Genomic DNA, 144,179 nt, shown 5'->3' with positions numbered 1-144,179 from the left:
GCTCACTCCGGCTCCCGGGGATACGGCTGACTACGTCCGAACACGATTTCCGCGCTGTGCAAATAAACTCAGCTTAGGTTGGGCGCAAGCTTTTATAGACATATCACTGTGCAATTAGCTATGTAATAGCTGAAGCTGTGAGTTCTTCGCTGTTTGTAAAGCTGTCAAAATGTGTGTTTGTGTATAATTGGTGTTCGCTTTTTATTTCAATGTCAATTAAATGCGCGTGAATGAAGTTGATTTGGCTCTGTTATGTCTATTTTAATACATTTTTATAAATTTTTTGTTATTTTCGCTGGAATCGTATTTATTTCAGTTATATTTCGATGAGACGCATACAAAATGAAGAAGTTTGAATATTTTTATAAAAATTAATTAAAATTGTAGCAGAGATCTTTAGAATACTAGTAAAAAAACGGTGCTTATCATTTAATTCCAATAATTATTCAAAAATTTGTATATATACTTGTAAATAGAGTTAATCGACTGTAGAAGGAGGATGACCCAAATTTGAGCTTTTCCGAAGATTTTTAGGTTCTTCTAAACCCCTTTTAGACTCCCATTGATATTATTTCAGAACATCAATCGCTTTCTCAGTTAACGAAAAACTTTAACCGCGCAGTATATTTTTAATACTTATACGGAAGTAAGGGTCGGGAAATAGGATTTTTGAATGGAATGAATACTTTTCACTTGAATGGTTGGCATAGTAGAAGGTATTGTTTTTTGGTGTGAAGAATGAAATGGTGATGATAATGCTATCTGACAATCTGAAGTCTTCAATTTATATGTTCGTGTGAAGTTTGAAAATTTTCTTGTTGGCATCAGAGAGATCGCAGGGGTTCTCAATATCCCTTATGGAACAACTCAACACATTTTGGTTAAAGTTTTGGGTATGAAGCGTGTCAGTGTTAAACTCGTACCAAAATACCTGAATCTTTTGCTTTTTTGCCAACAATCTTTCGAATGGTACTCCGAAAATAAGCCGAAACCGAGAAGGTCAAAATACGTCATTCGGGCATTCAGGCGAAGCTTATAACAAGTGTATGACAAATTTTACTACGCGTTGACATCGTTGTATTGGCTCAGAAGCATATTTTAAAGGCAATAATAAATAATTAAAATACGTGAGAACGTAGTTTTTTTTTGTCAGTCAAATTCGATCAGATCGTATACGTATATTATATTTAAATACACCAAATTTTTGTATAAAAATTGTTGGCCAATTAGTTTGGCATCTATATGAGCCAAACAATGTAGACATTCAGTACCAAATCGGAAATGATCACCGTACTACTCCAATGTTTCGGTGGAACTTTATCGAAAGCTTGTCAATGTCTACATTGATCATGTGGGGTATTCTTCTTCTCTTATTTAGAGTCCCGGCTATTTAGCCCAATCGTGCCTTAAAAATACATAAGCATTTATGATATATATTTTTTCTGAGAGACTAAATTCCCTTAAACATAGCATTGATCAAATAACGTGACAGAATGTGATTACCATTTATGTTTTCACTTTTATCCAAATTTCCACGAGTACCCATATATACTTCTCCGGCTTCTCACCCGGTAATATTGATATCTGTGGCAAGATCTTAAGAATGGAATAGTTTGGTATCTATAGTTTTTTATCTTCATCTTAAAAAGACGTACCATAGATAATGATGTTTAAGACTTATTAGGCAAAATAAACACCAAACTCGTATATTTAAAAAAACTAATTTTTGCTATGAAGCCGAGCGGAAACACGAATATTAGGCAAATTAAAAGACAATACCAAAGATGAAAATATATATAGGCACTACCATTTTCGAGAGTAAAACCAAAATTTATGTTATATATAATTATTAGTATAGGTATATGGGCCTCTTGGCATACACGTAAATGTGCCTTCACTGTCACAATAGCTCTCACAACCAGATTAAAAGCAATTTGCACTTGATACAAATATAGACAGAACTTGTAAACATTTTCCTAAATGCAGACACACACTCGCACATGCGCAAATAAATTTCAAAACAAACCTACTACTCAATTTCCAAGCGAATTTATTTAATATGCATATAGAGCGGCAGTGAGATTAAATATTTGTAAGTGGTTTATTGTGATTTCTATTACCGGACTTGTTTATATTTATTTATTGTTAAATTCTAATTTACATTCTCATTTCGCCAAGCAGTCGGTAGCGCTTGTAAATGGCCATTCATGGCAGCAGCACATTTATGGCTGTGACCCGCCCACGACAGAGTTGTGACGACACTTGTCGATTGTATGTTGTTGCCCCGTTCGGCATATTAGGGTTGGCATTGCCGTATAAGTTGTGCTGATTAAATATTTCTTTATTGTAATTACCTGCGATATTGCGCTTTAATCGTTTAGAAATTTTATGGCTTAGCATTACATCTGCCTTGAAATATTTCAAATGCGCTTGGAGATACGCAAGCCGTATTAATGTAAACATATGTAAAAATAAAAAATAAAACTTAGAATATAATACCTTTCACAAATACAAAATGTTCCATAAAAGAACTTGATTTCTAACGATCAGTTTGTATATCAGCTATATGTTAGAATGATCCGATATCGCTGGTTGCGACAGATGAGCTGCTTTTTGAGGAGAAAGGACGTGTGAAAAATTTCTAACCGATATCTCAAAAACTGAGGGTCTAGTTCGCGTATATACAGACAGAAGGACAGACAGACGAACATGCCTAAATTGACTCAATTCGTCACGTTGATCATTTACCATATATAATATAAGTACTTTGTAGGTCTTCAACGTTTGATTCTTGATGTTACACTTAGCCAAGTTCGTCAAGGTTTTTTTTTTGTTTTTCATATGTCTATATCTTGAAGATATCTCGTTAAATAAAAAAAAGGTTCTGATTTTACATTAAATAGAAAGGTATTTGAGGTAATATGACCAAAAAACTATTAACTTTTTTTCCTTAAATTCTGTTAAAGTTTGAGCCGTTAATATTATTATAAACAGGTGGCGCATTATGATTTTAGAGTTCCCATATAAATCACATGGAAATATTTTCTTATTTTATTTGGATGTTTCATGCAATTGAACAAATTATTGTATAGTGAAAATTAATTCTTTTAATTCAACGATCTACAAAAAACGAGCAATTATTTACATAATTTCACAAAATAATACCTTAAAATCATAAGATATCTCATTTGATGATATTTGTTGTTTTTATTCGATAAATTTATAGACATTTTGCTTTTCATTAGCTCGATTAAAAAAGCGGTAAAAATACCTTTAATAAACGAAACGAACAAAGTTTAGGCATACAGTGTGCAATATATATATATAATATATATATATATGTATGTATAACGATACATTATAGATGGATACGCTAAAGTAATGTCGAGGAGGTAGAGGTCTTTTCAATGAGTTTGATTTGCTGAAAAACTTAGGCTGCTCTTGAAAATAGTAAATCGGAGAATCTAAAATCGCTGGAATTGAAGATTCTTTCTTGGTTCTGATACTAACCCATTTTAAGAGTTACTTGCGATATCTTTGGGGTTGATGGCGTTTGTTTAATTAGTTAAAATTTATGATAAGCAATTAGATTGAAGAAACAGGCTATCGAACAAATGGTTCCAAGAACGTATTACAAATCACAATTGAAAATTTTTGAGACAGTTATATCAGTCAAAAGTAATTTATTAAAACTATGATAATTAAATATTTTTTAACGTACATTTTACCCCTATGCATAATTGTTATATTTATAATATCTCGTAACATCATTATATATTTACTATTATGATGTTAGTAACAGTGTGTGCTTTAAATTGAGTATCCCAACCAATTATCAGCTACAAAGAACTTTTAATGTCATTCACTTATATTAACAATACGAGAGTATGCAATAAACGCAAGCGGTCCTTGGGGAAATTATCCACTATTAAAAACATATTTAAGTTAATTCAGAGCAGCTGTCTTCTTGCTTTCGCCATTGTCAGCTATTCTCAAAAGACCTCAATCTACTATTTAATGGAGAAAAATTTTCAATATGTGCATTACAATAAAATATATATACATATTTTTATATACGTGATTGTTTTCCTGCAGCGCATTTGAATAAAACTCATAAAGAGTCCAAAAATGGTTGAAGAAATTCCATGTACTAATGTATATCTGTTATTCTATGGGTTATATATTATATATAAACATATATGTTTATATGCAAATGCAGTCTCTACTTTTATCTAATTCATATTCAAGTGCTCAATGAAAATTCCTTTGCGGCAACAAAAACAACACCCACAGTTAATTATAAATTGCAAAACAACGCCCAACTACACGATGTGGTAACAGCACGCGCCAAACGAACTAAACGTCAATGGAATGCTGGTGAAATTTTATTAATTACATCTAAGTTGAATTGGATATGAATTACAGCACAAAATTTTCTATATTTTGGTGAGATATCATCCACAAAATTTTTCTCAGTGTGTGCCTTTATACCATGATATCATCTCTTCAATGTCGGAAATTTTGAATAACATTTTCACGGTTCAGAAATTTTAAGACATAACTCTTACAAAAAGTTTAAAAAAAGCAGATTGTGCCTTATGGTAGATAAATAATTTATTTAGAGCTGAATGATTTTAATAATCAACTATGTTCGTCTTAGGTTCAGCATTAGGTTAAATGATGAGAACAGATAACAAAACGACTCTTAGATCATCCTGATGAAGAATTCTGCAAGTATTATTTTTTTTTTGCTTTGCCTCCCAACGGTATTTTCAACGTCGCATACACACCGTATTCCAAGATGGAGTGTTTTTCGAAAAGATTTGTTCAGCTTCGAACTTAGCCCACACAGAAATTACAATATCTCAAGATAGAAAAGATGCAATGGAGAGTTGAAGATGAGATTTTGCTTGGTTCTTCTTCAGACTTGGAGTTATCATCAACGTTTAAAATGAATTATGTAAATAGTGTAGTGTGATATTATAGATTTATGGGAAGTGTAAAATGTAGGTTGGGATTGTCTTTAAACTACTTGTACAGAAAGTTATTCAATAATGAAGAGAGATCTACAAAAGTCGACGTGCGCACTACAAGTATAATCAAAGCTGTTGCCATTGTTAAGAAAACAAAATCATCTGAGATTTTGCACAAGTCCTTTGCTCCACAAGAAGCTGTCCATTGTCGGAACTGCCGATATCGGTCCACAATAGCATATAGCTGCCACACAAACCAAACAATCGGAATCAAGTTCTTGCTAGGAACCTTTTGTATTTGTGAAGGGTCGGTTTACGTTTTTTCTTGTGTTTAGAGAGAATTTACTCAAATTGTTTATTTGCTTAAAAATTGCGCTACAGAATTTTGGAAAATATTCGAAATGTGTTGTACGCTATCCATTTTATCGGAGAGGACAATTTTGATTGGCATACAGCAATCAGTGGGAATCATAATGACGATATAATCGAAAAAATTTAAGCAATTTTATTTGAAAATTAATGTCTTAACAGCTAAAAGCTAAAGCAAATAAGCCATACACGATGTTAATCTTCTGTCTCTATAAAACTTGGAATACTTAGATTGCTGTTTTAAGTCGCATATGATGCTGCGAAAGTGAAATTAAGCAAAAGCAGCATTTTACACCTTACCATAAAACTTATCCTTGTAGTAAGCACGCATGCGTTGTAAGTTGTATAGGCCTATGGAAATTATTTGGAAAATATCTTCTGTCGCTACAACATCAACTAGAAAATTTTTAAGGAATTTGGTGATTGGCATCGTACAGGCGCCGAACAAAAGATTTGGTTTCGCCAAATTTTCAGCTGCCTGTCTATACAATATGGCTTCAATATTGCAGCACCACTCTTCACAAATTTGTACAACAAACTGCCCATTTGTAACGTATTTAAGAAATAGTGACAACAACAATTAAACCGCAAGCAATGACACATTAAACGAAACAACAAATTTAGACAACGATTACTCACCACAAGCGCCTAAAATATAATACATACAACTTTTGTTTATTGCCTACTCCTTTGCATGTCAAATTCCTTAGCGTTGCTTTTCATTGCTCCAATTCTTGCAACCATATGTTTCTATTGTTGTTGCAGTTCGTAGATGTTTTGGAGCCAACGTACTTTGCTGACGTGATGTTTGTGCCATTTAAATTGTAACAGATCGCTTTTATTTGTTACTGCCCCTGTTGTCATCGCCGCAAATTAGTCATATCGATAGCAAACACACACACATATACATATATACATATGTGTAGATAGATAGATATATACAACCATACATACATGCCTCTACATGCGACAAGAGCGATTGTCTCGCTGACTAGCTGAATGATTGCCACCGACTGGTACTCTGGGCAGCCTGCCAAACTGGCAGCTAATAAAACGGAAGGTGGGATGTCACGGCATTCAAAAATTGGCCACCAAAGAAAATTTAAAACAAAAAAAATGCATAAAATAAAATGGAAATATGCTGCGTACTTAAGTATAACCCTCTGAACATAGTAGCAGAGACAGAATTCGTAGTATTTATATGAATGTATATACATATATATATACATACATATATTTATGTATTCTATTTGTTGCAGTTGTTGTTGTTGCCGCCCTTTATTTATATGATTACAGATTTTTGGAGCGTAATAAGTTATTGACACCTTGCGGTGAATTTTGTAAAGGGTGGTTTTTTTGTGGCATGATTTTGCCACGCTGATTCCAAATCTTTAGTCAGTTTGTCTCTAACAGCTCTAGTTTTCGAAATATGAACATATTACATTCTCAGCCAAATATGCGCCGAGTTTTGAATCCAAAAATACTATGTTGCTCTTACTGAAAAAACTTTCTTTTATGTGCTTTTCTTGCATGAGTAGAGAAACAACAGTCCTGTTTTGAATGCCTCAGTAATCAGCCATCGACCAACGACCCTGGTATCACTCTTCCATAGTGCGAATATCCCGATGAAAGCGTTCTGCTTGTTCTTCGCTATAGTCGCCTAAATTTTGTGGGAAGCGGTCAAAATGTCTGATGAGCAAGTGCATCTTGATCCACATGTTACATCGTAGTCTCTGGAAATGCAACATGAGCTGTTCAATGTGTTGAGTGTAGTCTGGAGACTTTTTATTTCCAAAGAAATTTCGCACAACCCAAATAAATTCAATCCATGCAGATTTTTTCTTTTCTGTCATACAATCAGGAAATTGTTTGTCCTCTATTAGTTCTCTGCTTTGAGGACCATCAAATATTCCAGCTTTAAATTTTTCTGTGCTCAATTTCGTAAATGTTTTACTGATATATTTAAAACATTTACCATCCTTGTTAGGAACTTTTACAAACTGTTTTATCAGACCTAACTAATATTTATAGTTCAGTGTTTTTCCTTGGTTTGGTATATCCTCCTTGTTGACCCAAAAGAAAACTTACCAGTTTAAGATAAGAGATTAAACAGCAATCTGTAAACATTAGGGTGGAGGGAAAAACTTTTTTTTTGATAAGCCTGAGTGTTAAATCTGTAAATTATAAAAAAAGAAAATTTTTAGACAAAAAAAATTTTTTTTTAAATATCTCAGTTTAAAAGTAGATTTCGAGTTAAAATTTTTACCCTCAGGCTAATCAAAAAAAAAAAGTTTTTTTCGCTTCACCCTACTAAACATATGGTCACCACAAACAGCACAAAAATTATTCGGATCATTTAAACAAGTTCTTTTAATGTAGACATTACGGTTTATTTATGAAATTTAGTAAATTTTTGACCTAAAAATTAATTCAAGTAAGCTGTATCACTAAAACTAGAGCTGCTAGACAGAAACTGTGGGTGAATTTGAAATAAGCGACGTCAAATTAGTAAGAAACGGTTTAAAAACTTCATGAAGTTTAATTTTGTTTACCAGTGTAATTAATTTCTAAGGCCACGAATTTAGATTTATTAAATATAATGATAAGGGTTTGCCATTGAAAGGCCCAATTTGCGACCATACTTTGCAGCAATTGAGGCCGTATCTGAGCAATAATGCGCCGAATATTCTCTTTCAAGGCGTCAATCGTCTCGAGCTTATCTGTGTAGACAAGTGACGACACAAAACCCTTCAAAATTAGTCCACTGGTGTTAAATGGTACGATCTTTGGAGGCCCCGTCACAGACTCACGAAAAAAAGTTTCCTTCAATAAATTGATTGTTACGTTGGCTGTATGACATATTTTGCCGTTTGGAATCAAAAGTCGTCCACATCAACATCCACCAATTCAGACACGAACAAGTCATTAATAATTGCTCTTTAGCGTTCTTCATTAAATGTAACGGTCATAATGACTTAATTTTTGAAAAGATATGGACCATTGATTCCCTCTGCCCATAGAGCACACTAAACAGTGACTTTTGTGGATTTAACGGCGTCTCAACAATGGCTTGTGGATTATCATCACTCCAAATGCGAGAAATTTGTTTATGAACGTACCCATTCCATCAAAAGTGAACTTAATCGCTGAATAAAATTTTCATGTGAAAATCTGAAATGATTTTGGTAATAGATTTGCACGTTTTACCAACGTCGTTTCAAAATAAGTCTGTTGATTATGAAATGGCAAACCAAAATTAGTATAAATCAAGTAAAAGCTGTCAATAGAACAACAATAAATAGGGCCTCATTGAAAAACTAAAAAAAAACAACACCCATTATAAATGGTTTGTGGTTTTTTTTTTTTTTTTGTTAATTCGCTCGACTTTTCTTTGTGTTTTATGTTTACGGCAATTTATGGCTGTGGAACTATTTGCTTTTTCATGACATTTTTTTTTTGCAATATTCATTGCTGTCGTTTTTCACATTTTTCACAACATGTCACTCGAAGCTCTACATCGAAACACTGTACGTGTAGGTGTGTATAATAGATGCACCATTATGCTGTCACATAAAACAGCTGAACTCTATTTATTTTTATGACTTTTCATTAAAAAACATTTTCACATAATTATGATTGTGCCAAGAATGTCAGAAAATGACGTTGCTTTGACAAATAGAAAATTGTATCATCCCTGAAGGAAGCAGAAATAAAGAGGCACTTAAATGTACAATAAAGAAAACGTATGAGCAATTTCTTTTCGGTTTGGTAACGCTTACATTAAGTATGGGTGGAGTAACTTTTGAAAACTGCTCTACGCAGTTTTATTTTATTGAAATAGTTCAAAATAAATTAAAGTAATCTTAAAAAAATTTAAATCTAACATTATTAAATCACTCGTTCCAATATGCATATGAGATTTTTTAAGGACAAGATATTAACTACGCTTAAGGACAATTGGGGTTTTCAACAAAAAACGCAATTGTGACAAAGTCAGAGGTTAGGCAATAATTCCTTTCCCTTAAGGCTCGCTCATGAATTTAAATTATTTTATCTACAAAAACATTAAAAATGTCAAATGTGGATAATGTAAATATCTTAAATTTCCTATAATACCCTTCCCACGTGCATTATAACGTAAAAGGGTACACAATTTTTTTATTTTTATCGTTAAGTTTTCATGGCAGCTACAAGTATATGCTATGCTGGTTCGATCAAAACAATATGTTCGGAAATGGTAGCTTTATTTTTGACACTCTTCTACACCGAATTCCGTGAAGATTGCTTGTCAAATAAAATTGTGTGGGAGCTATATCCTATTATGGTCCAATATCGGCGGTTCCGACAAATGAACAGCTTCTTGGAGAGAACTCAATCGATGAAATAGCGAATTCAATCGAAGTCCAAAATCAGTTGTGGTTCCGGAATTTATTACTGCGCAGACTTCAAGATCGTCATGTGACATATAGTGAGATTGAAACCTCTATAGGCATTAGTGGGACCAGCATATATTTAATATTGCATGAACATTTGATTGTAAAAAAAAATTTGTTCACCTTGTATTCCACACAATTTGTCAATCGCTGAAAAAGGGGCTCGTGTCGATTGGTCACAACCATAACTAACCACCAAAGACGGATCACTTCCTCGCCGCGACAATGCAAGCTTTCACACATCGACTGAAACAACTGCATTTTTGACTGAATAATAAACTAAGAGGTCAACGTTTTTCGACACATATAGAGACGGTTGGTGCGTTCAGAACTCATGTTTTGAAGATACATCAATCAGAGTGGCAAATGGGCTTCGACGATTGTTTCAAACGCATGCAAAAGTGTCGAGATCTAAACGGAGAATATTTTTAAAAACAATAAAGCGTTTTTCAATGAATTATATTTGTTTTGCTTTTTTAATCCCGAAATATAAAAGACAACCCTTGTATCTGTCATAAAAATAGACAAAATTGTACTCCATTTCGCAAACTTAAGTAATTTGCGTAACTTCCTCATTTGCGTAGATCCTCTAGACTGTTTATTCGGTTTCGTTTAAAAATGTCTTATGTACATTTAATATCATCGACTAAAAGCGCCTTGAAAGCTTTTATCATCAATAGCGAACAATGCTCCTCTTGTTAAAAATAACAATCCCTGCTTGAAAACATTACGCCTAAAATTATGCAATATTAAGTTTAAGCCTCAAACGAATTGTTGAATAAGACAGAAAATTTCCTCTAATGCATTTGTTTATCATGTCGTTAATTATCCCAATTAAAATGCATAAACTCAAGCTAACACTTTCAACATTATCATGTATAGTAAGAAGGACGCTAAAGAATCTCATATCGATGATGGACCTCATTACAGTACTTCAGTCTCGAAAAGCTTTTTGAAAGTGGTGCGAAAATTATTAATAAATGCGTTGGTCGCCATATTAAAGTTACACCATTTATTTTTCCACTGAAAAAACTTTTTATTATTTAAACTTCTTCTGCTTACTTCAGTAATTCGTCGCTTCTGTATATAAAATTGAACATTTTTTCATATAACATAATACAGTACGAGTATATATAAACACTGTTGACTTTTTCCATTCTACCTTCATAGAAAATTTATGACTCGGGTATTGTACAAAACGAGGAAAGGCAAAAGGCTGGAATTTAACGGGATGGCTAATTATATTGCATTTGGATTGTAAATAGAACATAAGGTATATATGTATATAAGATTTCATGATATATATAACAAATTTTGAATTCAACCGACAGCAGCGACAATTTATCCTTCCCGCCAGTGCTTTGTATGACTGCATTAGCACTTATGTCCGTACTATCACTAAACACTTGCTTACCTTTTCGATTTTCGGGGAGTCAATAAATATTGCTGATTCATCGATGTGGCTCTGCATTGCAGCAAAGTGAAAGCAGCCTAACTAAGCACCGCAGCCTTTAGCATGGAAAGAGGTTATGTGCCTATCGAATGGGTTCGCTCTATATACCCCAATATAGTTGTCAGCTGCAACCAATAGTGAAAGCCATGCGATTTCCTGCTAAGAGAAATGGGCCACCGAGTGAGTGCTAAACGTGTCTAATTTGCATATGAGTTGAATTTATTTATAAAACTACAGGCCAATACACAACCGTACATACTTGTATGTTGCACACGTGTGTTGTTGTGTGTAGCAGCAACTTTATTTAGGAGTGCATGGATTCGACACCAAGGCGTCACAGTGCCTAATTGTAGCACAGTTATTTTTAGTTCATTTGAAATCGGAACAGATTTGTATGGATATGTTATTTTACATATTTATTTATATATGTGTAGGTATAAATATGTGGATAGAAGTTTTGTATATGTGCGTCATGTATGTGCGCACTTGTAAGGATAAACTTTTGTACTGTTATAAAATAAACTTATTTGGAGGAAATTCTAGAATTATGCATATGTGTGATTCGATATATGTATGTATGTAAATATATCAAAGTGTGCATTAATGTATATGAGCGAATAGCCGCCAGGCACTCCGCACACAATATTGTTCATCGGCAATAATAATTCACAGCTTTTTGCATTTTATTAAAATGAAATTAAAATTAAAACTAAAACTGAAACAAAAATTATAATTAACATTATATATCAAATTAATATTAAAATTAACATTAAAATCGAAATCAAAATTAATTAGTTTAAAATTAAAAATAAAATTAGCATTAAATTACAAACTAAAATTAAAACAACATTAAAATCGAAATCAAAATTAAGTAAATTAAAATTAAAACTAAAATTTTAATTATTGTGACACTAAAAAAATTACATTTCAAATTAAAATTAAAACTAATATTAAAAAAAAAATTAAAACTAAAAATGAAATTAAAGTTTATATTGAAATTAATATTAGCATTGAAATTTAAATAATAAATATTATTATGATAAAATTAAAATAAAATAAAACAAAATAAAGTCAAAAGAGTTTAAATTTGCTCAAAATTAATTGAATATGTCTTAAAGTAAATTTTAAATTATCAAAAATATTATAAAAATAAAATGAAAATAAATTGAAATCAACTAAACTAATGTAAATTACATTGCTTTAAAAAAATTAAAAAATTTAAATGAAAATTAAAATAAAAATTACTTAAACTTATAAAATGTAACACAAACTATTTTAAAATTTTTAATTTAAGTTGCAAATAGGTTTAAATTGAAAACTTATATAATTAAACTAAATTAAATAAAATAAAATAATAAAATTCAAATTCAAATTTATAAATTGAATTAATTAAATGAATTTAAAAATTAAACTATAAAACTGAAATTAAAATTAATTATAAAATTTAAGTTTGAAGTACAAAAAAAAATTGCAATAGTCATAAAAATTAAATTAATACTTTTGATTAAAAATCTCAAAATCTTATTAAAAAATATATATAAAATAAAATTTCCTTGATGTGATATTCAAACATCTAGTAACTAGCATTCGACAGACAACACATAAGGTCACTTGCTATTTCCGAACTTTCTAAGAAATGCTTACCAACCATATACTTTGCGCAAACACGCAAAAAATTCACCATAATTGGCACATCCTTGCCAGTGACACATCCTTGTACAGACACTTGGTTGCAGGCGTACACAAGTACGCTTCCTCTTAGCGAACTGGACACTTGCACTTGAGCCATGCACGCACACACTTGAAGCCCTTATACCCTTACAGCAAAAATCATGTTCTGAAAGCAAAACTATATATATACATACATACTCGTATATATAAGTACACTGCAGAAGACGAAATTTCGTTGCAAGTGTCATTGAGGGTTACTCATTACTCGCATAAAGTCGAAAGGACACACACGTCTCCATTTTTGTATATTGCTTAAAGTGCTTTTTGGCGGTCACCACAAGGACTGCAGCTACCAATGATAAATGTAAACATTGCAACTGCAACAAGAAGTGGCATTTATATGCATGTAAGCAGCCATGTATGAGTGTTTGTGAAGGTACATACGAGTATATATGTATGTGTGAGTATTTGGCCAGCGGCAGCTGCTATAGCGCAAGTGCGCCAAGTGGTTGCGTTGGCGTATACCAGTCAGCCTGTCCGTCCGCCAACTGTTGTCTTGGGCACACTTGAAATTTTCGACCGGAAATGAGAAGGGAATTCAGCTAGTAAATGTCTGTCACATGCACCAGTGCCAGCGCTTTCCACTTAAGTGTATTTCCACAAAAAAATATTCACAAATTGTCTACCGTTTCCATATTTTTAGCGTATTTGTTTTTTTTTTTCTTTTGGTTTTTATTTTAATATTTTCGACTTTGAAGTCACTTAACACATACATTGATAACATATAGTATATGATATACATAAGTAGATGTGTGCACCGCTATTTCTATTACCTCGTATTCTAGTATTAAATATGTATGAGTGCACATGAGTAAAGTAGAGTAGACGTATAATATATGTAGATGGCGCGAGCTTAAGTATGAGTTGAACTCTGTATTTAAAATGAACTTAGCGCTTTCTTTCGGCTCTCACTTGGAAGTTTCTCGTAAGTATGTGTCTAATTGATATGCATATTTTAACGCTCAAATAGATTTGCCGACGTTGCTACTATAAATATCTACCATTCGTGCTAAATTCTAAAAACACTTTTTAGGTTATGTTTAAGTTAAGACTTAAGTTTTAATTAATTTATGGGGTAATTTTTCAAGCAATAATTAGCTTCATAACTGTATGCATATTGGAGTGTACGCTATTTCGCAAATTGATTTTTTTTTTTTTGCAAACGCCCACTATGGTTTCAGTTTTCGCAAAATAAAAATATTAAAAAATATTTTTTTTTCATTTTTAAACGTGTTTAAATCATATTACTTTTCGGCAATTCTATGTAAAATAATTTTTTAAACTTTTGCAATAAATTGTTGATTTACAAAGCAAATAAACCTACAACTTTGAAAGGATAATATTTAAAAACAAAACATCTCGCTGTACCAAAAAGGTCTTAATGAAGATTTCCATAAAAACATTCCTTTAAAAGTTATACGCAGTTAAAGTATAGATAAGTTCCCCACGTCGTATGAGCAACACATACTGTATAAATCATTTGTATGAATGCTCAGTACATTTACTGTGTAACTTTAACTGCATATAGCTTCTAAAAGAATGCTTTTATAAAAAAAATTCATTCGGATATTTTTTGTAGAGCAACAAATTCCTCAAAGTTATAGATTTGCTTGCTTAATGCGAACCGTCAAAAAATCTCCTGTTACATAGAAGCGAAAATAAAATGATTTAGGCATAAAGAGTTTCTTTACGTTGCATCCTTGTTTTGGGGGCACAAACTGAAAATTCATCAAGCGTTTGCAAAAACCAACTTGCGAAATAACGGATACCCCAATGTACCTATATTATATAATGATGATTATATAATATGTACTTACATGTGCGCTTGTATTTATAATAGTTAAACACTTCGAATCTAAATACTTGTAATAGTACTCTGTAGTATTCTACATTGATTACTTTGATAATCATCCAATAAAATTTCTGCAACATTCCAAGATCTAAATCAATATTTTTTATAAATACATTATATACTCAAGTTGGTATGTATGCGTGTATATGTTGAGCTTAATAAACTATTTGGAAAAACGACTTCTATCGTAAGTTTCAAACGCATTAATTTCTTTTTTTTTTGTTTGTTTTCTTTTTGTAAAGAGTAAAACCGTTACATAAACACATACATATCTATAAATGTGATTAAATATTTAGAATGTACTTTAGAATACTAAAATGAAGTTTTACTTTATAGACACTTGTTACTGTTCTTATTTAATATATATATATATGTATGTATATATTTACTAAATTACGCACTAAAATATTTATGCTATGCTGCAATTAAATTTTACTAAATTTTCTATTATTAACAATCGATTTTCATATTTTATTTGCTAAGATTTGTTAACAATTTTTCAAGAAAACTATTCCTCACAGGCTTCTTCAGTTTTGTTTCACTAAATGTGTTTTTTTTTCTGTGATATATATGTATGTATGGATGGTGTTTCTGTATGGTGTAAATGGTAAATATCTTAAGATGATATGAGTAGCTTTCTTAGCAATAACAATCGGTTTGTTCTGATATTTTCAACTAATTTTATTTAAAATGAAATTTGATAACACTTCAGCTTGATTACTCTGTAAACACAATAAAATATCTGTCGCAATAATAGAAGTATTACTCTGTTGCTTAGTAATAAAATAATGCATAACTTATTACCGTTATTTACTTTTTTACGGTTTTATTTTTACAATAGCTGTCTTCGATTCGCCAAGCGCTGAAGAGTACCGAATCGAACAAACTACATAAGTCGGCAGGACTGCAATAACAGATCCTTCTAAAGGTTACCGTATGAGAAAGTTTTGTATGTCACTGTAATAAGTTACGATCTCCATTATAAGAAGCCAGCCTTCATTTAAACTCATCGATTCATTTTTCACTTTCTCTCTCCCCTAAATAAAAAAGTAATGTCAGACGTCGTGTTAGCGAAGAGTCGAACAAAGTAGCATTTTAGTAATCGAAAATTTAATCAGTAAGTCTGAAGTGAAATTAAAAATATAGTTTTCCAAACTACTTCGTTTTGACTAATAATGTAGTTCACTTATGAAATTTAAAATAAAATACGAAGAATATATGAATATATTTAGATAATTCATATTCCTCATCTATGTAGGTCGAAACTTAATTTTTTCTTATTTCCTATATAACTCTATGGTATTTTCTTATAAATGTATGTTTAATATTTTTTCATAAAATCTGTTAACGTTAACTTTTCATATGAAACTTATAAAAAAAAAAAAAAAAAAAACCTCAACGTCAGTTGTCATTACGCATAGAATGTAATATTAGGGTGAGCTAAAAACTATCCTACTGTGTTTAAAGGTTTTGGATTAATCTATTTAGAGGAAAGCAAATATCTTGGCATGGAAAATTGTTTAGCTTAATCTCAAACGGTGACCGAGAGCTTTCCCAGATTCCCATATTAATAACACGTAAAAATCGGTTTTCATCAAAATAATCATAACCGAACTTAAACTGTTTAGGAGACAAGTTTTAACATCACAAATTCCCGGAAAATTTACCTTAAAGGAAATTTTGAAAAATAAAGAATTTATATATATAGAAGTTAGTAGCAGTTATTAAAAATGCGCATATTTAACAAAAAAACTAGAACCAAGCTAACTTTTTTATTAAAAAAATAAACGAAACAACATTAACTTCGGTTGCACCGTAGCTGTAATTACCTTCATAAATACAAAATATCCCTTATGAGAACTACAAATAGATTTCGATCAATCAGTTTGTATCGCAGCTAGATGCTATAGTGATCCGATCTGAACAATTTCTCCGGAAAATTTATTGAAGATATCTCGTAAAATGAAAAGACTTTCCATACAAATACATGCTTTCGATCGTTCTGTTTTGTATGATAGCTATATGCTATAGTTGTTCGATATGGGCGGTTTCGACAAATGAGCAGCTTCTTGATGAGAAAAGGACATGTGCAAAATTTCAGATCGATATCTCAAAAACTGAAGACTCGTATATACGGACGGACAAATAGGCGGTAGCCATGTCCGACTCAGCTTGTCATGCGAATCATTTATACTCGTATATATGTTTTAAAGGGTCACCGACGTTTCCTTCTGGGTGCTACAACAAACATCCCCTGCTCGGGGTATAAATATCGTTTATAATCTAGATTTCTCAAAAAAAAAATCTTATATTTTCTTCGTGTTTAGCCCAAAAAACTCTAACGATCTGTTTGTGAAAAGGTCATATATATCTTGTGTGTTTTCTTTAATGTAGTTTTGTTTTCGTCAACTTTTCTCTCGTCCTAGATCCGAATTTTGTAACTCCTTAGGAAATTGTATGCTCTACAAGAATTCGCGATGTAATTATTTTTATCCTAATCGGTTCAAAACGTATGGTATTTTAATGAAAACACATTTTTTTTCGTACTTTTTTTTATGCTCACCAACACCTTTTAAAATCAAGCTTTCAAATATAGTGTATAGGTTCAATATGACCTATAAATTCAGTTTTTGGCTCACCCTGATATACAGATAAATATTTACGTATGTATATTTTTACATTTTCTTAGTAATTTCTCTCTTACTTAAACGTATTTTTTAGTTGTTTAAATAAATTCATATTTATTTTGCTATTTATTTTAATACCATTTTGTCAAAAGGAATTCATGAAAAATCCTTCAAAATCATTATTTAGTCAACATTTGTTTTATGTACTTATTATTATAATTTTTTTTTTTGTTTGTTTATTTTGCTACTCTCTGCCTTTATTTTGTTTCGTTTTTCTCTTTTTCGCTTTGCTTCACTTTGTTTTGCCATAAATCCACTTTATTTGCTTAAATATTTTAGTAGGCTCCAAAGCATTTTCCCCCACATTGTGTGTATTGCTTTTATTATTTGTTTACGTTTGTTTTTATTTTTCGGTTTTCTTTATTACTCTTTGTCTCATTTACTATAACTGTGTGTTTTTGCTGCCGTGATAAGCCGGCTTTAAGCGCTTTTGTTTTGGTTTTTCACTGACGAGTTTGCTTGAAAGACCTCTAGGCATATATGGGTGACTAAGTGCAATGCATGTGTATGTGTGTGTTAGCACTTTGAGTATATGTGAATGTTGTTTTTCTTTGCTTTTCAGTAAATATTACTCGTCTGCATTTGATTTTGCTTTTGTTTTTGTTGGTTATTGGTTTGCAATTTCACTTTGATTTAGTCTATTTACTTAATTCACTCTATTTAGAGCATTTATTTATTATGCATTGCCTCAGATCATAAATTACTAATATGCATATGTGAATATATATATATATGTATGTACGTATGTATATACGTAATTGTTGTTGTTTACAAAATAGTGTCACCGATTCCATGTCAGTGCAGAGCGCTCGATTGCATTCCGTTTGATTCGCTCGCTGAGTTGCTGCGCTTCACTGCATTCGCTAATAAAAACAACAACAAATACAATATTTCGAAAATATTTATACTCATATGTGCGTGTGTGTATGCATGAACGTGAAAATTTTCGCTTGAGTGCATGAAATTGATTTCGTCAAATCGCAATTTTCCTGCTATTAAATCAAACAAATGTCAAACGTTGTAAGGCTTTCGCCTCAACGACTTTCTGACTGTCTAACGGAGAGACTTTTCGTGCAATACATCATTTTGCCGCAACTTTTTTCCTAACATTTGTATTAGTCGTTACTTTTGTACAACTATAAAAGATTGCGCTGTCTTTCAACGAGTCATGCGATTACCGCTACAATTACCGTTACAGCATTACTCATTGCACACAATTACACATATATCCACATATTTACATATACATATATACATACACGTCTAAACATCCGTTAAAGGGAACAAGGTTAAGCACCCATGCCTTTCCTTCAACTGCCTGTCTAAATACACACATATATTCCTTGCTTCCGCGTCTCCTTCAAAGTAATGCAATGTCCCAGTTAGATCTTCATTGTTTAAATTCTTTTGTCTATATATCATATATATTTCTTTGCAAATTCATATACACATACACCGTTATGTCTGCTGTCCTCTGCAGATTCAAGCTTAATATTAATGCTCGCTTACATTGACCCTAATTTCTAGGCATTTCAACTACTTCAACGCTTTGATTGCATATACTTATATGACGTTCATTATTTTATTTCCTTATTTATATAAGAATTAATATATATATTTTTTCATTGAGTGCACTTAAACTTGACTTTGCGACTTAAATATATGCAATTGTTTGCTCTAAATTCTCTTATTTGTTGGTATAAAAACACATGTATCTGGTTCTTGGTATAAAAGAAGGTACAAAAATTATCTTTTTTATTGTAGTTACTTTATTTTAATTTAGTTGTTTTATTTATTAAAAAATATAGCATGTCAAATATGCATATCTTGCTTAAATATTCCGTTATTCTTTTGTTACTGCAGGCGGTAAGCTAGCTGAGAGTAGCTGAGAAATACACATATATGATTTCAAGTTATAAATTAGTGATAATATAAGAACATAAAATGCTAAAAAATTTAATTTTCATGAACCCAGTAACCAATATACAGGAAACTTTTCCTAAAGATCAGTTATTATTACTCCAACACAACATCCCAAACCTCTTAAAGTATTAATACTCTAAAATTTTGAAAAACTAGAAACACTCCTCCAGATTTAAACTTCAGCATGTCATATTTTAAGCTCCAACCGTTAACTTCTCTCCAGAAACTGATCTCGCAATTGCTTTCAAAATTGGAGTCTTACAGAATTTTTGCTTGGAAGATCTGGTTACAATTGTACGATAATCCCAAGAACTTCTTCAGAAGACAAAACTCCTTCCTTTGTTGCAACAAAACCATCAAAAGCAATATTTATAATGTTTCAAATTAAGCCTATTCGAAGTAATCAACAAAATGGAACTTCTGAATTGCGAAAACTACTTATGGCATACAGAAATGTATCTCTAAGGGTCTCCAGCTAATATACCATTCTACTAAAAAAAATATATTGCTGATTTGAAGAAATACAAATTTGATACAGCTTTGGCCTAACTTTCATATCGGTATTCTATCGATCCAATAATGCCGTATATAATGTCAAGTTAATCTCAGAAAATACAGTAGACTACCGATTAGACTTACTAGGAGTGTAATGATGTATCCATATTTCATTGCCACAAATCTTCGCTCGTTTTAATATCATGTGCTGGCTATTTGAAGATCTCTTTTTTTGATCGACTTGGATACCAATAACTAGAGAACGATTAAATGTATTGTCAGGCAACTTTGAAAATACTATGTGTAAAGTTCTTAATTTAAGAGGTATAGAGACTTCTTCTGTGAGGTGATCTCTCGGTCAAGGACTTTTCAACCCATGTAGCATATATGGTATATATAAATATTAATGAAGTTCCGAAACTTTGCTAAGATACTGAAAACTAATCATATCTCAATGATTGAATTTCATGCTTCTGAAACTAGAAAAGCTTTTTTGAATAATTTAATAGTACAGTTTTCATCTTATCTTCTCTCTGATCACAATTAACTGAGAATCCATAATTTAATAAAAAAAAAAATTATGGAAGAAAAATTCAAAAACTGCATCGACAAAGGTATTTACATACAGTAAGATGCTCAACTTCGAAGGTAATGGTTCTACTAAATATAAGATGCGATTCGGCGGCCTGAAAAACTATCTCGTTGACACATCAGCATGATCCTCAAAGAGTGGACAAATATCCAAAAATAATTACCCCAAAAATTATTTGAACACATAGGATGTACGTTACGAAAGAGTACGTCCAACATCCAATAACGAGACAAAGAAATTTAAACGATAATAGGTTTCCCAGTAGAACCCACGCAAGGCGCTTATTTCAAAAAAAAAACTTCGCTTAGTGTTCGCCAAAGAACATAGAGAAAAGGAAATATTTTTCGAAAAATGTTTTCCTTACAGATTTCAAATTTTTATCAACGATGGAAGAGCAAGAGTTTGGAGAAAAGCTAGCATTGTGTTTATCCGAAAAACTTAATATCAACCGCGAAACATCGTGGTGCAACTTAATAGTTTGGGAAGCTGTTATGGTCTCTGGAATATAGAGGTTAGCCTTTATCGAGGGTAATATGAGTTTTTCCATGTACAACTTCACTTTAGATCTGGGCAGCAGTTGAATCTTTCAACAAGATAAGAACTCAAAACACACGGATCGAGTTATTAAGGATTAGTTGCTCTTTTAGTCTCCCAAACAATTAAACACACTAACATAAAGTTCAGTTTTGAATATTTTATGCATAAAGTTCTGGAACTTTGCTTAAATACTGAAGATTATTCACAACTGTTGTATATAGACCTTAACAAAAACTCTTAAAACGTTCGACTGGACATCGATTGGCACATAAATAATTAAACAGCTTCTAAGTCTCTTTCGAAGTCTCATTTCAAAAACATATTCCTGCTCGTTTAGAAAACCGCATGGGAAGTATATTTATTAAAAACCAAAAACTCCGCATTCTAATAAAGCTTGTTCCCAACTAAATTCCCCCAAATTTTATTTATAATTTTTTTTTTTTTGTAATGGTTCACCGAAACACCGCCTCACCAGTAACATTTGCAATATATATAACTGAAAATGTGCAACGTATGACACTTAAGTCGATTCTTAAAAGTTACTACTACGGCCTAAAGCTTACAAGGTTAACAAAAAACACCTCAGCCATTGGTTAACTGTTAATTTGCTGCTGGCCAATGTGGCTGTTCTACTCTACGGAACTAACATTTAGGCACCAATTGAATATTTTACTTCCGCATTCACTTAACACGCACTACCGTTATGGTTATTGTTGTTTTTATGTTTGGTTTATTTATTGATTTTAACATAATTTAATTTTTTTAATAATTACACTTAAAACAATTTTTTTTTTATTCACTTTTTGGGAGCATACATAAGTCTGTATGTGTGCCAAGTGCAGACTTATTAGCATGTCTTACAAATTTTATAAATTATTAGCGTTCGCATATTACACTTTCGCATTCGCCAACAACGGCAACAACAATGCTTTGTTGTAATAATCCCACAATGCGCGCAAGCAACTCGAAGTCCTTGCAGTTTACCCTTGACAGCTTCGGCAACTCATTGCCAAACAAAGTGTGAAAGTACAGCAGCTTGTTGTTGCTACTGTGCATTGTTGTTGTGTTGCATTACAACCGCCTGACTGCGTAAATCGGCAGTCTTCTAACGCCAATCGTCAATCATCTAACTCGCCTCGCCTTCACCTGACCTCAGCTGCCACTACTTCACTGACTTTCAAGCTTACCGCAGCAAGTACTGCGCCAACAACCCAACCAACCCCCGCAACTGCGGCTCGCTACAGCGCCTTCTTCCACATCCTCGACCCCCCAACAACATATTCAGAAACAATGACTGCGACGCTTTGACACCGTGTCCTACGACGATTTCTTGCCGCTGCCGCCACTAATGCCCGCGCCTTTGGGTGCACGCGACTTTTTCACCAGGAAGCACGTCAAAAACTCAATGGATGATGTTGGCTTCTGCAAACTCTCGTCCGATGACGAGTTGGCGCTTTCCATGCACTTGGCATGCAAGCGATAGCCGCCCTCTGCAGACTTTCCCTTAGCCGCCAATGCCGCTGACGTCGGTTCGTCGCCGCGTCGATAGTAATTCTTGCAACACTTCTTCGACAAGTTATACATTTGCACCGTATTGTCGATGGTGTCAGCTTCGTTGCGCTTACCAACACCGCCCTTACCATTGCCATCTTCATTATTGGAATTTAGCAGCGACGTATACTTTTGGCGACTGGCGGCCGATGTGCTCGCGCCACTGCCATAGCGTTCGGTGTATGCATTATCTGTGACCATGCCACCGGCGCCAGCATCTAGCGTGCCACCGCCATTGCCAGCCTCATCGGTGGCATCCGTCTCATCACCCTCCGCTGTGGCGGTTAGATTGTTTTGTGTTTCGAAGACGAATTTGTGTGAGCGACAGCGTTGCGAACGCTCGTGCTCCATCCAGTCGGTGCTGGCGGGTAAGGACAATTGTATGGTGGGCGTGCGATAGTATTGGCGATGCGGATGGAAGCCCAGCCCGAAGTCGTCCATGTACGACTGGGAGTTGAGGTTATCGAGCTCATCGGCGACGCTCAACAAAAACGGAAGTGTTGACATTTTCAAGCGTCGGTTGTTATCGTCGCTGCCGTCGTTGTTGCCTGCGTTTTGGTTGTAGGCGCTTTTCCTGCTGCTTATGGTGTTGCTGGCTGTGCTGCCGCTGTCACCACAATAGTTGCGTTGACAATGTTTCTATTATCAGAAATATTTACTTGCGAAAGTAGTTCAATTAGAAAACCAGCAAATACACAAACAACCGCTAGGTATAAAAAAAGAGATTTCACCACAAAGGTTCCTTTAAGCCGCAGCGTTTACTCTGTTGCAACGCGTTCTACAGTTAAACACTTCCTACAACTATTTCAATGCATTTCGCAAATGTTGTTTTGTAGATTTTCGCGACTTTTTCGGTCGAAGCCACAAAATTTTGTCTGTATCTGGAGTCAAATTTCCTGTGTTTTTATTTTGCACCACTTTTGTATTTGTTATTTCTTGAGTTTGCACAACATGCCCGTTGTTTACACCACTTTCACGTATAAATTTTATTTTAATTCGCACTTTGTTTAACTAATTTTTTTGTTTTCTTTTTAGAAGCACTTTACTTCAGCTACTTTGCCTTGATGCTCCCAATTTGCGCTCTCGGCCTGCACTTCTGCTTGCTTGCAGCAAGTGCTGTTTGCCCTAGTGCGTTGTTGTTGAACTGTTATTAGACCGTTTGTTCTACCCGCTGCTGCGAACTGCTCTCGTTCGTTGTTTGCCACAAACTGAAACTTGCCACAAATTGCTTGGGAAAATGTGCATGCGACACACGAAACTCCTTCGTGAGTGTACCTAGGCACATATCTATTCGATAGTATGTTTGTGGCGTATTCGTTTGACATTGCGGATATTCCTGTCAGGCAACAACAGTTAGTTGACTATGACAAAAACAATAAGAGAACAGAGACAACAAATGTCAAACACACATCGTAATAACAATGAAATATGTACAAGAGTATAGCCAAAGATATTATAGAATGTACTATGATTATCACCATGTTTCGAACGACTTATATTTAATATGAATTTCGAAGAGTTCAATTTATTGTTAATTCAAAGTTATGTTAAACATTAATAATGAAGTTTTCTGTTGACCAAATATCATGTGCTAAAATTATTAGCCAACTGTTTAGCCAGCCAATATCTCATATCTATCGTATAATTCTTTCTAGCTAGGACCAAAAACTAACTAATATAATATATAAACTAAATGACACAAATTATACCAAAACTTTATCAATCAAGTATTTAGTCATTCACGTCATTAGGAACATTACCCTCACAATCAATAAAATATATCTTTCGATGAGTTTAAAACCAACCCTTAACATAACTTTCAACTAGTCTTCAGATGTCATGCTAATACAACTATATTTTAATAGGTTTAAAACTATAACTAATTGCAAAAGCGACTGCGCCTTCATAAATATAAACAAATAAAATATTCTTTGTAGAACAATCTTTTAAGTCCAATATAGTCATTGGAGGCTTTAAGAACTGCTTCATTACAATGAACTGAAAGTATTTATGTTTGGTTTAAGCTAATAAGTCATATATCGAAAAATAAGTATTTTTCAAAATTTTAGTTTTTCGTGTTACGCACTAAATTTTCACTAATATCTATACATTACATCATTAAATGGTTTCCAGACTACATTTTAACATAACCTTCCACCAAACTTGAGATAGAAGCTTTACAAAAGATGATACTTATTGTATACTATGATTATTTTAGGCATCCAGGAACGATCTTTGATAGATTTGCCAATCAGCTATGTATGGTCCATACATTTTAAAGATATTATTCATGTTCTTACCTAAGTGATTGATGTTTTCGATAGTATTAGTTCCTTTTGAGCTAAATGTATAATATAATATACATATAACAGAGTATTATGAAAGTGACTATGACTACAAATAGGCGTGTTCTCTGTTCAAAGTGATTGGGTTCTCCGGCAGTCTTAACTTAGTTGGCACAATATACTTTGATTATGGAGACGCGCTGGGTGGATTTCTAACGACGAGCTGTTCGATGATCAGACTAACAAAATTTAAGAGTGTCTGATCTAATTGTTTTTACTTCTAAAGATAGTAAGCCGACTGATACAGTGAAATAATCAACCTTTCTGGATGCTTTGACGTATGTTGATTCAGCTAGTGAAAGCTCGGAGAAAATACATTGTACAAAATCTTTTAGATCTACAGTACACGTATGAATTTCCTAGTGTTCCGGCGTGGACTTCTTTTGAGCCTCTAGAATTAAGCTTGGCTTGATTATATTGAAAATCTTATTATTTTCACTAAGCGGTGTCGGTCATAGATTTCTTCCTTTGGTCCATCTTTTCACCTATGCCGATGTGTCAATGCAGTGAAAGCATGATTAACTTACTTACTATTTATCAGTTTAACGATAGAGAAATATAATAGCAATGATAAAAATTCAAAACAGTTTTTAAAATCTTCTTACGCTTTTTTTTGACTGCTATATGATAAATGACTTTTAAATTACGTTGAGGATATACTAAAATAGGAGCCAGTCCAAAAAGTAACAGCTGTGTCAATGTGGGTATAAAATCCGATGGCAAAATTTACTTACGCTCTTTGACAATATTAAGAATACATTTCTCTATTCTCTTTGCATCGCCCATTTTCAACATAAAACGCATTGTCTCTCGCTTATTCCCTCCCATTACAAGACGTTTCGTTGTCCTTTCGCTCACATCGAATAGTGTTTACATACTCATTACCTCCCACTCGCAGTTTCGGTTTGCTCAGAACCAGCATTTCGTTCTAAAAAGGAGCAGGTGAGCGAATATATTACTTTAAATACGATTGCATTCTCTCTTTCACTCTCTCTTTGTTTCTCTCAAATTCACTCGCTTTCGCTTGTTTTTTTTTTATCATTTCCACTTTCTCGCATGTTTACTGCCATATATTAACTTCGCGTTTGCTGCGAAGAAAGCGTGTCGAGTGGCGAGTGCGTTACAGCGCTGCACTGTGCAGATTCATTAATTACGACACGAAATCGCACTAGCATCGCGAGTGTGTAGGGGGAGATGTATGCGGGGTGTAGCGGTGATTTGTTTTGGTTTTTGTTGCAGTTGCAACAAAGGCGCGGCGCTTTGGCGGGAAGCGCGTCGCTGAAGGACGTTGAGAGAGGGTCAACGTTAGCCCTCGTGGCTTTTACGCTCGCGTAAGGATAGCACTGAAGGAAAACAGCATTGGTTGTAATAAGGGCGCGTGTACCCAAACTTTCGGTTAGCGAAAGGTGTGCGTGACTGCAGTGAAAGGCTGCAATTTTGATGGTGTATGGGTGTGTTTTTCTCATATGACTGTACGAATATAATGTGCGAAAAGTAAATCATTAATGCATACATATTTTTCTGATTCATGAACTTTTTACACATATTTGCTTTTCGCACATAAAGGTGCCTATAAAGGCAGTGCAAACAAATGTATATATAGCATTATGGTGGTGAATTCATATTCTACCGTTTGCTTTATATATGTATACATAGAGGTAGATATGTAAAAACATTTTAAATATCATTCAAATATAAGCAATATGCACTTATATACGAGAATAATATTTTTCAACTTGCAGTGGATTGTAGCGTGTAGGATATATGTCCAACTGCCGATTACATATTCGAGATCTGATATACTTACTGCACTCATCTAGATTATTAATTTACATATGCATGTATATATGTATGTAAAAAATCGTACATATTTAGTACATACATATCTGTATTATAAATTATACAATTATAGTCGGTAACAATTAGTAAATAAAACGAACCACTCGTTCTCGTTTCGGAAACTTCGCTTAACTCTCTTCAACGAGGCCTTACTTACACTTCCAAAATTATTTCTTCAATTAATTTAAAAATAAATATGAAATTGTTTTCACTGTGACTGTTTAGAGTCATAGGGATTTCCCAGTGGTATTTCTGTTTAGCCCACATATCCATGTTTGCTTATAAGTGCTTAATGTGTATAAAGGGTTTTTCCAATTTTTCTGATGAATCAGTCAGTACTTACAAATCTCGCCTTAGAAAATAAAAAATAATATAATAAAACTTATTAATCTACCTACACTTTCTAGTCGTAGGGAAATGCTTGGCATAATATTCTTAGTGAAACTTTTGAATGGAACTGTTTGCAGTTCTTTTCTCTTGTCTGAAATTAAATTTAATATCCCGGATCGCCTTTCGAGGCAGTTTAGACCTTTACTGCTAAAATCCTGTAGATCAAATTTTGAACTAAACGAGCCATTCCGCCGTATATGTCATGATTTTAATTCTCATTCCAGCACATTTGACTTATCTGACTCACTTTTTAAAATTAAAAAGACTTTATTGTTTTCTCTTAATAAATGAAAATGTAACAATTTATTATATTGTAACTTTAGATCTTAGCTGTTGAAATTTTTGTTTCTGTAGCTGAGCAGTTTTAGATCTCAACACTTAAAAAACTCTCTTGCCTTTTCTGACTCGGCTAATTCCGCACGTATGCGGATTGCGCCCCTCGCGTCGGTTGGGCGGGAGGAGGGTAATCGTTGGGTTTATTATTATTAAATTATAAGCGTGACGAGCGGAGTCGATTTAACCATGTCCGTCTGTCTGTCTATCTGTATATACGTGAAATAGTCCCTCAGGCTTGAGATATCACCCTGAAATTTAGCTCAAACTTTTCCCTTCAAGAATATGCTCGTTTTTCGGAACCCCAAGTATTGGACCACTGTAGCATATAGCTACCATATAAACTGAACAATCGGAATCAAGTGCTTGTATCGAAAACTTTTTTATTGGACGTGATATCTTCATCAAATTTGGAATGGGTTATTGTCCAAAGCAACGATGCAATCGCTATAGCATTCAACTCCCATACAAACTGACCGATTAAAGTTCTTGTAAGAAATATTTTGTATTTGTGAAGGGTATTATTGCTTCGGTGCAACCAAAAGTGGGGTTTTTGCTTGTTTTTATGCATAATTCAAAACCTTTTGTATATATGTAGGCAAGAGTGGCTCTAGATTGGTTTTTGCGATTAGGTAAGGTAAGATTTCGGGAGTGATCCCCGCGATGGAGACTTATTTGAGCAATTGAAATAACGATCTTTTTAATAGATATACGCAGTTTAATTTCCTCATATATCGCCAAGCGCTTTACTATTTCAGTCGAGCGAAAACCGGACGGTTAAGGACTAGTGTCGAGATGTTTGTATTCCTCCAGATATCTTTGAAAATTGGTGTCTACCACAACTTTTGCTTCGCCAAAATAATACCGATTGTACAGTGTTCGGTTGAAATGCTACAACTGCGACGTTTTTAAGACTAACAACATTATTATTGATTTTTTTTTCAAGATAGAAAATTTTTAAATAATATTGAAATTTTAATTATGAAAGTGTTAGTGATACACATGCTGTAGAAGATATCTCATCTTATTTTCATCAAAGAGGCACACCTAGTGTGACAGCGTAAAAAAAGCGATTTATTTGGAATCAAAAAAAAAATATACATATTTTTAGAGTACACGAAAAATATTTGAAGAAAAAAATTAAATATATTTCGAGTCATACACGATCGTTAAAAAAATTCCTCTACTGCTGCCGTGACTCCGGCCTTCTCCGTGGAAAAAATGTGAATTTTTCGCAAAAGTTTGGTCGGCCTGAAAAAATTTGATTTTTGATCAAATTATTTTTCTCCGAGTAGTAGCTGCTGCAAATTGGAAAATTACTGTCTCGAGAAAAGCGGGTTCAAAGATAAGCTGATTAAGCTGATTTAACTGAATGGTTACATTTTAAAAGGCTTTAACTCAAAAACTCTTTGAGATATCGATTTAAAATGTTTGGTATATTATCTTTAAAGATATAACCTATGGAAATATGTGAGTCAACATGTCACTGACTTTTCGTTACCTTTTAAAACATATGGACTTTTTGAATAAGTGTTTGAATATGAATAATATAATATTTCGATTCTTTTGAACGATTATGAATTAGTGAAAATATGAGTCAATCCAAATCCAAAAAGGTTCCCTAACATTTAAGTAATAAAGCATCTGCTTTTGGTATACCGTAAGAATAATTTTCACAAATTGAAGCAAAAGCTGGGTACTACTTTTATAACATTAGTTTCAATCAGGTAACCGAATGGAACAAACAATGTTTTATCTTATTTTTCTCTAACACGAAAAAAAAATAAAAGCAAACTGATATCCTTATATGCAATAAATATTTTATTATACTAAATTTTAAGTGAGCTTGCAGAAAATGCTAGTGATATATTATTCTTAAATAAACTTTGAAGAAACCCGCGTTTCATTTTTAATATATTTATTCACTTTTCTTCCTAATCTAAATTTAATAGTATGGACTCGGGTGGAATTTAAGCACAGCTCATAAAGCGAATGTAATATGTATGTTATACAACTTGTTCAGTATTACGCTAAAAAACTATACAAACATATTTTTTGTTCTTCATTCTGTGGCAGAATTCATTGCACTCATTAAAATTGATCCTATTTTAAGTACTCCAAATGGAATTGTTTTCACAATCCGTTATCTTCCATTGTAAGCCAGCGGCATATATTAATATGTTCAAACACATCGAAAAATTCAAAGTGATTTTTAAAATAAACATGCATTATATGAAAATCTATGCATTTGTATATGAATACAGTTGCATAATACAAAGCGCCAGTTACGCTTTCACTTAGTTTGGCATAGAACGTAGGAAATGCAGAAATGCAGCTAACGGAGTTATCAGAGCAAATGCACCTCAAAACTGCAGTGCATTTCCTTTCCAAAAACAATGACAAAACCAAAAAGACTTAACAAATCACATACAATCGCATAGGAACTGGAAAGAAACTCACTTCTGGACGCCAGACTGTCTATCCAAATAAGCGTTCAAAACAAAGAAAGTGCTCCGAGCCGCATTTGGTTGAGCAAATTTAACTGCAGATACCTGCAAGCCCACATGCAGCTGGACTAACTGTGCAAATGTCCGAAATGCCAAAGGCAAAAGGCAAAAGACAAGTGAGGTGCAGGGAAATGACATAAATCTTTCAGAATTATGTGACACACTTTGCGGCCATTGTGCCGAATGGCGTTGGCAAAATACTCGACAAATACGAATGCGAGTACTCACATACACACATAGACACTCCAAAGCACTGAAGTAAAGTACAGTTGCATTGAGTGCTGGACGATTGTGGCAAGTTGTTGTTATTATTGTCAGTTTTTGTTCGTAAACGTTGGCAAAGTGGCATTTGTTGTTGCACTGGTGCGTGTCACCGAGTTGATGTCCCTTTAAGGAGATACACTTGTACATATACATAAATGTGAAAGTGTGTGTGCTTCTGGCTTCATAAATACTCGCTTGCCGTTGCAATTGTGCCTTGCGGCCGTGCTTTGTTTGAATGACTGATTGTCTGTCTGTCTGCCTGTCCGTCTCCCTGTCTATTTGCTCGCCTGTCTGTCCAAGTGCCGATTCTGACTGTGATTGCAATGGCTTGGAAGTGAATGAATGCGTGCGTGCTGGATTTATAGGAATTTGTGAATATGTGTGAGTAAGTATGTGTATGTTTAAGTCCATTTTATGTTTGTTTGTGTCTGTAAAAGTGCACTTTGCGCGTTGCTTGCCCCCAATTCATTTGTGCATGCACTTATTTATATACACGAGCAAGCAGTTGGGCACATTGAACGCACTGCCCAGCTTTTGGCTGGTTTACGGAGCGTATGAGTAACCAAAGTGGAAGAAAAATACTTAAAGAAGAGAACAGCATAATTGGCACAATGAAATCGCATTTTGTGGTTGTTGCTTTGGTTGATTGTGGATATTAAGAGCGCATCAACGAAAATGATGGTGTAATAGTGGCTATTGTTGCTGTTGTTGTTTATTCCACTTACGCTTTTGTTAGTGTTTTCAACTTATACTAGAGACGCTCTTTAGCAAAATGTTCGGAAGTTGGGTGTGAAGATAAATTACTCATTCATATTACTTTAAAATTTTAAATATATTTATATCTAATTTATCTATATCTTTGTTTAAAGAAATAGCAAAAAGCTGCATTCTCACTTTATCTTTATCTCAGTATAATTTTTCACACAAAGTTCCTGTTTCATTTTTGTGAAAAAATCATCGCAATAAAATCGTTGAAAACCTCAACTGATTTTTCTGTAATAGCGAGCCTCACTTTATACATAGGAACAAATTTAACTACGCGGATGAACACATTGGCGGTGAAGCAGTTATTCTTCGCACCCTTTATGACGGTCCAAAATCAAGTCAATTGATCAAAATCATTGTTATATTTTTTGAAAACTACAACCACTTTTGGCAACCATTCTGTACTGGAAATATTAAAGAGTAAGCGAAGTAGACTACACCCAAGTTAGGTTATGTTAAGTTAGATGGCTGATCCATCAAGATGGCGAGCCCACGTACAGTCTTTCCTGAAGCCAGATAAAAAAAATCTCTTATATATATATATCAGCTATCGACTAAGTGGCTTGAAAAAACCCACTTGCGTTTTATATTTCTATTACCGCTATTTCACTTGGGTGTCTAAAAGTATGAGATCCGAGATGTTTTAGCCTTAGTCTGGCAAAAGCGGTACATCCCAAGTTACACGTGTACAAAGTTTGATTACGATATCTCCATTTTTATTCCAGCTTGTACAGTTAGACAGACGGACACTCACCCGGATTTCAACTTCTCTCTTCATCCTGGTCATTTATATATACATAAACCTATATCTAACTCGATTAGTTTTAGGTGATACAAACAACCGTTAGGTGAACAAAACTTTTATACTCTGTAGCAATAGTATATAGTATAAAATAATCAGTAAGATGGTTCTTAGACGAAATAGTTAAAAGGCTCTGGTAACCAAATTCCCAATTATTTATGTAAAATAGTCGTAAAAGGCATTAGTAAACTTCAATTGACTTAAGTAATACAATAATGCTAAGGCTTCTTCTTACATTTCAATTTATTTTGCCATATGTAAGTAAGGAACTCTCCAGAGCTACATACTTGTATTTAAAAAGACGGGACAGCATGTTAGCCATTCTAACATGTAAATTGTTATAAGAGTAGAAACAAAAGCAAAACATAGCCCAAGGGGCAGAAAAACAGGCCAGCAATCAATTAGACTAATACCCTCTCAGTTGGATTGCTTACATTTTTAATGCCGCACTTTTAAACCCATCAATGAGTAGTGCAACGAATTTAATCGCAAAAATTTGCCAAGCAACTCAGAAGGAAAATCGAAGGAAGGAATTTGAATGCGAAAAATGGAAAGTGAACGGAAAGTGAAAACCGCCGCAAACAGCCGCAAAAACCTTGAGAAATAGAACTGAGGGTCAATAAACGAACGCCATGAATAACAATAATAACAACAACAATTGACAAGTAGCAAATAAACACAAACAAGCCGCAACCACCCACCGGGGCGTATACTTAACGCGCCTTGGGTACGGAAGACAAGTGCGCGGAGGAACTCAAATAAAATTCGTTGTGAAACAAAAATTTTCGAAATTTCAGCAAACAATAGCTAGCTAAGCGAAACTAAATCAAGCGAATGCAATATCAACTGCTGAGTACATGTGTATGTGTGTGTATTACAGCTTTGAAGACATTGAAGTGTCAGAGTGGAAGAGCAAAGTACACGTTTATTTATGTTACATGTCCTACAAATATCTATACACACACAGAGTGTAACTGCTCTTGCCCGGCAGGGATGTGCTCTAGTTTTGAACTGGGCGACTGCAGTGCCATTTGCCGTATGAGCAATAACATATTTAATACCAAGTAGTAGAATTTCGATGACCAATGAATGTTATCAAAAATAGATCACACCGCTGTCTTTCTAAATGTTAGGTTATAGTTTAAACTGCACAAAAAAAAGTATCTAATTATGTTTATAATTTTAAATATTTTTATCAAAATATTTAGGTTACATTATTATACTATTCCAATATGCTACCCGTTATAGGTTTAATGTTTAAATCTCCCAAACCATTCAAGCTATATATATCACCTCTTGCAACAGCGAAAACTTAGGTGAAATCGGTTGATAACCACGCCCAATCCACATACGATCTTTTTAAAAACTACCAAAAGTGCGATAAATCTATAGCTGAATGCGTAAGAGGCATTAGATTTTACATCCAGGAGCAGGTGTCAAATAGAAAGCAGGGCGGAGCACTGCCCACATTTATGTGACATAGCATATCTCCGGACCTACTAGACCAATTTCAACCAGATTTGGTACATAGGATTATTTTGGCATTCCCAAGTTTCAAAAATCACGCCTACTTCCAATATAACACAATTTAAATTTCATCTGATTTTTTTTTCTTTCCAACATACAAATAAAGCACCTATTAATACATCGGGAGAAAACTTTGCCCGAATAAGGTATGCCATCTCAAGACTAAAAGTTGTCAAAATCGGTCTATAACGACCCCCAGATGCCGGGAATTTGGACCCTAAAGTCTATGTCTAACTTTTTACCGAAAATATCGGTCAATGCTTGAGATCGTATAATTGAAATTCTTTAGAAAATCTTTTCCTGATAATAATATGGGTTGAACCGGGTCAATATTTCCCTTAGCCCACATATACCTGGCGCCTATAAAACTAATTTCAGGATTTTCAAACATTCAGTTGACTTTACTACTTATATATTGTTGATGTTATTCCTTGCCTTATTATATTAATAATGTAGCGCTGAACATGATTGAAGTTAGTCCAGACCTTGGTTCTAATCCCATATCCCTAACATCATCAATTCCGATCTTCTGATTGACGTAATGCACATCAAATCATATTTAATTTAGTCTCCTCGGTTAAATATTTGTCAGATATATCTCATTTGAGGATTTTTTTAATATAATTTTCGCTGATGGGAAGTAAAATATAGTAATAAAACTAAGGGAGTCTATGACCTTTTGCAAAATGTTTTTCTTTTGTTTTGGTTTTGCCAGGGATTTCCTCGGCTTTGATCCTTGCTGGTTGCAAGTGTATGAAATGTTCGGTAACACCCGCACTCAGCTTTTCTTACTTGTTTTTTTATTCCATATTAATATTTTTCAAAATTTAATTCATTAAAATAATTTCAAATTTTTTTTGATTTTTTCTTGTTTTTTTCATCAAATTTGGTACAAATTTTCCTAAATTGTTTAATCACTTCACTTTTTTCTACAGGGCATTGCCATAGCGGCAAACGTATATACAATTGTGTGGCGGTACTAGTCTTGACCTAAATCGGTGATATGGCTTTGGAAGCACGAAATGTTTGCTGGCGGGGAAAGTAGCGTTTGTGCCTTAAGCGCTATGTTAAGACGCTGTGTTAAATAATAAGCGCCTCTGTGCATTAAACGAAGGTTAACGGCTTAAGCCGCGGAAAGCGCAAGAGGGTATTGAATCATTGAGACTCTCAAATTTGACTTTTAATTAATGAACTCAATTTCGAAATGCATTTTTTTATAAAAAATCAAAATTTCATATTATTTTGAGTTGAATATCAATGAAATAAGTAAAAGTAATTGTGGGACTTAGCTCCTTAATTTTTTGATATACATATATTTAAAAGTAAGGTATTCATGTTCGAGGATTTTTCTCTGTAAGTTTTACATATTTCCCTCAAAATGAAAAAGTCATATATAATCTCTTTTTATAAATTAGGTTACCCATTATCCATTGAAAACCATAGGAGAACTATATCAGCAATATCTAAACATTTTAAAGTTATTATCGCAGACAAAATAACTTATACGCTTTCTCCATTACTTTCTCGTTCTCAGCATGTACAAGTATTTCGTAAAGGAAAATCGACTCTAATAAATTTATTTGAATTTATGAATCATGTATCGTTGGGTTTAAGGGAATAGGTTCATTGCTGCGGTCGCTCAGGATAGCTGGGTATATAAAGGGGTTACGCTAAAATTTAATCCCTCTCCATTTGCATCACTGAAAACTTGGACCACTAGCTACTCCTGGTGGCAGCTTCTCTGTTCACATACTGACGACGACGACGTATATGGGGAGAAGTCGATGGAGAAGAGGTACAGTGAGCTCTCTCACGAATGAATCGAAACTAGGAGGAAAGGTTGTTATGGTATTGGAAGGTTATTGAACTACTATATCATATAGCTGCATATAAACTGAATGACCAAATTCAAAATCTTCTATAGAAAACTTTTTAAGGGGGTTATCCCACGTGACGGTTACAAAAATTATAGTTTTTTTTGCATAAATCCAATCTAGAGCATTCATAAAATGTACTGATTAAGTAATTTTCCTAAACTGGACCTTTTTTTTATATTTATTTAGAAATTGTGCATTGGACTGTGCTAAGACCCCAACACACTCAAACCGGCCGGCTACAAAGTGTTTAGAATCTGAAACAAAATACAAATAAATTTGTGTAAACATTTCGCAAACAAAAACATATGTATACAAATACACATATTTACATGTCATACACCCTCACAAAGCGTTGTCCTTGTGCCACATTCGAGCGCGCATCCACACACTTGCTGCTTGTTTGCTGTGGCACAAATCTATGGCGCTATGCCTTTGTGAGCGTGTCTTGCTCATCGTCGGCATTTTATCGAATTAAATTTATTGTCTGTCGGCGCACGCCAACAACATGCCAAGTAGGCGCGAAACCACCGAAGCACCCTCTACACGCAAGCGCCCACGTGTTATAACTGCACTTAATTTCAATGCACACACACACATATTATATATGTATGTGCAAGTGAGTCCATTGTATTAAGTCAGTAAGTGCAGCAGCTTTAAGGTTCAAGTCAGTTCATTTGCAGTTAGCCAGCGTTTCTATGCAACCACCCCCCTCAGCTACCCCTCACCAAGAAATTGTGGGTTTTGTATGCAAATCATTCGTGTTGACCATCAACTATAATTTCTTCTATTTTAGCACATTTATTTTATTCGCACGTATGTGAGTGTGTGCAAGCCATTTATTTTATTTTATTGCTGTTTTTGCTTTTGTAGTCTCGGTTTCGGTTTCGGTGTCGATTCTAATTCTGGCTTTTATATTCACATTAAAATGGCAATAAAGTTAATGGAGCTTCGCTTGAGTGTTCTATGCACCTGTAACCAATGTCCTGTCACCGCCCCCGCATCGCTCTCTCGCATACATAGCTATGTAGGTCTATAGCTGTATTTAGGCTACCGGCTAACTGCTGGCAGGCAAGCGATTGCAATCAATTTGTTCGCATTTGCATGCCAAGTTTTAATGCAACAAAATGTCAAAGCATTAAATTGAATTCGTATTTATTTAGCTTCCATTTCACTTTTATTTATTTATTTGTTTTGTTGTCATTTGTTTTTGTGTGGCTTGGATGTTTGTACATTTTTTGGGGTCATGTCGTTCAAAGTTGTGGGTGAATAGCATTTAACAATAACAAATGACTAGAATTTTTTGTTGTCACTCGACAGTGCCACGCATTCAATGGATGGTAGAATAATAGGTGTGCATTGTTTTTAATACAGGAAAGCGTTTAAAAATTAGAAATTTTGTTGAGAAAAAAACTCTATTGTTTCAAAAAGTATTAGTTAAGTGCAAATAGTTATAGAAAGAGTTAGTTAACTTACTATAACGAAAACTAAAGTAGTAGTAAATGCCCAAAGATCTTCCCCTTAACAAGAAAAATATGTATATCTAACTAAAATATCTTACTTTCTTAAAAAAACAAAAAACAAGCAAAATCGTTTGACAGGAAGTTTGTAACTTGCAAAAGGAAATGTCGGAGACGCTATAAAATTTATATATGAATGATCAGCTGAGTCGATATAGTCATGATCGTCTGTCCGTTCGTCCAACTGTATATATGAGAACTAGTCCCTCACGTTCTTCTTTGCCCAAGAATCTGCTCATTTGTCGCAACGGTCGGATCACTATAACATATAGCTGCCAAACAAACTGAACGGTCGGAAGTGCTTTTATAGAAAGCTGTTTCATTTGACGAGATATCTTCAAGAACTTTGTAGTAAATTATTGCCTAAGGTAATATTGTAACCAGTGAAAAAAATTTTCAGATCGGGTCACTATCGCATACCATACAAACTGAACTATCGGAATCATGTACTTGTATAAAAAACTTTTTCATGGACGAAATGTTATCTCCGAAAAAATTGTTCAAATCGAAACACCATTGAGTATAGCTGCCATCAAACTAATCGATCAAAATCAAGGCTTTGTACTTAATACCTTTTTAACTTGATAAAAATTTCAAAATTTGGCAATTATTCTTGAACAACAAAATCAGTATAATGATCTTTTTATACCCTTATATCCTATAAGAAATGACCGTGTGAAGGCTATAATAGCTATATCAATTTATAATATCAGTGTATTACCTTTAATAACCGCATTACACAGCTGTAGAATGATTCTTAAGTGAGAAGAATGTTGCTTATACGCCATGACATCCCAGCTCCATGAAGTAGGCAAGCAAATCTGCTAAACATTAATTAATATATTAAAACACGTATTTTATTACAAATTTTTATTTGCTTTCCTCTTTCTGCATTTAATTTTCATTTTTCAACATCTTCCGGCGTGCCATTTCAGCTTTGACCGGTGTTTTGCATTGAAACTGGCTTAGCATCGCCGGGGCCAAGCACCCACGTCTGCTATCAGGCGGTACGCTTTGAACTCTTTCGTTCGACTGAACTAAACCGGTTTATGATGAAGAATTGCAAATGTATAGTATGTTTATATGTGTAGAGTAGTTATATTTATGAACGTTCATCAGCTGGCTGGAGATGGATTCAGGTCAACAGTGCTTTTTGATTATTTCATGGGCACTTCAACATACAAAATAAAACATGGAATGAAAACAAATGATGTGTACTTGCTTGAGTGTGAATATGCCTTCAATTAATTACTACTATTTATTTATTAGAAGGGAAATGTAGTTTTTATAGCAAGTCATATTTGAAAAGAACTCCTCTAACGGATATAACAGAAATTGGTTACTGAAGCGAGATTATTTTTTGTTGAATTCATGGATTTAATTTGTTTCACTATAAATTATAAAAATTTATATAAAAATATCGATATTTTAATCGAATTATCGATATCCAATATGAAAAATATCGAGTTGACTGAAAAATATTACAAATAAAATTTCTTGAATTATCGATATCCTATGTCTCGATATTTCCTTCCGATATTTTTTTAATTGAAGAAATTTTTTATAAAAATCGAATCAACAAATATATCATCATGATCAAAATTGCATGCGTTTTGAGTAATAATACATATTAATTTAAAGTTTATAAAGACAAATTTATCATATAAATATCTCTTAATAGGTTTTCTTAAGTTTTTGTGTATTGTGTGAACTTTAAGAGATATAACACGTTGACGGAGAGTAATATAATTTGGCCGATTTGCTTTCATTGGTGTATTTCGGTGAATTGTCAACATTTTACTGCAGTTCCGTTTGAAATTATTTTAAAAAACTGTGCCTGTCTGGCTATTTTTATATACAATCACAGTTTTTAATATCGAAAACAGAAAAAAGTCAAAGAAGACAAAACTAACGAATACGGTGGCTGAGCGATGACTCTCGTTTCGTTTCGTGTCGTTCGGATTTCAAGTTTTCGATGACTTCACGACCTTCATTAAGTGCTTGATTTTGTTCTCGAGATAAGACAGACTCCCTGAAACACTTCTGCAACAGTTTCAATGATTCCGTGTTTTCATTGGGAAGATAAAGTAAATTCGTTATTAAATTTTTCCCATGGTAAAAATCGCGTCGAAAACAAACAGCTGCCAAACACAAACTATTTGACATATAGAGATCAAACTTCTCGAGAACATAAAAGTTAAGTCTTTAGTGAATAATCCATATTTAATTCGTTAATAATACAATATGTGTATATATATTGATATCAACTTTTAATTTACTCATCGACAGTTGTCACTTCGAATTTCTTTGTAATTGTCCAATCTAAATTCAGCGCACATCTATTGTTTACATATACAGTACGTGCTCATATAATTGTATCTAAATGCATTTGTTTTAGTTTCTTGCTTTGATAGACAGGGAATGTTGATCTTGTGATCTCTCGTGTTGGCACACTTCACTCTTATTTTCTAACATGCATTCTAAGTTGACGTTCACTTTCGATTCTTCGAATTCTTGAAGGTTTTTACGTAAATAAAACAAATTAAAAGGGGGGGTGGTGAATACATTTTTTTTTTGAATTACCAATTAAATATTACAAAATAAATTTAAATGAAACATTTTTTCCCAATTATTTCGAGATAAGGGAAGTAATCTGCCCCACCACATTTTTATACCCTGAACAGTTTAAGTTTGCCGTGAAGTTTGTAACACCCAGAAGGAAACGACGGATAGCTTGTTGAGTATAAATATGTATATAAATTATAACCGTAACGAAACGAGTAGCTTTATTTATGTCCGTCTGCCTGTTCGTCTTTCTTTATATACGCAAATTTGTCGCCCAGTTTTTGAGATATCGCTCAGAAATTCTGTACATTTTTTTTTCTCCCAAGCAGCTTGCTCTTTTTCCGAAGCTGACGATATCGGATCACTATAGGATATAGCTGCTATACAAACTGATCAATCGATTTCAAGTTAGAGATCTTGTTATACTTTTTTTGCATTATTTTACAGAAAAAAAATTTCAAAGAAATCTCGCTAGTCAATGTTCAATATTCAAATGAAATTTTGCATTCAAATAGCTTCTGGTAAAACTCTTAACATTTTTAGTTTCAGAAAAGAATAAAGTTGCACATGGCAGATAGAAGAAGAATATCGTACATATGTACATGTATTATTTTCTATATAATGCCTTATGACTATCCTCTCGATACAAGCACTGCGAAGGTAAGGTCTGTGGCAGTCATTAACCCCCACTTAAACAAAAAGCTGCCGTGCTTGTTTTCAGTGGTGTGGAGTAGGGCATCCCTAGCTGCCATACTGATATATTTATATGCATATTTAAAATATATATAATCGGCTCTTGTGTTATAGAAGCAGGAAATTGAAAACGGGAAACATTCTGACACTAATTCTTGTATTTGTAATACCTTTGTTAGCGACTTAATTTTTTCTCCCCCTTTACATCTGAACCATTTATATACATATGTATGTGCATTTGTATTTCTCACGATCAGCTGCTCTTTACGATCAACGACGCCGTCAACAGCGCGCTGCAGCGCCTACTACAGGTTCGCCGCCGAAGGTCTCTAGCCAAAAAACCAATCGAATATTCACTTGGACGCCGCTCAAACGCTAAAAAGTCCAAAAGCAGCCAACAACACTAACATCAACGCGTTGTAAAAATAAATGAAGCAAAAGACGACATAAAACGATCAACAACAACAAAAGCGTAAGCAATGGTAAACTTTGGTATGCAAAAGACTGCAAGAAACTGATCAAAAATGGCAAAAGCGAAAATTCGAGAGCGGCCGAAGAGAGTGAGTGTGAAAGAGTGCACAGACAGAGTCAACAAGCACCGGCAAACAAGTGCGATGTCGGCTGTCACTGCATTTGAAAAGTTTGCATGTATGTGTGCACATAGTAGTTGTATTTGTGACAACCTTTAGGACGCCAAAAAGAGCTGAAATGCGCACCACAAAAACTAAAATAGAAGCGCCCCCCGCCGCTCAGGTACAAGTGGCGGTACAAAGTAATGTTATTTGTGTGTGTGTATGTATAAAGATTTGTGTGTTTATTTGTATAAATAAATCTACGATCGCACTTTGTGATTTGATTATTTGCTTTATTGTTGTTGTTTTAGGCACTTACAACAATTACAAAGGTACGTGTGTGTGTATGTGTTTCAGCTATATTTATTTATTGTGCGCTATTTTTCTCTTACTTTTCGATATTAGTATATATGGTATATACATACATGCACACATACATATTTTTGACATTGCCCTAATGCAGCGGCTGCGCTGCCGGCATCACTAACGTCAGCTGCGTCGTCGTTCAAATCATTTCAGCTTGGCTTGGATATTTTTTAGTTTAGCAGTTTTAGTTTTAATTGAAGCTCAACTCTAGTCGCACACACAAATGAGATGTTAATAAAGTGTTGAATGTGGAAGAAGACGTGGAAATTCAGTCTCAAAGTGACGAAGTGGCACACATATACACACGATTATATTTACGCGTATAACAAACGCTAAACGGTATGCAATGCTAGTTGAATGGTGCGGTTGTGTCTACATACATACATACATACATACGTATATTGCTTGAAAATACATAAAATCACAAAAGAAGGTTAATTAGTGTAACAAGAAAAAAATTAAAAAAAAAAACGAAAAATAACAAACAAACAAAAAGTATCAAGAAACGAGAAAATACCGTAAAAAAACCGAAAAGTTGCTAAAGTTATTCCCAAAGTAGTAATTTCGAGACATTTGCGGTGCATGCAAAAAAAACTTTTTAACAACCGACAACAAAGCATCTCTTTTGTTAGGTCTAAAGTGTTAAGTGTGTCCATTTATTTGCTTTCCTATTGATTATTACTGTTTTAGACTCGTTTTGGCAAGCTTTAGCGAATGGCATTTGGTGTTTGAAATTTTCAGATCACTATTAGACAAACAAATTTTTTTTAAAATATTTTTTAGTTCAAATACTAGGCGTTCTGATCTCTCTCTTAAAAAATGCTATCTTTGTGTTTCCTGATTTATCGTTTACTATATCACAAGCTATTACAGATTGCTGTATATTCCAAATACATCACAAATTGTACCAGCAACTCTTATTTCTTACAAAATACTCCGTTGACCTTCCTTATTAACAAAATCCACCCTATATTCTCCTAATATAACTTAAAGTTTACTAGCAGCTTATACTACTTACTGACTCACCCTTAATATTCCAAATACACCATAAACAATGCTAGCAACTGTTATTTCCTATAGAAAGCTTCTTTTGTTTCCGTAGGTATATTAAACGACACCCTGTATTTTCTAAGAACATCAAAAACTGCTTTAACAACTTTTATTGCTTATAAAATGCTTTTCCGGTAAACTTTAAGGTAACTCAAACTGTACCAGCAGTTGTCATTTTGACAAAGGCATCCTGTATCCTCCCAACTCTTTCACAAACTGTACCACTGTTTTTTAATACTCATGAAGTGCCTCACTGGCGTCCCCATATACACCAAAAACTATACCAAAAGCTCTTACCGCTCAAAACGGCACCCTGTATTTTCCAAATACACCCATAAATTTTCCAGCAGCTCTTATTGCTAATAGTCTGCTCGCTTAATCTCCCCAGATTTATCAGAAGCTTTACAAATAGATATTTTTGCTTAAAGCTACACCCTTTATCTTCTAAATCTATCTAAATTTCTTGTAAAATGTTCCGACAGTTCTAATTGGTTGATTGCAGATATATCACAAACTATAAAAGAAGCTCTTATTTCTCACAAACGACAGGCTGTTGTTTATAAAATATTTCCTTGGTACCAACAGATTTTCCGCAAACTGTAACTTATACTCTTAATGCTCATGAATTGCTTATAAATTGCTCTCAGGTACATCAAAAACTGCGCCGACAGCTCTGTTAAGCTATAAGCCTACAACAGAAACGTAAAAGTATCGCATAACTACACCTACTACAATATCCATTACTTTATGTACATCACGTTCGTACTTTCCATTTACATTGCCGTTGTTGTTGTTCCACGTATGTGCCCTACACAAACTTCATGCAATCAATCAGCAATGGTTCATACAATGTCAGATGCAGCACAACAAGTGCCGTGGAAAAAATCGAATAAGTTATTACAACAACAAAAAAAAGCAAATTAGAGTTCCACGAATGAGAGTAACGATGATGAGCGATTTTATCGTACCATAATTGTTGCATACCACATGCAATTATTACAGCAAATTATTTTCCTGACGGCAATCATCTATCCGCGAACACAATCAGATACATATCCATTAATGTACGTGCTCATATATATGAAAACAACAGTTGGTCCGGTGAATGTGCGCTGTGGTCAGGCTGTAACCTCACGCCACACATCTAGCCGTTTTGATTACTATCTCATATAACGGTATGTGGGTATTGCGACCACGAATTCGATGAGCAAGTTCACTTCCAATTTCATATGCTTTTAGTTTCATTTGAAGCATGCAACAAGCTGGCCATAACGGTGCGCATACAAAACGCTTTTCCGTGCGTCAACAACAACCACGACAACTGCAACAACCATCACCATCGCAGTTACGCCGGATATTTGTACAGCGATTGGATGTTGCAACTGTTGCACCTCTCAATACGAATGCAAACAACCGTAAGCAAAGTACAATATAAAGTGATGTATGGAGTACTCAGGTTTAAGTGATCCTCACGAGTGCAAACACGAAGCCATTCACTACAGTAGTGTTGTTAGTAAACACTTATGTACATATGTGAAGTATTACTAACTGTTAAAAAATAAATATGTAAAATAAAATCGAAATGAAGTCATTATCGCAGTGACCGCTAAATATCCAAAAGCGACGCAAACATATTTGCATTAAGATGCGCTTTGCAAAAATAGTTGCTAATTAAATTTCTAAAATGGTATTTTCGGTCATGGTGAAGTTTAAGGATGATCACGCGATATATTTAATTGTCTGTCAAATTTCAATTTTGAAGTAAAGTCGACGCCTAATATAGATGCTTTAACTTTTGACTCGATTAACAGGGTCAAGTCAGAAAACGACTAAGCTCTTCTACAGTTTATACAATAAAAATGTTTGCAAGCTTACACCCTTTTTGTGGTGTAGTTAGCTATTTAGGAGCGCAGCCTTCTCGGGCTCAATGAGCATTAGATGCACCATCTTTATAATCTTGTTATCTCGTTTCAAATATTCAAATCATTTGATGCCGTTTCGCTTTTTGCCGACAGCCCTTCAAGGTTTGGTACCTGTTGCATTCGAATTTTTCTATGTCGGGTTTGTGGTAGATAGCCTCAAAAGAGAAAAAAAATGTATACAATATTAGAAATTATTTAGTCCAACATTGCCGAATATCAACTAACAGTTGAACAGAAAGCTTTGTGTTTCTTTCGAAGATATACCAAACTGGCTTAAGGTTAGACTGCCCAATCTTAAACGACAAACGATAATACTATTATTATACTGAGAGCAGAAATGTGTTATTTAATATAAAGAATACTCCCAACTATAACTTGATAAAAGTGACAACGAAATCAGATATTCTCTTACTTGCCTTTGTTTAACCTTTAGAAATATAATTGATACAATTAACTGTCGTTTGAGAATTCATATATAATTAATATAAATGAGAAGCAATACCTATGTATCTTAAAGGCCGATCTTGAAACTAAACCTAACCTCAAATCAAAAAAATTTCGCCTTAACGTTAAACTTAATGGATTTGGTGGCATGGCGATTAACCTTTTAAAGAACTTAGTAATTTGTCAGTGTTTTTTACTCGGGCAGTTTTGTAAATGTAACGGCTAATTCACTCAAATAGACAACAGTCAAGTGTTGTCTAATAAAAATAAGTATCCAGAAAAAGCATTAAATTCATCCTTAGAATATAATACTGATGGTACCCTCGAAACTGCCATTATTATTATTGGTTTTATATGATAGCCTAACGTCCTTAAAAATTCTTGTTTTTTTTAACCTTATCGGACCAGTTGGAGTTAAAAAAGTTTCTCTTACTTTCCGAATTAAATTTAGCACTACTCGTATGTTAAATCTTCTATCTTTACAACCGCGTTTGGAATCAGCTTAGGCTCAATGGATTTCTATACTTTCTTGGGAAGCTCAGACATTATCTCAAGTTTAAATCTTCCGATCTCATAAGTGCGTATAGCTGCAATAATGACCTGCAGAGACTTTCCTCTTTTAAAAAAGTTTGTCTCTCTTTACGAGAAACCGGTTTTCATTAGTGACTTTTTCATATTTTTACTTCTTCTCTCTTTTTCAATATGTTTTATGTTATTATGAGTTTTCTCTTTTTATTTTGGTTTTTTCTATTTTTATTATCCACACGTTTTGTATGCCACCTCTTTGTCATCGCCGGGAAGCATATCTTTTTAAGTCTGTCATATATTTACCTTTTCGCCAAGTCTTCCATTTTACACCTTTTCTATTTTTGCACACATACATACATACATAATTCGGTAATGTGCTAACACTTAGTTATAAAAGCCAACAAAAACGATGAAATTTGTTTGTGTATTCGCAACCGTGAAATCGGTATGAAATCCGCAATTACAAGTGTTTTAATGGTATTTAAATTGCCACAAAGATCTTCGCTTACAAATAAAGTGCTTTCCAGAAATTACCAAATCGGACAACAATATAGAAAAAGTGAATATTTAGAATTTTGAAGAATATTTAATTCACAAAAGCGCGATTGCCATCTTAACTTTTTTACAAAACTTCTTCTTCAACATTTTAGCGGCATTCTATTTAATCTTCTTCTTTATTTCATCTTAGTGTTGTGTCTACATATTTACTTACATATGCAAGCATATATGCATATATAATATTCGTAGTGCAAACATAGTTCACTTAGTTAACTCGCATCTGTGTTTCTGTGTGTGTAAATTATTTGGTGACATTTTAAGTCGGGCATTTTAGTAACTTTTCGCCATTCTGTTATCTCTGCTGCCTCCTCATGACAACAGCAAAAATCGCCAAGAGTCTCTTCCCTGGCTCAATACCTTGGTATTCAACGAAGATGTTTCATTGGTCATTGATCGTTAGCTTGATGGGTTTGCTGACAGCTGCGCTTGGCGCCTACTGCGGCTGGTTTCTATTCCCCAGCATGGTCGATAAGAAGGTTGAAGAGGTGAGTATGAATTCAAAATTATCGGAGTCATGCACATGTATATGTTTTGTCTATTACTATCGAAACCACCAGGGCTATTCCTCCAGTTGATAAACACTTCGTATTTGGCTTTGTAAAGTAAAAGTACTGAGTATGCTGTTCCGCCTATAAAAAAATAAGAATATTCGATAAATAGTCAGCATACCGAAATGAGAGCTTATAGTTAGCTTAAGAGTTATTCCTTTCTGATTTACTATTGCTTTTTATGTAAGAAACCCAATCACAGCTAAATAAAGTTTCGCAATCTCAGCGACTTAATATTTGGATATGAAACCACGCAGTAAAGTGATGTATAATAACCCGCATTCTGCTAAATTTTACTCGAAAGTACTAATTTTGTGATTCGTAGTCATCAATATAGACTCAAAGTGATTTTGTGGTTCGTCTACGTCGTATGATGACTTGATGACAATTGCTTCATTGGAAGGCAATAGAGAATTCGTGACAGTTTTAAATATAAGTATTATAGGTAATTAATAGTTAAAAATATTCCCTCAAAGAGTTTTTGTGATCACTGGGGAACTGGCTGTCCTTATTTGACATATAAAAAATCCCTGTTCATTCCGCCTGTCCTGACTAAGAACAGTCAGCTCCTTGAGCCTAAGCAGACGATTAACTATTGAATTAAGTTATAATCGTGCGGTTTGCCAAGATATGTTCTTTGATTATTAAGTCCTTTTCAGTATATGTTATTCATTAGAAGCGTAAACAACGAAACTCTTTTCCACCCAAATATGTCGAGCTTTGTGACTGAAAAAGTGTTTTTGCGTGAAGTTCTTTTTCATTACTTTAATATGAAGAAAACCTCAGCCGATAGCCATGACATTTAGGTGGAAGTTTACGGTGAACAAGTTCTAGATGAGCAAATGTGACAAAGGTGATTTGCATAATTTTAAAATGGTGACGTTAAATTGAAAGACGAAGAACGTCCGCGGTGGCCCAAAAAGTTTAAAAATGAGGAAATGAAAGTATTACTCGATGAATATTTTCCCCAAGCATAAAAAGAGCTCACAGAATTCATACGAATTAAAGCCAAGAGACGTTTAAAGACGATTTTTCATATCAGAATGCTTGAACGCTAGATAAAGAAATCAAGCAGATTCAACGAGATGCTCCTTCTGGCCATCTTTTTATCTGGTAGTTGCAGAACTCCCTCACCTTAATAGCGTTCACATCAGAACAGGCAGTTATTTTGGAAAAAAGCCGAATATAACTTTGGTATGTTTTGCCAATCAGAAATATATAAGACTCCAGATAACATATGTAGAAATATGGGAACTGCTTTATAATCTCTACAGACACATCAATCATGGGTAAAATCGTTAAACATATGAATAACATCGCTGGCAGAACAAAGGTCGAATATCTAATCTAATGTTGTCTTGTTGTGATGGTAGCTTTTATTATTCGAGAAACCATTTCACAAAATCTTTTTGAATAAACACACAGCAGAGAACAATACAAGCAAATAAATTGATTTTTCCAATCTCAATAGTTCCGAAGAGTTTGTCAGCCCAAATTTACAAAGTGAATCAACACATATCTACTCATATGTAATCCAAAGTGCAATAGTTTCGCTGAGTATAAGCTAAGTTAACTCAACTTAGTTAGCTCAGAACTATGAAACTTGAAAGGGAAAATGTTTACCCATTTACCGGACCTCAAAAGGCAATTAGCAAGCCAACATAAAAAACATTCGTCGTAACAAATACATAAACAACATACAAGTATATTGTATAACTAAATCATTTAAAAATCGGACAAGAATTACTTTTAACTTCAATACAATCTTCTGACCGATGGCCTCACACAGACAATTGAAGTAAAAAAAAATGTACAAAAGACGGTGTTTTACGACTAAACAAGGCTATTGGGCATTTTTATATGTTATAAAGAACAAAACAAATATGCCTAGCGGCAACAATAAAATTACACTTGTCGGGCATAATTCACTAAAACTTCGCAAAATCTGATGTCAATGAAAAAATTACAATTTAAGCGACAATAAAAACACAGGCAAATTTTTAAAGAAAATAAAGTAAAATAATGGTTGGGTAGTAGGGAATGGCGGCGCTAATTTTCTGCCGTAATTGGCGGTGACTGTGGCTACAATAACAACAATGCCGCAAATCTAATTGCGGACAATTCAAGGGCAACAACAGTGTCAGGCATTAAGAGACAATAACAACAATGGAAATGGCAAAGTAAATGATTAGCAAAATTTAATCAAAACAAAAGATGCGAAAAAATGCGAACCAAATGTAAAAAACAACAAAAAAAACAAAAATAAACACATTGACAATGGCCCCAAAACTCACCATGCGTTGGAGTGCTCATGTGTGTATGTGTGTGTAAAAGAAACGTCACACCTCACGACAGAAGAAAAGGCCATTTCAAGCGCTACAACAATCGAAAATAAAACAAAAAGCCGCACGCCGAAATTCAAAGCAGCCAAAAGTCTTAAAGCCCAACCACATGGCATAAATGTTGCGCAACATTGATTTCCAGCAACGTGTTGCTAACGTTAACACGCTACCTTTTGTAGCCGCTGTTCTACGTGTTGTTGTCTTATTTGATTTTTATGTGTTAATGTATGGTTTACAAGCTACCGAAACGTGCTACAAATCTTGAATTGGACAATAAATACAATAACAACAACGATCACTTGTTGTCATTATGAATAATCAGCAATACTAACCTACAACAATATTTATATTTTTTGGAATTCTGCTTTGCTCTAACGCCAAGTGTGAAGAAAAGCCATTGAAAGAGACGCACGCGACACGCATGCGCACCTTGGCGAATTATGAATTTTGATTAGGTGGCTTATTTATATACAAAAACAAATTGTATTCAGAAGCCATAGTTGCTTCTAGAAATGTTAAAATTTATTATCATTAGTTTTTCAACTAAGACTATTAACATATATTTAGACTTAATAAAACATATACCATTCATTTTTGACCCCCTTGTCTTTAGTTCAGCCCCATTTGGTAGGGGGGAATTAATAACTCTATCACTTTTGGTTTCAACTCCCACTCGTTGGCTAAATTTCTCAGCCGTGTTAAATGAAATTTACCTTAATCTTATAACTATTTTCTTCTTATTTTATATATCGCGGAGCTTTTTTTTGCCGTTTTTGCTATATCTTATAGTATTGTTTCGGTCATTTCGGGTAGCTTTGATCACTCGACACGAGTCTTTGCCAGAAGCTTGTCAATGATCCGAGAATTTTGGCTTACACTTTTCTTTTGAAATAACCCCAGAAAAGCAAGTCAGAGGATGTCAAAGTCAATCAAGCGAAAAAGTCGACCAAAAGTAATACTTCTCTAAATTCCTAAATACAGAATTTTTATCTATTACCCATGCCAACAATGTTTAATTTTTTTATATTACGAGTTATTACCTTTAAAAATAACAAACGAAAATTTTAAATCGATATCCCTAGTAGTTTTTGAGTTACAGCCTTCTAAAACGAACCGCTCAGTTCAATCAGCTTAATCAGTTTAATTCAGTAAAATTAAACTTTTTTAATCGCCGCCATTATGTCAATTTTTTATAGATTTTTCGACCGTAGGTCATTGTAGGGACAATATCTTCTAGTAAAGATTTTTTTGTTAAGGTTTCATCCACGGAGTAACCCATAATTACTGCAACAGTGGAGGACCTTTTTTCAAAAATGTTACTATGTATTTTTATACTCTCGCAACCTGTTGCTACAGAGTATAATAGTTTTGTTCACCTAACGGTTGTTTGTATCACCTAAAACTAATCAAGTTAGATATAGGGTTATGTATATATAAATGATCAGGATGAAGAGACGAGTTGAAATCCGGGTGACTGTCTGTCCGTCCGTCCGTGCAAACTCTAACTTGAGTAAAAATTGAGATATATTTTTGAAACTTGGTAGAAATGTTTCTTGGTACCATGAGACGGTTGGTATTGCTGATGGGCGTAATCGGACCACTGCCACGCCCACAAAACGCCATTATTCAAAAACAAATAAATTGCCATAACTTAGCTCCACAACAAGATACAAGACTCTTATATGGTATACAGGATCACAATAGGGAGGGGCATCTGCAGTTAAAATTTTTTTTAAAGTGGACGTGGTCCTGCCCCTAATAGGTTTAATGTGCATATCTCCTAAGCCGCTAATGCTATAATAACAAAATTAACTGAAAGCAAATGTTTTTAGAACCTCTACCTACAGTGTGAAAATAGTTGAAATCGGGTGGCAACTCCGCCCACTCCCCATATAACGGTACTGTTAAAAACTATTAAAAGCGCGATAAATCAAGCACTAAACACGCCAGAGACATTAAATTTTATCTCTGAGATGGTATAAATTGGCTTTATAGAAACCGCGTTCAAAATTAGTCAGTGGGCGTGGCACAGCCCACTTTTAGGTGAAACCCCATATCTTGAGATCTGCTCAATCGATTTCAACCAAATTCGGTGCATAACGTTCTTTTCATGTTTCTATGTCATAGTGCGAAAATGGGCGAAATCGGACTACAACCACGCTTACTTCCCATGTAACACCATTTTCAATTCCATCTGATTCTTTCACTTTCCACTATGCAAATCAGGTAACAATGATTATATCGGGGTAAAACTTTGCGTGAATAATGCAATTAAAGTATGCCACCTTGTGACCAAAAATTGTCTAAATCGAACTAAAACTGTTCAAGCCCCTAAGTACTAAATATGTGGACCCCAGTGCCTATAGTTGACCTTCTACCGAAAATATCAGTCAATCCACAAAGAAATCTCAAACGAGTATACCATTTGACTTTGCGAGAGTATAAAATGTTCGATTACATCCGAACTTAGCCCTTCCTTACTTGTTAATATATGTATAAATATACGCTTAAAGCTTTATAAAAGTTGGCAATAAAAAATTAGGAACATGTTAGAAGTTTTATATTCGATTGGTCCCTAATTGGGACGTGTTAATAAGTTTGAAATTATTTAGTATTTACGTATTTACGATTATAATACGAAACATGGTAAAAAAATTACTACTAATACAGAAAGATACACATTATATATAAGTTTAAACAAAAAGTTGTTGATATCAAGTAATTTCTTCACCTGTCACTATACTTCAGCAATATGGCTTGAAGATCAATCGAATCAACTTTATAATAAATATATAGGACAATGAGAAATATATGTATCTTAACAAATTTTCTTAACGTGATTGGTTTATATTTTTGCCCTTCCTTTAAAAATGTTCATACTTACCTACTTTAAATGATAAGGTTTTTGGTGTAAGGAATGTAAATTCATTTCGCATTAAAATAAAATACCTAATTTTAAGAGAAAATATCGATTCAAATCAAATTCTCTCAGGTCCAGACTTGTTTTTCCCTTAAGTTAGAACAATTTTTCAATATAATATTTTACTAGTTTACAGTCATTTTACGATTGTGATGTTAGCGGCTGTTTCTTGCTAATTTTGGGTTGTTAACATAAAACCGAAAATGATAGTAAAAGTTTCTTAAACGTAGGACTTTTTGTAGTAGTAGTAGTAATAGTAGTCAAGGGGTGTTGGAGACAAACCCACACCATTTACTAAAATTAAAAAATAGCTGTCTTTATGAAAAAATTTTGAACTCTAACTCGTAATCAGGACTCCTTAGGTATTACTCCCACAGACCTCTTAGCACATCAGTTGCAAATTTTTCCTTCAGATTTATTGAGGTTTATTTATTATTATATAGTATAAACAATATCTGATTGCATCCGAGTCACTTGTCAGACAATGTTGCTAAGTGGTAAAATTCTTCTAAAACGTTGTTCTTCTATTAAACTGCGCATATGTGCTTTTCTCTGTGGCTGCTCATTTGTCGAAATCGCAGATATCGGACGACTATATGGTATATAGCACACAGATGGTAAATGCTATAATCTACAAACATCGGCTATAAGATCGTATCCATATAGCTGCCACACCAACTGACCGATCAAAATCTAGATTAAGGTACTTTTATATCCTTTTATGCCATAAGAAGTGCAACTGTGGAAAGCATGAAAGCTTCGGTGCAACCGAAGTAAACGTTTTTTCTTGTTTAACCTTTTTTTATGAAAATGTGACCTTTACCTTCCTCAGCTGTTAATATGAATTGCATGAGATTCACCTATTAGTTGGTTGAGTCATTTGTTTTCTTTGTGAATACGAATTTTATAAAGAGGTTGTTTTTCACGCCCTGTAATATGTTTGTAATAAACAAATAAGTATTGCGACGTAGTTTGTTAAATACAAACAAAAACAAATAATTGCTTAATTTACGTGGCAAATTACACTACAAAGCTGCACTATGAACTCACCTCACCTGACCACAAGTGAGTTTTTGTCTAAGTAGCGCTTGAAGATTGCATACAAATTTCTTTAATTTCGCTGACATTTACCCTCTGCATACATCACTGTTCAAATATGTATTAATATTTGCTTAATATTTCTACTAAGCTCATTACTGTAAAGTATGAAAACAATAGTCATAATCGAAGACGGCAAAGTTGTATTTCTTGCTATTGGTTTTCTTACAAGCATAGCGGTACCTATTTTGTATGCAGGTTTTGTTGAAATTGCGCCACACTTCGTTTTTTGTTGAACAGGGAGCTGGCGGCTACCATTTGGCAAATACCTGAGTGAAATATATAATTTCCACTTGAACTTGGACTTGAAATGAAGTGTATTACACAATATAAATTTAAAAAATTTTGTCTTCTTATACTATATATTAATATATTGTTATTTTTAAGTTGATATTAAAAATGAACATGGTAATTACCACGTGAAAGTAAAGTAGAAATCCACAATCATTGAAAACAAATCTAGTTCACCGGGCTTGCTACATTTACAGGTTGGTTGAAAAATGTCTGCTCTCGAAATAAAAAAATACTGTTTTTGGTACGAAATAAGCTTTCCACAAAGGAATTGTTTCAAATATCTGAAGAGATAGTAGTCATTGGTAACCAAATCTGCTTACCTTTGTAAGCAGGTGCATTGTCTTAATGAAAAATTATTTTCTTGTGCCACAAACCAGGTTTTTTTCATACATTTTTTCATCTAGCTGATCCAAAAGACTGCAATAATATTCAGAGTTGATTGTTTTACCTTACTGCCGATAATTAATCAACAATATTTCTTTTGCATCCCAAAAACTGATGTCATAACCTTCTTTGCTGATCGTTGTGCTGAACAACCAGCTCCAGTCCACTGTAAACGTTCTTGTTTCAATTGAGGATCATGGTGGTAGATCCAAGTTTCATCCGCAGTTATAAAACGTCGCAAGAAATTGGTTTTATTCTGTTCTGCTTCCAAATTATGCTGGAAAATTTGTTTTCGATCCAGTTTTTGTTAAATTGTTAACATGTGCGGCACTACTTTTCCAAACAGCTTTTTCATATGTAATCCTAAATGCAAAATATGAAGTATTTGTTTTATTATGCTTATTGATTTCTGGTGTGGTTGCGGTTTTTGGAGGTGCGTTTTGAAGGTGAGGTTTATAAATTGTCTTTGCTTTCAAACCGTTCAAAACAAAGAATCTAATCACTGCGGGATATTCAATTTATTCCCTATTAAAAAAAATACTCCGACACGTCAACTTCAAATGGCTTGTAAATAAATAATTAATTGACAGAATAACTTGTAACCTTTCATGTCTTCTCACGACAGATGTACCAATTAGAGAAAAAAAATTTTGAGCTAGTAGTGCTATTTCTTGGAGAGCGACGGTAAAGTTCCAAGCGAAGAGCTTGGCCATAAGGAAGTAGCTCAAAGTGGACGATTCTTTTGTGCAATGTTAAGCTCCTAGGCAATCGAAACCATGTTTATATGACGGTCGAAATCGACGAGTTACATTATTTTATCGATGTTTTCGACAATTGTCCTTCCAGAGCATGGTACATATTCACAATCAAAATTACCGGAACGGAATAGACGAAATCAAAATAGTACATGACACTCTGTTACAGTATCAGAACCATTATCACTATTCTCATTTTCAGCCGTCTAACGGTTTTGCCTTTATCGAAGAAAAACTGTAAAATATTGCGTATTTTCTCTCTGCTGTTGATCATCTTTGACGCCTGCTGAGTCAAGCAATCACAAAACTGTATAAAAATTGTTTGAATTTCTAACTTTATATAGCGAAACCCGATAACATTTATTTAACGCGAGATTTAGACAACTAAAATGATTTATTGGAACAATTAAAGATTTCTTTGTACTTACTATATATTACTTTTTCAAGAATAGTGTGCTTTGAAAAAAAATTAAGCGAAAATGAAGAAGCAATCGCTGAGACTATGACTTATTTTAAAGCAAATATATATTTAACAATAAAAATTATATTAAAAAATTTGAAGAGCGGTCTAATTGAGCTAACATGCTAAATAGCAATTTTGTTGAATAATAAAATCGAATTTTCGCAAACAAATTTATGTACAATACGTTACCTTTAAATAAGCCGACCTTATTAAGTGTTCCGAAATTCAATCAGGTATATCCTAAAAAAGAAATTAGAACACATCTCTCAAATCAAAAAGTAACAATTGACCGACATTTTCTAACTGATAATTATTTCTTAACTTTGGCCATGTCAGCAGCATTTAAATTTCGACTAGACATGACATATAATTGTACACAAGTATTAAACAACATGTGCAATAATTCGATGCCGTTCTTTTACAAAATTAGAATGTGCAATAAAAATACATAAGAATACCTGTAAACATCCAAGGCATGGCTAATGGAGGGTATGGCTCCACATAAATATTTCATTCAACAATGAAAAATTGTAAAATTTAATTGCCATTTCGGCCATTAAATTATTAATATTTATGCATGTTTTGCATGCGAACAGCTAAAATAGCTTAACATTAAATAACATTTTTGTCATTCAACAGGGAGAAGAAGAAGAAGAGACAAACAACAAGCACCGATGACTAAAATATGACAGCAGAACAAAATGTAGGCTTTTCCAGCTAAATGTAAATTAGCCATGTTGTCATTTTAATGGACATATGTACATATATATTATTCTTATTTTTGTTGCTATTATGCCGACTATGCCTGCTTTGTTGTTGCTTCTTCTACATGCTTCTCCTTCGACTCGGCTGCCGTGGCCCCAATTTGGATCGCCCAACGCAAACAGAATTTTAATTATGAGCATTGAGAATGCATTTTTGTTGCTACTTTTGAAGTACAACAACGAAGCACTTGAAACTTTTCGTGCTGTTATTTTTTTTTTTTGTTTTTTGGTTTTGTTTGGACGATTTTGACTGTCAATGCATTCTTTGTGTCCTAGAAGAACTGATTTGAAGTCGAGGTGACTATTTTCGTTTTGGCCACCGAGTGGTTTCTGTTTGGAATTCTATATTTTAGTCGTACTTGATTGGATCGTGAGGACAATATATTGTCATTTGGTATTTTCCATGCACGGAGTGTTCGAATTGCCACATAAAGTCGCGCATAAATTAAAGCGCATTCTTGACTAAGGCTATTTAGAAGGTAAAATGCATAATTCATTCGAAGAACAGCGACGCCATTCACGAATTTCGATGAGTTTATTTTTGATTGTTTCTCCCATTATAAGTTAATATGTTAAAGTTCTGTGCAGATCAATTTACACTACTGATACTATAAATAGCAGAGTATAGTTTTCCCCGCTATTAATCAGTTGATTACCAATCTGAAATATCTAACGTTGACAAGTTTTTCAAGAGCATCAGATACTTGATTTCACATAGTGATTAATTAAAATATATTATTATTGATTATACTTTAAGGACTAAAAAATGTTCTTAAGAATAGAGTTCAGTTATTTCTTACAAGATAGATTTCACGTCTGTTTGCATGTGGAATTCTATTGGACGTATAGGTTCCTCAACATGATGTCCAATTGGGTGAATAGAAGCGACTTAGCCATTAATCCAAATAAAACTGAAGTGGTTATACCAGGAGGTATTAAATCCCAATTGTCCTTCTCACCTCACGCCTTGCCTAACGCTAACAACTTGTTGACAAAGTGAATTACTTGAGACTTATCATTAACATGAAAGAGTACAAACAAATTCTCTTCTTCACCGACTAACATCCATTTAGTATTCATTCTTACAAGAGACATTTTAAAATAGACTCTAAATTTTTAAAAATGTACAGTTTTACTTTTTCTGTCATGTTCTATAGAATTTTCTGTTATTAACCCCCAATACTGTGAACTTGCCTTGGAAACGTTTTTCTTGCTCTTCGAGATGAGCTCTCATATTATCTTTTTATTTATCCAAATGAGAATGTAAACTTTAGAAACATTCTACATCCGATGATGAAGAAATTTGTAATCATGTCAGTACTCAGCTCGTCATAATTGTTAGTTTTTTTATTTGAAGGCCTATAAGAATTCCTGCTTTTCTTTTCGCCTCTGAAAGCTTTGGAAAAAATTCTTCGAATATTTGAAAGATTATCACCTGGTTCACTCCAAATTCTAGGCACTACAAACTTCATTGCTCTTTTTTCACCTCAGTACTAACCTAGAATAAAACGTAACTTATTATGACCTAATTAATGTTTCAAAATAGCTAGCAATTATTACAAGAAAAGAGAAAATTAACTCACCATCATGAATACATTTATCTGCTAAAGTTATATGACAATTATGGGGCCCATTTTTGTTCTGATCTTTACCTTATGTGAGAGCGAATTTTTGCTTTTTTAGCATTGTAAACGAAAATAATAGCAGTAGTGTCACTTTAAGACAACTTGAGAACGATTAGATGAAATATCTTGAAACTTTAACAGTATTGTAGTTAAGGTTAATACTCTACGGAAGGATAGGTGTTTTAATAAAACTGGAAAGTTAAAGTTAAGTTCTGTCTCTTATACCATCATATGTATATATAGACATAGATATAATTCGACCGTTAGCGATGATATTATCCTTATCAATAAACATAATATTTCCGTTGCAGAGTCTTTCTCTCGAACACCCCGAGAGATGTCTTATTAAGTATTGTAATAACCAACCAAGCGAGTACTTTACTTTGAAATTGCTTACTCGTTTCAAAACTATTTCAAGGCCTGACTGAGACTGAAAATAACTGCAATTATCCAGGTAGTGATGTCGGTAATGATATTAAAAGAGAGCCAAGATATACCCAAGGCTCAATATACGACTGCTAAGTCCTATTCTCATAAGTTCAGCTTTGTACAGCGCGCAAGTTTATCCTCCTCTTAATTCGAAGATGCTACAAACATCAATCTCTCTCTAAAACCTCAAATATGTCTGTAAGAAGCATTTCATATCAAAAATAAAAAAGGAATGCCACTGTTAGAAAAAAATTATATGACTTTCGTTTCAGGTTGACCAAGATTATTACTCTCGCCCGCTATAATCAGTGTGGTAATAAAGAGCTTTTAATTAAGACTTTTAATTCACGTTTTCAAATCATTTGCATAATACGCTGAACCTAAGCTTGAAGCGCCGGGGTTAAAGGCTTCGAGTTAATTTTAATTAACATATTTGAAAAATATTTGTGTCTTTTTAAATAAACAAGCTAAATGAACTTCTACAAAGTTGCGGCATTTTGCAACAATTTTAAAATATATTACTTTCAATTAATATTTCGATCACTTGACCCATTTTTAATATTTCAACTAAATAATTAGAGAATGCATAATTCTCTAATAACAATAAACTCAGAATACTTGGCGATATCATATTTTCTTTCTTAAAATCGTGCCAAAATCTCAATCAAGTAACATTATTTATTGTTTACGTGAGGACATTTAGAATGTTAATACATTCACGTCATTTGTAGGTATATGTATACCATATGTACAGAAAGAGTTTTAAGGTCGTTCATCAAGTTGTTCTTTTTCTAAAAAATAATATTATTTTTGTTAACTTAAGTATAAGGCTATTAAGTAGCAAACCATAATGATATGTCATAAGAAAAAGAAACTGTGAAACATTTTTGAAGCGGAGAGCTCTGGGTTACCAGAATTGATGCAAGATCTTAATGGTTACATGAATGTATGTTTTCCTTAAATCAAAAATACACAAAGAACTTTAGAAATGAAGTACCTAGAACTTCCTTTTAGTTTTGGGAAAAATATTTCGGGAAGAGAGGAGACTAAAAAAAATATGTTCGAACGCTTCTTAACCTTAGACGATAATTGTTTTGAATTGACGACATTTAAGTGGCGAAACCTTAGGAAGGATCTAAATTCTTTTAGATGGAACATTGAGAGCCATGGAAAATATCCCGTCGCAATCGGTTGACATATGCATTCTGCCGATTTTATCTTAGCTAGTTTCTAAAAGTTAAATGTCAGGCGATTCTTTCAAAGTTACACAGTTCTCTCTTTCTTAAAAGTAGAAACCATTTGGTTTTTTCATCGAGTTTACAAACCCTTGAGAGACTTGAAGGGCAGACCAAGGAAACATATTAAACCCGGGGGGAGACTTACAAAACATCTAAACTCCAAATTTATTTTGTCTAATTTTATTTATCAAGATTGTCGCTCATAACAAACGATCCACACTAATGTGCATACGTCCATACTAATATATGCATTTTATTGCTACTGATATGCCGTGACCATATATCACAGGATAATTACATTGAACGGAACGCTCATTTAGCTTATCACACAGATCTCTTGAACATATTTTATTAATTACATTGAAAGCATATTAATTTATAGCCAATCAAAAGGAAACAAAAAGAAATAAATTAATCGACTTCTCACCACACACACTCACCCACTCACCACACTCTTGCATTTCTCTTCCACAGAGCGTAATTATTGCTGATGGCTCAGAACAGTACAAGCGATTCGTTCAACTCCCACAGCCGTTGACCTTCAAAGTGTATATTTTCAACGTGACCAATGCGCACAAGATACAACAAGGCGCCATACCAATTGTGGAGGAGATCGGACCTTATGTATACAGGTAAGTGGAGACTTAGTGTTAACTTAAAAATTCTCATTATTTTTAACTGGAAATATGTCTTTTTTCCTGCAGACAATATCGACGCAAGAAAGTGAAGCACTTCTCACGTGATGGTTCTAAGATCAGCTATGTGCAGGATCAGCGTTTTGAATTTGATGAAGTAGCCTCGGCGCCTTATACACAATCCGATCACATTGTCGTACTCAATATGCATATGAACGTAAGCTACAGATATAGAAAGATTGGCTTGATTAGACTTTAATTCTATCTAGAGTCTGTTTACTCACATTTGATTTATGAAAGAAATATAATATTTATTGGCATTTAATTATGATATATTGATGCATACTTACAGGCGTAAAGTGAAATTCTTATTGCCAGTAATAAATATTTCTTTCAAATTCAAAATATTTCGTTAAAGTACATTAAGTCCACTTCGCACATATCCTTTTATTAATCAACTATATATTATTTACAGGCGTTTTTGCAAGTGTTCGAAAGAGAAATAACTGACATATTTCAGGGTTTTGCGAATAGATTAAACCATAGGCTCAACCGTACGCCAGGCGTTCGTATATTGAAACGTCTGATGGAGCGCATACGTGGGAAACGTAAAGTAAATTTTTTACATAACAAAACAAAAACCTAAAATTTATCAAATACCTATGAACTTCCTACTATCTACTTACTATATTAATCGGTGTTTAATTGGTGATTCAGTGGGGCATTTACTAAATTTTACTTTCATTCTAAATATTATGTTAAAATATCTTAACTATGTGACCATTTTAAAATTGCGGTCACTTAACCCACTAACCAGAATTATTTATACAAATACCGGTGCATCGGAAGGGTAACCAGTTAAAATAACATTTATGTTTTTTTAGTGTTCATATCTTAGCTAAATATAGAAATGTCTACCCTAATATTTACAGCTTGAACCCCTCTACCAATCTGCTAGGAAATTTGTATGCTTTCACCTTAAAAACTGAGCTCTAAAATAAACACATTCGGACCACATAATGTCAGTAGAAACAGTACTAACTCGATTTACCCTGCTTGGATAAGTCAAATATTACGGATTACAAAAAGTATTATTCATTCAACACCAAGAAAATTTATCAAAAATGTGCTTGATTTATTTAAGTACCACAACTAAAATTCCCACTTTAGTATAGGCATCTAAATTGTCGAAATCGGTCGAATCACTGACCTATTTTACATTTTTCTAAAATCCGTGGAAACGCGCCCTCCCACATGCAGTCAAAAAAAACCGAGTTCTATTCGGCAGAAATTTTGACATTAACTGTGAACCAGCGGGTATTACACGAAAGTAATTTACGCTTGCAATAGTGGGGCCATCAGGTGGTAATCAGCCCAAGTACTTATTGGACAACCCTCGTAAATGGCTGAAGTTTCAAGTTGTCATGAGTAAATAAATGAAGAGTACTACTTTTGCCAGTTGTATTTTTAAACACAAATATTTAATCACAAATCAAAAACAAATTAGTGATTTTTGGTATTTTATCAGGCAATGCAAATAATTTCTAATCAATATATATAATTATGAAATAGACGGTAAAAGTATGCTCTACATCCATATGAACAAGTATATACATACATATATAGACAGAAAAAAATTTCCTACAATCTCTTTTTTTCTTTAGCTTATCCACTGTGGCCTTCTATGCTAATTGATATTCCTGTTCGGGATAAATTGCTTTAATTTATAAATAAAAATTTAATATTAAAATGCAAATTTGTGTAGAATTGAAAAAGAACCAGATCTGCACAATGAATGCACGAATTTGCGTAACTATCTTTTCTGGTTTCTCAGATCTATCACAACAGGTGTCTGATGGCTTTCAGTTGTATTTTTAAAAATATTTTATTATTGCACCTGCTTTGTAGTTCGAACTGGTTCGAATCTAGATGTCACGGTAAGTTTGGTGAAATATAAATTAGCATATCACTAATAGTTCATATAGATACTTTAAGAGAGAATTCGATGAACTATTGTTAGTGAGGTCCCACATAATTTATTAAGAGATATTTTCAACTCGGAAAATCTTGCATATACGAGGTGTATTCAGAAAATAACAGGACTTTTTTGTCTGTAGCTGCCACTAAGGTAGTTATATGAGCTTGGGGATCTTCGTTTGTTACAAAATCACACTTCGTTGCTTGTTCATGAATTCTTGGCCAAAAACAATTCTGTAACTTTGCCTCAGCCTCTATATTCGGGAGACATGTATCCGTGTGACTTGGGCCTATTTCCGAAAATAAAGAGAGCCTCTCGTTTTTCAAGTGCTAAAGTTTATTCCAAAAGTCTGAGAAGTGTTTCACGATTGGAAGAAGCGCTGGCATAAGTGCATAATATCGAATGGGAACTATTTTTAAGGCGACAAAATTAATGTAAACGAAAATATAATAACTTTTTTCAATATGCCCGTTTTATTTTTTCAATTTGAGAGATATTTCATCCTGGCACATAGAAAAAACCGAACCTCTGAAACGTTTCAACTTTAATTTAATAAATGATATAAGCTTTGAAGCTTGAATTGCTTTAAAGTTATGTTAGAGATAGAACCCGTTAGCTTTCCGTTCCGTTCCATTTTTACGGTTAAGGCCAAGGTACACACCAAGGAGAAATTTGATCAAGTATTTAAAAAAGATTTGTTAGTTACCACAAAGGGTTATATTATATCTTATTATAATATAAGCGTTAATATAATATGAAGACTAGTTCCAGCATTTCTCAAATGTCTGGTTTCTTTTAGCATGTGTCGTTACTAATGCCCTTCCGGCTCACATGTTATGCCAGTAAGTTTTAATCTGCCATTAGACCAACAACCGTACTGCAGTCTTTTCAAGACCGTGTAAGTAAAGAGCATGCGTGTTTTCCTTTGGGACCGTGGGACATTCCATCTTGCCCTGATCCGTCTGTCATTTCATTATTTATCGTCTAAAGCGAATTACTTATTTCCTCTATGGGTTGGTAGCCACACAAATGATGCCTTTGGCAATCTCATCAGCTATTTCGTTTCCCGGAATACCCTTGTGGCTTCGAACTCAGTATATATGCAACCGCTTTCCTTCAGCCACTATATCTAATGCCCCAATGCTTCTAAGGACATTCTCCGACGTAATGCAATGTGGGATCGTTGCTTAATTACCGCTTGACTATCGACGCATATGTTGATCTTCTTTATGTTATATTCTACCTTGTTAGGTCTAGCTGCGAACAATAGATTCCGGCGCTCATTCAATCAGCCACATTATTTAAATATGCTTTCAGCAAGTGTTTTAAACTGCGATTGCTGGCGCAAAAGTATTCAGAAAACATTTGTTTAAAATTGCCCTGTTTAGTTTTACGACTTTCTTGGCACAAAACAAAATTTGTTAATTTCTTTATAAAACTAAAATTACAAAAAAATTAAAAATAAGAATTAAAATATACACATATATATTTCTCTTTTGCTCTTGATGCCAATACATATCCACGTAAATTGACATCATATCTAAAACTACTGTTGTAGCACCCTATAAATGGATGTACAATATTTTCAATGCAGTATTCAAGCAAGTAAAAGTAAGTGCTTGAGGGTCGCTTGAGTTTACACATTTTTAAAATCGTCAAGTTCAGCTGTCGCCTAAGAACCTAGTAACCTGCTTGTCTGCCTATGCAACATTTTATAATTAATTAATAATTAACAAAACATAAAAACGATTTATTTTCTTTAACAAATGTTACAACATGACAATGACATTATTTTATTGTATTTGATTTTAAATTTATTAACATTTTTTAATATTTTTGAATAGTTTATTTAATTTAATTTTTTCGGTATTTTGATACGCCTCTGAAGGTTTTTGATTTTGATTGGTTGACTCATTTACATTTGTATTTGAATAAAAAAAATATTACATATTTTGCACAAATAATTTTTTCTAAAAATATATGTATATATATACTTATTCACGCTGACATACAAATATACTTTCAGAAATTTAGTTGTTAAAAACATAAATAATATTCATAGGCATATGTATATGGCAAAGTTCTCATCGTATTTATGCAAGCTTAATTACTTACCTTAACTCTAATTTCAGTACACTAATATATAGATACATACATAGTAATTAAAAATGTATGCTTATTTTACTGCATTGAAATTGTAATTAACACATTTGTTTTAGTTTCGATGTTAAGTTAATTGAATGCTCAATAATTAAGCGCTTTGATCGGTAATAAAACTGTAAATAAGCACAAAAATGAAGTTTAAGCTTGGCGTTGGTGCTATATACACAATAAAAGTTAATTAAAAATTGCTACAAACGCTAAACACGCAATAAATATTAAATAAGTGTAGTGTTCATGCGTAAATACATACAAACATATGTATATAATTCATATTCATTGCAGTCGGTGCTGACGATCGCCGAGAATGATCCGGGCTTGTCGCTGTTGCTGGTTCACTTGAATGCCAATTTAAAGGCCGTCTTCAACGATCCCAAATCAATGTTTCTCGACACAACCGTGCGTGAGTTCCTGTTCGACGGCGTGCGTTTCTGTATTAATACGAACGGTATTGCGAAAGCAATTTGCAATCAAATCAAAGAGGGCGGCTCCAAGACGATACGTGAACTGAGCGATGGCAGTTTGGCATTCTCGTTCTTTAATCACGTAAGTATTTAGCTAGAAATTTAAGTTAAAACAACAAATTATTTTCACACGCATCACTGAGTTGCTCTAATCACTGTTATTTTTGTAGAAAAACGGTACTGGCAATGAAGTGTACGAAGTGCACACGGGTAAAGGCGACGCGCAACGCGTGCTCGAAATACAGAAACTCGACGATTCACACAATCTTCAGGTGTGGCTGAATGGTTCCGAGGGTGAAACTTCTATGTGCAATCAAATCAATGGCACCGATGCCTCATCGTATCCGCCGTTCCGCAAACGTGGTGATTCGATGTATATCTTCAGCGCAGATATTTGTCGTTCGGTGCAGTTATTTTATCAGAGTGATATACAGTATCAGGGCATACCCGGTTTCCGCTATTCGATCGGTGAAAATTTCATCAACGATATTGGGCCGGAGCACGACAATGAATGCTTCTGTGTTGACAAGCTGGCAAATGTGATAAAACGGAAGAATGGTTGCCTATATGCGGGCGCGCTGGATCTGACGACCTGCCTGGGTGAGTGAGATTTTTTAATATTTTTCTAAAAGTATTCTTTTCCTACTGGATTGCTATTAGCTTTAAAGAAATTATTTCACTTTTCGATTTTTTGGTATTTGGGGGCTAGTTCAAAAATCTTAACGATCTCTTTAAAATAAACTTTTATCTCAATTAACTTTCGTAGTCCGTTTTAAGACTCTTCATGTGATTTAATAAGTAACCCTTATGTTAGTAACCAACTTTACCGAAGTCTTTTAGTAACCGGGGTGCCCACGATCTGAGTATTATTATTTTTTTTTTATTTTATTCTAAAAAATTGTATCTTTAAATATTAATAGTCAGTGATAATTTAAAAAAATAAACTAAAACATTTTTTTTTAAGTTATTCACACAAATACACCGCTGTGGGTACCCGGGTACCCGGTTACTAACATAAGGGTTAAGACGTACACGTGGCTCTGACCCATTTTACTTAACTCTCATAATTTACTTGACTGAACTCCACCTAACCCTATGCAAGTGGTTCAAATCGGCCCTTAACCCCGCCCACTTTTATCATAAGGCTAGTTTGAACCCTAATAACCTATTTCATTTTAAAATCAGAACTTAGGTATCCAAAATTATGTCGAAAGAACAATCGTCAGTTTTAACAACTCTATTCCAGAAATTAGGATTCCTGTATACCCTCAACAACAAAAAAAAAAATTGGTCCAAAAATTACTTTCCAAACTTTAAATTCTGCTATTTCCGCTCTTTTGCTTTGAAATTACAATTTTCTAGGAACCTTCTAAGCACATCTACAGATTGATGAAGCCACGCGCAAACGTAAAAAAATCAATTTCCATTACATTGGGAAATAAAATTCAATAGTCAAATTTTGCGGTTAACCACAGCACATGTGCTTTATTAGCCACACTTTTAGTGTCCCGACAAATCAAAAAATGTAAATGTTTGACTATAAAACCATAAAGCAACTGACCTTAACCCATTACCAATGCAAATGAAATCAGCAGAATGTTTTGAACTAATTGGCTTAATTAGTTTCTAACATATGGGACATAAAATAACGATTGCTTAACCAAAAAAAACTAAGCCAAGAAACTCGACGTGATCATAATGTTTTAACAACGCGTTTACGCTTCCACGATTTATTGTAAATTAAGAAAAATTAGCAAGTTTTATTTATTCATGAGAAATATATAACTTCTGAAGAAAAGAAAGAAAAAACTTGTAGAAAATATATGCATATTATCCGAAATGTTTCGCTGTCTAGCAAGTTTGTTTAATTAGCATAAACTTTGCACCAGATCTCAAAATTCAACAGAACGGTTTACATAAACGACTTCTTTCAAAGTATATGAACAAACTAATTTTTTAGAGGAGCACAAAAGAGCTCTCTTCGTAACTTTGAAAAAATAAACTTAATAGAAAAAATTGACTTGATCCAATTCGAGCCTTGAGCTGCACAATGTTATAGGAATGTATTGTTCTCTTAATTCTAAAATACTATTGAATGGACTTCCAATTACAAAATTAGGAGAATCAGAAACATGGCTTTCTAAAAATACCCTCTCTCAACATAACAACGGCTCCAAAGGTTTTGCATAAAGTGGTCAGTCGTAGTTGGTTTATCAGCACAGACTATTGATAGATATAACGACCAGGAATTTCTTGCTATCCGAAAGAGAGTGATGTTTTCATTTAGATTGTATTTTTCGTGGTTTTAGTGTACTTCCAGAAGCTTTTAGTAGTACTTAGATGACTGATTATTACTTTCTGATCCAAAAATTATGTCAGGAAAAACCTTTCACAGCAGTCTGAAATCAGAACATAAATTTTGTTAATATATAATATTATATTTCCGTAATTTTAAAACGCCTTTGTAACTATCAAGCATAATTCAAGAGAATCTTTCTTTTCACTTGTATTATTATTCTAGCTTGTATTTTATAGCTGACATAATTTTCGATATTATTTACAAATTCGAGGTTTTGACTAAAAAAGTTAAGAACTAAAAGCCGTGCTGAATTTTAATTTGGTGACCAGAAACATTTCGTCTTAATCTCATTATATCTGAGCTAACTGTTTCTAGAAAAATACAAAATTAATACGCAGCTATAAATATTATAAGTGAGATAAATTACAGTAGTTATAGTTAACAATAAACAAAATTTCGAAAACCTTCGACGAACTGTGGCTCTCTTGAGTTTAAAACTATTTAGAAAAGAGAGAAAACATACATTTTGGTATGTGATCCAAAGTAGGCAACGGAATTAAATGTTATGTATATACCTTTATATAATATTATAATGCTGCTGATTTAAATAGATCAACTCGTAGGCTTCGAAATACGATGAAAAGGTGAGTTACAATAACTGAAAGTGGCTTTCAGGGGTTATATCAATTTGCAAGTCAAAATTTGTTTAAGGTCATTTTATTTAATAAAAAAATAAAAAATGTAAAATTTTCAAAATTTCATGTACTTTATAAAGCATAGATTTTAAAAAATTTTGATTCTCTTGATTCCGTAGCCGATTTCCGTCAGGGCCTCCGAAAAACGATATGCGACGGTGAGGAAGACTTTTCTGCTTAAAATTACCTCAAATCCAAAAACCAAAAAAATGTATTATTGCTATAGATGAATACAGGTAATGATCGAAACATTAGTCAAGTTATTGATTTTTGATAAAATGGCGTCTTCCGAAAATGTTTTTTTAAATGCAGAAATGGATACAACCACTTAAATTTTAATAATTACAAAATTCGATAATTTCACAATCGTTACTTTTGCACATACATAGTAAAAAATCGATTATTTTTATAGACTAAAATTTCCGTTATAATTTTTTTCGAACAGCATGTAAATATATAGCATTTATTTTATTGATTTGTGTTAAAACCGTCGCATGCACATAATCCCAGAGCAAAACTCTATCACAATTGGCGAACCAGTCTAGAGCTAAAATATCACTAATTTGAATTTCAATCGATTTTTTTCCAATTTTTTCTTTCACACTTTTACATGCGAACTTACGATAAACATCAAACGCTCAAAAATAGCCAAAAAAAAGGCTGCTGGAGTGTTTTTTTTTATCGAGACAGTTGACCTACCCTGCATTGGCATTGAACTATTCATGGCTAACCAGTGCAAATTATTGTCTTGGCATAGAAATTTTAATAAGTCAACATGGCTTTTTCGGTGCTCCCCTCTCAGTGCGAAGTGATGGACAGTTTACAAATTTGCAAGTCAAATTAGCATATGCAATACGTACATATGTATGTAAACCCTCTGGCGTCACTAACTGTGCAGAAAGGTGCTCATCACTTAAATGGGCGCATAATGTAATCAAACCGTAATTAACGCCTTATTAGCGCAAGCTATGGATGAGAGGGCGTTAACAGCAATTATGCGTCCACAACGCTCAATTTGCTATCGATTTGTAGTTATCGAACGCCCCTTAGTCTACAAAAAAACTTGTTGGAAATAAATTATACACATTTGTTTACAATCGCAAAATAATGAGGCGCATTTTAACTGCAACAGCTCAGTAAATAAGCGAGATACGCTAGTCGATTGTGCCGCAATAAGAAAAATGACTTAATACCTTAGTGCGAATAATCAACTAATAGACTCGTATTAATCATTAATTCTCATAAATTGTGCGGAAATAAAATTCAATTTTTGTTACACAAACAACTAATCAAGACAGCTTAGGGAAGGGGGTGTTAAACAAAGGAGCGCGGTGAAAACACGCAGTGATACAAAGCGCCGTTACTTAAGGAATTCATATCAACTTAAATAAGTGCTTACGAAGACACTCGGAATGAGACTATTGTTAGTGAAGAGCAGCCAAATAGGAGTGTAATTATTTGAGCTGTTCAAAGACTACAAGTGCCAACATTGAACCCAGATAGCTCAAAAACGCACACAAGCACACACATACTTGAGCCTGATTTCTGCGATAGCAATAATGACGTCGTCAACACTCATGCTGCTCTTCAGAGACTGATTGGCATGGTCGGCCACACAGCGGTTGGCTAATCCTCAACAAACACAGCCACAAATACACTCACCCGTTAGGCACACATACACATACCTATGTACATATATACACCTCAATTATAACTGTTAGTTTCCGAAGGCAGCAAAACAAATTAACAGCTAACAACTAGCAATTCTTCTTAGCGAGCCAGCAGCTTACTGCTGTGAGCTGTCATAAGTTATGAATCAATTTATTTGCATAGGCACACACATACGTGCATACACATATGTATCTAACACAAATAGTCATATTCATTGGAAAGATTCGCAGCCGAAGCGTTGAGCATCGATTTTTCGTTTTCGAATCAACATGGCTCAATTCAAAGGCGTTAATAGACGCGACAGTTGAGCAAACTGGTTATTTGACTCGTCTGCAATTTAAGACATTAGCTATTAGCGGTATTAGTATTAATCAGATTCTTAATATAAACATGAAAGAAAGGCTTGCGGGACCACTTGAAAGTAGAAAGAATACGGCACGAGATTGTATACGGAATTTCCACATAATATTCGTCGGCATTTTTGTTATTGTGCTGTCGCAGTATTCTGTGCTTTATTGCTCTCCGATTTTCAGGTTTGCTTTAAGATTTATAAATATTAAAATAACCTTTTACTATTCATACACCTGGTATTAAAAAATATCTTCCAGATGTTTACTAATTTTATAGGGAGCCGCGCTCTTTCTACTCTTAAATAAGAGATTTTAGGCAATCTTATAATTACAAGTAGCTTATAATTTCTCATATCTCTGGCTCACTATGCCATCACATACCTTCAGAGCTTTATAGAATATTCCTATTGATCTCTTGTTCTGCTCACGTGATATTTTATCTCCCACACCATACATATAAGGCAATGGTAATGACTAGTCTCAACTTCTGAACTATACTCATAAGATCTAGTCAAAGATTTATTTCAGAACTTTCACAGAACACTTTTTTCTGAAGCCTTCAATTTTAAAGATATCGATTCCATTTTGCTTATATTACATATTCGTAAACAACACGGAAGTTTCCTGGGTTCACTATTATCTTACTGAGATCCTGAAAACTTCACTAGAAGTGCTTATTTACTTTGAGCAATAAAGAATGTTTATGGAGTGAAATCAACGATAATCAGTGCTAAATGTCTTGTGCATACCTCCCTACAATTCTCAAAAAGAAGCGTACATGTAATCCGCTAAATTATTGAAAAGATTTAAGTTAGAGTAAACAATATCCTCTCAATCTCAATAATCTCTCTCTTTCTCTCTCTAACCTCAATCTAAATTTCTGTTTCTTGTAATCGCTATATACTATAAATTATCAAAAAATCTATCGATCAATTCTTACTTTATTCATCGACTCTTTCGTGAAGCGAAAATATCTGCAAAACGTGAGAATCTACGGGTAATTTGAATTTTAAATTGTACTGTTAATTGCTTTTTGATGTCGAGAGTAACCTCGGTTTTTGTTCGTTAAATCCCAGGTGCATAAATAAATGATTACTCGAGCCACTTGTTTTACGAAAGGAGCTACCGCTCCTGATAATGGTTCAAATAAATTTGTATAAAAATTCAGAAAAATTGCAATTTCGACAATCCATTTAAAGCTATTTTCTTCGTATGTTAATAATAATTTAATAATAAACGCTTAAGAAAAAACCTTTAAGAGAGAAATGTTTTTTGCATAACACACTCACGTTTAGGTTTAAATTTTACAGAAATTCATGAATAGTCCAGCCGTTTAAATATATGATATATTATATTAATATATAGCAACTTCGATAAATCGAAGCCCTTAGAAGCTTTAAAAAGAAATTTCTCGAGGTGTTTCACAAAAGCAGTAGCTATGTGTAACTTTGATGACAGCTATTCGCCTCTGACCGTCGAGGCAATTGACTTCCGCAGGAATGACAAATAGAGTCTGCGGCAGCTTCGTCAATTTACTCTTTTGTAAAGCGTTTGACAGAAAAACACAATAATTAGTGACGTCGTAAATAAAAAGCGTGAAAGGTTTATCCAACAATTACTACGAACATTTAACAATTCTTTTTACCTAGTTTTGTTTTCAGCTTTCCTTACTGATTTTAATCACTTAGGACTTGAAAATTATAGAAATGTAAGACATGGGTACTAGTCGAAACTAAGGAGTAACCAAATTATTTTTTTGTCGTTGAAAGAAGTATTTCTCCACCAGAGAAAGAAGCACAACCACATTGCACATGAGTCAGAGATTATGTTAGCTCAATGTTGGCAATGGTCTATCATTGAATCGTATCCGGCTAATACTATACAACATAAGTGAGGAGAAAGACCGATCGGATATATCAGTTTTGTTGATGTTGAAAGATGGTAAAACTAAGTCAAGACTGAATTGAGGAGTTTTAGGCATGATGACCTCTGGAGAAGTTCTCACTAATAGACTAACTTTATATAGATTTTATCTGAAATTAAATAGGATTTTGGTGATGCCTACTATGCCCATCCTTCGCTAAGGCGGCATCATCCGTTAAACATATTCAGGGAACACTGTTAAAATGTCAACAATCGTTAAGTCAGGTTATAAAGAAGTTATGTTTGTGCAAATAAAATGCAAACAAAACGCGAGCGTTTACAAAGTTAATGGTCTCTTAATACCTGTTTTAGAGAATAATTAATGATATCAATGACATACTTTGATAAAAGGAAAATAATATATACATAGGTATAACTGTATCTATACGAAATTTACATTAGAAAAAGTTTATTTCTGTAGTGAATCGCCTAATGTGGTCGACTTCCCTTTGGCGCTTATCAAAATATTAGAGAAAAGCGAATAAAAAATAATGAACAAATATTATGCACGACGAATAAATCAATGACCACACCGACACAACACGACAATCCCGCAAGATATCAAACTGATAAAGCAAGTCCGACGCTGAGGCAGAGTTTACGTTTGTACGATTGGCCGTTTAACCAGTTTTTTTCTAGCAAACGTTTGTGTTTATATGCGCATTGGTGCGCATCTCCACCAATATTGTGCCACTGATTGACTGACTGCCTAATTGACCGCCGCCCGCCCGTCAGAGTAACTGACACTCTGAGCGCGACGTCAACGGCTGAATTATAAGTAATCTGTGTGTGCATGAATGTGGCGGGATGCGCAATCCGAGCTGGACATATAAATGCGAAGCATCGCTCAAATCAGTCTTCAACGGCACGCGAACGCGAGAACAAGCAAAGTCGAAGAAAAAACTGTACGCATTAATAGAAATTAAGAAGATTGGCAGCGAATTAAAATCCGTTAATAAACAATAGCAAGTTATTGTAAATTAATTCAGTTCTAACCTTCGCAAAGTGTGATTATTAAATCAGTAAACACTGTAAGCGCCCAAAAGGCATATATTACGCGTACGCACGATTATACGTGCCGCGTTACGTGAGCACTTAAAATCGAAATAAACCTACACGACGTTTTGAAAATGTCAACACGAGCAACGCTCGGTGTGCGTGTACGCAATGACGCCGCGTCGTGCGTTTTCACTCTTGTCGCGGGCGTTTTCTGCATATTGGTCGCTTTTACCGGAAGCGTCAATGCCAAGGTGTTCGATCGCTGCGAATTGGCGCAAGTGTTGCGCAATCGACATCAACTCGATTTGCATGAGGTCGCGACGTGGACTTGCATAGCGCAGCATTCGAGCGGTTTCAATACGGAGGCATACGCGGGTGGTCTGGCTGGCGGTTCACATGGACTCTTCCAGATAAGCGATGTGTTTTGGTGTTCGCCACCGGGCAAAGGATTCGCTTGTAATCTACCTTGTGAACGTTTACGTGACGCCGATTTGACAGATGACTTGCGCTGCTTGCATATTATCTACGACGAGCATCAACGGCTTTCCGGTGACGGTTATAATGCGTGGAATGCTTATCAGCAGTTTTGTCGTCATGGTGTCGAGAGTTATGTGTCAGACTGTTTTCCAAATCAACGCATTTCACCTGTGGCTCAACAGACATTCACACAAGCCGCTTTTGCCAGCGCGCCAACGTCATACTATACCTCCAACGACTTGGCGGTGCACACGAACTCCATAAGTAATGGTTATTCTGCGTATAAACGCGGCAAGATCTACGATCGTTGTGAACTGGCGCAGGAGCTGTACTACAAGCACAAAATGCCGATGGAACAGATACCCACATGGGTTTGTATTGCGCAACATGAATCTAAATTCGATACTTCGGCTGTGGGACGTCTGAATGCTGACGGTAGCGCCGATCATGGACTCTTCCAAATCAGCGATCTCTACTGGTGTTCGCATGATCGTTATAGTGGCGGCAAGGCTTGCGGACTGCAATGCACGAAACTGCTGGACAACGATATCAGCGACGATGTGCGTTGCATTAAGCGCATCCATGGTGAACACACGCGCATTTCAGGTGACGGTTTCACCGCTTGGTCCGTTTACAACCGCGACTGTCGCAACCAGCAGTACTCATTTATATCCGCATGCTTCCAAGAACCACCATTACAACACGCAGCTAAAACACACGTTCAAACTTCACCTTCACACACATTCCCCTCCTTCCAGGCGCCACAAGCACCCGTACATCCCCAATTTCAAGCCCCACAGACGTCTCTACATCCGCAGTTCCAGGCAAATCCCTTCCTTCAACACATTGGTGTTCCACAGAAATCCACACAAACACTACAAAAACACCAACAACACAAATACACATCCCCCAAAATTGTAACCCAGACACACAATACACAAACACACAAGGGTAAAGTTTATAAACGTTGTGAATTAGCTCAAGAATTGTATTTTAAACACAAATTTCCAATGCAGGATATAGCTACGTGGGTGTGTATCGCCCAACATGAATCCAAATACGATACAGCAGCAGTTGGACGGCTCAACGGCGACGAAAGCGCGGATCATGGACTCTTTCAGATCAGCGATCTCTACTGGTGTGCCCACGACAGTTTTGGCGGCAAGGCGTGCAATATACCGTGCGCGAAATTACTCGATTCCGACATTACCGACGACGTTCGTTGCATACGTATCATACACGAAGAGCACACACGCATTTCGGGCGACGGGTTTACGGCGTGGACGGTTTATAATCACCACTGTCGCAACCAGCAGATCGAACAGGTATCGGCATGTTTCGATAGCAACGAGATAAGTAAAACACAGGTAATTAGCGGCAGCAGCAACAATAATTACAATAATATAATACCAACAACGGCGCTGGCGTTGCCTGCAGCGAAGGGTAAGATCTTCAAGGAATGTGAATTGGCGCAGGAACTCTACTACAAGCACAAAATGTCGATGGAACAGATACCCACCTGGGTCTGTATTGCTAAGCATGAATCCAGTTTCAACACCGCCGCTGTAGGTCGTTTGAATGCCGATGGCAGCGCCGATCATGGACTTTTCCAAATCAGCGATCTCTATTGGTGCGCACATGAGAAATACGGCGGTAAGGCGTGCAACATACCGTGCCACAAACTGCTCGATTCGGATATCAGCGATGATGTGCAGTGTATTAAAACCATACATGCCGAACACACACGCATTTCCGGCGACGGATTTACAGCTTGGACGGTTTATAATCGAAATTGTCGCAATCAACGACTGGAACGCATAGCCAGTTGCTTTCCGGAGGAGGACTTACACAGGCCACAACTTATACAACCTGCAGTGGAGATGGATAAAGTCGCGCATGACGAAACAGGTATCGCCGTTGGTAAGGGCAAAATCTACCAGAAATGTGAGCTGGCGCAGGAGCTGTATTTCAAGCACAAGATGCCGATGAAGGATGTGCCGACATGGGTTTGTATCGCGCAATATGAGTCCAGTTTCAACACTGCCGCTGTAGGACGTCTGAATGCCGACGGCAGCGCCGATCATGGACTCTTCCAGATAAGTGATCTCTATTGGTGTTCACATGAAGACGCTAACGGCAAAGCCTGCCACATTTCATGCAACAAGCTACTCGACAATGATATCACAGATGACGTGCGTTGCGTGAAAACGATTTACGAAGAGCATACGCGTCTCGGCGGTGATGGTTTTACGGCGTGGACAGTTTATAATCGCAACTGCCGCAATCAGCAATTGGAACGGATAAGCACGTGTTTCGACAGCAAACTGTTGCAGCAGGCGCAACAAGCCAACGAAATTGTACAACGTGAGCCCACTACTTATCTTACACAATCCTCTAATATTAACCAAATAACCACTTTGCCGAATAAAATCAAACATAAAGATGAACTAAACCATCCATTTGTAAATAATCCTTTCCTAAATCAATTTAGTGCTGTGAAATTTGTGCCAACAACCTTGAAACCTAAAACAACCGCGAAACCCATTATGCATTACGGCGTCACTAATAAAATGTTTGCTGCAAAAACTGACTTTGTAAATAATCCATTCTTAAATCAATTCATACAGACACAACAAAAACCACATAGTGCCGCCAAGGTCCCGCAAACTGTAACAAATACTAATTTTATTCCCGCTGTACCAACCACTGCCCCTTACGCTGCCAACCCATTTCTAAGTAAATATCAGCCATCTGAAATTAAACAACAAACATTAACACCCATAATAATACAACAATCGCAAAAACAAAGTTACCACTCCAACCCATTTCTCTCCAAATATAAGGGCCAGTCGGCTAGCTTCTCACTAATCGAAACAAAAAATCAAAAACCATTCAATGCTGCCACACCAAGCATACAGCTAACACTGCCAAAACCGCAAACCTCGCAACAACAACATTTCCACTCGAACCCATTTTTATCACAATTCATCGAACAATCCCCAAGCTTAACAGCTCACAAGCCAGCATCTACAGCTAACCCATCGAGGAACCAAATAGTCGCACAATACCAGAATAATCCTTTTCTTCAACGAATTTCAGCAGCCTCACATAGTACCGCTATCAAAACAAGTTCACAAACCCAACAACAACATATACACCCAACGTCGAGCAGCACTGAAAAGACCAAGCTCCATGCTTACCCCACAAAGCCCTATGTGAATAGTGAAGTGTTTCGTACAACACCAGTCAAAATACCTGCTACCCATATAGTGTTCAAACCAGGTGTTGAAACTAAAGTTTCCACTACGGTATCTGCAGCAAAACCGGTCACCTCAACCACCCGAAAACCACATACACAAACGACGAAACAATATTATACCACTTTGCTCACAACCACCACTACAAGGAGGCCCACAACATTGACAACCGCTATACGGAAACCCACAGCAAATTATGGCGGAAGCGCGACTAAGCGACCAAGCACTTCATGGAACTGGCAACAGTCGCAACAGGTGCAGCCTGCAAAAGCAATCAGCACAACTCGCCAACCAACAATTCGACAACCAACAACTCGGCAACCAACAACTCGTCAACCAACAACTCGACAACCAACAACTCGACAACCAACAACTCGGCAACCAACAACTCGTCAACCAACAACTCGACAACCAACAACTCGACAACCAACAACTCGGCAACCGACAACTCGACTACCGGCAACGAAGGCGAAACCGAACGGAAGCACAACACGATCGCCACAAACTAAGCCGACAACAACGAAACTGTCCAATAACCAAAAACCAGCAACAAACAGGGGAAGTACACCGAAATCCTCGACAATTACAACAACAACGAGAAAACCACAGACTACGAAGAATCTCGGATTGTATCAAGAAAAGAAGACTACTACGACGGCAACTACGAAAAGGACGACGGTATCCACTAAAACTACACAAATCGTTGGAATCCAGAAAACGTTAACGACTACAACAACCAGGAGACCAGCAACCACGCAAAACGCTGGACTTCGGAAACCCACAACTGCCGCAACAACAAGAAAACCGACAACTAAACAAAGTACCACCAAACCTACCTCAAAGAGTTCTAACGACAAAACTGCCAATCTTAAAGCCACTACTACACGTAAACCCGGAACCACTGTAAGAACGCCGATAACACAAAAGACTACCGCTGCTGTAAAAACTACCACAAAGCGCCCAACTACAGCAACAAAGCGAGCAACAACTAACAGTAAAACTAATTCTAAATATAGTACAACAAAAATGCGAGAACAGCAATATGCCACAACTACGACAAGAAAACCGACGACAACTGTCAGAACGCCCATAACACAAAACACATTCGCTGCCACGAAGCCACCAGCAAACGCTCACCCAACTAGGCGCCCAACGACAGCAAGTCTAAATAATTTTAGTACCACAAAAGTGCCATATACGACTAAGAATATTACAAAAACAACGCCGTTTACCCAGTACACCAAACCAAGTACACAAAAACCGAAAGTCACTACAACAAAACCGACAGCATTAACGAAAACTACCAGCACTGCACGGGGAACTACGCGAAAGCCCGCTCTATATACCGCGAATGCAACGAATCAGAAACCGAATGTCATGCGAAATTCAGTCCACACAACACCTACGAAAGCCTCATTAACAGTAACAACAGCCAAATATCGGGATGATCCGTTCAGCCACCCTTTCTTCGACAAATACAAGGAACAATTCAAGATATTCACCACGACAACTACACGAACGCCCACGAGCACCGTCAACCATAAACCGGTACAGGCGCATTTCGGCGAGGAGAGCGAATACTATAAACAATTCCGAAATCATGCATCTGGCAGCGCGAAGACCGTTTACGCTTATGCTTTTGGACAAAATGGCACTGTGGCCGGACATTACGGTAGATAGGAGCTTTTGAAACAGGACAATGAGAAGTGAAGTTTGCCACGGAGATAATACTCAAGACTCTCAACGAAAATAATACTCAATTTATGGGATGCCTACATATAAAGTGGAATTTCAAAGTAATCCTAAGCGCTTTATATATAACTGCTTGTTTATTTGTGATGCTGTCAAAATGTGATGTTTTATTATAACTGCACTTGCGAAGAGGAAATGTGTACGAATCGGGTATAAAAGTAAATGGTTGCATACATTTCCGTTACACCAGTTGCAATATTAATTAAACAAATTACATGCTTAGTTTTTTAAACTTTTTTTTAACTGTTATTTTTTATATATATACATATATAAATATTTCTAATTAACTATACCTTGTATTTATATACTTTTCACATTGTGTACACGGAGAGTATATCAAATAATTAATTTAAGTAATTCGCGTCAATATATTTGCACACACACATATATACATACGTAACTAGATAAAATTACTATATAACAATAATAATAAAGAGATAATTATTGCAAATCAAAATATGTGTCTTTGGTTTTTATACGCTAAACAGGGTATATTAAGTTTGCCACGAAGTGTATAATACCCAAAAGGAAACGTCGGAGACTCTATGAAATATATATATCAATGATCAGCGTGACGTCTATCTGCCCGTCTGTATATACGAGAACTAGTTTTTCAGTTTTCGAGATACAGGTCCGAAATTTTGCACACGCCCTTTTTTTCCAAAAAGCATTAAGCCTGAGTGGCGAACTTTTTTCTCATTGTGAGAACATTTTTTCTGTATACCCGAATGTGGTCTCCAAATGGAACTAGGTTAGGTAGCTAAGCTGATGACTCAAGAGGCCACGAATAATACCACTTGCACAACTGGAGACGCTTGTACGTTGTGATGCCCAGAACTCCACGGTCGAAAAGGCTGTCATGTATCGACAAAACGCTTAGAGCCTGCCACAATTTTTTTTAGATGGCTAATATCAATTCACATTACAAGTTGCGTCCTCCAAAATCGTTAACCTCACCGCGTGGGTGCCAATGGGACAGTGTCCCGTTAGGACGCGTATCATTGCGACGATGTGGGCCTTGCTAAGAGCCAGCAGTTCAATGGACATTTTATGTTCCACTCTGGGCCAGAAAATTGAATTGAACTAAATTAAAAGATAATATTTGCTTAGGATACTTTAGAATATACTTTGAAATGAAAGAAATTATACGATGACTTTTGGACCACAATAATTTAACCTACAGCATGTATGTATGTACAACAATAAAACATATTGAAATATTTATAATTTCAATAAATAGCTGCAATTTCTCACAGGGCTCCTATTTATGCCCTTAACAATTTACCAACACTTAAACGCACTTGCGTATATATATGTACATATGTATGTATATATATATATTGTTTATCAACAAACCGGTCAACAAGGTGTTTACCTATTGATTAATGTCACCAACACTTTGGCATTTAACATTTAACCTTGTCAACGCGATATAAATGGTTGTATACACAAAAAAAAACTTAAATAAATATGAATACCAAGTAATAAAAATATGCATATAAAGAAACGAATTAGTTAAAAGCAACAAATTGAGAAGAACACCAAAAAAATCGCTTTATATTTGTGTGGTACGCTATTTAGCTTTATATAATCAGTTATTAAGGTTGGCAACCAAATCACAGAAACCGTCACTTAGATAAGAATCAGCGTGGAGTGCGCTCAACAGGCGCGTGTTGATAATCTGAGCACTCTACATGTCAAGTTTACATTACTAATAACAGACAAGCATTGCTTTATTATCGATTTGGGCGTACAATTTGATTGATCGATTAAGCGGGCGGCGATCGACGATCTACAAGCACACCTGCCACAGCGTTCTGACAATCTATTATTTTGCACTTTTTAGATTTCCAACATAGATTGTTAATTGCTGGTACCATTTTGCTTTGCTAGTTCTGCATATCTCTGTAATTAATTAAAATCTCCGCTCAAGGTCATCACACTGGCTGTCAAAAATCGCCAAAGCAACATGCCTGAAATTTCACTTTCAAAAAGATTCACAACTTGCCTATTGTTGTTGCTAATTATTAGTGTGCTATTTGGCACGCAAAGCGATATAAGTAAATAAATACCATACTTAAATTTATATATGGACGTCAGCATATAAGGGAAAAATAAATAGAGAAGAAATAATAAAAAAACAGAAATAAAAATTTATAAAAAATTTATAAAAGAGAATTAAAACAATAATAATAACGTAGAAGCAAACGATTCTATTCAACTGGAGCACTGATGTTGAGACACTTAACATTTTCAAGCCATATTGCACAGTGCTCTCGTGAAATAAAAACATTGAGATGTGCTTAAAGCCAGTCACTTTTAAACTCAAACAACACACACTTAAAAAAATTTTGAAAACAAAAAAAAAATTATAAAATATCAAGTAAAATTTATATGCCATGAATTTACTATTCTTCAGCCGTCCACCTGTTATTAATTCACACACACTCAAGTGCGCTCTCAAGCACACACGCACATGCATATATATGCTTAACCGCCGCTTCTTCACAATGTGTGCGTGTGTTTGTGTGGAACAAAGCTGAGTGCTGCACACTCTCAAACAATAGCAACAATATTATGCAAATATTTTGCATACCATTGTTTACTTTTATTCAGTTCACATTTGATTTAATTTATATTCTTTCCTTCTTAGTATATACTTTAAAACCGGAAAGAAGCTATTAACACGACTTAATACTAAGTTAAATTGATTATTTCCAGCATTAACGTAACGATTTCATAAAAGTATTTAATAACATTTTTTCGCATTTAAATTCATAAATGCTTAAAATTTTACGATTTTTCGCATGTTTCTACTTACACATGTTTGTATGTAAATATATACATATATAGGTATGTGTGCGCCCATAAATGTTTGATTTCCATAATTTTATAGTTTTGAATTTTAATTTTGCCATAAAATATTTGTCAAACAACTTGTTGCTAATGAAACGTATGCGCTTGTTGTTGTTGCTGTCCAATTAGTGTAAATAGCGAAAAGCAGACAATATTGACGCTCATCAATTATATTATATAAATAGCGCCGATTTGTAAAATGCAAAACAGGTCAATGGCTTCATTTAAGTAAAATTATTCTTAACAAAGCAATAAAATAGTAATTCTTTACCAATATGTTCTTATTTAAAGTGGCATTAACTTGTATACAGTGGCGTGTAAAATAATGCCATAACAATGTTATCTATAAAAACCCAACTAGGATGGCTTCTCAACTACATAGATAATAGATACTAAAGAATTATAATAGATATTATTCTTATCCAAAATAAATGACTGAAACTTACAGCCCACTTAGAAAGTTTAAAAAGTGGCCAGCTGTTTGAAAATTATATTAATTTTGCAATTTATTGTCTCAATAGAGAAAAATTAACAAATACAAAGGGGTTGAAATATACTTAAAAAACACATACATATAATAAAATATTTTAAGAGTTGCCATATTCGTATAAAAGGAAAATAAAGCATATCTCTTATCCAATACTACAATTTGAGTGGCAAACACAATACAAGGTGTGTCCTAAAAATAACCGAACCGTTGGAATATAAAATTAAATACAAATTATATTATCTTTCAAAATTATTATTTATTCTCCAGTACAATATTTCGAACGATCAACCATGCGAATGCATAGACTTTTTTATATAATTTATAGGAATGTTTTTCAGCCCCTCGGTTATATCTGCTGGTTTACAGTATTGGAAATAGAAAAAGTCAAATGGTTCTCCAAATAGTGTTTTTACTCGTATTTATTCACTCAACCCACATTCTCGTAATAAAATTTGACTCAATACCAATAATTTCACGAACGTTCTTTACTAACTCAACACGATTACTAGCTTCTGGATGACCTCGCCTTTGGTCGTCAATTAAATCCTCACGGTCATTTTCCAATTATGTAAACCAAGTACAAACTTGAGTATGACTCATTAAATCATAACAATCAACTTTTTTCATCAATTCGGAGGTCTCAGCGAATTTTGTTTCGAGTTTGACTCTAAATTTTATATTTGCTCTTTGTAAAAATGGACCTATTGCAACCTGGTGCTGTACCGGAAAGCGATCTTAGTGATACGTAAAACTAACAAATCACGAGTAAATATTTCCTAATCAAAAGTCCAACAAAATTTGCCAACACGTGCAGTGGGTTAGTAATATTACTAATAAGTCCTTCAAAATATTCAATTATGTTGATTTTAGAAGTTCTCTAGTCTGTTATCTGACGATCAGGGACCAACATAACCTATATATTATATGTTCTTATATTAATATAACGTTCTCTGAGCTAGTTCAACAGACATACTCGTATATTCATGCAGGCATATGCCAACATACTAACTATTGTTAGCAATGTTAGTATTTGATTGCAACTACTACTTACTACATAGGTAGAAGCTTCTTCTTAGATAAAAGTTTACCTTTGAGACAGTTTCATGAAAAAAAGATTACGAGAGCACACGTTAATTACTAGGTGGAAAGAAAGGCCATAGCAGTAAATTCCTACTTTTTGCAAACATTTATTGGAACAAATCTGAGTCTTTATTCAGAGCAGAAATGTCAACTCGGCAGGATTCAGTAAACATATTTGATGATGTTTCACTTCGTCACACATAAAAAATTTTTGAGGATTACACTGAATTTCAAAAATTTAGTGATTTAAAGGGCTGGTAATATGGTATATACCATTTTTTTAAAAAAAGACGGTTTATTATCTTTACTTTCCAAGATTATTTTATAGAAAGAAAAAACTGGTATATCTGCTTATAAAACTATTAGGATATTTTTAATTCAGAACAAATTAGGTTAAGCCGGCTTGAAAGGCTCACAGATTTCCTCGCACAAGGTGTGTACTAATAAGTTGATTGAAATAAGGCAGTTTCCATCTCGATCAACATTGTTCTTATAGCTCATTTTTGCATATTAGGAGAGCCCTTTCATTTGATGCATATTAAAGCGATAAGCAGAGAGACTGACTCCATATATTATATTAAAACGGATAGGAAGAGGGGGACTGACTAAAGGGGGGAATTCAAATGTAGACACACTTAGCTATGTATACCCATAGATGTGTATCAGGTTTCCGAAATAATTATTTTAGGGGAAGTACAAATTTAAATAAATATTTTTAATTAGCTTAATATGGCTTGACTAGTTCTTTAGAAGAGCTTTAATATTATTTTTCTACTCGTAAATGTTTTCACTATTTTTGATACAAAAACTATTATTAGCTTTATTAACATTTCTACATAATTTTATTTCTTTGCGTCATAAAAAACTAAACGCATTTCTCTGCAAGATTCTTGCCATTTGATAGAGATTTGTATGTTGCTAAGTTCTAACAAGTTTTCCTGCTTAAAATTAGTTTAAATTAATTTTAAAAAAATTGCATACATTATACAAGCATAGAAAAATGTGTGTGGCTTGTTAGCGCTTGTTTTATTCAGTGTTTGACACGCGTTTAAATTAATTTCGAAATTTATGAATATTTATGAACTGTTATATAACGTGCCGTTTAATATGTGCCAGGAACAAGGAGGAAAGAATTGTGAAATACATAAAATTGACAAAAATTCATTTTCTTTTTGGCAAAAGAGGCAAAATTAGAACAAAATTAAGAAAATAAAAGCCAAAAAAAAAACCAAAAACTGCTATAGTAGAGTTGACCTTAGCTCATAAAAAATAAACACTTCGCATATATATATATGTATATAGCATATATTAGGGTGGGCCAAAAATAAATTTTGAATTTTTTCCTTAGATATCTTATTTGGATGTTTAATGCATTACAACAAATTGTTGTGTAGTAAAAATTCGGTTGCGCCGAAGCTATAATACCCCTCACAAATACAAAAGATTTCTTACACAAACTTGATTTTGATCGGTCAGTTTGTGTGGCAACTATATGCTACAGTGATCCGATCTAAACATTTTCTACAGAGATTCCAACATTGCCTTATAATATCCGATGCCAAATTTCGTGAAGAATGTTCCCATGTTCAAATTTCATCAAAAGTAGTCCAACCACTTTGTTGGAGTTTGGCAACAAACACCAAGACACGGGAATTTTATATATTGTAATATATAATATGTACATATATACGCTAATTTATGTTAAAAAATGGAATGTCAACAAACAATAATCCGCAATTATAACTTTATCATTATCATCAACACGATAATAGCTATAATTATCTGCATAAATCTACAAGCACACACTCACATACACGTAAATAATGATAAACGAGTATAGAAAATACATATATATACAATGTTATTGTATGTTAGTATATTAATCATTCCATCAATCACCAATTCACCTACACCGCTAAGCTTTTAAGAGCGTGAAGTCTGTCAGTACTAATACATATATACGAGTATAATAAATTACCACATATACATGTGTACAAGTACACACAAACATGAATGTATGTTTGCTTTTGCTTGATATGTTTCAAGCTGTGCTCAAGCATGATTGTTTGTTTATCTTTTACCTGTTTTATTTTAGATACTATGCTTCTCATTTAAATAAAAATACATATAAGTATACTATATCTAATTTATAAATCAACAAATGCTACAAATTACAATTACTTATCTCGCGTTTTATGATTGAAGGGTCGCGCAACTTTATTGTTATAGTGTTAAGTATTAAGAACTTTATTGCTATCGTGTTAATTAACATATTATTGATGTAATCTTAAAGCTTTTGAGCAGAGTATCAAAAATGCTAAACAGTTAGAAATGGAAAGTATTCTGTTGGCGATTGAAATCAAAAGCACTATAGTGTAAGGTGATTGAGATAGGTTAGGCTAAGTTAAGAGCGGGATGTAAACATACAAATATACATAGACATATAGTGTATATAGGTAGCTATCAACAAACCATTAAAACTTCAATTTCTTTCATTCAAACCAGATGTACATTCAAATCAATAGCTTCGCTTTAATGATATTCTTGAATCCTACAGGCATAGCTGTCAAAATAATCAAATTCGTTTGACATTTGTTTTCAGAGTACTTGGGCAAATTACCATGTAATGATTTATTATATATATATTATAGAAGAATATTTTAAAATTGTGTATTTTCTTTCCAAGACTTATGTACGTTCTGTGGAGAATATTTATATTTTTACAGCCAAATTATTTTTAGCGATGAAGAACATGTGTTGCTTCAAGGGCAATTCAAGTAGCAAAATTGCCTGATTTTAAAGACGCACAATCCTTGGAAACCATCAGACGCCCTTGCATCAAGAACCATATCTTATTTGTTGTGTGGTTTATATGCCATAGACTTAGCCCATACCCTTATAAAACTCAAGATAAAGCCGGATAACGGTAATAGTGATCGCCACATGCAAATAATTCAAGCATTTTTGGTTTCTACACATCAATATCGATCGTTTAAGTACTAAACAGCTCCAACAAGCTATATGGCCGGTGAAACCATCATTTTATTGAGGTGAAATTTTGGTGACCAAATCATATCTGACTTATAATCAGTTGCTAGGTCCGTTTAACTACTTTTTGTGGAGGTTTGTGTCAATGGCCAATACTGATCTATCGACATTGGCTTACCAGTGTTAAAACAATAGTTGGCGTTATTGACAAGACAAGATATGCTGAAACAAGAGGTTCATAATTGGAATAAGCCGGAAGTTTTGCACAAGCATTAAATGCCACAAATATGCCGAACTCTATATAACTCCAAGCATCTAAAAATGCATTTATCTATATACATATGTATATATATATATGTATGTATATATAAATGAATATTTGTCTTTATATCCTTTATGGAATCGTAAACTATGCGTTTGATCATGTGATGATCATTAACAAAGTTCTTGTGAATGAGCCAAATTAGGTTTCTGAGTTGGTACAAACAGATGAACAAAATCTTTCAAATTACTCAAAATTAATTCAATATTAATAGTGTTATTAAAAAGACCCTATTTCCTATATGTGGTTTCTTTATGTTTTCCAGTAAATGAAGGGCTCTTCCAACTTTATCGTTTTACACTTTTCGTTCAATCAAATGTATTGAGGTTCTGTGAACGGGTTCAAGTGATATATTCTACTGGTGAACTCTGTGAAATTAACTTCTCCAAACTAACCAATTTTATTTGAAAAGTATCGGAAAGTTTCAGAAACAAAAATTTCTAATCAACTTCATATATATTACGTGACTATGTACTTTTCGACCACACACAAAACATAACTAGCACATACTACTTGCTACTATTAACACACATAAAAACGGATTATGCTTCCGAGTAAACAAACTGTTAAAAACGTGCTTTATCGAGTGTTTAACCAATAACTTAAAGCTTTTGTGTACTTATTTAAAATGATTTCAAGCACACGGAACAAGAATTCGCCCACAGTTTCTGTTTACATACATACTCGTAGGCAGAGTTGCGAATTTTTTAATTCATGAATTAGAAATTAGATTTTCATGTTTTAATCCCACTGTTGGTTTACACAAAAACTAGTACACTTGAGCCATGTTATACACAGCCTTTAGACTATTAACATATATATACGATTACTCTTAACAGATATGTTAGTATAATCATTCGTGCTGATCTCCCTTGAGAACCCACTGTTTTTCTAAAAACTTGAATAGTGCCACTTAAGCTTCACCCTGTACTCCAAAAAGCTAGCGGTCAGTGCCTGGCCACAAGTTAATTGCTGAAACGTGAGATTATATTATATATATATATAAAATAGCTGTCCGCAAAATCTTAATCAAGAACATGTGTATGTATTCATATTTATATATAGATATTTATATTTGAGATCTTTTTACTTTTCCAATTTGTTTATACATGCATCCTACTATACATACATAGGTATATAGTTACACATTGAAGTTAAGAATATTTTGAAAGCACTATAATAAATAAATACAGGAAGTAATTGCAAATGTACTCTTATAATTCATATATCGCTCTTCATAAACCCGATTAATGCATTTTTGTACTCAATATCTAAGGTAACACAGTTAATCTGTCTTAGCAAAGAAAACAGCCAGTTTTGCTATAAAACTAACCTAGCGAAATGAGCTTTGAATTAGATTGTACCCTAAGTGAGCAATTATTATACCAGCTTCCGCTTAATATTGCTAATCTGAATTGATAATGATCGTACTTCTGCTCGAAAGCACGAACGGAGATTTTAAGTATCAGAGTTAAAAAAAACAAAAATACTTTGAGGAATTCAAAACACTTTATAGTGATCCAGAACCAGCCTTAAGCGCCGAAAAAATTCTGTGCAGTTGTCCTACATGAAACTTTGTGCCAGAAGTTATTAATGGGGAGCACGATGTGGTAATCCCATATCGTCAGGCAAATATCGTGAAATGAACCATTCTTGGAAATTAATATGCAGATCATTTCCAATAATTTTTAGATCAAATACGAGTAATTAAAAATAACAGAAATATGGTGTTGACTGAAGTAAAATATGGTGAAAATAATGTCTCTATATGTGTACTCGTATAATAATCGTTAAGATTCGATAACTTCATTCTATGAAAATCAAAATCATATAACGATGCTTTATACTGATCATCGAGAATAAAATTTGTTTCATCTACAGTTTCGATAACGTATGGTTTAAAAACCCTTCCGCACTAGACAGTAACTTTCTCTGACCGATTTGGAGACTGCAACAATTTTGCTTATTTACATACGTTTTAAAACAATTAAGTACCGGGAAAAATAAGTTTGCAGTACAGAATACAAGTTTTGAAAATAAAATTTCACGAATTTAATTCGCCAAAATATTCTGAACGTAATCGTCAGCTGGTTTGACAGCTATCCCTCTAGGAAATTCCGTATCATACATCTAGTAGTTCATTGGTAAAATATAACAACTTGGAATTAAAAAATTAAGGTTCACAATATTTATTAATATCATATACATGAGGGCGTAATATCAGGTTATCGTGCGTGCCGTTATCTACAAAAACGAAGTCTTCATTACAAGCTTACATGGCCACCGAGCACATATTTGTACAAATACATATTTCTTCTTTATTTGGTTACTTCTAAGGTTGATATCCTTGACTACTGTTATTGTAAAGTTATATATTTGAGATTGTAATCATACTTATATATACAAGTATATATATATACATACATATATATCGCCCATATGTGTATGTACATCTATTTATAATAGATTTTCTATTCAAATGTGTATTTATTATATGTTGAGTTAGCTATTTATGTCAATAAATATACATTTTATTGAACAAAAGGGCGTATTTTTGGAGTATTATCAGAAATTATATATTTTTTTTAACTATTTTTTAATTTTTTCGAAGTTGTTTTAATTAATATGGCAATTTTTGCCAAGTCGATATTAAAATCGAAATTATGACGTGCGTAAACAACATTTAACTGTTCCTCTTTAAACATGTAAACATACATAGTATATACGGATGCTTGGATATACAAGTATAGTATGCAGTACTGAGGGCTATAAAAACTTATTAAATGTGGTCCGGCCAGGTCGTTGTCGCCTTACTGACTTTTTAAGTACTCATAAATAATTTCATAATTGAATATGCAAAGTGAATATAAAAATATGCCACTTAAATAGTTAAAATATTGAACGCTTATATATATTATATTTCTGGTATATTGACAGATGCACCGGTTATATTAACATTACCGCATATGTTGGGTGCCTCCAATGAGTACACGAAAATGATACGAGGACTTCGGCCGGATGCGAAGAAGCATCAAACTTTCGTGGATGTACAGCACGTGAGTAAAATGATGAAAAAGAAATGACAAATATTCATAGAAAAATTTATAAAATATATTTAAACAAGAAAAAAATGTTAACTTCGTTTGCACCGAAGCTATAACACCCTTCACAAATACAAAAGATTCCTTATAAGAGCTTGATTCCGCTCGTTCAGTTTGTCTGACAGCTATAACATATATGTTATAGTTATCCGATCTGAACGATTTCTTCGGAGATCGCACCATTGTCTGCTTTCCATACAAGCACTTTATTCCGATCGTTCAGTTTGTATGGCAACTATATGCTATAGCGGTCCGATATCGACGGTTCTGACAAAAGAGCAGCTTCTTTGTGAGGAACGGATATGTGCTAAATCAGTCTCAGTCAGATCTTAAAAACTGAGGTACTAGTTCACATATATACAGATGGACGTACAAACAGACGGACATGGTTATATCGACTCAGCTTGTCACGCTTATAATTTATATAGTATATACATTATAGGATCTCCGAGGTTTCCTTTTAGGTGTTACAAACTTCGTGGCAAACTTAATATACCGCGTTCAGGGTATTAAAATATATTAAATAAATAAATAAACTTAAAATAAAAAAATTTTAAATAAGAAAGTATAAAAAACAATTAGTTAAAAGAATATAAATATATAATATATTATATAAAATAACCCCATTACCATATTGTTTCATATTTAATTTTCCACTTTTAGCTCACCGGTACCCCGTTACAAGGCGGCAAACGCGTGCAGTTCAACATGTTCTTGAAGAGCATCAACCGCATCTCAATAACCGAAAATTTAACAACGGTACTTATGCCCGCCATTTGGGTTGAGGAGGTAAGCCATGGCAGTATCTTTTTTTTAACCGTCATTTTAAACTTTTCTGTCTCTCTCTTTAAGGGTATACAACTCAACAGCGAAATGGTTGCCTTCTTCAAAAAGAAACTTATAAATTCACTCAAAACACTCAATATCATTCATTGGGCGTCGATTTGCGGTGGTATTGGCGTGGCAGCTATATGTCTGATATATTATGTAATACAACGTCGAAAGCCGGAAGCGGAAGTGGCACCGCTAAAATAAGTATTTCTAAATTTACTGTTGAGGTTTATTAAACATACGATATTCTACTAACAATATTATGTTTGTTATTGTGACATACTTACATATTTAATTTAATTTTATATAACTTTTAAATTATAATTTAATTTGTGTTTTTTTTCGCTAAGATATTTTTTATTCATACATACATATGTACATATTCTATTGTATGTATTTGTATATTTTTGTAAATATTTCCAACATTATTATAAATGTGATTGTAACATATTGTGATTTAGTATGTTATGAATTAAATAAATAATTGTAAAGCAATTAACTTTGATTTATTGGCATAAAATTTTTTTCTAAGGTAATTGATTACAATAATAACTCACAAAACAATAATAATCGATCAGATTGTCTCTTCGGAATAATGGACAGAAATGAGAAAAAAAAACAGAGCAAATTGAAATATTCGTACATATTGCTCAAATTACATTATTTTTTACCGTTATAATATATATACATATATTTTTTTTTAATTAGAGAGTAATTGCAATACTTATTTTGATTAGTGTTGTACTTGAGCTTGAACATGTCCAAAGAACGGTTCTCCGATCTCCGATGCATTGTAGACAGCACCAACAATAGCCCTTAATGCCACTTTATACACAGCACGTCGCTATAATCATTCTCAGTTAAGCTGGGTGTATAAAGGGCTGAAATTCTTCCTTCCTTCAACTGCCTCCCTAAAAATATAATTTTAAGCGTAAAACTTATTCTGCATTCGATGCTAGAAAAATAGAACCGTAACTAAGTTCACCGTGATTTTGGTGGTCACTTAAAAAGAAAAATTTTCAATCGTCTATAAAACTGCAAAGTCAATCAAATTTTTTTCCTAAAACATGTATATTTAACAGTTCAAAAAGTATGTTGGAAAATATTATTTTAAAATTATACTCCAAACCAGTTGCATATTATTTGCGGAACACTGTGTATTATTGCAATTTATTATACATTAATAATCGGTCTGTTGATTAATAAAAAATTACTCAACTTTAATTCAAAGCGGTAGAAAATATCATATTCCTAATATTTTAGGCATAACTGTACACGTGAATGTGGCGTAGACGTACATAACTAAATATCGATTTACTTGAAGATTATAGGAGAAAAAACTATCGATAGCTAGTATAGGTAATGTAGAAAATATCACATCTTACTAACTAACTTGCTATTTTCATCAATTTTTTTGGAAGAGATGTACAGTGCCGTTCTCTTGCGTAGCGCTTACTTAGGTGGGTGATATCTCAATATGTATAAATATTTATTGTAGAATATTAAGTTCCAATTATTATTTTGCATATCGAACCAATATGATATAAATCATATATAGTACAATGTTTATTTCAACTTCAGTGCAATTTTTCATAACACTTTTTATTGAAAACCTAATCTACAATAAATTTATTTGTTATAAATGAAAATTTGTCATTCAGAACTAGTAAACAATGGAACATATTAAGTTTATTTTTATAAGTTATACAAGTGAACTTGTAGTTAATACTGAGAATCACCCAGTGACCATTGCTTTAATGCGATGAGTTACCGCAGTTGCCACTGAACAATCGATTATCTGCCTCTTATAATTGTAAAATTTTTTTAATAAAATATTAATGAATGAGAATGTTTTAATTACTTTAAAAAATTAAAGTACAATTGTTATCAAATGAATTTTTTTTTGCAAGGTAAGTAAGTGCAACAAACCACATGACAACACAACACTGTTTTCAGGGTACTTTTTTTAGAGGAATTATGCAGGCAACAAAAATGAAAAAACACCAATGGTGTGGCAACGCTCTTTTGACATTTTGCCTCTATTACTCGCTCATAGAATCTATTACAATATAAAATTTCGCCGTTTGCATAGTGAGTGCGGGCTGCGACGGAGTCGAGCGTAAACAAATTTTATCGAAATTCTCGCGGAAATCTCGATCAAATTTTAACAAAATTACGCGAAAAGTGTTAGAGAGTGTTTAAATATTAATTAGAAAGTGAATGCAATTGTTTGCTGGCTTTTGGTAAGCTGAAATAATCATTTGAAATCTATGCTGTCCCACACGGTGTGTTTTTTGATGAAATACGAGAAAAGAAGTGTCACAGAGTGAAATTTTCCCCCCTTTGCCCGTCTTCGTTTCACCCAATCGTGCAGTCGTCGCGTTGTAACGAAAAAAGTTTTCTACATCGATTCCATTTAAATAATCAAAAGTTGAACATAAAATAGTGCAATTCATTATTTAACGAAATATATGTATTCATAATAATTCTAAAAAAAATATATAGAGTATATATATGGTAGAACGCGACTTCATAAATACCGACGGTTTCGGCAATCATAATTCTCAGCCGTACTCAATCCGCAAAATCAATTGTGTGGCGCTCCGTCTGTTTCACGAGCGAATGTATGTAACGCATTAACGAAAACGAAAACTCCAACTACGTTTAGCAAAAGTCAGCCAGCCAGTAGCTATTATCGCTTGCCATTCTATGGATTTTTCTTTATTCGCTTGTATGCCTTCAGTGGTTATTCGTTTAATATTAGTGACAGTTTATAAGCGCTGCCAGTGCTAAGTAATTCAAGTACCATCAACATTTATGCAACAGCAAGAATTGGTGAATTGCTAAGGGTAAGAAATAAAAATAATGATGGTCTTTATGTGATGAGAGCAAAATAATATCGTGTCATTTGTTAATAGCTTTTAATTTACATAGCAATGATAACCGTTTAGTGCTTTGATGTTGGCCGCTTCTGTTGTGTGGCTTTCCCTCAATTGTTTTTCACTGAATGATATGATGATGCGAATTACCTATGAAAAAAAATTGTTAATATTCGAAACTGCATACAAGCATATTTATTTTTAGTTTTTATACTATAAATATTTGAAGACTTCTTATAAAATAAGCACTGCTCATTAACAGTTATAATGCAACTTTATCTCAAATTAAAATTGTTTGTCTCGAGCACGAATTAAAGAGGTGGCAACATTTTTCTCAACTGACATTTGAATCGCTTATCTCTTGTATAGTAGAATCTATTACGATAGGAAATTTCGCCGTTCTTCCTTTTAATCGTTTTTCGAGAAAATGGCGGCGTCTTCTGCCAAATTTTTTGTACACCAAAATCAAAATAAAGCAAATTCTTCTAGAATAGAATCAGTTATATCTGGAGATTATCAGAAAAATAGCGCGTCTGGAATTTTGCCATCCCCAGGAATCGTGAATGTGGTTTCCAAAGATGACTTTGGCTTAGCAAATGACGAATATACAACAAAAGAGAATGAATATGGTGATAAAATTCATTATAAAAGCGGCTGTGACAGAAGGTCAGCAACAACAGTGTCAGCATTTAGCGGAGAAGGCAATGAAGCCTTTGTTGACATTGAGGAGGTGATTTCCACAAAAACAGTCATTGTTAACAGCAAATCTGGTAGTGGAAGCACAGGAGACCTAAATCACAACAAACGTTATGATCGGTTTACGCCATTCGGCAGTGATAATGTCACGACTTTACCTGAAGGTAGCAAATGAATATTATCACATCAGTTGCAAAAAAATGTTAACTCGCGATTTGATAAATCAACAAACTTAGACATTTTAGGGGGTAATCCAAGCGAGCTAGTTCAATGTGTGTACATTTGGAGGGAATATATTAGGGGTTTTCTTAAGAAAACCTTTGTTAATTATAAGTATCATTAAATAATATTATATTTGCCATAAACTAACTTCCTGTTATAAAGATTGAATAGTAATGCATTATTGTGTTTATGTTACAGAAATAAACAATAATTTGAGAGAAACAAAGTGCGCGTCCACATACACTCTCTATACTACACCAAAGACGTTTGCAAGTGATGGCAATGCGGGGATAAATGCTAAATTTGCATATCAATTACAAACACAAAGTAATCAACAAAACAATACACAGGCTCCACAAAAAGAAGCGTCCACTCTGCATTCGATTGCAAAACCGCTTAATCAGCATAATCATCAGTGGACCGATAAGCCACCGACAAACGTTTCAACAAAAATACTCAACATACGAGCACCGTCATCGTCATTGGCGTCAACGTCGTTGTCGTCAGCGACATCGTCGTTTACAAATTTCGCCATGAATTCCAGCCAATCTACACAAGCGCCGGGCAATCGTATAACATTTACAAGTCAAACGCTTCCTAACGGCACAATAAATATAGGAGGAGCGGCGGGTCATCCGCCAGGTTCAACAATCATATCCACTTCCCAATTACCGAATACCACCACTATAAAGACAATAACGTCAAGTGGAGCTGGCGGACAACATCATACACTGCCGCAACAAGTACAGGTACAGCATCATCAAGTACTACAAAGTGGCGGGCAACCAGGGGTGGCGGGACAACCGTCACAGCAACACCATAATGCGGCAACGCAATCAGTAGGTGCCACACAGACGCAAACCTTAGTTATAAAATCAAACAATGCGGTATCATTGCCAGCGGGTCTGGTATCAAGTTCACCCGGAATAGTAACAATGACCAAAACAATTAATCAGGTATGGCGACCCATAGAAGGCGCCCAACCCGAGTCACAGAAGCACTGTATTTTTTTCTTTTGTAAATGCTGCCTTTAGGGCAGTTATAGTTGCAGTCGGTGCTCGAGCCTTATATAAACTAAGAACTTTTTCTGTTGAGAAAACGTTGTATTGTAGAAATATTGTTATATAAGCTTATCAAAATATTTGTCAATTTGCGGGTGTTTTACTATTGCGTGGCTTGAAATTAAGTGTCGAAAGTGTATTTTCTACGAAATTGGTTTTTGGAAAACTTTATAAATCCAATAGCATGAGTATGTTCTAAACAAATATTTCAAACGTGTTTCCTAATCGGCAATTATTATCATTATTAATATTATTCAGTAATACTGTGGTTGTAAATACATTTATATACAAGGTGCAAAATTTACTTTTTCAAAAGTGACAAAATTCTCTTATATTCAAAACAAATTCGGATATGCGTTAATGCAACACCACGAAAAGGAAATTATTGTGCCTTTGTTGTTTTTAAACCGCTTATTGAGTACTGGAAATATGTCATTTTGAAAAACGTATATAATGAGGGCAATAGGATAGCATGATTTATTACATTATTATATACCGATACAGATAAATATATGAGCGCTTAATGGTATAGGTCTTGCTACTGCTTTATCTAAGTAAACTATGTACTTATGTACATAACAGTAGAATTTTTACGTTCTGGCTTAGCATCTTGCTCTCTTAAATTCTTAAAGGTATATTTATGTTAAATACTACAGTATAAAACATAATTGCTGTAGATTGACAAATGTGGTAAATGTTTTTTGTTATAAATATTTTCTATCGATTTCAAAATGATTTTTCGTATAATTTTGGTCTAAATATGGAACTATATTCAAGAAATTCAAAAAGCCTAAAAAAACATCTGCATTCTTAAATGACTGGTGAAACGCCTAACTGTAGCATGCTGTAGTGGTTTCTTGCTTCAAGTTTATTGTTAATCTCATAATGTTCTTATTGTAATTTCTTTGCTTTCTTTTTTATATAGGGTAACCAGCAACCTTTGTTGAATTCTATGATTCCGGCGAATGTAGTGGTGGGCATGCGTCCCCAAAATGCGCAGCAACAACAAAAAAATGTGCCAGGCAACACTCTAGGACGGGTAGTCATTGGCGGACCACATATGGTTGGCGCTAGACCACAAAATCCGGCGGTAAGTTGTAATATTGTATATGGTAAACTTATTCCTTAACAACCTTTAACGATTACATAAATGTGTCTATTACATAATATAAATTTTTCTTTTGCCTATACTAATCTAAATATACAACATATATGTTATACTAATTTATTGGAACCTACCTAATATATATATATACTGTATTTACCCCATTTGTAGATAACACTCAGTACACTAGCACCTGGACAAACGCCTGCACTCATTTTAAAAACCGAAAATGGATATCAATTATTGCGTGTTGGCACAGCCACCTCGGGTCCGGTCACACCAACCATTGGCGGCAGTGGCGGCACCAATTCCAATCCGGCACAAATACGTTTGCAAACTGTACCAGCTGCTGTAAGTAGATTTGCAGGGCCTCCCATAGCACTACGTAAAACGATTGTAAGATCATCCACCTCCACAACTACCACTACTACCACCCACCACCACCAACAACATCATCAACAACAGCAGCAAGCAAAACAGCACCAACAACAGGCAACAGCGACGAAACAGATCAAACAAAATGTAATTTACGTGAATTTTGTGCATATGCAACAACAACGTATAGATCTCGTTTTCAGTTTCGAAATCTTTCATAAAACAAATTGATTTCAATTTCGTGTTAACAGCTCTTCAGCTCGCATTGATGCAGTTCTTGCACATATGGCTTACTGCCTTCACCTGCTGTCAAGCATCGTACGGCGAAGAGTTGGATGCACTTCTCTTTATTGTTCCTATTTTATATATATACTCTTTGTTGCGATTCAAAATCGTCTTTTTAGATGTTTCTTTATTTTCCAAATAGTTTAGTTGTTTAGACTTCTATTTGATTACATAAGCATAATGCATTAATATATACATATATAGAAGGGTACACTCATGGTAGTATGGTCCGTTTAGTTTGTGGCATATTGCAATATATACGACATTTTTTAATTCCTAAGTATAGCTTTGAAAAAGTAACCAAGATTTTTAAAATATTTTTCTGATTCTGTTTATCGAAAATCATCGTGAGATTAGTTGAAGAAGGAATGCCAGTTTTTTTATACCCTGAACCGGGTGTAACAACTACAAGAAGACGTCGGAGTCTCTATTATGTATATATATATATATATATATATATAAATATATAAAAGATCAGCGTGACAAGCTGAACCGATTTAGCCATGTCCGCCTGTCTGTATATACGTGAACTAGTACCTCAGTTTTTGAGATATCGATATGAAATTTTGCACACATGTTTTTTTTTCCAAGAAGCTGCTTATTTGTCGGAAGCGCCGATATCGGACCATTATAGCATATAGCTGTCATACAAACTCATCGGTCAAGATCAATTTCTTGTATGGAAATTTTTTTGATTTGACCAGAATTGGCATACATTATTCTCCGACGCAGTGCTATAGTCTCCTAATATATTATTCCGATCGGGCCTTTATAGCATATAGCTGCCTTAAAAACGAAACGATCGGAATCAAGTGCTTGTATGGAAAAGTTTTTAATTGCCAAGATAACTGCGAAATTTAACTAGAATTATTACTGAAGGCAATGCTACAGTATCTGAAAATATTATTGCCATACAAACTAAACGATCAAAACCAAGATAAGATCTTTTATACCCTTTTATGATATGCACCTGTAGAAGGTATTACAGCTTCGGTGCAGTAGAAGTTGACGTTTTTTTAAATATACTTGTACCATGTTCTGTTCAAGGATTCCTGTTTTAAATACCTTGCATGAAATCATTTTTTATTTAGAACATTGTATTTAGTTTATTTATGAGGGATAGGCGCATACTCGATAAGCATATATTTTTTCGGATGAGCTTATATAGAAATTTTAGTGATTTTTCGATTTGCAGGCCCTTTGAAGTGTCTTCTCAATCAGCTTATTCCGCTTTCCTTTATATACATACGTCTAAGAGATGTAGTAGTTTCTTTTAAACGCGAAAAGTTATTTTGAATGCTTATTGTTGCGCTGAAATAAATTCGGTTGCTCTCTACGCAACATTTAACTCATTTTTAATTTAGTGTTAAACTTCTCTATTTTTTTTGTTTAGTTACATTTTGTTGATTTACTGTTTCTTCCTGCCATTGCCTTGGAGAATGTCTACGGCACTGTAACTTTGACTAAAGTATTTTATATTCTGTTGTACGATTTGCTTAATTAATTTGTAATTTGCGTAAATTTTACTTATTTTAACTGCCTTATATACGCGTAATTACATATTTACGGTTATATTGCTGTTGTTAAAAGAAATATATATATATATATTTTATTTGATGCCTGCTCTGTACATATATAATTTTGACATACATAGTTAGAAATTAAATCCTAACGGGCTTTGAAATATAAGTTAAGTGTGCTATAATTTATTGAGAAAAAAAAAACAATACTTACGTAAACGTAAATTTGATTGTTGATTTTGCAATATTTTCTAATTTCTAATTTCATACATTAATTTTTTTTTTACATATTCTCATTTTTTGAAGTTTGCGTTCTGTTTACAATTAACTCTTGCCTTGTGACAAGTACATGCAAATGTACTTTATTTAGTTAGTGCTAAGTAAGTAATTAATAATTTATTTATTGCATCTGCAGTCCATGGCAGTGTCCTCGTCTACGTCTAATAATATTGTTGTGAACTCAGTTGCTTCGAGTACTGCTGGCCCGCATCACACGTACACGTCGCAGGCGAATATCACGTTGCAACAGCCGCACCATCAGTCTGCACTGCAACACCAACAACAACAGCAAACACATCTACAGTCGCAACATCAGCAGTTACATCAGCAGACGCAACATCTACTACCACAACCGCAGATAACGCAAATTCAAACAATTCCAGCACAGCATTCAACCGGTGCGACCGCCTCCACGGGCACCTCGAACACAACGACCATGAGTAATAACCATAGTGCCGTGTCCACGGCCAGTGCCGGCACGGCGACGGGGACAGCTAATGTGACGACCACACAGAGTGCAGCGCAAGGCAATACCAAAGAGAAATGTCGCAAATTCCTTGCGAACCTGATCGACTTGGCGACGCGTGAGCCGAAACCAGTGGAGAAGAATGTACGCAATCTCATACAGGAACTGGTGAATGCAAATGTGGAGCCAGAGGAGTTTTGCGATCGACTGGAGCGTCTATTGAACGCCAGTCCGCAGCCGTGTCTAATTGGCTTTTTGAAGGTTAGTCTGCCGCCTGAGTTATTAATTTGTTTTCATTTAAATAATATAAAATCTTACTTGTGTTACAGAAAAGTTTACCACTGCTACGGCAAGCGCTATTTACCCGTGAACTTGTCATCGAGGGCATTAAACCGCCGCCGCACCATGTTGCCGGTTTGACAACGTTGCAACAATTTCCAGTAAGCATTTTTATTATACCATCTACAGGGTATATTAAGTGTGCAACGATGTTTGTAATACCCAGAAGTTAAGACCCGATAAAATATATTTATAAATGATCACCATGACGAGCTGAGTCATGTCTGTACGGTTATAAGTATATTCGTCGAACTACTCCCGCAGTTTATGAGATATTGATCTGAAACTTTGCAAGAAATTTTTCAGATCGGATCACTAAAGCTGCCCTACAAATTGATCGATCAAAATCAAGTTTTTGTATGGAATCTTTTGTATTTGTGTAGGGTGTTATGGCTTCGGTGCGACCGAAGTTATCGTTTTTTCTTGTCGCAACTTTTATACATAAAAAAAAAAATCTTTCAAATTTGCAGAAAATTCAAGCGCAAATACGTCCGATAAGTCAAAATCAAACCACGACTATTGGACAAACGCAAGTCAGAATGATTTCTCCTGTCGGCCCGGGTGGACCACGTCCCATTGGGCATACTACGATAACCAAACAACCGGCCGGTATTCGTATACAAGGACCCACCAACGCACCACGCCTGGTGAATGCCCAAATACGCGGCCCCATTCCAGCATCCATACAGCAGGCAAACACTCAACTGCCCTCGGCGCCGACGCAAGCGGTAAGTCATGCCTTCGTGCGTGTATAAACAAAATTTTACAAATCATTTACTCTTCTCCACAGAGTATTGTGCATATACGCGCACCAACAGTAACGCAAATAAGCCGCCCGACCACAGTACAAATACGTACTGCCAAGGGGAAAAATGCCCCGCCGGGTATAACACATGTCAAAGTTGGACAAACACAAATAAAGGCGATCTCTTCGCCTGTACCGTCACTCGTTGCAACGAATCAACCGCCCTCCCTAACAGCTATATCCAATAGTTTACCACCCTCGTCGACACCATCCCTCTCCGCTGTATCCACAATACTATCCACCATCAATTCAGTCGCGACCTATTCGAATGCAAGCAGTGGGACATCTTTGCCAACGCCATCATTGCCCACCGTGCAACTGCCACCCAACCTAATGCACCACAGCAGCAGTCACCTGAGCAGTCATGCCACCATTGCTGGTATTGGCGAGAGTATAAGAATTGTCGATCCCAAATTGGAGAACGCTATCAAGCAAGAGAAAATTATACCTGTCACACCGCCGGCGAATAAGACGACAGCTAAATCTGGTGCTGCGTCCGCCAGTAAAGCGTCAAGCAAAAAGAAGAAAGAACAGCTGGATAAAGAGAAAGAGGAGAAAGGAAATGCCTTGGGTGCAGCCGCCACAGCAGCAATGTCTTCATTCTATCAACAACCCTCTATATCGATGTCATCTTCGGTGTATGGCGACGACGATATCAATGACGTAGCCGCCATGGGCGGTGTCAACTTGGCCGAGGAGTCGCAACGCATACTCGGCAGCACTGAAAACATCGGCACACAGATACGTTCGTGCAAGGACGAAGTATTTTTGCATTTGCCAGCGTTGCAGGCGCGCATCCGTGCGATGGTTATGGAACGTGGTCTAGAAGAACCATCGCAAGATGTGGCAGTCTTGATATCGCATGCGTGTCAAGAGCGTCTGAAAAATGTCGTCGAGAAATTGGCTGTGATAGCAGAACATCGCATCGATGTAATTAAGGTACTAGCACACGAGTCTTTAGTCTTTAGCATTTGAGTTTTGTACTTAATTGCATGTCATTTGAATGCTTTAGCTGGACCCACGTTACGAAGTCACAAAAGATGTGCGCGGCCAAATTAAATTCCTCGAGGAATTGGACAAAGCCGAACAAAAGCGGCACGAGGAGTTGGAGCGCGAAATGCTGCTGCGTGCAGCCAAGTCGCGTTCGAAAATCGAGGATCCTGAGCAAGCGAAAATGAAAGCGAGGGTAATTTAGCAATAATAATTGACCTTAAAGCACTTAAATTAAAAACGCACTTTTGTATACGTTTGCAGGCGAAAGAAATGCAGCGCGCTGAAATGGAGGAGTTGCGACAACGGGACGCCAATATGACGGCTTTGCAGGCCATCGGTCCACGGAAAAAAATCAAACTGGATGGCGATGCAACAGGCGCCGGCGCGGTAAGTAGCAAGCCAAATTCCTGTAAAATTGCTATATAAATAAATAACGGTCAACATTTTTTATATACATTTTTTTTTGCAGAATTCGAACGCCAGCGGTGCTTTAGGCGGCTCAAGCGTGCCATCAGTGCCACTACGGCCACGCATCAAACGTGTAAATCTACGCGATATGCTCTTCTTTATGGAACAGGAACGCGAAACATGCCGAAGCCAAATGCTATATAAGGCATATCTTAAGTGATCGACTTTGTGCAACGGCTAAGTGGGGGAAAACTACATACTACACACATATACCATATAGCATATGATCTTTCTGAACATGGTTTAATGCAACATTACATCAACTACAGTCATATTTCTTCATACATTTATTTTATAAATTTCTATGTACATTTATTGTTGCGCTGTAGCACGCTGATTTCAACATTTTACATATAATCACGTTTCGATTGCAAAAAGTAAACACTGTATGCAACTTACAATTCTCCAAATTTTTTGCTACTTGTATGTATACAAAATATATATTTATATATAATATATATATTTTTTTTTAATATTTGCTTTGTCGTTTCTCAGCACGTCAAAGCACTTCACTAGTTGCGTTATATACATACAAAAGAGTTTACTAAAAATTTGCAATTTTGCGGTTAATGACGAAGGATGTGTAATTAGTTTGGGGTGGATTATGGCAATATTTATTTAGAGCAACACTAATTTGTTAAAAAATTATTTTTTTTTGAAAAATTATTTTTTTCTAACAACACAATTTTTTAACATCATTTAACGCCCCCACATAACCTCCAATTTTTTTTATTATCATTGATTTATTTAATAATAAAAAAACAAAATAAAAATATAAATTGCGACTCGTGTGCACGAACATGAAGTGGAATTTGCGAAAAGTGTTCACTATGCTAGAGTGAATTTGTAAAAATAGCGTTAACGGATGATGAAGGCAATTTTTTATTATTATTACTATTATTATTATTATTATTATTCTTTAAGCAATTTGTGCTCTTAAACTTAAACGATCTATTGCTTCAAACTATTTGTAAACAACTAATTTGTCTTTAAGTATATAATTCGTATTAAAAAAGAAAGAAATGAGAGTAAGTAAGCTTAGGCAGAAGACGTTACATTAATTAAAGAAAAAAGAAAAATACATATATAAAAAATATGGCCTTATAAATTTAGGTTAATAACAAGTAAATTTTGTACATTTTGTTTATGCCGATTAGAAGTCGTTTTCTATTATTTTCTCACACACAAACACACGTTGTTAAATACAGAAAAAGTAAAATACATAACGATAAACCTTATTTTTTAGTGTATAAATTTTCGTATAAAAATGGCATGCTGTAGTCGCGAAGTGTAAAAAAGAAAAACAAAAATACAGGTATTGTGGCATTCAACTTTGTTTTTTTTTTTTTGTTTATTTATTTTTATATATATAATATATATTTTTATTTTATTTTTTTTTTTGATTTTTTTATATTTTTTTTTAAATTTATTAAAACAATTTTTTTTTGATTTTTTTTTATATATTTTTTTTTATATTTTTTTTTTATAAATTTTTTTATTTATTTTTTTTTTTATATATATTTTTTTTAATTTTTTTTTTATATATTTTTTTTTTATATTTTTTTTTTATTTATTTTTTTTAAATAAAATTTTTAAGCAGCAAAGTCGCATGAATGTTATGGAATTTTCTATGAAAGTTAGCAAAAACACCAAATTTGGGCTGTAACAGAAATAAATGCAGCGACAAACGAAAATGTCTGACTGCAATTTTCAATTTCCTTAAAATTTTGATATCCTTCCAACCTAAGTTATAAATTTCTAATTTTAGTATGAGAAAAACAACAACAACAACAACAGCATAGTCAATATTCGAGTAGCTTTGCTGCCAAACTGGGAGAGGAAGCACATGCGCGTGGTTCAAGTTAGAACGGTTTAAAACCAACCTTAACATTTAAGTGCGGACACCTAGCGTTAAGTAGAATATTCATAGAAATTTGTATATTTGTAAGACTTTGTGGCCACGGCGTGAAACGATAGATAACGCGTTTTTTCTAAACGCCTACAAAAAAGTAAGAAAGAAAGAAAAGAAAAACAAAATTTGCATAATAAAAAAAATTAATATTAAGGTTTACATATTAGCAGACAGTTAAAATTTTTTTAGCATAAGCGAAAACTCTAAACGTTAAAACTATTGATAGCGCGAAAAACAGGAAAAAAGCAGAAAGCAGATAAAAAAAAACAATAGAAAATTGCATAGTATCAAACCGCTTATTGTAGTCTTATTTGCAAAGGCATTATCATTACTATTATATTATATTAAATTTTAATATGGACAACCCGTGAACCCAAAAAATAGCAAATATCTACTAATAAGATAAACAAATCGACTAACAACAAATCAAACACCAATAACAATGCATACATATATATGTATACATATATATATACATAAATCAAGTAAAACAAAATAATTAACATAATGTGAATACAAAAAGCAAATAACAGTGCTGGCGACTACCGTTAGAGAATCCAACTAAAATAGTAGTTTATTACAAAAAAAAACGAAAACAAAAACTAAAAAATATGTAAATGTATGTAAATTAAGTTAATTTTTATGATTTTGTAATACCACAAACAAATACTTACAGTTAAAAGTTACCAAGTTCTTTTGTATAATGTAAAAAAACAAAAAAAAAAACAAACACAAAAAAAACAAGCAAAAGTTGAATATACAAAATGGCAATTAACGAAAAAAAGTGAAAAGTGAAATACAGTTAAACATTAAACAAAATTTTAATGCTGGCTAAAACTTAGTTTTAACTATTGTATATTACAATGAAATTGTGTAGTTATAAATGAATAAATTAAAGTAATTTATATAACAAAAAAACAAACAAAGCGGAAGTATAAAAGCAAACGAAATAGAATTTAGCACACCCAATACATATATAGAAGACCCCTATTATGATTTTCAACCCAACTGCATTTTGGTTGAAATTCGCTTTGAAATTCGGTATTATCGATAGCAACTCAACCCGTCAAAAAAGTTTCGGTTGAAGTGTTGTCAAACTTCAACTTTATTATGTGATTACGGTTTTCAATTGGGGTTGACTACAAGTAATGTCAAAAAACTACAACTGTCTTGTAGTAGTTGAACATTACTGCATTTATTTTGCGAAAAATATTAGTACAAAATGGAAAATGAGTGTAAAAAAAATTATTGTATTTAGAATTTTAAACTATTTTAATCAGTTATTTTGTAAAAAATGCATAGGCAAGTGAAGCAGCTGTTGAGCCACAAGCTGGACGAGGCAAGGTACAATGTGGCAACAGTAAACATAATATTCCGTGACCGTGGGAAAGGTTTCGAACATAAAAAGTCGGTACAAACTACTAACCTTAGGCATATACTTTATGAGTAAAATTAAAAATTTTAAGCGTTCTGCTCCTCTTCAGTGCTTATAATATTTTAAACAGCCTCAACAAACATAGATAGATAGTAGTCTGTGCCAACGTATGTAAAGTTAAAATCATTAAAACTGAATTTTTGATAATGATAGGTAGGTGGAGTGGCTGTCTGACGACGCACCTAGACCTATAGGAGGCCCAACCTGAACCAACCTTTGCCTCTGATGAATTTCATTTTGATAATGATAATCAGAAGGAAACGGAGAGTTGCGTTTAATTTCCATGATCGTTCCTCGCATGCGTTTGTGGTAATCTTCCTTCAAGTCATTTAGTAAAAAAATAAAATGCTTCGTCATTTAAACGAAAATAACACATGAATAGTTGACAACACTCAATGAAACTTCCAAAATAGTTGAAGTTCGTAATACCAAAACAGAGTTGGGTTGATCTGAAGTTGAAATTCTGAGTGGAGTTGAAAACCGTAATAGTGGAAAATAATTACGAGGTTAGAATGAAAGGCATGGTAGTGAAGTTCAAGTATTTTCGTCATATCCTTCTTTTTGAGCTTAAAATTCTAGAATTTCCTGATTAGTTAGAGTTGGAACACAAATTTTAGTTACTATCGATGACAGTTAGTGGAAATATTTATTCAGACATCGTCTTAAATTAGTCAAATCTCAACTCTTCTCTATAGAGTGAAGCGTTGCTAATTTACTCAAAACGATTCTACTTATTGATTCATTTCTTTTATTTACTCGTTTACTTATTTTATTCTATTCTTAATTTTTTATTTTATATGTGTGTAAAAAAGGACTCAGTTAGTTATAGTTTGCAAATGCACTTCTGAAGTTTTAAAATATGTTTTTAAAATTGAGTTGTTTTCGTATTACAACTTTATTGGGGTATTACCGTTTACCAACTTGATACTAGTGCGATAGGCCACAAAGACAACTCGTTACTATCAGCTGTAATATGTACTCGAACATTGTTGTTCTTGCAGTTATTTTCGAGAAATTATTCATAAAAAGCGGAAAACGAATACATAAACTCTTAAATTATTTTGAACACCTTTTTAATCCGTAAACATAATTAGCCTCATCCCTTTGTACTTCTGAGCACCAAATAAGAAAAAGTTGTAGTCACAATTAAATGGCTCTTTAATAATTTTTATTCATAGTTACAGATTCAGCCGAATCGGACTCGTAGTTTGGTTTTGACCACGACAGTAAGAGGTCGTGTCCCGAATTTTAAGAAAATGGAAGAAGAACAATATCGGCCGGTGATTCGATTTTTGTTTTTAGATGAGAAATCTTGCAATGAAATGAGTTTCAACATGGTCGCATGTTGCTTTTTGATTAGACACCTTCTATTGCCCTGAAAAAAAGTCGCATATTAACATATCGTCGATTAAAGATGCGCGTGGAAGCTGAGACAGTAAGCATTTCGAAGGACCACATGGGTCATATTCTGCATGAGATATTGGGTATAAGAAAACTGTCGGCACGATGGGTGCCACGCTTGCTCACTCTGGACAAACAAACGCAATCGTGAAATTACTTTACAGCAGTGTGCGCCACTATTTAAACGCAATCCGAAGGATTTTCTGCGTTGTTTCAAGACCGTCGACGAAATATGGATAAATACGTACACATCATTTATTTAAACCGGCACCTGACCCAAAAAAGGGGGAGACTGTTCTCTCCGCCGAAATGCTGATGACCACCGGTCTCTGGTATTATAAATCGACTACCTAAAAAACGACAAAATTGTAACAGGGTTCTACTATGCCAAGTAAACGTCGAAGTAAAGTGTTGCTCACTCCCCTGCCCTTCCACTGTCAAACTGGTCGAAATATTCAAAGAAATTCTGCCCCATCCACTGTATTCGCCAGATGTCTTCCAAAGTTGAACTCGGTGGACAGCACTTTGAGTCGGTTATCTCCGCGACGGGGGCATTATTTGCAGACTTTCAGAAATATAATATATTATGCAGAAGGGTGAAAAAATTGTATCATCACTAGTGAGGTCAGGTGCATCGAGGTAAGAGGAGAGAAGAGAGAGAGTTCAAATATAAATCGTACTTTTTCCAAAATTAAAAACTATCGTCATCGGACCATAACTAACTTTTCAAGCCCACATATTTATGTCGCCCCATAAGGCCTCAGTGTTTATGACTGACTTTGTACCGAAGATCTGTGAAATGTCTTAATGACATTCAGAGCCCATCATTTCCAGAAAATGATATGTTCTGATGATCAATAAGATATCTATGCGGAATTAAGTGAATGTATATGATATAATGGTTCTCGTTAATCTATGGGAGTTTATGCAGAATATTTCGGTCAAATTAAAGTTATTTTGATAAAATTGCGTCTTGAATACACTTCAGTTTACCCTTAGGTGACCCTATTTGCCCCTGCAAAAGCCGGGGCAGTTGCTTTTAGTCGTCGATTTTTTCCATATTATAATTCACTGAAAGTCCCGACATATAAAAGGCAACACAATTTTATTCAATTCTTTTTTTTTTTTTTGTAATTTCTAAGCCAGGGACGGTCGGGACGCTTAACTCGAAATCCGGACTGTTCTGTACAAACCTTCCCCCTGCGGGTAGAGGTAAGAATTTACCCGCGGTAAGGCATGCCTGTCGTAAGCGGATGCACTATGACTGTTATTATATATTGCCTAGAAATATCAGCATAGTTATGTCAGAAATAGTGCTATAATACTCAGCTTGAACTCATATTATAGACTTTAAATGAAATTCCAAATTAAAAGACATTTGAAGTTCAAACGACAAATGTCTCCAGTCATTGAGTAATGGGTAGCTCAACTAGCAGTAGCTTCGGCCACACAGTCTAACCGGAGACTCAACTTTGGTACCACGGGGAGCAGAATGCCCTTGGACTTCGGTCCAATCTGCTCATTAGGTTTGTGCCTTTGGGGAGATTCGTGGTGGCTGTGGTTTAAGCCTAAATGCTGGAAGAACTAAAAATTCAGTTCAAAAAAGAAGTTGCACAAGCAACTGGGTTCCGTACCCGAAAACGGAAGAGGTTTTAGGTCGGCCTCGAATTCTACCAAGACGGTCAGTGTGCCAATACACCCTGGCCACTGGTAACCAAATAAATACTTGCAAATAGCTCGTATTATTTGGGGCGCTGATCAACGCATTGTTTTGATACGTTGTGCTTTTGAGCACCGTGAGGTAAGGCCGTCGACGGCAGGTACACACGTAAAACACATCGGACGTTGTCCTGTACAAACCGGAACGAATGGTGAGCCAAGTTTACGCCAAAATTAAATTGTGCCAGCTGAGATCTGCCACTGGCCAAAGTATACTCAATATAGTGATTACAAGAGTATACTATGTTCGACTACACCCGGAAATAGCCCTTTCTTACATATTTTTAATAAACACTGACTTATAAATTAATTCTAGTTTTATTACGTAGCATAACCACTTTCAAAATTTCAGCAAAAATAGTTAAAACTTACCATCGTACTTTCATATTTCTAATATATTTCCTTTTCATAGCATTTAAAATTTATTGTTTTTTACATTTTATTTTATATTTGCATTTTCAATTCATTTAACAGAAAATGGAAATAAAACTAATAAAGAGACAATTTCAATTATACTCAATCATTCATGCATTGGATCGAGCATCCATATTTGAAATATTTTTAATTTAATAACGGAAAGGAAAACATTAAAATGCAGGATATGTAAATATAATAATAAAACATACAAACAATACAGACAAGAGTTTCAAATAATAAATAAAAATCAAAGAAAAGAAAAGTAATGATAAAACATTCAAACAAAAAAAAACAAATTTAATTGGTTGAAATAAAAATGTGCAAAAAATACTTAAAACATTTTTGATTGACTAAATAATCTACCAGGCAAGCTAAAACATAGTATAGGGTTCGAAATCACGAACTACCGAATGGAAGTCATAAACCTAAACAACTCGCCAAAATAAATCGTTCCTGCCTTCGTTTTTTGTAGTAAGTATTTGAATGTATCTATCTTGTTTAGCCACCGACAACGTCTCCCACCGACTACTATATCGTGCAGTAATGATTTATTTTTAACTGCGGTGTAGTATTTAAAGGTGGTTTTTTTTACATGTTTTTTTCAAGAGGAAATCGTCAATCGCCTCGGACTCATCTGCGTAGACAAGCTACTTTACATAACCTCACAAAAAATAGTCTAGCGGTGTTAAATTGCGCGATCTTGGGTGCCACGCCACACTCTTGACGCGAAGTAATGCGCTCACCAAAAGATTCCTCCAATAAATTGATTGTTTCCTCGGCTGTATGGCATGTAGCACCGTCTTGTTGCACCAAAGTCCACATCAACCGCATATAAATTCAGGCACAAACAAGTCATTAATCATAGCTCTTTAGTATTCCCCATTGACTGTAACATTATAGCTGGCTTCATTTTTGAAGAGATATGGACCACTGATTCCCTTTGCCCATAGCGTACACCCAATAGTGACTTTTTGAGGATGTAACGACGTCTACAATGGCTTGTGGATTATCATTACTTCAAATGCGAAAATTTTGTTTATCAGCGTACCCATGCAATCAAAAGTGAGCTTCAGCGCTGAACAAAATTTTCATGTGAAAATCGGGATCGGTGGCTTCGGTCCCGTTCACTGAACGTGCAACGCGCTTGATAGTCATTCGGCTTGAACGATTGGATTTTGTAAGCCCGCAAATCAAGATCCCATGCAGAATTTTCCATTAAGTTGTACCGGTAAAAATTGCTCTAACTTCTGCGACTTTACTCAAAAACTTATAAGAAGATTTGCTCTCACACGGCTAATTTGCACAATATGACACTATGATTTTCCATATTGTTTGGGTAGTAGAAAGTATTTAAAATGTTTAATAGCATAGATCAATATTTTAGAATTAAAAATTCTGTAAATCTGTACCTTCACCTATAGTTTACCCGTAACAATCAATGATAAATTCAATATAAAATTAACAAACAACCAAGCTTTGTAAACTTACGCTAAATTGACGTCATTAAAATAAGGATTCGTCAAATCACCGGAGAGTCGCTTACGAAAATGCAATGTGTGGTATATATTCGATCCGTTTTTCTTACTTAAAATATTAATATACCTGGTCTTAAGAATTAAATAATATAGTCATTTAGTTTTCAATTAATTGTAATTTTTGTTTTATTTTATTATCAACTCCTCTTTAAATAGTAATAACAAAATTGACCAATTTAGCGCAACAATTCATGTTTGATAATATGTTTCCTTTTTTTTCGTTTATTTATTATTTCTTATTTGTTTTTATGTCTCCTACAGCATTCGCATTTAGGATGATAATATGTATTGTATTTAATTACTTTGCTATTATTAACATTTCACTTTTGGTTTTATTAATAATCAATTTAATTATGTTCCTATTTACTTTGGGATCTCTAAAAAAATATATTATTCCTAGTAATGTATCCTAAAATGTTTTGATTTCAAAGAAATTATTAAAATGCAGTGAAACCTACAAAATTATTCCTCCAATATTATTTTAAGTATAATATTGTTGTGGTTTTTTTATATTTGCGGTATGGCGCCTAAATCTCTGCAATGCTTTTCTTTTCAAATCGATTTTGCGATTTTGAAGAGCGGTTTTTAAAAATTTTCCAATTGAAATTTGCATCGCAAAATTTAAGTATGCAATTACTTTAGAAATTTTAAGTATATGTTTTCTTTGAGCATTACTTAACAGTAATGGCTTTTTAAATAAATGAAAGTAAAGAATTACGGTTAAACAAAAATACCTCAAATATGCTGTAGAATGTGTGTCCAAAGGTAAATTATCTTAACATTGTAATTACAATTTTAATTATACGAAATTCAGCAAATGTTTGTGATATTTTTTTTAACTTTACAAAACAAAAATTAGAATTTTTCCAAAACAAGTTGATTTTTTAAAACTTGCATGACATATCTTGATGATGATCCATGATTTGTCTTGCAAAAACCGCCTTGATGTAGGCAACTTAAATTTATATTTCAAAATGTGCCGTTTTTAATCTTTCGTTAACATTTTACTCAATTATAGCATACTTTTAAGCGCCTTAGTACTCTTTTTCAATTGCTAAAACGTCATTATCGTGTTCGTTAAATCGGACAAGTGCTCAATAATTTAATATTTTACTATTTGGTAATTTATTTTGGCTTTAATATTTAGCAAACATTTCAAGCTTAGCACTACTACCAATATCTTTATGTATGTATGCTACTACGCGTATGGCGTTAGTAATTAACATATCAGTTAAACTACATTGCTAAATTATTGTACAGTGTCTTTTAAAAATGCTCCAACATCTAACGATATCCATTTTTACATGCTGGCTGGCAATTGTAGTAACTAGCAGAGCCACAAATGTGGGTGATTGCCTCAAAGTTTAAAACGTTCAATTTCCAAAATTATGATGGAATATTTCGAAAACCATAGAAATGATATGCCTTTCAGTCCACCAGTTGACAGCCATTAATGGGCAGATATCCATTTTCTGAATACTTACATCTTCTTCTTTCTACTCAGAGCGTTTTTTTCTTTTGGTTTTTTTTTTGGTATTTCTTTTGGTTTTTGGTTTTTTAGCATTAACTTATATATGTATGTATGTACGCGTACGTATGTTAGTTCATATGTATGATTTGTCGGTGTATATGTTGATTTGTGTGCATATATGTGTGTGCTTCGTTGTTGTTGCTGTGTCCAGTGCGGCTGCATTGTGAAGCGCCTAAATTGCTGCTACTGCTGTTGCTGCTACCCTTAGTTTACTTTCGCGTGGCATTTTCGTCTACCAAATTGAAATACGATGCCGCGCTAAAGTTGAATAGTTCAAAATCGTATCTGCAAGAAAAAACAGGCGAAGTGTTATTGAATAGAATCACTGATTGTTTGGCTGATGGAATGCGTGATTGAAGGTTTAGAAAATACTATTTCATGGCGCAACATTAAAAATGTAATAAAAAATATCAAAACAGTTTTTAAGCAATTAGTTTAGTCGAAATATTTCAATACTAACAATAAGTTTTCCACTAGGCAAGTTCTATCAATACAACTGCTTTGAAAACAGAGATCTTTACAAGCTTACACATCACAGTTTCTATGAGAGAGTGTCATAAGAAAATGTTTAGTCGTTGGTTCTAAACTTAAGATAAGTATGATCAGAAAACATTTTCGTGACTTGACGAAAAGAAATATTGTGCGTTAGAGAGATGGACCAGACTGGAATTTACAAAGGATGGAAATTACAAAAGATCACTTTAGAGTCCTAAGAATTTGGTTATAATGTTAGAATAGACGAACTTATAATCAGTGTATCGACACTAAGGTAACCTTATTAGTATCTTCTCTTCTGTGCGCATATCTTGATGTCCTCAATTAAAAGGCGGCTTCTGGAAGTCTTACGTCGACTTTGAACGACTTTCGGATTTGTATTAAATAAAGTTCTCATATCAAATGTAAGTATATACGGAGTGTTTTGAAATTTGATTTCGATGATTAACTCTAGAGTTTGCTTTGCTTTGCTTTGAAATTGAGCATCTCAATCAATCATGGCGTAGTTACGCGCTAAAAGATCTTATGGGCAGTGTTATAGATAGAATATGGTTTACATTAATACATAACGAAAGAAATTAGAAAACTTAATCGTACACATAGAAAACTTAATCGTATAGTATTTTGCGTTCATTCTCATTTTGCATTTAAGAGAAAGTTAGTTAACAGAACTGTCTTGCATCTGCAACTTATTCAAAAATTTTTAATGTCATATTAGCCGTCATCGATTCGCCATTTTCTTTACTTGATATTTTTGATTGCTACTCTCTTGCAATACATTACATATAAAAGCCACAAAAAGTTGACGAGTTAAATTTAATACAGGAAAGAATGACAATGCTTTAAAAGATGTAAATGCTTTCCTCAATACAGACTTTAGACCAGTTCTAACAAAATTTCAATTTTTTATCGATTGAAACTTAAAACCTTATTTAAAATATGATAGATTACATTTTGAGAGATCAGCTGTAAATGTACATACAAGTATACTGTGAACTATTCCACAGTAAAGATTCTATAAGAGTAGTGAATTAGGCTGTTGGATTGGTTCGAGACCTTTTTGAAGTATAAAAAATTTACAGACAGAGGTCTTTATAGCTTTGCATATATTCTACTAAATCAGTGATGGAATCTAGAGCTGTTTAAAACTTAACTTAAAATTATACTAAAACTAGCGAGCAAATGCTTAACGCGTTTTTTAGATTTTGTCTACCCCCACTTAGGTACTTACTTATAATATTGATACAGTCCCTGCATTTCTCTTGAGGACAACTTAGAGTAGAACGATTGCAGCAACTCCTGCGTATTTTTGCCTCTGCCAGCATTCCGCCACTCCGGCGCTATGACACGCGTCAAACCAGTCTTTGTAATGAGATATAATTGATCTTCGTCCAGTGTGTCAAACTTCATGATCACATCGAAATTGATAAGACAAGGCGTGCAGAACAACGTCGACGAGATGAAATGCATGTCCATTTGAAGAATGCCAAGCTGGATTTGTTTCAAAAGCCAACGTACAAATTCCGGGAATGTTGGATATCTGGGCGTGTTCATATCCAAATTCTGTGAAGTGAGAGGGGAGAAATTAATATGAGGTTTAAATAAGGGTTAAGATAATATGCATTTATGAGTATGTATGTAAGGTAATGCTCTGTTAAATAATATGTTTGTATGTGTGTGTATGTACACATATGTTTGTAACTGTATTTAGATGAGGTTTACAAAAGAATTTAAAAATATATATTTATTTATATATATATGTATATATAAAAAAAATGCTCAAGTATATATTACATAGAAATTTGCACATTGGCATACAGTTAAACATACAAATATACATATAAATTTTTTTTGGTGTCGAACGCGTGTCTACTCACTTTGCTACGATATTTGCGCACAATGCGCCGCCCCAGCTTGTCGTGATAGGAATGCGGTATGGCGTATACGATCTTATCACGATATGCACTCAATAGCCTCTCGAATGGATGGCGTGCTATCATGAATGTAAGCGAGTCATTTTGTGCTTCTCGCAGCTGAAAAATAACAAAAACAACGAAATATACATATTATTGAAGCAAATATCATATGTATGTATAGATGTGTGACTATAGTTGCAAGTGTGTAGGTAAAGTGTTGTCACCAGTAATTGATTATAAAATAGCGTCATTTAACTGATGGACTGTCGTTTACCATTACACAAGGATACGTGAATAACAAATTAGTAAATAGCATGTTGTATGTGTGAATATGTGTCTGTGTGTAGTCATGTAATTTCATGTGTCGAAAAGAGGATAAAAATGTTATAGAAATTGTTTGTCCAAGTGAATGTTCGTGAGGAAGTTATATGTGTGTGCGTCAATTAATATTAAATAAAGTTAACAAGTAATTACATAAAAAGTTCAGCGACTTTAAATTATATAATTGTTTAAATTTTGGTTAAGGGGTAAGGTCAGCCTTGGACTTTCAAAAAATCGTCTTAAAACACACTTTACGAGTCCCAAAAATATTGTTAAATTGGAAGATAAATGATAAGAAAATTCCCTGTCCAATCCGGTGTAGTTAAGTAGTGGTCGGGTCAGTCAGTTTCAGCACGTAAAAATGTAAACGCGTGTTTTTGAAACTACAGTTTTCAATTCTGTGGTCGACGATGGCACTTGGAGATTTGTATCCAATAGAATGATTTAACATTATTTTACAAGTCTTTAATTTAAAAAAAAAAATTGATATAAAGCTAAAAGCAGACGTATTTTACTGGCAAGGAATCTAGTAGGCAATCAACCTATTTTTTATTTTGTTTTCGAAGTTAGAAGCACGAGTTCCTAGAATCACCGTCGTCCGCTGATGTCCTCTTGGAAAAGGTGTTATCGAACATTGGCACAGTAGCCATCATTTTGTATCAAATAGTCAATAATTCAATTTTATGATAAACTTTAATAAATGTTTAATAAAGCCTGATAGAAAGAAATGCGACTCATTTTTTTATAATTACAGAATAATTTGTCAAGGTCAGGCTTCTTTCGGCTCCCCAGATTAATATAACTCCTTAATAAACTATTTTTTTTTACTTCTTTATGCTATCTATAAACACAAATTATTAAATATTTATAATACGGTGAACCATAAATTTTTATTATTTCACGTTATTTTTATATTGGCTGGTTCGTTGCATGATTCTACGCTAGTTAATGTAGTGAGAAGACAGAAAACTAATTTTTTTATATTTTGCTGGATTTATGTACAAGCAAATCTGCCACATTAAAGAAACAAAACAACTGACAGGTAATCATTATGCGGCTAATTGAATTGTGCTTTAGAGAGATAGTAATCAGAAAATAAAAAAAAGGACTTGCAATAGCCCTCAAGACTAATAACTATTTAGCTATTCGGGAGATAGAGGCAGGCACTTGAAAGAATTACATATTTAGTATAATATTTTTTTAATTTTTATAAGGAATCTATCTCCTATTTTACAACACCCTGTGTTTATTAATATTGTATTAATCGAATACCTTCTCAATGGTAAGACGAGGATAACGATCCCGTGCCAAAGTAAGGAACACTTCTTTGGTTCGTTGTAGGAATTCCGGCGAATAACCGGCTAATATATTAAAATTGTACATCCATGAGGAGGAGCCGGCTTTGAACACATTGCACCTGAAAATATTTGTATATGATAAATATAATAAGCACATATATGGTATTTCATTTCAATGCACTAACCATATGATGTGATATTTTTTATTGAATAAAAATTCCCAAGCGTTGGGTTTGTGCCAGGTGTCGTTACCTATGGGATAAAAGAAAAATTCATATGTATTAAAATAAATACGGAGACTAAGGGAAATATTTAAACAAATTTCAGTGCTCTTGGCTTAGAGAGTTGATAATTAACTCGGTATACCATTTGATCAAAATTGACTCGGACTGACAAAGCAAGCATGCCAACGCTTAATTCAATTTTCCAAACACTTGTTAGAAGCCTCGACTGGGAACGCTTTCTGTGCCATCAGCGAATTTCGGAATTCTCGTTAGTAATGATGGGTTTGATGAATGTAGGGTTATCAGCTACGTTTTCAGGCATCTCTTTTGCATAAGTTTCAGGTATTTCGGTAAGAGTCTAACATTGATAAGCTGAGTTGATTCAAACGTCGACACGACGATTTTTGAGCACTGTTCTTTAACTTCTTCGATGTTATCGCTGAGTTATCGATTACTACACGACCTTCACTGAGTGCTTTGTGTCACTCAACTCACTCACTTGTAATAATGTCCGTTCCGATGGAGATCAAATTTCGCACGAACATTAAAATGATTGTATTTACCATATATATAGAGAAAAAGTATCCATAGATTCGGTTTACGCATACCATACAGCTTAAATGTACCAGCCCGGGTCAAATTTGTTCAGGTGGTATCGTAATATTTATTTCTCTTAGAACTAACTAAGTGGTCACGTTTTATGCATTATTCTGAGAAAATTTACCATAGTATTGGATCATTAGAAAATAGAGATTTCAACAAAGAAAAAGTATATCGACTTTTTTAAAATGCAAATATTTGGATGTGAGAATTTTCGATATAAAGACAAAATAAAGTGCAACCATAAATCTTTTAAATTAAAAAAAAGACAGTATATTTGTATATATGTACATATATTCCAATTTATTATTATCTTTTTTTCTGCTTTTTTTTATTTCGTTGTTTTGTCTACATTCTCGCTAGCAATATTAACTCACCACTAAATATTTACAAACAACGTTTTAAATTCACTTAAAATTATAATAAAAAAAAAATAGAAAAACAAGCGCTATATTTACCCGCAACATCTAGTCCGAATTCGGTGCATTTCTCTTGCAGCAGCTTCCGCCGCCGCTCCATGCGCTTCTCGATGCGCTCCACATCGGTCGGAGCGAGCGTGTGCACGGACTCTTCTGGCAAAACTGGTACGCGTGACTCATTAACATACTAAATGCATAGAAAAAGATCAATACAAAATTGAAAATTTGAAGAAAAAAAATTAAATAAATAATGAAAATTGTTTGTGCTTATAATTAGAAAGTATTACAAAACTTAACTACTAACCATAGAGCACACACGACGGCGCACTAAAGGGAAATGCATTAAATGTCTGATTTATGGGAAACTCATTAAGCGTACAATATGCATTTGGGGGGCGTGATGGGTGTGGGCGGACGTTGGTGCTGGTGGCTGTTTGTGTTTGGGTACGGTGGAGGTACAAATGTGCACGACGGGGCGTATGAGCAATAAACACGTAGTAAAATGTTGGACGCTTGTTTGGTTGTATATGAACGCTAATGCTAAGAGCGGGGTATGACGTGATTTTGACAGTTTGCGGCTACATGTATTGAATTACCATGTATATATTTAGGTGTGTGCGTTGGGTTTAATGGGGAATTTTTCGGTGACGACTAACACTTCTTAAATACTCGTATGGTTTTTTTTTTTACTTTATAATATTTTACGGGGCAAATAAATAGTATGGGTAATCAAAACAGTTACGCTTGCGGTTTTAGTGTTTAAAAATTATGCTAATATTTTTGTTTGAGTTTTGAGTTTTATATTTACAATGACTACTGATTGCTTTGCTGATTAGTTGCGCGTGTGCATGTGCCCAGACAATGTGTGACACTAAGCGTTAATTAACAGTTATGTAGGTATGTATGTATAGTTGACTTGCAGCAAGGCAAATGTAATACTGATGTGATATGTAAATGCGTGTGTGTGTGCGTGTTGCAAACGAATGCTTCAAAGTTTTACTTGCAGTTTACATACATACAAACGGGCTTTGGTTTTTACATATGTACGTATGTTTATATATTTGTATGCATGTGTATTTGTGTTTGTTAATGTACATTTGCAAACAAGTATATTTACTTTAGCATATTTGTAAAATTTTTTGCGCGAACTGCCTGTCGCCGCTATCGTTAGATCCTTATTTTTCCCCAGCAACATTACCGGATAACGAAAACTTTGATCACCGAAATGATCGTTGAACTTTGTCGCCTAAAAAATTATACGATAATATAAAGATTATTTGTTGTGTTATTATTGTTGCAACATTTGCTAAGTGTGTAAACATTTCATTGTATTGTACGGAATTTTTACGCAAACGTATGCTTACTATGTGATTTTTGAAATTTTAGCATATTGCAAAATAGCTAGTGCAAATACAGGGTGCGAATTTTGTATTGAAACATTTTTGTTTAATAATTTTTGCATTTTTATAAATTTTCATATTCTCATAAATTGCTATACAATACAATTGAGAAAAATATGTGTATGTCTATTTTCACAAAAGCCTGAACTATGAAAAGAAGCAACATTACGAGCAACAATAACTTGTACAACAAAAATTGTGTTCGCGCTGCACGCGCTTAAAATGTCGCTGATGTTTGAATGCGTGTGTGTGTGTGTGTGTGTCTATGCGCGCGAATGTGAACAATTTAGTGGCGATAAATGGCAAAAGAGTTGCTTTTGGGCGGTACGGGGCGTATGAGTGATTGTGTGTTGGTTTGAGGTACGGGGCGTATGAGTGATATAAAGATTCAGTATTAAAAATATTTTACAATGCTTTACCTACATTGTAATACATATGTATGTTGTGCACATATGACATTTCTATAGCGAAGCGTTGCAAAAACTGCGAAGCTGATTGCCACAAGCTTATAATTAACATGAATGAACTAAATGTCGTGGGCGAAAACTGTACAAAACGTCTTGTATGAGTACTGAAATCAGCAGTCTACTAACAAAGCGTCTAATAAAATGTTATTGTGTATATTATGGGCAATTAAGTATTAGTAGTAGCTCATCGTGAGCGCAAATATTTATTTTGTGATATATAAATACATATATTTGTAAAAGTAATAGTTTATATATATATGTATGTTCAATACAAATATATTTTGTGGCTGTTGTGTGTTTTATCGCAATAAAATATTATAATAGCTTCTTCAAAGCATGAGTCTTAAGTTTATAGATGTTTTTTATTATATTATATACAAAGTGAATTGTGTATGATCTCATAAATTTAATTTTAATTACGAAGTGTAAATGCAATAATAAATAAACTTTTACTATAGATATATATGACAAATTAATGAGCATTGAGTTGATCCACATTTACAACGTGAACTTGATTATTGCAATATTGCTGGTTGGAATTTTGCTTTCAACAACTTCCAAGGCTGTTAAAAGTGAGTGTTTATGATGATGCGCAAAAGTTTTAGCGACATTGCCAAGATACGAAACAATTTTGAACCCATTTAATTAAAGTAAATATTTCAAAATCTCTTTAGTGCCTTAATTATTTTAAGAAAGATTGTAATAGTACTATCTATACTTCAAATTTAGCCTATTTGATGCAAGTTAGAATAGAAATTACTAACCTAGTAAAAAACAAGAAAAATTCATTAATTTCGACTGCACCGAAGTAAGGAGTGTTACAGGTACATTTTTTTTATGCATAAAGGGTATATAAAGATCTTTATCTTGATTTTGATCGGTCAGTTTGCATGGCATCTGTATGCTACAGTGATCCGATAACAGCTGATCCGATGGAAAAATGACGTGTGCTAAGTTTTACAACAATCTCAAAAAACTTAGGTACTAATTCGCTTTTTTAAAGACAGATATATTCTTTCTATGGTCTCTGACGTTTCGTTCTGGGTGTTACAAATTTTGTGGAAAACTTAATATACCCTGTTCAGGGTATATAAATTTAAGTAGTTATTTAAGACTTAATTGAGGTCTTCAAAGGGCTCCAGATACTATTTTCGAAATACGGATATGGCCTTTGAGGTAAAAGTACTACTGGTTTTAATCGGAAGAGAGACCTGATAACAGAGCTACATACATGATACAGTGAATTCCATCCAAAAAGCCAAATGCAAAGTAGACATGGTAAGAAAAGATATTCATATACAATATATATAAAGTATGGTTCGTATGTTCCTGTCACGTCTTAAAAACGTCCAAATTACTGCAAGAACAAAACAGGAAATCGCCTTTGCTAACATCCAAGGCATACTGAATTTATGGAGTAATTATTTCTTTAATTCGCTGAATGGAAACAATAACGGAATGTCCAGAGAAGACTATGAATTTCCGACTAAAACACCAGCGGTTGCTGGCTAATTAACGGCGAATCTGTTCAAATACTTCTGTACGGAGCTGATAAAAGCTTGTATTAAGCTTTTTGCGGAATATGAACGAATGAAAGTATAGCTGATAATGAGAATGTAAGAGTACTCTGCCCAGTCTATAAAAAATTTAATCCCAAAAACTACATAATGTTTTTTTTTAAGCAGTTTACTAAATATTTCAACGAATATTCTCTCAATCGGAGAAGCCTAAGATTTATCATATTTTTACCATGCATAAAGTCTTTGAAAAAGCACATAAGGGAAACAAATCGACATTCTCAATTTATTTGTCGTAATTAAAGTCGATTTTAACAGCTTGAATGACGTGGAATTTTTGTCGTAATACCTGCACTTCATATCGTTTTAAAAGATTTATGGTGCATCTTAGTAAAAGAGAAGAGAAAGTAAAATATATATTAAAAGAAATTAAGAAATGGCGTGAGAAACTCATCTCCGAGAGAGTCGCGTGACTCTAGACATCCCAGAATGTGACGATTTTCTGTCATCCGATTTCTTAATTTAACATTGAAGAAGACTATTGAAGTAGAAGAACAAAATTGGTAAGTAATTTCTTTTGTCCAAAACTGCTCTTAGGGCTATAAGTATCGGCTTGCAAGTCAGAAAAGACCTGTTTCATCAAAGTATCATTTGATTTTATTAATAGTTAAGAAAATGTATATTTGCAGAATTTAATGTACTTTAATTATTCAGAAAAATGTTGGACTCTCTCGATACCCAATGAAATGTAATTTTGCTATAGAATAATACAGGCAACCATTGAAGGAATAATCAAAATTTTAATTTTTGGCAAAATGAGGACTGTCCAAAAAAAGTAGTTTTTGTGAAAAGTTTTATACTTTAGAGTGGTTTAAAGAATCGAAATTATTATCAAAAATATTATTTTTCGCATCATTACCTGACCAATATATATCTAAGAAGGTCATGTGAAAAATTCAAGTCGATCACTCTAGGTAAACTTTTCCTCACAGATTCTGCAAAAAAGCTTTTCGAAGAAAATGTGTTTAAAGTTTCGAAAGTCGATTATGCATTATTTGCCTGATTATATTATTTATATTCAACATATGTAGCTATGTAAAAAAACCCTTAATATAATCGGCTGCAGCGTTAATTGTTATTTCTCTAAATTGAATTTTGCTTTCGAAAGAGTTGAAATAATGAGCTGAACGGTCGCCAACTGTTTAAAGGCAGCTGTTATTTTGGCTATGACGTGTTGTTCAAACGGATATAGTATTTCGAGATTAGAAAATTTTCTATGCGGTATAGTTAGTGGTAGCGATGTATTGGCTGCATGGAAAAATGGTAAAGAATTTGTTTTCAATCTGTGTTTTGAATTAGTACTAAATACCTAAGTGATTGGCGCGATTTGTGAACTCGGTCACTATCACTGTGATAGCTATTGTGCCGTTCCAGAAATTCTGGAAGACAGTCTATACTTTAATTTAATTACGATATCTAGGTTCTGGTAGGCACTTAACATCAATATTTATTCAATCGAAATCATACTACATATTCAAAAATGTATGTATATATGTACAATATATACAACAACAATGTATGCAAAAATTACTTTGTATAGAGATTTGTTTATTTACAAAATTTTAAGGAGAGCAAATATTTTTCGAACACGCTTTACCGATAGCAACAACAACAAAGCCAATAAATTGCGCCGACACAACAAATGTAAATTTAAATGGATTCAGCGAAGTACTGCTGGAATGCAATAGCAACAACAATGACGAATCAACAATAAGTGGTAAACAAATTTTCAAAGTGGCGTAAAAAGCAAAGAAAAGCATTCAAAGCAGCTTATATGTGGGCATACGTGAGGATGTGTATGTGTGTGAATGCATATAAATGCAATATACAAGTTTATGGCTTTGCCCCTCAATCGCAGCTACTCGCCCAATGTGGTGTAATCGCTGTCGTGGTCACTAGTGCCAGGGTCAAGTGCAAGCAGAGTGACAATAACTCGTTGATATGTCTTCCTCAAATGTGTTTGCATACATCTGTGTGTGTGTGTGTGCGTGTGTGTAGGTATAGTTAGAGGTCCCGGAAGACGAAAAGTAAAAATATATTTTTTTGCATGGATGAATTAGTACAACCAATTGTGCATGTGTGCAAGCTGACGCTAATTAAAAATGATACACCGTAGTCTGCTTTACAGAACGGAACTTGCAAGTGATTTCTGTACTATGCTACTAAAGTAGCTTTGTAGATAGTGTTTATAATTAAATCATGTTCGTTTTGTTTTTTTGTCTGATATGTTTTTTACAAAAAGTGCCTGAAACTGTTGATTAAGGTATTTCAAGCTGACTACATTTCTGGTTAGAGAATACCAACATCAGTTTTTTGTAAGCTTTTCTTTTTGCTTTGGCTACTCTAACAGGATTTCGTATTGCGAATATCAATGGCTTTTGATCTCAGCTTACTAGAAAACGCAGATAGCAACCTGAGTTAACATATTCTGAAGCACTGTTAAGAATGTTTCAAAGCATTGCGCAACCAAGAAAACGTAGACAGTTTTCTTTAAAGATATTTATCGGATTCATACTGTTAAACTTTGACATTCAACAAGGGTTGGTATTAATACATAATATAGCTAAAATGGTTACTGGCTACTTATTTGGCAGTGATTAGTAGCCTTTTGCTTTACAGTTGCCCAACGGCTACAATATTCGCGCTTGTTGCCATCCGTAATAGGAGTGTAAACTTTAGATCTAACTCAGCATATGTAAACCTCATATATTTTAAGAATATAGAAGGCAGACAATTTTTGACATTTATGATATAACAATATAATTTTTAGCAAAGGCATTCCTGAGACATGTTCATGGCTCTTCACAGAAATAAAATTAATTTAATAATGGCTTAAACGAATATGAAGCATTCGAATTAACACAAAAATTTTCGAATTATTGTAACTTCCAACTTAAACTCCCCACTCCAAGTACACCGCTCCACTTGGCAAAGTATTGGCACACCCTAATATACACACCACACCCGATTAAACCACACCACACAGGACAACATAACACACCACAACATGGCACCTGTACACCACCTCTCTAGCAAAAAGGACGGAATTATCGCCCTCACGGCATCATTCGCTAAAACATATCCGATGAACAGCTGACACGAAAGCTACAACTTCGTACGTCAACCATCACAGTGTCCGCATCAATATTAATGCGATTCAACAACGCAACACGGTTGTTTCGCGAACGTAATTGTGGGATCCTCACCGCGTTCTGTTTTCGGCCCGAACATTTGCAGCGTCTTTCAAACATAAATTTAATTTATTAATAAATAATTTAAAGCTTATAAACTCCCCAACAATTATAAATTAAATTAGTTTGTTTATACCCATTATTCGGACATTTTTATTTACGATGTTTTGTGCAAGTGTCTAAATTTATCAAAATGTTATTTAGTAGAGGGAAGAGAGAGAATTCAACCATGAAATCAGTTTATGGCACTCAAAGAAAATATATTTATAATATGTATATATATATTTAAACATGTATTTGAGTTAATAAAAATATTAAATATGCGAAATCACAAAAAATGTTCAAAAAGGCCTCTACGGGCGGGCATAATACTTGCTAGTAAAGTACGAATATTTTTAGCTTTACATAAATTTTTGGAATAGTTAAACTGTAAAAATTTAAAATTTTTGATTGAAAAAATGAGCAGTAAATTTTTTAGCAAAATAAATTTGCAATAAAAAAATGCTACTGCGAAGCTATAGTTAAAATGTTAAGTGAATATGTGCGATAGTCGCCGAGTATCGTCGGATCAGGATTTGAAAAATGCAGTTTCTTCTTCTGCAACACTTTTAAAGCTTTTCATGCGGTAGTTTTTTCACTTTCTACCAATTGAATCATGATTTTAGAACCTAAAGCGCATTTTAAGCTAAACCTAGTTTGAACGGAATCTTTATGGAATAAAAGTACGATCTAAACTATCTTTTCGCAGATTGTAGCCTTCCGATCGATATATCAAAAACTGAAGGACTCGTCCGCGTATATACAGACAGACATACAGACGGACATGATTAAATCGACTCAGCTGATCACTTATATAATATAATTCTGTTTTAACACGGTAGATTGGTTCCAGAAAAAACCGTAAAAAAACTGTGTAAATAAAGATGTTGAACAAAAAAAGAATTCCCCTAAATTTGTGCTATTTACATTTGCTTTGTCCAGTAAACGTGCTTCTATCCAAAAAATGAAGATTCCTTTAAATTTGTGACATACTTGTAAACATTTTTCGCAAAAATTAAATCTGATAAATAAAATTTAAGCCCAAAAAATTTTATCAACTATATGCTATGGTAACTCGATCTAAAGAATTGCTTCAGAGATTGCACCGATGCCTTGCACAATAACTCATGCCAAATTTGATGAAGATATTTCGACAAATGAAAAAAGTTTTCCATACAATCTCTTAATTGCAATCGTTCAGTTTGTATGACAGCTATATGCTATAATTGTCCGATATCGGCGGTTCCAACAAAAGAACGAAATCTCAAAAACTGAAGGATTAGTTCGCATATATACAGACAGGCGGAGATGGCTAAATCGACTGAGCTCGTCATGCTGATCATTTAGATAGACATATTTTTTATAAGGTCTTCGACGTTTCCTTCTGGGTGTTACAAACATCGTGGCAAAATTAATATACCGTATTCAGGGTATAAATGTATATAGAAAATCCTGCACTCGCGCAAGCATATACTCGTACCTTATACATATATGGTAATATATCTAATATCATTGACATATGTATATACATATGTATAAATATATATATGAGTTTATATACCAATCCATATACATAATACATTTTTGCGGTAAACAATTTTAGTAATTACTTTGGTTATTATTATTATCTGCTTCAAGAAAATATGGTAGTTAAGAACGCATTAGCATTACCTTCAAAATAAACCTTATCGCTTAGGTAAATATCTTTGTGCATAAATTTAGAAAAGTAGGAAAGTTATTTGAATTTATTTTGCACTTAAATTTACAAAAATTGCTGTTTATGCATAAAATATAAATATTTATGAAGGAAAATTAGAACTTTTACTTTGCTCGCTAATTGCAGTGTTCAGATTTGCTTCAAGCGCTAGCGGCTGTGAATAGCATAAGTCCGTTAAATTAATTAAGAATTACGAACACCAGTCCAATCCCAAGTTATATTGGAATAGAATTTTTATACATACCTTCTGTAATAGTTACATAGAATATACATTCTTTTTTGACTGTTATTGAGCAAATATTGAATTGTTTTATAAATAAATCGTTCTGCCCAAACGATAAGGTGAAAACAAGCCATATTCTGACGAGACTGGGGGCATTTAGTATGCCAGCCTACAATATGGCTATATTCGAATGCACTAACATCACATATGATTCTAATTCTGGAGACAATGTCGATGTCGAGCTTGGACTGGAATCGACATCGATAAATGTCATTAATTTATTTACTTACTTTTACTTAATTTCTTATTTCACACCTCACATAACATCAATTCACACCTCATTAATAGACATTCAACCGAAAAAGTAGTTATGTATACATTTATATATTGTACATACACTATTGTATAGCGGTAGCTTGGCAACGACGTGTGACGAAGCTAATGTTAAAGTTGTTGTGTACCACGAAGCTCGGAGATGTGCTAAAAATATTTACAAACTTTTTTTTTCTAAATTAACGCTTTTAATGTAGAATAAAAGAGCAAATTTATATAACAACAAAAAGTGAACACACGCAAAAAACAACAACAACAAAAATATGCAAATATAACTATAGCGATAAACTGTCAAATTTACTTTCAGCCTTAGCTTTAGTGTTTACGCTTTGATTATCAGCGCGAGCGATTATAATTGAGCTTAGCTCAAAACAAACTAGAATCTGCAAGCGTCGAAAGCTTAAACATAATAAATTGTAGGTGTGTTGGCGAAATTGCGATTCGTCACTAATTACAAAAACATACATATGTAATGATAAGCTAACATATGTGTGTGTTAATATATATACATTTCTAAGGTGCACTCACCTCATAGCCTTTGATGCGATAGGCCTGGTCCAGGCGCACTACATAGACGAGCGCCAAAGGCAGCAACGCGATGGCAACGAAAATCAATATATATCGCCGTATGGCGCGCCAATATGGGCTATTAAATCTCATTTATTTAACCGGCGTTGGCCGCGATGACACTACAACGCCAGTTGTTGTTTGCTGTTGTTGTTGCCGCTGTTTTGATATGAATTGCACAACATGCGGTATAATTTCCTTGTAACACCGTTATTGCTTATGTTTTGCGTGTATATCTTCAAGCGCTCTTTCTTCTATTTCCTAGTTGCTACAATCACGCTACAGACAATAGCTGAAAAACAAGATAATCACAATTAAATTCATGAATTGCGACGGAATACAATCAGCAGCCAACTTTGGCTTGTGCTCTCATTGAACCCAGAGCGCATAGAAATGTGCAAGTATGTATGTGGAGAAAAATCACAAAAAATGCGCGATTATTAAAACGGAATTGTATATGAAATGAATTTAACATGAGTGCTTGCTGGTATGTTTAGTGTACATCTTTTATAGTCTTTCCGGATTTGGAACCCATAACCCATAGACTATTCATGCCGGCGGCACTAATTACAACAAGCTGTCAAACTATGTATCTATAAGGCGTCCCCAATTCACCATGCGATAAAGAGTAGTGAATCGAACAAATTATAACAGTAGTTCGAGCAGACTGCTTGCACTTGCGATATCATACCATCTGTCTATGTGCAAATTTGTTTCTATGCTATGTTTGGTGGAGAATGCTGCTTTTCACATCAAATATCATTTTACTACAAATCCCATTGGCTCGAACGAGTAGCATCCATTCTTAATGTAATTTAATGGTGATGTTTTATTTCATGTTTTAGGTGAAGCCAGTGTGACCGTTAATTAAAGGTGGTTTTTACTATTTCTCAAAGAAGATTGCATTTTGAAACATTTAAAAACTTTGAAAGAATAATTATATAAAAATTTTATAATTTTTAGTGATTCGCTATTTCACAAGTTATTAAACAAGTTCTCCACTGCTGCAGTGCTGGCTCGAAAGACTGGAAGATTATTGTACAAAAAACCTTTACAAAATAAACAGTAGCAAATTAAACGATCAAAAGATTTGACTTTGAGTTATAACAGCAGACAATTTGAAAAATGTAGCTTTGAGATAAACTGATTGAACTGAACAGCTACACCTTAAAAGGCTTTAACTCGAAAAATATTTGAACTATTCATTAAAAAGGTTAGTACGATATTTTTAAAGGTTAAATCATTGAAATATGGTTTTTTCGAAATTCCATTTTGGGTGTGCCGCTTAAGGTTTTAAAATTAATTTTAAAAAATCTTTGTATATCAATAATTGACAATAATTTGTGATGTCAGCTATTTAAAATAGTAAAACTGGTCTAAAAGCTCTAAGTCTCTTGAAGAAAGTCATTATATCACATTAATGAAGCATCCGCACATCCTCCTGAAAAAAATCTGCAGTTAAGATCGTGGACTTTTTCGGCCACAAACCCAAGGGTTGAAAGAAAAATAATTTCATAGTCAGCTAGTAAAAACTATTTACCTTTAAGAGCCAAGAAAGAAACCCCTTTTATTCTTTGTGTGTAACCCTTTAGAAAAGCTGAACTATTCTTTCATCTTTCCTTTGCTATTTTGTTTCTAATTTACGACTACTTCATTTTTCTAAAGCGAAGGAGCATTTCATAACCAAATATTGGGCTTTTGTATTACTAGAAAAATTATTATATATTTTGTAGTTATTCAATCTTCGAAAAAAGTATAAATTTTTTTAATTGACTGACTTCAAATGGAAAATTTTTAAAAAATCAAGTATCAAATGTCCACTCTTATGTCTGGGTTTCATTGTGTCAAATTCAAATTAATTGACAATTGTACAATTTCAATGCAATGTGCTCAAATTGCATCGAGAAATGTGATGCAATTAAGTTGTCAATGACAACTGTTATAACACCTCACACCCCAGCTTGATTGATAAATAGAAATGGGAAAATGTCCAGCAGGTTGCCACTTTGACACGAAGAGACACAATGTATAGTAAAAGGAGTATATTGAGGTTGTGGGTAATTACGGAGCAAAAAGAAAATTATTTTAATTTGAGTAGAGTTATTTTTTTTTTAATATGTCAATCATGACGGTGTTTTTTATATCCTGAAGAGGATATATTTAGATTGCCCCGATGTTTGTAACATGATGTAAGGAAGCGTCAGAGACCCTTGAAGTATATACATATATAAATGATCAGAGGGACGAGATGATTATCCGGCATAGCCATATCGCCGGCTGTCTGTATACTAGTCCATGACTTTTTTTTCGAAATTTTGTACCCGTACTTTTCTCATCAAGTAGCTGCTCAATTGTAGGAACCGCCGATAACGGACCACTTTAGCATATAGCTCCAATACAAACAGAACGATTGGTATCAAATTCTTGTGTGAAAATTTTTTTTATTTGCAAAAGATATTATATTATAGCTTCGATGCCGCAGAAGTTAACTCTTTTTTCGTTTTAATTTGGTAAGATTGAAAGTATTTTTTGCGAATAATGACTTCGTGGTTATGTTTGTTATAATTGTCATAACAATAATATTTTTGGATCTACCCTTATATGCTTCAGGTATTGCAATAAATTGCTATATACACATATTACTGAAAAAAAAATTACACTTTAAACAGCTTTATTTTATTTTTGCCTTTCTCACGTTTATGACAAATTTAAACACTAACTTTTGCACTTCGTTTTAAACTTTGTTCGCTAAGCACATCTGTTAATAAAAGTTTCGACTATTACTATTTTATATTTGTTATATTTTTAGTGGTGATCCAATTTTAATTTTTCGTATGTAATTTTTGCTTCTATTTTAGGTATTGTATTTTCAGTTTTTGTTGTTGTTCTTTTCTTTTTGCATGTACTTTAACTTTTGCTTTGACATTTGGGTCGAAAATTGTGTCACCGATTTTACTCACGTGCAACATTTTCCCCACACATGCACATATATGCTTATATATGTATGTGAAGTACTACATACATATGTATGTATATTATATTATTTGATATGTACAAGGTATAGCAACAGCGGGCCTTCTTTTGTAACTAAGGGCTTAAGCAGCAAACGGCATATTATTGATTTATGAAAGGTATACTTATATATAAAATTAATTGTTGAAAAGCAAAAATAGCACACCTGGCGGAAAAGCTGTTATTTTACATGACTTTAATAACTAGTTCAATAAAAGTATATATGTATATGCCTACATATATAAATATGTATGAGCATAATAATTGTACATAAGCGCATCAGCTGCGACTTGTCCATGTATTAGGTACACAAATACATATGTATGTACGTACTCAGTGCATACACAGCTTTAAACTTTTCTATTGGAAAATTTAGATTTCTTTTTAATATTTAACACACACGTGCACATTAGTTTCAGTTTGGGTTACTTGCCTACACTTTTTGTACATTTTTTGTTGTAAGTTTCGGTTTGATAAGTTTTGCACACTTTTTAGTTTCTTATACGCACACATACATATGTATGTATTTACACACTATTATATATCTTATTTCACATACACATACCTATTTTTGTTTAAAAACATACTTATGTACAATAGTTTGAAACAATTTTCGCCTCAATTATGTTGCTTATGCTCACAATCGCCTCCAACGACTGAATATCCTTCGCCTAACCCATACACCGGAAACGGAAGAATATTATGTAAAAGCTAGCGCAAAGGTAAGAAATATTCAGCAAACAACCATCAAAATTATGAAAACATAAATTTTATTGATTTTTTACTTGCCAACGTTAGCGTTTGACAGCCAACCTAGACGCGGCGCAATTCACAAACAAACCAACTCATACATACATACATATGTATATAAGTACATAGCTGTTCTTTGCTTGCACAACTTTTACTGTTAGCAACCGAAATCATTTCACTTGGCTACGAACGAGCCAGTTGGTCCGCAGCTGAGCGCTCAGCGCTTGCATTCATTAATAAAGCGGTGACAGTGGGCACCCGGCGCGGTCAATATTCGGTAATTCATTTTCAGAGTAAACACACTTGAGAAAACAAGTGAAAATAAATAGAAATGTTTTATTTTCGATTTTTTTACTTTTAATTTTTTTTTTCTTTTTTTTTTTTCTTTTGCGTGTATTTTCATAATTTTCGGCGTTGCTTGCTAGCGAGTGGGTGGGTTCACAGCGGTAGAAGGTTGTTATGTTGTTATAAACAAAAATAACTATATATGTATGTATAAAAATAAATCTCTTCTATCGAAATCTATTTGACATTATTTATTATCTGCTACTGCTGGCCATTTGTCGTCATTGCTTTCATACTTTCGTACTAGAACTAATTATAAATACACATATATACCTATATAAAATATGTGTGTGTGTGTGTGCTTGTATTGACTTAGTTGTTTCATCTCATTGCCTTTACATACATAGTTTGTACTTATTTACATATATGTATCTATGGAAATCGTTGCATCGAAAATAGCCATCGGCCTATTGCCGCCACCACTTGGCTGTCGAATAATTTAGCCTGTGCTCGTGAGATTGCCTATCTGTCACTCCTCTGCGATGTCGCATGAACTATTTTCGCAATGCGAGCGCACTTCATATATGCCGCAAAATGTATATATGTATATGTATGTTATATACATACATATGCCATATGCATGTGATTGAGTTTACTTCTGTGCGATTGCTTCAATTATTTATCATTAAAAAATTCAAAATAATTAAAATGATCGCTCAAATCCCAACACAAAGCCGGTAGTTACACACACATGCACATATGTACATATGTATGTGAACATTTCCACGTATGCACATACTATATATTGTATATGCAGATGTTTGTAAATTTGTAAGCTTGTCGTATAATAGCAATGAATTGATTTGTTGGAATATGCAGTGTCGTGCATTGGAATGGAAACGGTATGGGTAGTTGGAGGCTAGCAACCAAATAATAAAGGTGGTTATTGGAAATCAAACAAATTTTGTTACTAAAAGTGGTGAAGACAGTATCAAAAATAATTGTGAGTAAAAAATTTAACAATTTCTGCTGCGAACGGCATTTTGACAGTATTATATTTTTTATTTTTCGATTTGTTTTTTCGTGGTTTTCTTAAAGTTAATACTTTATTTTGTCCTTTTTCCATAGATCAACGATATGTAAATTCATCAAAAAAAATATCGAAATTTCGCTGGTTATAAATGCTATAAAGAATAATTGTAGGCAACGTCACAGTTACAATAAATAAATTTAAATTATAGAAAATAACATAAATAAAAAATTTAAATAAATTAATTGTAAAATGGAGAGAAAATAAATAAGTAAATAATATGTAAATAATGTATATCAACTAGCTCAACTATCACCAGTAATTTTTAATATTATAGCAATATATAAAATTAGTTATTATACATACAAGCATCTTTCTGACTAGATTTTCACTTATAAAATTGCATTATATACAATATTATAAAAATTAAAAAAAAAAATAATGTTCAATAAAAATTATGATTAAACGGTCACCTAGGAGAAATTAAAAAAAAATTATTTTCATATTTCGATAATTTATATTTATATAAAAGTATATACTGGTATTTTAAATTGATGTCTCAAAAAATGTTTGTGTAACCGGCCTCTGAAGTGTTCTAGCTCAGCTATATAAGTTTTTCTTTAAACGCGTTTTTCTCAAAAGTAAAATTTTCAAAATAGAATATCTTTTAGTAGTTTAGGTTCCAGCCAAGAATAAGACCGGAATTAATGCAGCAGTAGAGGACCCAGTTTCTAGCGCCGTCGAAGATCGTATGTACCTCGAAAAATATTTTATGTTTTTTTTCAAAAATTTTACTGTGTCCTCTTAAAATATTTATAAATATAGCTTTAAATTTTAAAAACAGTTTATACAGAATTTTTTTTTTTGCCTCAATTCGCAAAAATCGCCATTTAAGTGTGTCTCTTAAAAAACTAAAAAATATGATTGAAATTTCTTGATAAGCTTAAAAGGCCCGTTTTTGTTAGAGCTAGAGAAATAAAAGCCAATCTCAGAATTAATTAATAAGCTACTATTAATATTAAAAAAAAAATTTAAAACGTTTTTTTTAAATTGCTAAAAAACCAGGCCACAAAATTATTTTGTCATGTACGCTAATTTATTTAAATACATTTTTTATAATAACCAGAGAAATATAAGATTTATGCTGTAAACTGAAAATTTTTATTAAAAAGGCGTTAGAAAAAAGTTAAAAAAAACTTATATATGATTTATATGATTTTTTGACCATATTTTCGGTTTTAAACACAAAAGTTAATATACAATAATTAATTTTTTGATTTTTTTTTCAAATCTTAAATTACTAACTATTTTTAAATGGCAATAACAATTAGCTAAATTTTTTTTTTACAAATTTTATTTAATTTAATTTTACTTGCTTTATAATATAATTTTTTTAGTATTGCGAAAATTGTTAAAAAATAAAAAAATTATGAAATTCAATAAATTAGAAATAAATTAAACATAAAAACCAAAACCTTTATAAATTAATTAAAGAAAAAAAAACTTAAAAATATTAAGCACATATTTTTCTTATATACATACATATGTGCACAAAACTGTTAAACACAGTTTTAATAAAGTTTCCGAATAAGTTGTTGTCGGAATTAAATAGCTTCACTTGTTTGAAAATTCTCAATCAAACCAAGTGTTATTTTTTAAATTAAATAATTGAAATTTTTTATTTCAAAATTTATTTTCGTGCAAATATATGTACATATATGTATGTAGTATGTGAATAGCACAACGTCGTATTTGGCCAAAACACCCAAAAATGAAAGAAAAATAAACAACAAGAAAAAAACAACGGAATGCACACGCGTAAGAGTCAAGAAAACACAATCAATAAAATATTTTCATATTTTTTTTTTTTAGTTTGCTACACTGCTGCTACAACAACCTGCAGTGAATCATTTGGTACATATATTTTTTTTTTTTACATTTCTATTCTATTTTCTGAATTATTAATTTCTTTCACATAAACATTTTGTTGCACACACTAATTTTTTTTTTTGTTGATTTTCAATAATTTGAAGTGCTTACTTTTGGCTTTTAATTGTGGGTTTGTTGCGCACCTTTAACACTCCGTTTTTGTTATGTTGTACTTTGTTGCTTGGTTTTGTCTTTTATATTAATGAATAAATTAATTTGCAACTTTTGCTATGCGCGCTCTGCAAAACGCTCGCGCTCGTGTGAAAGTGTACTGAATCGAAATTAGTGCGAGTACTTTTGATATAGCCAGCAAATGCCAACAGCCGCCGCGCCAGAGTGAGTGGCGTACAAACAAACGTACATGTTCGTACTATGTGTGCTTCTGTGTGTGTGTGTGTGTTTGTATGTGGCTTCAGTGCCAACTAACATGTGCCGTATATATATAATAAACAGCAATAACAACAACAACTAGCCAACGGATGTGCCAGCTTTGGCTACAGTAGCAAAAGCGCGCAAATCTCACAAAAGCAGCAACGACAAGCCCACTGCCGCCCCGCCGCCGCTTTCTGCCGCGTCTACGCGTCATTACCGTTCATCCCCGGCGGCAAGTTGGCCGTGTTTGTCGACTGCTCCACAAAGCTTCAGCAGAAATGCGCTTAGCTCCAGCTATAGCTTCCACACCCCGGCAAACCCTTCCCGCCCTCAGGCACTCTGTCTTCATTGATTGGCAGTTGTTGATAATTAAATTCTAGTTGAGCTAATAATTTGTAATTGTTCGCCACTTCATTTTAGCACTTGCTAGATATTATTAAATCGCAATAAATTTGTTAGGAAAAATGTTTCGAAAAAAATTGGCAACAACCCTTTCCCACTCAATATAAACAATTTTGGAAAAAAGCTCGTTTTCAACCCCTAAAATTGTAGGACGTATGTCTGGTATCTCCAAATTGTTGTTGCATTCGTTGTTGGTTGATAAAGGAGCAGCACCTCTTATCAGTAATCGGCATCTACTCTCCGTCGTTATGCTCTCGTGATACGACTTCATTTCTTGCTCTCTGCCTCTCTGGCGTGCCTGGTTGAGCGCAATTTGTCCATATTCTATCTCGGCTGCAGCTCTCAACTTACACATGCGTGGATTATTTCCGTGGTTCACACTTTCTATGTGTTAGTAATTGTTTACAAAGGCCAAAGCTTCCGCTTTATTTGTAAACAAACGGTTCTCAAGCCGTAGAAATCCATGATTTTGCAATGCATGTTGGTAAATGCATTCACATACACATGTCAATATATACATATATGTACTGAAATTGATGGGGGGTGTTAGATGAGTGGAATCCATTGGGCATTGCAATTCCAACAACAGCCGGTTCTACTTTACCGGAATTGACCCGTATTTTCTCCGGCCAGGAGCTGTTGGTTTGGGGATCTAATTCTGTTTGGATCGGCAAGTTTTAGGTTAATACCTGAGCTATCCTTAAGTCTGGCTTCGTGGTCCGTCTTTATGAAATAAAGACTAAAACACCTTTGATCTTATACCTACCTACTAACTAACGGAAATTGAGAATTTTGTCTGCTTTCACAAAGGACTATATCCATCCCACATCTTGGGGATCATCGAAGGAACCTAACATATCCTTAACTAGTTTTTGCAATTGTATTTCCACGTTTTTTCGCCGAAGATCTCTGCAATCCTGTTTTTTACGATTATCTGGTGAAAGACTGCAGGACATTGATAATATTGAGTAACATGAGTTGTTGATGTCACAATTTCCAAATACATTTTGAGAAACGTTACTGAGTTTATAATTGTCTGCCTGGTAAAAATTCTAATTTTTTCAGGTTAGGTAGAATTGGCTATCGTGAAGTCGAAGATATCGAAAGTTGTTGTAGTTATAGCGTCAGAAAAGATTCTCCAAATAATTTTGAGAGATCTGAATCTGAAGTGAAGTGAAGGCTTCTTTGTATAACGTCGTTTGCCGAAGTCAGATTGGTTCTAACATCAATTCGATCTGGGGCTTAATCAATTAATATTTTATACTTGGAAATTTCATATTTTCACGTTACGCAGCTTGTAGAAACTACTACAATATTGGATCTTGACATGTCCGGGGTTAGAACTTTTTAAAGCAAGATTTTATACATTAATTTTCTGCAAAAAAAATTGATTCGAAGTACAGATACATATGTATGTATGTGCACGTAGTAGGCTATATAAATTTGAATCACTAGTAAATCATTGCATACATTAAGGATCAATCTCCCACATACATAGCTTCAAGAATAAATTTGTTGATGTTGCTATGTACATATATGCAGGTGTATAAATAAGTATAATTAAATGTAAATTTTTGAACAAGTTATAGCACTTAATTGTTAATATACACATAAACATACATATCGACATATACATACATACATGTGTATATAATATATAGCTTTAATTAATGGGACAATAACAATCTCAAAAGGTTCACTATCTTGAAAAGCTAACAGAAAAATTAATAAACGCGTATTCTTAATTACATTTGGTTTACTTTATAAAAATATAGTATTGTGTTTGTTGCTTCCTGTTTTTCATTAAATTTATAACAATATATTTCATATATATATTTATGCACATATTTACAATTATTTTAGTATTTTTATGTATAAAATTCTTATTGTTACAAATCCCTGAATATATTTACTGAAAAATTGGTCATTTACAAAATAGAAAAGTATTGAGTTCCTCTGAGTAGTGTGTGGCGTTATTTAACTGTGTCCACATAGTGGATGGTGAAGCATCAGCACTTCTCTATATCAATATTTGATTAGAGAATGTACATCACAATCTAATTTATCACGACCGTGTAAATCTTCTAGTTCTAGCACTACAAAGCTGCCAATTACATTTCCGCCCGCTTTGCGCACCAGCTCAATCGCAGCTTTGAGCGACCCACCAGTGGCGAGTAGGTCATCAACGATGATAACCTTTTGACCCGATTTAATTGCGTTGGCTTGCATCTCAAAAATGTCCTATTATAAAGAAACAATAGTTTAATAAAAAATTAATAAATATCAGTACAAACATTCTTCTTACTTTTCCATATTCTAAAACATATTCCACAGATATTAGGTCACCGGGTAATTTGCCCTTCTTACGAACTGGTGCGCAACCAATACCTAATTCGGTTGCTACTAGAAAATTGAATAGGAATCCACGTGATTCCAATCCAACAATAATTTCAGCGTTTGGGCATTTTTCTTTAACTAGTTTTACAAGCACTTCTTTCAAGTACTTGCAGGCAGTTGGGTCGCTCAGCGCACTGAAAATGTCACTACAAACAAAATAAAATTTAGTCATTAGAAATTTATGATCTCATCTGAACTTATTTACCGGAATACAATGCCTTTCTTTGGGAAATCCGGAAAAGTTCCAATTTTACTTTTAATATACTCCAACTTTTCATCGTTGCCCATGTTTTGCTGCAATTAATATTAAAAGTACTGAAAAAGTGTACAGTGCTTGTGTTGGAATGAACTGATTAAAAAAAATATTTTATAAATGCTATGAGGGAATTAATGTTCCTCCTGTGTTAAGTAAAAAATAATTTAGCGCAATTATCAAATTTGACATTTTTAAACAGCTGTTACTATTCTTATCAATATCGTACAACTGGCCCTGCCGTATTCTTATATTACTATTAACTAATTTACGATAAACACTCATTTACGATATAAGCATATTTGATTACAATAAAAAACTACGTTTTCAGGAGTTCTGCGATATTTCACATAGCGAAAAGAACAAATTTGCCTCAAATATCTTTTAAAAATTTCATTGTTTTAATTTATGCTCAGATAAGCCATGGCTGAATTCATTGTAGTTCGTATATGCTCAAGAAATAACGTGAAGAACAAACCATTTGTTACACACACATCAAATTACAACACTGGTGCACGTGAACAGCTGATTTGAAATCAAACAAAACATTCAACAAACCTTTCATGTGCGATTTACAAATTTGTTTAATTTTTTGTTGTAAATATACAAATCACTTGTTCAAATATGGGAAATTCAAAGCCTAAAGGGAAAAGTAATAATGCTTTTAAGGGGCACCAGCAAAATAAGCGTAAACTTTTAAATAATGGAAAGCAACATTATAAGTCTAATAAATCTAATTTGCCGAACACAAACCAATGGCGCCGGAAAAAGCCACAAGATGAGGTAAGGATTTGCACAGTTGTTAAAATCAGTTTATTATTATAAAGAAATTTATTATAAATTTTTTTATTAAAGGCCAGGAAGCAAAAAATAAAGGAACGCGAAGAACTAAGAGCGCAAAAAATTGCAGAATCCAAAGCTGAAAAAGAGCGTGTGCAGCGTGAAAAAGAGGAACGCGTACGTAATTACAAGAAGAAACGTTTAGAGAAAACAAAAGTGATCAGCAAGAAAACCAAACGCGGTCAGCCGCTAATGAAGGATCGCATGGAATTGTTATTGAAACAAATACAAGAAATGAAGCGTGGGGCATAGTTAAGAATCATAGGCAATAAGAAATAATTGTTAGGATTAAATAAGAACTTATTACGCAAATCAGAAATAAACATATTTCCCATCAAGATTTATATATCTAGTGTTATATTTAATGTTAGAAAATAAATAAAAATTTATTAATAAAAAAAGTAAACGATAGTATTAGGTGCAGCTGTCGCCTTTTCTGTACTTTAATTAAAAATTCAATAAATATATAAAAAATTAAAATAGTAAAAGTATTGAATGCTTATGGAAATAATCTTTTTAAAAAACTAAAACTTACCGATCCAAACAAGGTTAGATCTTTCTCTTACTTTATGTTTAATGTGAAATAATAAAACTGCTTTCAGTTGTTTAAAAATACATTTGCACATAAGGCAGTTGTAAAGCTTGACTAACACATCTTGACCCTTAAGTCTCATTCATTGCAGGTAAAAGATATTTTATTAATAGTATGCAATGTTATTAATTTCGTCAATTGTTTAGCCGAAAACCAAGTTATATATATGTCAATGCTTGAATTAAATTAACTTCAAACTACTTGCTGAGCAAAATGCAATTATTCTTCGATTTTCTACTCCAAAATTTTGTGGCATGAAAGAATTTTATTTTTCAATCCAAACAGAAAAATTATACATTTTACCAATAAAAATTAAATCTATTTTAATAAAATTGCTTTATAACTAAATTCTTAAAATGGCGCAAAATTTTCTGTACATGTTCGAATTTGTGGTCGATGATCTGTTGATAACACGGCCAAATCATTGCGCCCCAGAGGAGTACCCTACGTGCTGTGAAATCTCTTTTCGTTCCAGCGTTTTCGTCTCCATATGTGATCGCGAGTTCGGTCAATGCGTCGACGTTTGCGCACCTAAATGTGGCAAATGCTGTCTCTTCTCACTGGAGTCGCCAGTAACGGAAAAAGATCGTCTGCTAATACACATTTATAAGAAAAAAACCGATAAATGCAAATTCCTCGTCGGTGCTACAGACATACCAATCAAGCCACTTTTCGATAAGGTAACAGAAAGCTTCAATATTGAAAATCCAAATTGGTTGGAGCAACTGGTCAAACATACAGCACGTATGCCTGATCCGAAAACACCATCTAAGACTACAGTCGTCGATAATGATTGTGATGACGAAACGTTTGGACGCCGTGAACAAATGTGTCCCACATCGGAACTAACAAAGCGTCTGCTGCCGCTATTCAATATGAAACACATGCAAACCGGCAATTTAGTACTCATAATGCGACTTGTTTGTAATGGACCAACGATTGTATCCAGTTTTCCATTCTCACGCATTTGTTCGACGGCTTGTGCTAAAAAGGTTACACCATGCCCATCTACTTGTCCGGCCATAGCATCCAAGCCACAAAGTGTATGCCCAATGCCAGATCCTTGTGCACCGGATCCGGAAAAGAAAAAACCTATATGTCGTCGGTACTTTGCTTGTAATGCCGACAAGGGTTGTCCTTGCGAAGAGTGTGAAGACTATTGTGACAGGGGTAAGCGTATGGTATGTTTAATAAATATATATATATATGTATATCTAGTTTATGTGTGTAGAATGTCCCAGTGGTTGTAAGAAAAAGAAAAAGCTACCATCGCAAAATATTTGCTGTCCACCACCGCCGCCCTGTTGCTCTCCGCCGCCTTGTTGTCCACCGCCGCCTCCATGCTGCGCGCAACCCGACCCTTGCCAACAAAAGAAGGAACCGCGCACAGATATGTGTCAACGATACTTTTCCAACGAGCCGAAGGGCTGCACCTGTGAAGAATGCATGGACGAATGCGAGGCGGGTAAGTCCATTCGAAAAGCTTAAAGTAGGAGCGGATCGTACCCTTTTTGTTGTAAAATTTTTATGTTAGAAATTTTTTTCTACAACTACTATATGCTTTGGTTTCGTTAGTAAAGCTTTCGATGTTCGATACTTCTTAAGTATGCCTTGGCAGTAAATGCAACATAACCTTAAAATCACTCCAAAATATGACACATGTTTTAGCGCTTCAACGGTACGCTCTTTTACCGCACACCCGAATTTTTTTCCCATAAAATGTGCTAACAAAACGGGTGCGATTCCTTGATTATGTTTTCGTTGCTTCCACAACTTTCTCCTAATTTTTTATTATTTACACAGCCAAAGCTAGAGCATTACGGAAACTGCGCTATTTAATGCAAAAATATGCTTAAACAAATTTAAAATCAAAACAAAAAATGGTTAATTCTAGAACCTTCAAAATTAAACCTAAGCTATAAAAATTAATATGAATTTCTTACCATAAAAAACATATAAAAGGGTATGTTCTTCATCTTCTCCTGGTATTTAGTTTGTTGGCACCAATAATTCTCTGAATTTTATTTCTACACATTAGGAAGCAGCGAAGAAGAATCGGATACTTGTCAACAATGTGTTCCGCCACAAATTATGCCACCTTGCTTTATTGTTCCCACTAAGCCCGAACCAGGCCCTGAGGCCTACGAAGAGTTCGAGGCTTGCCTAAATGGTAGTGGTCTGGTAATACGTGTTCTCAAGAACACGCATCAAGTGGAAAGCATTGATGATGGTGTTCAGGATAATATTGATAGTGGAAGTGATTGTGATGGCAAGAATAATGCGGTAAGTAGCTAATATTTGATGAGAATAAACTTTTTTTTGGGTACATATGTACATGGAGCTTCTTTTGATCTTTCTGAATAACTATATATATAAAAATTTTATTTTCCCCACAGAGTCTGTTGACTTTGCGATTAGTTAGTTCACACTTTTGAAAGAATAAATCTATCGAATTCGTCCGAAAAACTTTGTTGTTGTAGCAGCAGAATAAATTTTCAAAATAATTTTTAGAAATACTTCGGAGTTGTCCTTGACCCGACTATCTTGGGACAGTGGTCGTTCTTTGTGCCTTGGGGCCCGCGCCTCCATATACTTAATATTGTAAATTTCATAATTTCGGTTTGGCTTTGTACTGTTTATATCGGTTAATAGATAAGATAATTTGTTAAATCGGTCCACCAACTACCCCAGCTGTCTTATACTGCGTATAAAGATTTTCGTTATACTTTCTACCGACTATATAATGAAGTTTGTAACACCCAGCAGGAGACCCTATATAAATGATCAGCGTGACAAGCTGAGTCGATTTTGCCATGTCCGGCCGACTGTCTGTATATACGTGAACAAATTCCTCATTTCTTGAGACATTGATATGAAATTTTGCAACGTATTTTTTCTCTCAAAAGCTGTTTATTTGTTGGAAGAGCCGATATTGGACCACTATAGAATATAACTGATTTACAAACTGGCAGATCAAAATCAAGTCTTTGTTGGAAAAACTTCTTTATTTGGCAAGATATCTTCACACAATTTGACATTGATTAATGCTCAAGACAATACTGAAATATCTAAACATATTGTTTAGATCGGACCACTATAGCATTTACGTTCTTAGATTTAGTTATACATATAGTGGCTATATGAAATGCACCTGTAAAACTAACAGTTTATCTTGTTTTTTTTTACAGGATAACAACAACAACAATCGCTGTGAAACTATAAATGAAATACTACAACGCAGTAATTTCGCCAAAAATCACGTCAAACGACGCACTAACGGTCACATCATCAACGGACCGAAATTACCAAAAATCCGTGCCAATATCAAATATGCTGGCAATGATTCATGCGAACCAGATAATTACTGCGTGCCCTTCAATAAAATCAAATCAATCTGCAATGCGGAACAAAAACTTGAACTTTATCGACGAAAGGGACCCTGCTGCACAGACGATTGTGGACCGATTGCGCCGCCACTACATCCACAAGATGTCCGTAACTGTTGTCTACAAGTCGATCCTCAGGAGATCAAGGACACTTTGAAGGGCATAAACGCCGATACTCGCAAGAAAGGCATTGAGGTAAGTTGTGTATACAATTGGAATGTTGGTTACTTGTACAGCTGCCGGAAGTTCTTGATCAATTGGAAGTAAGTGAATGTTAGAGCGAGTCTACACACTCCTAACATATGCCAAGATGTATTTAGTGTGGCACGTTTCACATTCACTTTGATTGAGTATTTGTACAAGTCGGTTTTGTGCACCTCATTTTTCGCCACTGATTTATAGACCGCAGCTGAATAGCCCACGTAGTGATCGACTGACTGATAAGCTAACAGCATCCACGAACTCTTACGTTGGTTCAAAAATAGACACACACACGTTTTTCGATTGCATCGACTCGTAATGATTGTTCGTGTTGTTGCATTTGCATTGTGCCGCAGAAAATTGGGAGAAAATGAAAACCGCAGTGAATAAATTCTGTCTTTTGTGTTGTTGTTTTATGAACTCGCCGCCACTTACGGATGTTGCTGCTGCTTTTGCCTTATATAAGTAGCTTTTCTGTGGAGCGGAATGTTTGTATGTATTACACAGATAACAATGACGCACATTTCTATGATATGTATGTGTGTATGTTTGTACTCTAAATGCACTTGTTGCTGGGCCATGCAATACGCTGGAGTTGTTTAAAGACCCTGCAGGGAAATTTTAAATGAAAATGTGGCATAAATTCAAAGATAGCGTCGTCGATAGTAAAGTCGGTCTATGTATTCGCCGACGGTTCTCAGTGTGAAACAGGTGAAGAAGCAGGGTTCTTCTGTGGTACGTCTGTGGTTCTCTATAAACTATCCTTTAGGCCGAGGTCGACTACAGCGTCTACCAATAGGGCATGTTTGTTTAGGGATTTGTGTCAAATTTTGTCAGCGTGTTCAGTAAGGTTTGCCATTTCATCAAGTCACGTTTCACTTTGGTACAACGCTTGGAAATTGTCCAAGATTATTACGCAAATTTACGTTCTTTGAAAAAGTTCACGTTCACTGAAAAACCATCTTCTCTGATGAGATCCTTTTCTGGCTTAATGGCTTCGTCAACAAACAAAATTGCTATTGAGGTGAGTTAAATTCTCGTTTGGTTCAGTTTGGCGACTCGCTAATTTCGAGAAATGGTACAGTCAAATGACCGCCCAGATCATGCGATTAAGCGCCACCAAACTATTCTATTTTGTTCAAATTATAAATGACATAAAATTGTCTGCATAACAAAAAACTTCACTTCATTAGTTTGGGAACTAAACTGGGCCAAGTCAGCTGCGGGTAAGTAACGCTACTTTAGAATATCTTTTTTCAATTAACTGGTCCACCTGCCGGTTCACAAGTCATCCCTAGAGGGAATACATAAGTCGTACTATATATGAAAGGCATTAATCTCCCACTTCTCCTTTCATGCATTTCAGTATGATTCAATTCCATTCGATTGCTTTCGTTCGCATGACATCGCCAACAAATTCCGTGGCACAGCAATTGTAGCAAGTCAGCCAAATCAAAGCTGGGCCAATGCAATGCCATTAAAGCCACCAATCCAATGCAATTGAATCTTATTGTATGGTATCTAGTCGCAGCACCGATTTGTCCCAGTTTGCGTGCATTTGTTTTACTTTTTCATTTCAATTCGCTTCCATCGTTTTCCACAAACATTTTTATCACAATTTCATAACACGCACACATACATTTGTCCGTATATCCACCATACATTGTGTCTTTATGCCACATGTATTGCATAAGTGCTCCATTTATCGGTGGTTGCAATTAATGTGCAGGTTGCTCTTTTCTACTCTAGCAATTGAAAATTGCATAAGCTTAAAATAGCGTTAAAATCTTCAATGGTATTACATAAATGCTTGGGAAGTAGCCTAATATTATTGGGTATGAGAGCAAAATGTTTAGGTTCATAACTCTAAAGTACAGTTACTGAAGGAATGTGAAGTAAATTTGCGTTTAGTGCGAGGAACTTGAGAACATGGCCCGTGGCTTCTGCCGGAATATCTTCCACCTAACTAGAGGCTTCAAACCCACGCTTTGTTCCTGTAATGGCCAAGGCAATATACTTGTAGTGACAGATGTTCAGAGCATACTAAGGACATGGAGGCCACATTTCTCAAGCTTGTTGAATGGTGACAGCAGTGCTATTGATAGCTTGAAAGTACAAGTAGAACCCGAATTCACCAACACGAAGTTTTATTAGCGATTTCTGGGCTTAAAAACAAAAAAGTCAAAAGCGCCGCCATCAGATCCGCCGTCCGGCCGAGCTAATCAAATACGTTGACGAGGAGCTGGCATTGCGCATGCATCAACTCCTCTGCCAAATATGGTCGGAAAAAGCCCAGTGGCTGAAACCTTAGTGTGCTTTGCCTTAGCCTCAAGACAGGTGATCTCGAAATCTGCGCCGACTACCGCGGGATCAGCCTTCTGACGCGTATACGGTTTTGTCGAGCATACTTTGTGAAAGACTGAAGCCCGTTGTTACCAAACTGATTGGACCTTAATAGTGTGACTTCCAAATCACGTTATGCCAATTACTGGAAAGACCCAAGGAAAACAAATCGACATGAATCATCTTCTTGTCGATTTAAAAGCTGTAGCACAAAAATGGATCAATTAAAAAGCAAAGCTCTCTCCAAAATTAATCTAACGCTCTATAAGTCACTCGGGAGAAAAGTTTTCCTAAGAGTTCTTTTCTCCCTACGCGTAGTCGAAGCTGAGTATCGGATTCGATGATTTATGCGGCGCACTAAAATCCAGCGGCTGCGTTGGCATGGCAATGTTGCCCCAGAAAACACTCCAGCTCGCAAAATGTACGATTTGATGTCCTCTGGTGGCCAAGGAGGATGCTCCTCCCAATCTCTGATAACGCGTGTAACTGAAGAGGGAATGTCTTGAAACAAATTAGGTGTTGACAATTGTGTGACAATAATCTTTCTTACTCTCCTTTGGGAGAAAATATGCAATTTACAAGTTCTACATGCAAGTTATTCAGTCGTTTTTGGCTTTTATCTTGTTGTATATATAAAGCTACTAAGATTTTGCAATATTCAAAATAATTCCTAATGATCATTACTATCTAATGAAATCCATTTTAGAATAAATACATATTTTCCATTTTGCAGGTTTGCTACAAAACTTGCGAGGACACAGACAGCGACGTCTTCTTAGTGAAATTAGGCAATAAACAACAACATCGCCGTAAACGCAATACAATCGAAATCGAATTGAAGACGCCGAAGCAACCGATTGTGTTGCCAAAACAGAAAATGACCACTGAGACACAGATCACCGACAAGGAGCTGGACGAAGCGCTTGCTGCACTCTGCGGTGGTAAGAAGAAGGGAAAGAAAGGGAAAAAGGGAAAGAAGAAGAAGAAGTAAACTTAAAAATTAACTGATATTTCGCGCTAAAATCAAAATGTATTTAAATTGAATTTTTTACATTCTGTTTAAATCAATAATTATCATATTTACGATTAAAACAAAAAACACAACAAAAAAACAACAATAACAATTCGCAATTCGTAGCTAAAGCACGCAAAATTAACAGAGAGAATAATATTTTTTTTAATACAATAATATTTTTTTTTTCATATTTTTATACTCTCACAACATGTTGCTACAGAGTATAATAGTTTTGTTCACCTAACGGTTGTTTGTATCATCTAAAACTAAGCGAGTTAGATATAAGGTTATATATTGTATATATTATATAAATGATTAGGATGAAGAGACGAGTTGAAATCTGGGTGACTGTCTGTCCGTCTGTGTAAGCTGGAACTTGAGTAAAAATTAAGATATCTTTATGAAACTTGGTACATTTGTTTCTTGATACCGTAAGACGGTTGGTGTGGCACTGCCCACTATAACCCATATCTTGGGATCTGCTTAACGGATTT

The 144,179-nt window shown here is 34.1% G+C and overlaps 9 protein-coding genes and 1 long non-coding RNA gene across 24 annotated transcripts in view; 6 read left to right on the top strand and 4 right to left on the bottom strand.

The window, feature by feature from the left end:
• Positions 1 to 84, bottom strand: part of LOC106619727 (heat shock protein 27) — a 1,256-nt gene extending 1,172 nt beyond the window's left edge. Inside the window, exon 1 of the mRNA XM_014237963.3 lies at positions 1 to 84. This exon is cut by the window's left edge and continues 1,172 nt beyond it. The gene's annotated coding sequence lies outside the window, so the exon portion shown is untranslated.
• Positions 85 to 14,815: 14,731 nt separating this feature from the next.
• LOC106619729 (uncharacterized) lies at positions 14,816 to 23,872 on the bottom strand. Its single transcript, XM_036359112.2, has one exon. The coding sequence runs from the start codon at positions 23,101 to 23,103 to the stop codon at positions 22,363 to 22,365; it is 741 nt and encodes a 246-aa protein (XP_036215005.1). The 5' UTR covers positions 23,104 to 23,872; the 3' UTR covers positions 14,816 to 22,362.
• A 17,285-nt stretch (positions 23,873 to 41,157) lies between these two features.
• Positions 41,158 to 89,143, top strand: Snmp2 (Sensory neuron membrane protein 2). Of its 7 annotated transcripts, none has more exons than XM_014237972.3 (10): positions 41,158 to 41,297; positions 45,782 to 45,945; positions 58,795 to 58,952; positions 59,025 to 59,172; positions 59,431 to 59,568; positions 63,379 to 63,639; positions 63,728 to 64,157; positions 87,654 to 87,772; positions 88,481 to 88,606; positions 88,670 to 89,143. In XM_014237972.3, exons 2-10 carry the CDS (start codon positions 45,835 to 45,837, stop codon positions 88,850 to 88,852), a joined length of 1,674 nt encoding a protein of 557 aa, XP_014093447.1. In that variant the 5' UTR covers positions 41,158 to 41,297; positions 45,782 to 45,834; the 3' UTR covers positions 88,853 to 89,143. The 7 variants fall into 7 exon arrangements, with proteins under 7 accessions (XP_014093447.1, XP_036215015.1, XP_014093446.1 ...); XM_036359122.2 differs by having other exon boundaries at positions 45,735 to 45,945; XM_014237971.3 differs by having other exon boundaries at positions 45,591 to 45,945.
• LOC138857930 (uncharacterized) lies at positions 71,346 to 77,437 on the top strand. Of its 2 annotated transcripts, XM_070112107.1 has the most exons (2): positions 71,346 to 74,335; positions 75,071 to 77,437. In XM_070112107.1, exons 1-2 carry the CDS (start codon positions 71,626 to 71,628, stop codon positions 76,906 to 76,908), a joined length of 4,548 nt encoding a protein of 1,515 aa, XP_069968208.1. In that variant the 5' UTR covers positions 71,346 to 71,625; the 3' UTR covers positions 76,909 to 77,437. The 2 variants fall into 2 exon arrangements, with proteins under 2 accessions (XP_069968208.1, XP_069968207.1); XM_070112106.1 differs by having other exon boundaries at positions 71,346 to 77,437.
• A 2,804-nt stretch (positions 89,144 to 91,947) lies between the features above and the next one.
• Taf4 (TBP-associated factor 4) lies at positions 91,948 to 101,472 on the top strand. Of its 4 annotated transcripts, none has more exons than XM_014237966.3 (11): positions 91,948 to 92,387; positions 92,644 to 93,401; positions 94,432 to 94,596; positions 94,783 to 95,133; positions 97,207 to 97,797; positions 97,866 to 97,976; positions 98,346 to 98,603; positions 98,666 to 99,619; positions 99,693 to 99,866; positions 99,935 to 100,060; positions 100,143 to 101,472. In XM_014237966.3, the coding sequence occupies exons 1-11, from the start codon at positions 91,955 to 91,957 to the stop codon at positions 100,299 to 100,301; spliced, it is 4,080 nt and encodes a 1,359-aa protein (XP_014093441.2). In that variant the 5' UTR covers positions 91,948 to 91,954; the 3' UTR covers positions 100,302 to 101,472. The 4 variants fall into 4 exon arrangements, with proteins under 4 accessions (XP_014093441.2, XP_014093442.2, XP_069968209.1 ...); XM_014237967.3 differs by having other exon boundaries at positions 91,950 to 92,387; positions 94,783 to 94,962; XM_070112108.1 differs by having other exon boundaries at positions 91,951 to 92,387; positions 92,644 to 93,284; positions 94,783 to 94,962.
• Positions 101,473 to 108,656: 7,184 nt separating this feature from the next.
• LOC106619725 (carbohydrate sulfotransferase 11) lies at positions 108,657 to 132,166 on the bottom strand. 4 transcript variants are annotated; one of them, XM_014237959.3, is made up of 9 exons: positions 131,996 to 132,166; positions 124,840 to 125,170; positions 116,482 to 116,610; positions 115,404 to 115,551; positions 114,307 to 114,373; positions 114,096 to 114,240; positions 112,464 to 112,619; positions 111,818 to 112,149; positions 108,657 to 110,376 (listed from the first exon to the last, which is right to left on the bottom strand). In XM_014237959.3, the coding sequence occupies exons 2-9, from the start codon at positions 124,969 to 124,971 to the stop codon at positions 110,301 to 110,303; spliced, it is 1,185 nt and encodes a 394-aa protein (XP_014093434.2). In that variant the 5' UTR covers positions 124,972 to 125,170; positions 131,996 to 132,166; the 3' UTR covers positions 108,657 to 110,300. The 4 variants fall into 4 exon arrangements, with proteins under 4 accessions (XP_014093434.2, XP_036215017.2, XP_036215018.2 ...); XM_036359124.2 differs by having other exon boundaries at positions 132,028 to 132,164; XM_036359125.2 differs by lacking the exon at positions 131,996 to 132,166 and adding an exon at positions 128,456 to 128,539.
• Positions 128,698 to 130,297, top strand: LOC118680258 (uncharacterized). Its single transcript, XR_004975775.2, has 4 exons — positions 128,698 to 128,917; positions 129,066 to 129,129; positions 129,805 to 129,928; positions 130,054 to 130,297. It is a non-coding gene; the product is annotated as an uncharacterized lncRNA (long non-coding RNA).
• Positions 132,167 to 134,396: 2,230 nt separating the features above from the next.
• Aprt (adenine phosphoribosyltransferase) lies at positions 134,397 to 135,485 on the bottom strand. Its single transcript, XM_014237962.3, has 3 exons — positions 135,261 to 135,485; positions 134,964 to 135,201; positions 134,397 to 134,899 (listed from the first exon to the last, which is right to left on the bottom strand). Exons 1-3 carry the CDS (start codon positions 135,341 to 135,343, stop codon positions 134,684 to 134,686), a joined length of 537 nt encoding a protein of 178 aa, XP_014093437.1. The 5' UTR covers positions 135,344 to 135,485; the 3' UTR covers positions 134,397 to 134,683.
• A 324-nt stretch (positions 135,486 to 135,809) lies between these two features.
• Positions 135,810 to 136,492, top strand: LOC106619735 (thyroid transcription factor 1-associated protein 26). The gene is made up of 2 exons (XM_070112229.1): positions 135,810 to 136,091; positions 136,164 to 136,492. The coding sequence occupies exons 1-2, from the start codon at positions 135,933 to 135,935 to the stop codon at positions 136,398 to 136,400; spliced, it is 396 nt and encodes a 131-aa protein (XP_069968330.1). The 5' UTR covers positions 135,810 to 135,932; the 3' UTR covers positions 136,401 to 136,492.
• A 490-nt stretch (positions 136,493 to 136,982) lies between these two features.
• LOC106619734 (uncharacterized) lies at positions 136,983 to 143,794 on the top strand. Of its 2 annotated transcripts, none has more exons than XM_014237975.3 (5): positions 136,983 to 137,910; positions 137,972 to 138,205; positions 138,779 to 139,023; positions 139,929 to 140,321; positions 143,404 to 143,794. In XM_014237975.3, the coding sequence occupies exons 1-5, from the start codon at positions 137,097 to 137,099 to the stop codon at positions 143,659 to 143,661; spliced, it is 1,944 nt and encodes a 647-aa protein (XP_014093450.2). In that variant the 5' UTR covers positions 136,983 to 137,096; the 3' UTR covers positions 143,662 to 143,794. The 2 variants fall into 2 exon arrangements, with proteins under 2 accessions (XP_014093450.2, XP_014093451.2); XM_014237976.3 differs by having other exon boundaries at positions 137,748 to 137,910; positions 137,959 to 138,205; positions 143,404 to 143,792.
• The last annotated feature ends 385 nt before the right edge of the window (positions 143,795 to 144,179 follow it).

This window comes from Bactrocera oleae, chromosome 6 (assembly GCF_042242935.1).
Source record: "Bactrocera oleae isolate idBacOlea1 chromosome 6, idBacOlea1, whole genome shotgun sequence".
Taxonomy (NCBI): domain Eukaryota; kingdom Metazoa; phylum Arthropoda; class Insecta; order Diptera; family Tephritidae; genus Bactrocera; species Bactrocera oleae.
The sequence above is the reverse complement of the archived record's forward strand: the minus strand, read 5'-3'. Positions and strand labels throughout refer to the sequence as shown.

What these genes read in the sequence shown, in the direction of transcription:
- LOC106619729 (XM_036359112.2), bottom strand. Translation starts at nt 23,103, where the DNA reads ATGTCAACACTTCCGTTTTTGTTGAGCGTCGCCGATGAGCTCGATAAC.
- Snmp2 (XM_036359122.2), top strand. Translation starts at nt 45,772, where the DNA reads ATGACAACAGCAAAAATCGCCAAGAGTCTCTTCCCTGGCTCAATACCT. An exon ending in TACTCAATATGCATATGAAC is followed by an intron (nt 59,173 to 59,430) that starts GTAAGCTACAGA and finishes TATTATTTACAG; the next exon opens with GCGTTTTTGCAAGTGTTCGA. An exon ending in CATTCTCGTTCTTTAATCAC is followed by an intron (nt 63,640 to 63,727) that starts GTAAGTATTTAG and finishes TTATTTTTGTAG; the next exon opens with AAAAACGGTACTGGCAATGA.
- LOC138857930 (XM_070112106.1), top strand. Translation starts at nt 71,626, where the DNA reads ATGTCAACACGAGCAACGCTCGGTGTGCGTGTACGCAATGACGCCGCG.
- Taf4 (XM_014237966.3), top strand. Translation starts at nt 91,955, where the DNA reads ATGGCGGCGTCTTCTGCCAAATTTTTTGTACACCAAAATCAAAATAAA. An exon ending in CTAGACCACAAAATCCGGCG is followed by an intron (nt 94,597 to 94,782) that starts GTAAGTTGTAAT and finishes CCCCATTTGTAG; the next exon opens with ATAACACTCAGTACACTAGC. An exon ending in AAGCGAAAATGAAAGCGAGG is followed by an intron (nt 99,867 to 99,934) that starts GTAATTTAGCAA and finishes ATACGTTTGCAG; the next exon opens with GCGAAAGAAATGCAGCGCGC.
- LOC106619725 (XM_014237959.3), bottom strand. Translation starts at nt 124,971, where the DNA reads ATGAGATTTAATAGCCCATATTGGCGCGCCATACGGCGATATATATTG. An exon ending in ATTCGGACTAGATGTTGCGG is followed by an intron (nt 114,374 to 115,403) that starts GTAAATATAGCG and finishes TTTATCCCATAG; the next exon opens with GTAACGACACCTGGCACAAA. An exon ending in CTCGTCTTACCATTGAGAAG is followed by an intron (nt 112,620 to 114,095) that starts GTATTCGATTAA and finishes GTTATTTTTCAG; the next exon opens with CTGCGAGAAGCACAAAATGA.
- Aprt (XM_014237962.3), bottom strand. Translation starts at nt 135,343, where the DNA reads ATGGGCAACGATGAAAAGTTGGAGTATATTAAAAGTAAAATTGGAACT. An exon ending in AAGAAAGGCATTGTATTCCG is followed by an intron (nt 135,202 to 135,260) that starts GTAAATAAGTTC and finishes TTTTGTTTGTAG; the next exon opens with TGACATTTTCAGTGCGCTGA. An exon ending in ATGTTTTAGAATATGGAAAA is followed by an intron (nt 134,900 to 134,963) that starts GTAAGAAGAATG and finishes TCTTTATAATAG; the next exon opens with GACATTTTTGAGATGCAAGC.
- LOC106619735 (XM_070112229.1), top strand. Translation starts at nt 135,933, where the DNA reads ATGGGAAATTCAAAGCCTAAAGGGAAAAGTAATAATGCTTTTAAGGGG. An exon ending in GGAAAAAGCCACAAGATGAG is followed by an intron (nt 136,092 to 136,163) that starts GTAAGGATTTGC and finishes TTTTTATTAAAG; the next exon opens with GCCAGGAAGCAAAAAATAAA.
- LOC106619734 (XM_014237975.3), top strand. Translation starts at nt 137,097, where the DNA reads ATGGCGCAAAATTTTCTGTACATGTTCGAATTTGTGGTCGATGATCTG. An exon ending in TGAAGACTATTGTGACAGGG is followed by an intron (nt 137,911 to 137,971) that starts GTAAGCGTATGG and finishes TTATGTGTGTAG; the next exon opens with AATGTCCCAGTGGTTGTAAG. An exon ending in CTCGCAAGAAAGGCATTGAG is followed by an intron (nt 140,322 to 143,403) that starts GTAAGTTGTGTA and finishes TCCATTTTGCAG; the next exon opens with GTTTGCTACAAAACTTGCGA.